The sequence below is a fragment of the Paroedura picta genome, chromosome 4 (assembly GCF_049243985.1).
Source record: "Paroedura picta isolate Pp20150507F chromosome 4, Ppicta_v3.0, whole genome shotgun sequence".
Classification (NCBI taxonomy): domain Eukaryota; kingdom Metazoa; phylum Chordata; class Lepidosauria; order Squamata; family Gekkonidae; genus Paroedura; species Paroedura picta.
In genome coordinates this window covers 139,659,499-139,802,051 of record NC_135372.1, presented here as the reverse complement: position 1 = coordinate 139,802,051, position 142,553 = coordinate 139,659,499, and the positions used below count along the sequence as shown (strand labels likewise).

At 49.2% G+C, this 142,553-nt stretch overlaps 2 protein-coding genes across 3 annotated transcripts in view; one reads left to right on the top strand and one right to left on the bottom strand.

The window, feature by feature from the left end:
* Window positions 1-43,202: 43,202 nt before the first annotated feature.
* On the top strand, window positions 43,203-113,559 carry CHRNA4 (cholinergic receptor nicotinic alpha 4 subunit). The gene is made up of 6 exons (XM_077335839.1): window positions 43,203-43,830; window positions 50,525-50,676; window positions 73,471-73,515; window positions 74,515-74,624; window positions 98,265-99,651; window positions 113,174-113,559. The coding sequence occupies exons 1-6, from the start codon at window positions 43,770-43,772 to the stop codon at window positions 113,297-113,299; spliced, it is 1,881 nt and encodes a 626-aa protein (XP_077191954.1). The 5' UTR covers window positions 43,203-43,769; the 3' UTR covers window positions 113,300-113,559.
* Window positions 113,560-131,339: 17,780 nt separating this feature from the next.
* COL20A1 (collagen type XX alpha 1 chain) overlaps window positions 131,340-142,553 on the bottom strand; it is a 142,657-nt gene continuing 131,443 nt past the window's right edge. For both annotated transcript variants that reach the window (XM_077335837.1, XM_077335838.1), the window contains 5 exons: window positions 139,926-139,992; window positions 137,586-137,774; window positions 134,133-134,210; window positions 132,920-133,075; window positions 131,340-131,821 (listed from right to left, as the gene is read on the bottom strand). In XM_077335837.1, coding sequence (XP_077191952.1) covers window positions 131,802-131,821; window positions 132,920-133,075; window positions 134,133-134,210; window positions 137,586-137,774; window positions 139,926-139,992 — 510 coding nt within the window. In that variant the 3' untranslated portion in view covers window positions 131,340-131,801. The remainder of the gene's footprint in view (window positions 131,822-132,919; window positions 133,076-134,132; window positions 134,211-137,585; window positions 137,775-139,925; window positions 139,993-142,553) is intronic.

The following is a 142,553-nucleotide window of genomic DNA, read 5'->3' as shown; positions in this document are numbered from 1 at the left end:
CCAACCACTTTCTGGATGCCCCTTGCCCCTCCAAACCCCTCCCAAACGAGAAGAACACATGAGATTAATACGATGTACTAACATCACCTAGAAGTGATTTCAGCACATGGGGGGGGGGCGAGCGGGGGTGAGATGCTCTGGTTTGGGGGCAAAACTCTATAGTTAGAAGTCAATTCTACCATAGAGTTTTGCTCAAAAGCCAGAGCATTGCCCCCCCCCCACGTCCCCAATTTACCAATGTGGCCTACTTGTTACTATCAGCCTGAAAATGAGAACAATTGAGCCAAAAGCACATCAGTGTGATGGTGGTGGGGATACCTTAGGCAATTTTAAGACATAATGATGCGGGGGAAAACCTGCTGTGTAACATGGAAAAACTATATCTATTTTGTACAAAAGTATATGATTCATATCCCACCACTGTGTTCCCCCTTCCTCCTCCCACACAAGGGAAAGTTACTTAAACGCTCCGCATTCTTTATCGAGGTTATGTTTAACTCCTTACTAAGAGACGAGGGAGAGAAGAGTCCTTGCTACCTGCGTTTTCCCAGGAATGTGAAATTGCAGCTCCCAACGGTATCGATCGGCAGGAGAGAAACCTTCCACGCACCTTCATAGCAAATTACTCTTGACGAAACAAAATAGACGGGAGAACCAAGCCCCGACTTCAAACAAACTCTGCAAAATCCTTTCTTGGTTTCACCTTCAAGAGATGTTTCCTGTGCCCCCTTTCCAACCGGAGATGATATGCCAGCAGAGCTAAAAGTCAGGGTTTTTTAAAATGAGGGACAGAGAGAAAGTCAATGCGGTGTCATCAGGTAATTGTACCAAAAGTTGACTTGGTGACCTTCGAGAGTCTAATTTTGCAGAAATGGAGCTGACCGAGTGGGGTTTAATGGGGTAGGCCTGTTGGGGGAATAGCTCCTGTTTTTAAAACCGCTGCTAATTTTCAGTGGCTGACCTTCTTCCCGAATCTCTCCTGTTTATTTTCCAAGTTCTCCTTTTCCGATTTAATTGTGAATAAATATAACAGTGGGCTTCAGCATCTCACGATATTTGAAAAACTGCCATCAATAAATGTGCAGCTCTCTGCCTTTCCCTGAAATAACTAGCTGCTGAGCTTCCAACACTGTAGAAAAGCCCTGATTGGCCAGGGTGTCAGTTCAAAGGCTCCCTTGTTCCCAAGCTGCAAGTTTTCTCTTAACGGGGAAGCCCTAACTTCTCTCAGCAGAGGCTCCAGAAGTCCTCTCTTGGCAGATATTTGCCTCTTGTTCCCCCCCTCCTTTGCTGTCTCCAATCCTTCCCCCGCCCCTTCAAGTAAAAAAAGAGGCTCCTGTTGTGCTTGCCTTCCTTCCCGATTCTGAGCTTCCCCAATCAAGTGCAGAACACTTTCTGTTTCATTGGGGGGGGGGGGGAATAGAGGAAGACCTGAGTTCAAATCAATCTGAATTCAGCAGGACCCACAACGGAATAAACAAAGTAAGTGCAGATTGAGCCCAGGTGTAGCTTATTAGTATTATTTTTTTGGCAGGGGAGGGAAGTCCTGGAATGTAGAGATAGAAGCCTTCAGCTGCAGTCAATGAGCAATCAAAAGCGAACACAACCAAGGGGAGATCCTGAAAGGCTTCCCCCGGCATTCCTTCTTGGTTCAATCGAGTGGTTTCTCGCCCATTTCTGAGCTCAGAGCACATCGCTGGATCCATTGAGATTTATGGGAGACGGAGCAGAGTGTTCCTCGGCCCATCAGGGTCCCCCAGCAAATCCTTGGAACGGCAATGAATCAAAAGAGAAAACTGGATATCCAGGTAGCAAGTAATCCACCCCTGAACAAACTCTTCCCCAGCTGCCGATAAATCACGCCTAATACAATGTGCTTCTTCAGCACCCCCTTCCCCCCTTTTCTCTTATTAAACAGCATGACTGGTAATTTCCTCTGAAGGTCAGCGGGTTTGAATTATGAGCGGTTGTTGCAGGAGTGCAGGGGAAGACGCTTTCTTTTGTCTGGAAGCAAGCTCGGAGACTGGAAGGGAGAGGAACTGGATAACTTAAAATCATAGAACCCTAGAATGGCAAGGGGCCATCAAGGCCATCTTAATCACTGCACCAAGCTGGGTCTCCTTTACTACCCAAAAGTGTTTCCACGTAGCTTATAAAATCAGAGTCCAGTAGCACCTTTCAGACCAACAAAGATTTATTCAGATTTATTCAGGGCATGAGCTTTCAAGTGAAAGCACTCTTCCTCTTACAATAACCTTCCCTTCCTGTCCCCATAACAGACATCCTGTGCGCTTGGTGGGGCTGAGCTTAGAGAGCTGTGCGAGAACTGCTGTGAAAGAACAGCCCTAACAGGACTGTGACAGGCCCCCCCCCCAGCTGGCTGCATGTGGAGGACAAGTGGGGAATCAAACCCAGCTCACTGTCAAGTGCAGCAAGAACTCACAACGAACTTCTATGAAAAGAAAGCTTTATTGATGAGTTACTTCAGTCACCTAACCTGGCGAAGTCAAGTCTGCCCATTGATACATTTGCAGAACCTTTTCAAGAGAATTCTCCCGCCCAAAACTTGAAGGTTCCCAAGGGAAGGAGGGGGGGGGGGGAAGGAGCACCAGGTGCAATAAACCAGGGAGTGTTACTACTCACACGTCCTTGGGCTGCCCGGTGCCCACTGACAAGATAACTGTTTTTGTTACACAGAGCAGGCCTTGCTGGCCGGTTCGAAAGACAAATAGTTCACAGCAAATCACGATAGCAGAGTACAGCAGACAGGTTTCGATTTCAGGCAGTCAGCTAAATATAATGGGTCGAGGTTACACAGAGACCCCAGAAGCGAAAGGTAAAAGGAAGGCTAAGCAAACATGGAGAGACTCAGGCTAATATAAAGATTCATGGCAGAGAAGGCACTGATCCTGACACTCACCAGATTAGAGGCCTCCACGCTTAACCACAACACCACGCTGGCTCTGAAAGGTCACAAGAACCGAGCTAGCTGCTCCCGGCCGATGGCCTTTGAGCGATGAGCATTTCCCAGATTCACTCTGGGGGTGGACTGCCCTTTCACCGTGTCTTATCTGCCCACTTCATGTAAGACTGGGGTTTTTTGTTTGTTAAGGCACAGAAAGAAAAGATGGGGGCAAGATCCTACTTATCTCTGCTCTGCACCTGTATTTCAGATGGTAATTGGCTTCTAGCAAAAGAAGGAGAACTTCCCGATAACTGGCCAACACCTTCATGTAAACAACACCCATCCCTAGCAGGGCAAACCTGTCAACTTTTGCATCAAAGACACTACTAGGCCAGGGTCCCAGAATAACAGAACAGATCCCCTTCCCAATAGGCATGCAGGTCGCTTTGAGATCTCTCGCTCCACGTGGATCCTGTTTTTGACTTTTTCCTGTGCAGGAGGAAAGAAAAGGAGGAGGGTTGATACACGGTGAGTTATTGGGAGGGTATAAAGAGTTCCTTTTTGGGCTTGTAAGTCACCTTTGACAAGGTATCTGATGCATTCATTGAAAGCTTTTCACTGCTCCGGCAGGGGTGTTTTGGTGTGATAGGTTTCAAAAGCGGCTGAACTTTTCCAAACCCCAAAAGAGGGATGCAAAATGGAAATAAAAGCCTTTTGGACTAGGGAAACAGCACCAGGGAAAAGGTGCATCAAAAGACGAAAGAGAGGCCTGACAGAGCTTTTGCTGATGGCTCTTGGAGAGGCCTTCCGATGAACTTACCTGAAGAGAGACCGAATTCATAGCCAATCCCTTGATTGATTGATTGAATTTATAGAACAGCTGTCTCAAGGAGATGTACAGCAGTTGAAAACCAACAGGCGATAAACTATCAAATTCACTGAAATTACTTAAAAGCGATTGCAAGACAGCAATCTACATCCATTCCGAACTCCGACCCATCTGGATGTTCTGAGGGCTTCTGGCGGGCTTTAAAGCCTTGCCTTGCCAAATGCCCAGCGGAAGATCTTCATTTTTGCAAGCCCTGCGGAACTCAGCTCCGACAAGGGCTGTGTCTCCTCTGGGAGCTACTTCCACCAGGTGGGGGCCAAGATTGAAAAGGCCCTGGTTGAGGCCAGGTGAGCTTCTTTTGAGCCAGGGATCACTAACCTCTTAGAAATGTAGCTTGTAATGATGTTCAGGAAGTGTATTTTAAAGGAAATGTTGCTAGATATCTCTAGCACCTTCTTCCCAACATCTGTCTACCACCTGAGTAGAATAAAAGGACTCCAAGATCTCCTGTCCTGCTCGTGTCTAACAAAGGGAGTGTTGAGGCTGTTGGACTAGACTTGACCCAAAGGCCCTCCAGAAAAACAGAGTTGCAGAGCATTTCCAGTTATTGGTTACCTTTGTGGCTTGGGCAGAGATCCAAATTCACAGTGCTTGAGGGTCAAAAGGAATAATCTTTACTAGAAAGATTATACATAAATAAATATCATCTTCATCTGCTTCATTCTCCTTACTGAAGCAGTGGACAAAAGCTTAGAAAGGGTGCTGAAAAAGCATATTGCAAATTCCTTTTGTTGACCTGCCTGCTGTAATATTATGCCAATATACCAGCCAATGGAGTGAAGGGTGTGGCAAACAAAAAAAGGAGTTAATTACTTTTTAATAAACATTTATTGGGTTAAATGACCATATATGGTCATGCCGATCCACCCTCCCCTTCCCCAAATGACCAATGATGGGCCAGGAAGGAGTAAGAAGGAGAGGGACCCCAGGTGGGCATGTCCACAGCTATGCTTCCTAACCATAGTCTGCATGGCTGTGCCTCTTCCGGGGTTTCTCCAAGGTAAAAATGTTGAGAAAAACTGTCCTAGAGTCTTATTAGAATCAGAGTTGGAAGGGACCTCCTGGGTCATCTAGTCCAACCTCCTGCACTATGCAGGACACTCCCAACCCTCTCGCTCATCCACTGTCACCTGCCACCCCCTTGAACCTTCACAGAATCAGCCTCTCCGTCAGATGGCTCTCCAGCCTCTGTTTAAAAATCTCCAAAGATGGAGAACCCACCACCTCCCGAGGAAGCCTGTTCCACTGAGAAACCGCTCTGTCAGGATTGATTAGACCTGTTCCACGGTCCAGCTTGTGTGCTTGATCCTAAAGAAAATTTGCTTGTCTCATCTGGCCTTGACTGGTTTGCAGCTTTGAAAAAGATCCTGAGACTTTTTTTAAGTGGATCTGTTTAAATAGCACTTCCTCCCTCTGCTTCAATAGCCGCCAAATGACGGCTAATGAATATGCATGTGACCGCCTGCAACATTTATTTAATTGGAATGCTTTTAACCGACGAACATGTTTTGATTCCAGATGGGCCTCGTCGCTGTCGGCTGGCTCGGATTGCTTGACGGAAACCCCCGTTTTGCCACAAAGAGAGAAGAACGTGCTGGGGAAGACAGCGGTGGGATCGCCCCCGTGGATGGACTCGGAGCAGAAGTTCAAAGAGGTGGACGGAAGTTGGGGGAGAAGGATAAGAGTAGACCCACTGGGTCTCCACAGAGGGGAAGGAAACAGGGGATAACGTTGGTGTGCCCTGATTGGGTGGTCCAAATGAGCCTGATCACATTAGATCTCAGAAGCCATGCCTAGAAAAGCGGCATATAAGAACCAACTCTTCTTCTTCTTCTTCTTCTTCTTCTTCTTCTTCTTCTTCTTCTTCTTCTTCTTCTTCTTCTTCTTCTTCTTCTTCTTCTTCTTCTTCTTCTTCTTCTTCTTCTTCTTCTTCAGTAATCTCAGGGCTCTCTCAGCCTCCCCTCCCTCACAGGGTGTCTGTTGTGGGGAGAGGAAAGGGCAGGCAAATGTAAGCTGCTTTGAGCCTCCTTCGGGTAGAGAAAAGTGGCATCTAAGAACCAACTCTTCTTCTTCTTCAGTAATCTCAGGGCTCTCTCAGCCTCATCCACCTCACAGGGTGTCTGTTGTGGGGAGAAGAAAGGGAAGGCGAATGTCAGCTGCTTTGAGACTCCTTCGGGTAGAGAAAAGCGGCATCTAAGAACCAACTCTTCTCAATTTGTGAATGAACACGGGTTCAGCACTTTCACACTGGACTTTCCCCTTGAAGCTTCTCTACTTGGGGACTGCTATTCCTAGCTCAGCAATGGTGTTTTGAGTGTTGTGGTTTCAAATATTAGATTTATGCCTATTCTTTTGTGAATGGAGGGACATAATTTATACCCTGAAAAACCTGTCAGTCTCTGAGGTGTCGCTGGACTCAGATCTACATGGCCAGGAGTAGCCAAACCCTTGCTAGATTTTCTCCTGGGCTTGCTAGCCGGCCCCTGCATCACATTGACAGACAGCACAGACAGTTGAGTGACGGCTGGCTTCTAATTTCTTTCAGGAATTTTCAGCCACTCCCTGGCTCTCCGAAAAAGCTTCATATTTTAGTCACACTAGTTTAGTCATGTCGGTTGCATTGAATATTTTAATTGTCTTGCTTGTTCAATTTATTTCCTGGGGTAATTTCGGCAATTACCTTGCCTATTCAGCTCGGACTTGTCACTGTCTGCGATTGGTGTGACATTAAATCAGCTGTCGTTCATTATAATCAGCGTGTGATGGATTGATGTGTTTGAATTGCCTGCCAACGTCCCTCGGTCTTATGGAAATCTGAGTGCTGAAGACAAGACTCCAGGCTCTTAGAAGGAGAAACCGAGGATTTTGGCCAAACCTCTTGGCCAACAGAGAGGAGAACGGTGGAGAATGTGAAGTTGAGTGTCATGGGTGTCAACTTCTCTTTGAAACACTACAATCTTCAGAATCAGAATCACACAGAACTGGAAGAGACCACCAAAGGTCATCCAGTCCAGCCCCCTCCTTCTCAGGGACTTAAAAAGCACCCACTCCTGACAGGGGCTCATCCAATCTCCTCCTAAAAAGTCTCAATGAAGGAGACTCCACCCCCTCTGAGGCAGGATATATGAGTAGTCCTCACAGTCAGAAAATGCTGGAACCTCCCTTTCCCGTCATTTGAACCCATTGCTCCTAGGCCTTGTCTCTAAGGCTGAAGTAAACAAGTTGGCCACCTTTTCAACATGACTACCTTTCAGTTAGTCCAATACAGCTTTCCTATTGCCCCTTGCCTTCCTCTTCTCCAAGTGACACAGACCCAAATCTTCAAATCTTCAAATGACTCACTCTGATTCCACTAGTAACCACAATATCTAACCTTCTCTAGCCTGAGCCAGACATGAATTGGCACTTTCATACATGACAGATGTTGTCATTTCAATCTACTGCAATGGCCGTTTGGAAGGGAATGAGCCAACATTTGCTATAAAATGAGAGCACAGACAAACCATCTCTGTTCTTGTGTTTGGTTCCCCCTTAAATGAAACCCACCTTGCAGGTGAGGTCTTCAGCACTCTTTCTTCTCGTTGGACAGTAACTATAAGCTTCCTTTGACCAAAATTTTAATTCTGTCGCACCCAATCACCTCTTTACTTTTCATCTGTATGGTTGTATTTAGTTTAAATTGAATGTATGTTGTTATCTGTTCTAATAAAAATCCTTTAAATTAATTTTTAAGACCTACTCCTGCCCATGATTTTTGACCAGATGCTCTCTTCGTATACATTGGATGAGTATCTTTCTTATTGCCCATCTTACATAGCTTATTGTCTCATGGACTGTTTACGCACTGGAGGTTTCATGCCGGGCTGCAGGCTGGAGTTTTAGCCGTGGCAGGTTTCCCCACCTCTTCCTGCACCCACATGGGGGAGCAATTGGCCTGGTGCACCTCATCCGCTCCCTATTTGTGCCCCTGCACGGGAGCTGGGGCAGTGAAGTTCCCAGTGTGCAAATGGTCTTAGAATTTCTAATTCTTCCATCATAAATTCAGGAGGCAGGTGTATTTCAAGTAACACCATAGCAGGCGCCCTGTGGGGTAAGTGGGGCTGAGAGAACTCTGAGAGAATTGCTCTGCAAAAACAACTCTGAGAGAACTGTGCCTGGCCCAAGGTCACCCAGCTGGCTGCAGGTGGAACGGGAGTGAGGAATTGAACCCGGTTCTCCAAGTTATAGTCTGCTGCTCTTAACCGCTACACTATCTTGGCCTGGGAATATGGGCTTAAATGAAGAGCAGAGGACAGTGGAGACCCTTTTCTTCCGTTTTTTTTTGGGGGGGGGGTTCAGTTGTTGATTTTCATTTGTGATATCTCTTTGGTAAGGTAAAGGTAAAGGTATCCCCTGTGCAAGCACCGAGTCATGTCTGACCCTTGGGGTGACGCCCTCTAGCGTTTTCATGGCAGACTCAATACGGGGTGGTTTGCCAGTGCCTTCCCCAGTCATTACCGTTTACCCCCCAGCAAGCAAGCTGGGTACTCATTTTACCGACCTCGGAAGGAGGGAAGGCTGAGTCAACCTTGAGCCGGCTGCTGGGATCGAACTCCCAACCTTATGGGCAGAAAGCTTCAGACAGCATATCGCTGCCTTACCACTCTGCGCCACAAGAGGCTCTGCTGGAACAATCCACCTTACGCTAGCAAGTAAGAGTCAACATCTCTTTGGTACGTTGACTCTTACTTGCTAGCGTAAGGTGGATTGTTCGAATGACAGGATGGGCCTTGAGGAATGGGGGCGGGGGGGGAGTAGATAAATAAAGACGATAAGCAGAAAGTCGAAATCAGCTAGGTACAAGCACAAGGGAAGCTTTCTAAGCCTAATTAGAGATAATTAGAAATACTCAGAAGCAATCAATCAAAACCCCGCAGAAAGGCAGAGTCCATTCACCAGCATCGGCTTTTGTGAGAGTCATTTGTGCAAAGAATGGATTAAACAATTATTCCTTTTTTTAAATTAAAAAAACGGCATTCTCTCTTGCCTATATCCACCTGCTCTGCTATTTCTGGCATTTCAAGTGTATGTTGAAAAAATCGATGCAGGTGACAATTAAACTGCTGGAGAAACAAAGTCCACAATTGACAAAGAAGGTAAATATTGAACGAATTAAGCCTCTCGTTTTTAATTATTGACAGAGCCGCTTCCTCCCTCCCTCTGGATTTTTCACCTCATTGTTCTTGGGAAATTACATCAGTCGGATTTTTTTTTTTTTTTTGTTCTCCCGCTCATGCCCGGAGAAAAACTGCTCGCTCTGAACAAAGCTACGACCAAGTAGGAATTAATTTACAAAAAGACAGAGAAGTGCCTGGAATCCTTCTCAGTGAATCGTTTCTGAAAAGAGATGTGGGAGATTTCGTTTGCCTGGAGGTTAGAAAGTCCGATTTATAAGCTGTTCCCCTAACTCTAGATTGGAGCGGGTAAATTTGTGGTTATAGAACAGTTTATTTCTGTGGCCGTTCCTGGCAGCAAATTCCACGTTTTAATCATCCTCAAAGTGAGCTCTACCAGAGTGGTAAAATGCAGGTTGCCTGGTTCCTGACAGTCCACTAGCGCAAGGCCACCCAGTTTGCTGTACATGGAGGAGGAATCATAGAATCATAGAAGCACAGAATCATAGAGTTGGAAGGGGACCTCTTGGGTCATTTAGTCCAACCCCCTGCTCAATGCAGGAGGAGGGAGGAATCAAACCCAGCTCTCTAGAAGACCAGCTGCCGCTCTTAACTACTCCGCCAAACTGGATGGAAAGCTGGCATCTGGTTTGCATCTCTCATGCCAGCGGTGAAGGTTGACTGGGTGACACTCAGCGGCTGGATGACATTTAGCACTTGCATGCAAGGGAAGAAGATCAGATGTGAGAGGTGCATAAACTCAAGGTTACTAGGTCCCTGTTACGGTGGGAAATCACCTGTGGACAACCTGCTGAGAGTGGGAGAAAAATAGAGAAAAATGTTTTCTTTGTGGGGCTGACAGCATGATATTACTTCTAGAGGAAACCTGGAACTGACAGCAATCCTCTCTAGGAATCACTGGGGATTCTGTGATTAACCAACAAGTTTCTGGTGATTTCTAGAGAGGTGTGGCATCAGTTGCCAGGCTGTCCTCTCTCCTTCACATGCAACCAGCTGGGTGACCTTGGGCTCTCTACAGTTCTCTTAGGGCTGTTCTTGCAGAGCAGTTCTGTTAGAGCTTTCTCAGCCCTGCCTCCCTCACAAGGTGTCTGTTGTGGGAGAGCAAGGGAAAGGTGTTTATAAGGACAGCCACCTTGATAAAGAAGATTGGTGGCCTCTAATCTGGTGAGCCGCATTTGAATCCCCGCTCCTCCACAGGCAGCCAGCTGGGTGAACTTGGGCTAGTCACAGTCCTGTTACAGCTGTTCTCACATAGCAGTTCTTTTAGAGCTCTCTCAGCATTACCTCCTTCACAGGGTGACTGTTGTGAGGAGAGGAAGGGCATTGTAAGCTATTTTGAGACTCCAGGTAGCGAAAAACAGAATATAAAAACCAACACTACTAACTCAATATGGGTCTCCTTCGGGTAGTGAAAAGCTGGATATAAAAAACACTGCTCTTTTCCTCTTACTCTAATTATGGTGAATGTGTTTAAATGCATTTTCTTCCTATCTTTGTTAACTGGGCCACATTTTCCCTGGGCCATATTTTTGGCCTCATTATAATTGGCTACATATTTCTTTATTTTTTAAAAAACATACATGTTGCGAACTGCAGCCTGTTCCTTCCAGCAAGGACAGTTCCAGGGCAAATTCTCCGGGCTCCGGGTTTTTTTCCGGATGAGAGAGCATTAGAGACCTGCCTTTGTGATGCTTGAGCTATTTACAAACCTACAAGTGGAGCAAAGTGTCAGCAAATGGACTTGGCCTGCAACAGGTTTCCCAGGGGAGGCCTGGCATCTCGGCTAACCTACAGCTCCCCCCCACCCCCACCCCGTATCTCTCTTTCTCTCTGCTCTGGAAATACCAATGTTCTAGTTGGTACGTTATTGTTGTTATTGTTATATTGTTACATTGTTATATTGTTATATTGATACTGATACTGTTCCATGTAAATGTTCTGAAATGTTTTCTGTAAACCGCCCAGAGCCATAGGGAAGGGCGGTATAAAAATCTAAATAAATACATAAATAAATAAAATGTGCCCCAAACAGCTTCTAATGGGGTGTCCCCTTCGTCACGCCACTGTGGCTATTACACTCTTAAAACTAGAGAGCCTTCCAATGATCCGGAGAAGATCTCCTCTCGCTAGCACCCCTTGATAAAATGTCAACCTTTCACCCTGAACTATTGGTAAGGTTCACACCTAACAGAAGGGACGGTTAGCAGCCATTACGGGTAAATGTCTTTCCCTGCAGCTCCCAGAAAAACTATAATTTTTCTTGCAATTGGGTTAGAGCTCAGCTCTCCTGCATTCTGATGGCCTACTCTGTCCATCAGAAAGCCAGCAGTTAAAGAGCAGCGGACTCTAATCTGGAGAACTGGGTTTGATTCCTTGCTTCTCCTACGCACGCAGCCAGCTGGGGGACCTCGGGCCGGTCCCAGTTCTCTTAGATCTGTTCTCGCAGAGTGGTTCTCTGACAGCTCTCGCAAGCGTCCCCACCCTCACAGCGTTTCTGTGGTGGGGAGAGGAAGGGAAAGGAATTTGTAAGTCGCTTGGGGACACCTTCAGGTAGTGAAAAGCGGGGTATAAGAAACCCGGCTCTTCTCTTCTCCTTCTTCCATGACCTGAAGCGTCAGAAGACAGTGAGCTGCAATTTACCGGCTTCATAGATTGTCCTTTAAATGCAGCATCAAGGAACCCCAGTACAAACTTATGGTGTTACTCAAGACAAAACTATTGTATGAACGTTGGCAGAGGAATCAGTGCTACACGGGAATTCTTTCCTACTCAACGGGCCTTGTGACATGGAAGTGTCTACCATGAAGCCCACACAGAGGGGGATCAATACAACTAATCCTCATCCCATAATACAGGGGTAGTCAAACTGCGGCCCTCCAGATGTCCATGGACTACAATTCCCATGAGACCCTGCCAGCATTTGCTGGCAGGGGCTCCTGGGAATTGTAGTCCATGGACATCTGGAGGGCCACAGTTTGACTACCCCTGCCCTAATATAATCTCCCCGGGTAGGGGGGGAAGGGGGTTAATGACACCCCCTCCCAGGACTCAGTGGCTGAACAAAGTAAGGAGACCAGCTTGGCTCTGCACAATGACCCAAGTCCACCTCTTTTCTTGCCGGCCAGTGCAGCATTCCTTTCTCCTGAACCAAGAGGTTGCCCTGGGCTTGAGCAGAATCAAATAATGAGGACGGGAGCACAAGGAAATGAGAGGAAAGTCAAACCGGGCACGGGCTTGAAAGATAAAGTGTCTAAAGGAAGGTGCAAATCGGAGGCCGGAGCTTGACGGGAAGACTTCAAAAGAGGGGGCCGCGATCAAAGGAGCAAGAGGGAGACATTTAATTTGGAGGACACTTTCTGACTTGATTGAAAAGAAGACAGGCAGACGTCAGATTACAGGGACTGAGATATGAAATAGGCAGGGACACCCGCTTTCCATTCTTTAGGAGAGAGCTAAGATATATGGTTAATGATGTTGGCACCCAAAGCGTGTTCTCTGGGAGCTTTTCCCCTCCTGGGCTTTTCCGCTCCTGGGCTGAATCTGCACGGAGCTTTTATTCCAATCCCAGGTCGATTCAGTCCCTGCCGTCTACACTGAATGTGATTTCCATTTTGATTTTGGCCGATTTAAATTTTCCCTCTGCAACAAGCAGGATTGATTCGTGGTGACCCTACCTTTCCCCCCCATGATATCCTGGAGTGGAAATAACCCTCAATATTTGATAAATTGGCATAAGAAAGCATGCAGCTCTCTACTTTTCCAAGAAACAACTTGCTGCTGAGCCTCCAACGCTGTAGAAAAGCCCTGATTGGCCAGGGCATCAGTTCAGGGCAACTTAACTTCTTTCTGCAGATGCTCCAGAAGCCCTAACTTCTCTTGGCAGAGATTTGCCTCTTGGTTCTCCACCCCCTTCCTCGGCTGTCTCCAATCCTCTCCCCCCTATTCAAGAAAAGAAAGAGGCTCCTGCTGCGTTTGCCTTCCCTCCCCATCCTGAGCTTCCCCAATCAAGTGTGGAACACTTTCTGTTTGAATGGGGAAGGGGGGATAGTTCAAATCAATCTGAATTCAGCAGGATCCACAATGGAATAAACAAAGTAAGCGAAGAATCAGCCCTGCTCCCATTCCAAGGGGGGGGGGGTGGAGAATTACAGGGACTCTCTGCTCAGTGAAAAAACCAAAGATATCGAGTGACCCCCCCCCCTCCCCTCCAGCTTTCCAAAGCTGCCTCTTTCCCCCAGACTGATGAAGCAGTTCAGGAGTAGGCGGCAGCTGAGAGACTCAAATCTTTCGCAAGAAGGCATCTGCAGCATGATTATAGAGGACAATAATTTGTAACAGCGTAATAATATAGACTGCACTGACATTCTCGGGGAAATTGCTGCGATCATCGCTGGCGGAGGGGGGGGAATTCTCATTCGGGATAAGTGCTTGACGCCTTGGTTACCCTCGGCTTATCAGATGGCTTCCTCATTGATTTATGCGGATGCTGTTATCGGCGTCCGAGGAGACCTAAGTGCTGACGATGCAGAACGCAGCAAGAGTTTACCTTGCCCGTCATTGCCATGGAATGCCGAATCCGTCCCAACATTCCAAGCCTATAGCCACTCCCACTTCTTGCGGCAGTGTACTGAGCATGTTAACTCCCCTTTGCGTGACGAGGTACTTCCTTCTGTCCGTTCTAAGCCGACTGCTCCTCAGTTACCTCGAGGACCCAGGAGTTCTTGTATTGTGAGAAAAGGAGTAAAGCATTTCTTGAGAGCCAGTTTGGTGTAGTGGTTAGGAGTGCGGACTTCTAATCTGGCATGCCGGGTTCGATTCTGCACTCCCCCACATGCAGCCAGCTGGGTGACCTTGGGCTCGCCACGGCGCTGATAAAATTGTTCTGACTAAGCAGGAATATCAGGGCTCTCTCAGCCTCACCCACCTCACAGGGTGTCTGTTGTGGGGAGAGGAAAGGGAGGGCGACTGTAAGCCGCTTTGAGACTCCTTTGGGTAGAGAAAAGCGGCATATAAGAACCAACTCTCTTCCTTTTCCTTTTCCTTTTCCTTTTCCTTTTCCTTTTCCTTTTCCTTTTCCTTTTCCTTTTCCTTTTCCTTTTCCTTCTTCTCCTCCTCCTTCTTCTCCTCCTCCTTCTTCTCCTCCTTCTCCTCCTCCTCCTTCTTCTTCTTCTTCTTCTCCTCCTTCTTCTTCTCCTCCTCCTTCTCCTCCTTCTCCTCCTCCTCCTCCTCCTCCTCCTCCTCCTCCTCCTCCTCCTCCTCCTCCTCCTCCTCCTCCTCCTCCTCCTCCTCCTCCTCCTCCTCCTCTTCCTCTTCCTCTTCCTCTTCCTCTTCCTCTTCCTCTTCCTCTTCCTCTTCCTCTTCCTCTTTCTCTTTCTCTTTCTCTTTCTCTTTCTCTTTCTCTTTCTCTTTCTCTTTCTCTTCCTCTTCCTCTTCCTCTTCCTCTTCCTCTTCCTCTTCCTCTTCCTCTTCCTCTTCCTCTTCCTCTTCCTCTTCCTCTTCCTCTAAATTCTGTATCCCATGCACAATTTCGTAAGCTGACTCCTCAATCATCGTGTCTTCAAGCTTGGAGCCCAAACCTCTTTAGCCTTGCTTCATCAGGAACGTGTTCCAACCGCTTCATCACCTGAGTCGCCCTTTTCCTGCACCAACGTCTGGACCGTTTCAGATCCGCCCCTCGTTGCTATGGTTCTGGGGCAGGCTCTTTTGTTCGTGTTTCCTAGCAATGGCTGCGTTTGACTCCGACTCCGGTGGAAAGACTCCTCTCGCCTCACGGAGCTGTTCGCCGAACGAACTCCCCCATCCGACCCCGGTGGCCGACGTCTTGCCTCAGGGGACATCATTTCATGGTGCCCAGCAGTTTATACTCTGCCGAAACGATCGGGATATTAAAATGGTATTGTTTGGGGGGGGGGGCTGGGCGTGATTGGATTTTTAATCAGCCGCTGGCCTAGCGCTGCAATACAGAAATGAAAGTTCCTGCCGGTAGAAAAATTGAATTCCCCGAGGCGCTAAATCCCCCCTTCGATGGATTGCTTTTCTGTGCATAACCCAAGGAACGCACGTGTGGAGAGAGAGGTTGAGAAACGACCGTTCCTTTAAAGAAGGTATTCATTCTGATCCATAAGCCATGCCCTGTTTTTATTTAGATTGGGAAAATTGTAGCTTGGCCTTTCTCAGCTTTTTTTTACCATTGAGAAACCCTTGGAACATTTGTCAGGCTTCGAGAAACCCCAGAAGAGGCTCCATCATGCAGAATACGGCTGCAGACCTGAATCCCGGGAGACGCTCTCTGAGGCTTCCCAGGGCCTCCTCATTTCACCTGCTGAGGAAGCTGCCAGGAAAGAGACTTTGGGCTCATAAATCCTCTGTTGCGAGCAGTTTCCAAACAGACAATGAAGGATTATCGATTCGCCCCTCTTGCACTTAAACGGCGCATCTCGTAATTCAGCGGGCTCTCCCTGACGGTTACACTCAGCTGCTTCCTCTGGGCTTCCAGACGAAACAATTAAGGTTCGCCTAAGCCTCACCACTAACAACGGTCTTTCCTCCGCTTGTGCGATGCTGTTATCGGCATGTAATTCTCTGGAAGGTGACTCGGGAGTCGTGTTTCCCTTCTTTTGCAACACAAGGAGCCTGTTCTGTACAAGGCCCCACCGGGTCCTCTATGTGGATGACACAGAGTGCAGCAGAAAGAGAAATTAAGACATTTGTGTTACTCTTCCAGCATGGAAGAGTCAAGGAATTGTCATATTTTCAGGCCCTGGCCTGAATGGCCCAGGCCACCCCGGTCTTGCCAGATCTTAGAAGCCAAGAGAGAAACAGAATCCATCCAGTGGCTTAATAAAGCTTGAAAAGATAAAGAGTCTCTTATGTTATTTATTCAGGCTTCGACTCTGCCAGAACGGTCTCTAGATTTGTTTTCCGTTTTCAATCTTTCGTCAGTGGCAGAGAGTCCGTCCTTGTTAATATTTGAGTATAATTAGGCAAACGCTCCTGGATCACGAAGAGTCAAGGCTGTGAGCTCTTTTTTTTCGTGCAGATATTAGAAGCCAAGCAGGGTTGGTCCCAGTTATTACTAGGACGGGAGACTACCAATGAAGCCCTAGGTCAGGGGTAGTCAAACTGTGGCCCTCCAGATGTCCATGGACTACAATTCCCATGAGCATTTGGTGGCAGGGCCTCTTTGTACAGCTGCTTTACAAAGCATTTCCTGCATTTGGTGGCAGGGGCTCATGGGAATGGTAGTCCATGGACATCTGGAGGGCCGCAGTTTGACTACCCCTGCCCTAGGCAGTTACACAGAAATGCGTAATGTTTCTCTCTGGCCTGAAAACTCTTATGAGGTTACTAGAAGCCAGTTGATTCCGGCCGTGAAAGCTCTCCACAATGCATTTTTTCAAATGGTTTCCTCCTGTGTCCTGATTGGTTGAGTGGGAGACTTCCTGCTCCTTTGAGCACATTTCCTGCTTGTTTTCCTGCAGAACGTTAGTCAGTTAGGCTGTTAGGACTATCTCTCTCCTCCCGTCATCACAAAGTTTGTTTCTCTTCATAATAAAATTATTTTATTTCAAAAAGTTTAGTTTCTTTTAAAATGATATATTTTAAAACGACAGCATCCTGTCGCACACGGTGGCCAACCAGTTCCTCTGGATCGCCATCCACAGGGCACAGAGACTGAGGCCTTCCCTTGAAGTTGCCTCCTAGATCCGGGATTCAGAGGTTTAGTGCCTCTGAATGTGGAGGTTCCCCTCAGTCACCATGAGCAGTAGCCACTGATAAGCACAAATTAATTTAATCCCCTTTTGAAGCTTTTTATTCCTCTGGCCATCCCTGCATCCTCTGGCTGCAAAGCCCACATTTTAATCACTTCCCGCATAAAGTACATCTACCCTGCAGGGTTGTTAGAAGAAAATGGGGGACAGGAGAATGCAGAAAGCCTCACTGTGTCTCCATGGTATAAATCAGTGGTTCTCAAACTTCCTAATGCCAAGACCCTTTAATGCACTTCCTCGTGTTGTGGTGACCCCCAACCATAAAATTATGCAAGGGTTCTTTCACAGAAATTAAGCCAAAACTGACCAATAGCACGAAGATCCATTGTTCAGGCTTGTATACAAATTGTTTTTTTTCCCGGGGTTTCTCAGTTCAGTTCTGCCTCTTGTCCCACCATGCTGATCTCCCTCTTTTCTACTGCTCCAGACAGACACACACTCTCTCTCGATCTACCTTGCAAGGCTGTTGTGTATATGGCACCCACCACGGGCCAAGCTGCTTGCCCTGCCGCGACCCCCATGAAAGGGTCGTCCGGCCCCTAAAGGGGTCCCAACCCCCAGGTTGAGAACCACTGGTATAAATGAAGGCAGCAAATAAATATCCCCAGGGATGCTTCCTCGTCTGGATTTCCCGAATTCTTTGTTCTCCTTTCTGAAGTAGAATGGATGCGTTAGGTCCACGCCACTGCGCTCTTTCATCCTGACATGCAGGAGACACAAAAGGCTACACCTTCCCTTTCATTTGTCTGTTCCCCTTCCTGCAGTATTAGTGATGCTCATGCGCACATGGACAAAACACGGCAACAAAAGCCGTCTGGATGGGATCAGAAACATGGTCCTTTTTGTGTCTGTGTTTTGTTCCGGGGCGCTGACCCTTGGGCCTTTGAAGAAAACGCTTCCATGAGCCATCTTAATGTTACAAACACCACTATATTGAATAGGCTGCCTAAGGAGGTGGTGAGCTCCCCCTCACTGGCAGTCTTCAAGCAAAGGTTGGATACACACTTTTCTTGGATGCTTTAGGATGCTTTGGGCTGATCCTGCGTTGAGCAGGGGGTGGGACTAGATGGCCTGTATGGCCCCTTCCAACTCTAGGATTCTATGATTCTATTATTCTATGAGATGTTGTGCAGGGGGAATCCCCGGGCAAGACTTCAGAGTAAGAAAAGCTGTTCTGGGAGAAGCTGGGTGGCCTAGAAATCATAACAGGATAGGGTTGCCAACTCTGGGCTGGGGAATTCCTGGAGATTTGGGGATGGACTCTGGGGAAAGGGAAGGAGTGGAAGATGGAGCCATAGAGCCATAGAATCCTACAGTGGGAAGGGGCCACAGAGGCCATCTACTCCCACCCCCTGCTCATTGCAGGATCAGCCTCCAGCATCCAGGAGAAGGATCTGTCCAGCCGCTGCTTGAAGACGGCCAGTGAGGGGGAGCTCCCCACCTCCTCAGGCAGCCCATCCCACTGCTAAACTAGGCTCCTAGAATCCCAGAGTGGGAAGGGGCCATGCAGGCCATCTAGTCCCACCAACTGCTCAGTGCAGGATCAGCCTCCAGCATCCAGGAGAAAGATCTGTCCAGCCGCTGCTTGAAGACCACCAGTGAGGGGGAGCTCCCCACTTCTTTAGGCAGCCCCTTCCACTACTGAACTAGACTCCTAGAATCCTAGAGTGGGAAGGGGCCATGCAGGCCATCTAGTCCCACCCCCTGCTCAGCGCAGGATCAGCCTCAAGCATCCAGGAGAAGGATCTGTCCAGCCGCTGCTTGAAGACCACCAGTGAGGGGGAGCTCCCCACCTCCTCAGGCAGCCCATCCCACTGCTGAACTAGGCTCCTAGAATCCCAGAAGGGGCCATGCAGGCCCTCTAGTCCCTGCTCTCCTCCGGAATGGCAAGTTGGCTGTCCCAATGATGAAGGGAAAAGCAGCCTCGCTGGGTCGCCTGCCAGCCGCCTCCCCAAATGGCAAATGAGGAATTGGCACCGATTTCCCCCCAATTGGCCCTCGCCCAGCGGATGGGCAGGCCCCACCACAGAACGCCCTCATTAGAGCGACGTGGGCTGGGCAGATGGCAAACAGTCTCCTCACACTGCTTGTTCAGGAGCTGCCGGGACGTGAACCACTGGGAAGATGATTTCAGCCCCGAGGTTTCGACAACACAGGACAGCAAAAACATCCAAAACGGGAAACAGCAGATGCTCCCTTGCTTTGGCTCTGTCTCTCTGATTTCTTTTCCGCCCGGAAATTTGGGTAGGCAGCATGACGTGAGGAGGCACCGAGGAAGGAGGGTGCCACTTGGCAAGCACTGGGAAGCCAAGGGGATGCGTTCCCCAGCTAAAGAGTCCGTGTGCCCTTCAGTGGTCCATGTTTACCTGGAGCAAATGACACCTGGAGACGCATAAATACATGAAGCTGCTTTGTACTCTCAGCTTCATTGTACTTTGTTGTACACTCAGACTGCTGGTCCATCCTGGGCTGATTCTGCACTTACTTTGCTTTTTCTGTTGTGGATCCTGTCGAATTCAGATTGGTTTGAACTCGGGTCTTCCTCTTTATCCCCCCCCCCCCAATTGAAACAGAAAGTGTTCTGCACGTGATTAGGGAAACTCAGAGCGGGGAGGGGAGCCAAGCGCAGCAGGAATCTCTATTTTTTTTTCTTGAAGCGGGGGAAGAGGTTTGGAGACAGCAGAGGAGGGGGAATGAATCCAAGAGGCAAATCTCTGCTGAGAGAAGTTAGTGCTTCTGGAGCGCAGTCACTTGAAGGGAAGCCTTGCAACCGGGAACCAGGAAGTCTTTGAACTGACACCCTGGCCAGTCAGGGAAGACTGCTTTGCTACAGCATTGGAGGCACAAGGCAGCAAGTTAATTTGCCAAAAGGAGAGATCTGCACATTTACTCATGTGGTTTTTCAAATATCGAGGCTTATATCTACTCCAGGATATTGCGAGGAAAAGGTAGGGTTGCTATGAATCAATCATGCGTGTTGCAGAGGGAAAATTTGAAGTGCCCAGAATCAAAATGGAAATCGAATTCAGGGTAGACAGGAGGGATTTAGTCAGTCTGGGAGGGGGTATTAAGCCTGTGCAGACTTCACCCTACTCAGACCGGCAGTGCATCTCCAGGGTCTCAGTCTGAGGTCTTTCCCATCAGCTTTCACTGGAGATGTCAGGGATTGAACCTGGGACCTCCTGCGTGCCAAGCAGAGGTGCTAGCACTGAGCCATGGCTCCTCTTTACAGGGTCTCAGGTAGAGGTCTTTCCTACCACCTGCTTCCTGGTCCTACTGCTGGACCCTTTTAACTGGAGATGCTGGGGATTGAACCTGGGACCTCCCGTGTGCCAAGCAGAGGCTGTGTCATTGAGCCATAGCCCCTCTTTACAGGTTTCCAGGGTCTCAGGCAGAGGTCTTTCCCATCAGCTACTGCCTAATCCTTTTAATTGGAGATGTTGGGGATGGAACCCGGGACCTTCTGCATGTCAAGCAGAGGCCCTCCCACACTCTGGTGGATCATTGCTCACAAGATTAGAGTTGCCAGCCTCCAGGTGGGGCCTGGAGATACTCCCAGATTTACAACTGAACTCCAGATGATAGACACCAGTTCCCCTGGAGAAAATGGGTCCTTTGGAGGGTGACCTCTATGGCATCACATCCCAGCAGAGCTCTCACCCCTGCCCAAACCCCACCTTCCCCGTCCGGTGGGTGTCTGGATCTTCATCTGGGTTTAAAGAACAAATAACTTTATTGAGAACAGAAACAACTCTGTAAGGAGAGGGAGAGAGAGAGAGAGAAAGTCCTAGCAGTCTAACTGACTAACTGTGTTTCATCAGGAGGTAATCAAGGAAGAAGGGCATTCAAGAAGAGATGATTTGAAAAACACTCAGAAGAAGTTCCCGAGCTAAAGATGCTAAACTATGCATCTCCTCTGAGGCCCCCTGCAGGAGACTCTTCGTCTGTGCCCTTCAACCATGCACACGGCAGATTCGCAGTGCTGGCCCAGGCCGTTTCTCCGAAGCTCTATATTTCTTGCCCATTGTTCCTTCCCACTGCAGATTCAGCCGTTCCCTTGCTAAGTGTCAAGGAAGGTTGTCCTCCTGCCCGTGTGTGGTTCCCATATCCCTGTTCGAGGTCTGCAGCGAAGGGAAAGATGTCAAAAGGCAAACGAGAACTTCATTAAATCCTCCCCCCCCCGACCGTTCCTCTTGGTAATTAAGAGACTTACGATTACAAATGATCTCAATGTCTATTTGGTAAGTGCAGGCTCTTACAAAGGGACGGGGAGGGAATTAGGAGAGGCAGATACAACCTCCACTCCCCGGAGACTCCAGCAGATGGATTTTAAATTAGAGAACAGAAACATGTCTCTTTAGACAAGTTTGTTCTCCGAGGAGATCTTGGGTTTCATTTGCACAGCGGTGGAGAGCTAAATTCAGCTTGCGTCCTTGCTTGAGCCAAGGGCAAACGCTTCCCAGTTTTTTTATGGAAAAAACCCCGGATGGGTGGATTGACAAGGGTTTGTTATCTTCCCTGGGTGTTTTGGATGGGGGCTACCCAAGCTTTGACTGTTGTCAGAGGTTGAATATGCAAAGGCGGTATAAAGAATAAAGAGCTTTATTCGGAAAAGAAACAACTTTGTCGAGAAAGAGAGGAGAAAGAGAGAGAGTTCTAACAGTCTAACTGACTGTAAGCCAGTTTGAGACTCCTTCGGGTAGAGAAAAGTGGCATACAAGAACCAACTCTTCTTCTTCTTCTGTAATATCAGGGCTCTCTCAGCCTCCCCTCCCTCACCGGGTGTCTGTTGTGGGGAGAGGAAAGGGAAGAGAATGTAAGCCGCTTTGAGCCTCTTTAGGGTAGAGAAAAGCGGCAGATAAGAACGAACTCTTCTTCTTCTTCTTCTTCTTCTTCTTCTTCTTCTTCTTCTTCTTCTTCTTCTTCTTCTTCTTCTTCTTCTTCTTCTTCTTCTTCTTCTTCTTCTTCTTCTTCTTCTTCTTCTTCTTCTTCTTCTTCTTCTTCTTCTTCTTCTTCTTCTTCTTCTTCTTCTTCTTCTTCTTCTTCTTCTTCTTCTTCTTCTTCTTCTTCTTCTTCTTCTTCTTCTTCTTCTTCTTCTTCTTCTTCTTCTTCTTCTTCTGTAATATCAGGGCTCTCTCAGCCTCCCCTCCCTCACTGGTTGTTTGCTGTGGGGAGAGGAAAGGGAAGGGAATGTAAGCCGCTTTGAGCCTCCTTCGGGTAGAGAAAAGTGGTAGAGTGGTAGAGAAGTGGTAAAGAAAAGTGGTAGAGAAAAGAGCCAACTCTTCTTCTTCTTCTTCCTGAGGCTGAGCGAAAGAGATCTTTGCGCTCTTTGCCCTTCGGTCCGTGCCCGTAACCGCTGGGCCGGCAAACGTGACCGCGGCCAAGTTCTCATCCTCCCTAATGGGATTTATGATTTACTGTAATAACTGGGTGAGCGCAAGAGGAACGGAGATCTCTGCACTGCGGGGGGAAACGGGGGGGGGGACACGCGTGAAAGTTCGCCATCAGCAATTTTAGCCCGAATTGACCCCCCCCTCCCCGGCCTCCAAATAAGCAGGGTGCTTTGCTGAGCAATTGTGCCTTACGCCGGAACAAATATTTATCCAGCTTGCAGATCTGTCCGATATTTCACTCTTTGTGTTGCTCCCTCGAGGAGCTCTGCTTCCTCCAGCAGATCCTGCGGGCAGAGTGGCCCAAGAGGATGCCTCACCCAGCATGGGCATCACCAAGAGTCCTGCCCGCCGCTTCGGCTGGAGGTTCGCAGCTTTGCCGACACCCGGGGCCATTAAACTCGCACCTGCATGGCAACAGGGACTGTGGAGTGAAAACAGCATCGTGAAATGAAAGGCAAGGGCAGTGAAGAGCTGTCTGGAAGACAGACTGGCCAGACTCTGGGTATTTCAAGAGTGGAGTTCCCTCTCCGAAGCTGGCATTTTCTCCGTGGAAATGACCTCTGCAGGCTGGAGTTTGGTTAAAAACATCAGAATCATAGAATAACAGAGTTGGAAGGGACCTCCTGGGTCATCTAGTCCAACCCCCTGCACTATGCAGGACACTCACATCCCAGTCGCTCATCTACTGTCACCTGCCACCCCCTTGAACTTTTACGGAATCAGCCTCTCCGTCAGATGGCTCTCCAGCCTCTGTTTAAAAATCTCCAAAGATGGAGAACCCACCACCTCCCGAGGAAGCCTGTTCCATTGAGGAACCACTCTGACTGTCAGGAACTTCTTCCGGAGGTTTAGACGGAATTTCTTTTGCATTAATTTCATCCCATTGGATCTGGTCCATCCCTCCGGGGCAAGAGAGAACAACTCTGCTCTATGGCACCCTTTTAAATACTTGAAGATGGTTATCAGATCCCCTCTCAGATGTCTCCTCTCCAGGCTAAACAGACCAAGCTCCTCCAACCTTTCTTCATATGTCTTGGTCTCCAAACCCCTCACCAGAGCTCTCCTGGATTGCACCAATAGTCCACCTAGTCCAACATGCTCTCTCACACAACGGCCAATTCTTCTGAAGGACAAACAACAGGGCACAGAGGCCGAGCCCTTCGTAAGAGGAACTCTGCTGGATGAGACTAATTGTCCATCAAGTCCAGCATCCCACAGTGGCCAACCAGTTCCTCTGGAGGGCCAACAACAGGGCAGAGAGGCTGAGGCCTTCATGAGAACATCAGAAGAGCCCTGCTGGATCAGACCAGGGGTCCATCTAGTCCAGCATCCTGTCTCAAACAAGGGACAACCAGTTCCTCTGGAGGGACAACCACAGGGCAGAGAGGCCGAGGCCTTCCTGTGATGCTGCCTCCTTTCTCTGGGATTGTTGTAAATCCAGGAAATCTCCAGACTCCAACTGGAGGTTGGCCACCCTGTTTTTCAGGATGCTGCCTGGGAAAGATGGGGGGGGCAGGAGAGCAAAGAGGCCTTGGGAGGGGATAACACCTCACCCGCCACCCACCAAAGCAACTATGTGCTCCATGGAAATTGATCTCTAAAGTCTTGAGATCAGTTGTAATTCCAGGAGAACTCCAGGTTCCACCTGGAGGTTGGCAACCCTAAACATTTCATCTCCCCCCTTGCTTTGGACCTGTGTCTCTCCTCCTCCAAAGGCTGTTTAATTGCTTATCAGAGTGCAGTGTGGAGATCAGCTGGCGGCCTGAACGCAGTCCAGCCGCCAGATGCTCAACTGACCCACTCCTGGGCAGGCATGCAAATCTAGATTTCTCACTCCACCTCCAGCTGTCGTTTCCGGCAGTATCCATTTCAGCAGAAATCTCCTTGCCAGCGTCTCCTCCTGACACAAGCAGCTTTTAGAAGGCCATGTTGTTCCCTGCTAGCCGACCGCAGGCCCGCCTAGCTGTTTGGGTGTGTTGGCAGACTCTGAATATGCAGAGAGGGCAAAGCACCAGGCTGCTTAAAGAATAAAATAGTTTTTTATTGTGAAAGGAGAGAGAGAGAGAGAGAGAGAGAGAGAGAGATCTAGCTGTTGTCTGCAGTCATTCTTCTGATCAACTGCTGTTCTGGAGGCAAGCAGGGAGGAAACGCATTCAAAAAGCAAGATACAGGAGGAGATAATTTGAAAATCACCAGGAAGTTCCTCCTATCCTATGCTAAATATACATCACTTTCGATGCCCCCTACAGGACACCCAGTATATTCTGCTCAATTATGCACACTGCAGATCTCACATATTCCAACAGGGTGGCCTCCAAATACGTATCCTGTCCCTTTAACAGAGAAATCAGTGGCTGAAGATTTTAATATCATGGAAGTAAATTGCAAAGAGGTAAGCCCAGGTGAGTGTGCTGTACCATAAGCCCATGCAGCCTACCCAGGGTATGAGAGCCAGTGTGGTATAGTAGCTAGATACTGGCCAATGTCTAGCAGACCTGGGTTCAAATCCCTATTTTTCTATGAAAGGAGAGGGGACCGCTGAACATTGCTTTGGGTCCCTGTTGGGGAGAAAGTGGAGGTATCCATGAACATAAATAAATACACCCCACAGGAGTGTTTACTTCACCCTCGCTGACATTTTTCCTAGTGCAGACCTAAATGTTTTAGAAAGCAAGGAGGGCCTTTTGCTCAGAAAGGTTTCTGACTGTGCAGATTTCTGAAGGCATTATTTCAGGAGCAGCTGTCACCCCAGCACAACAATTCTCACTGCACGGCTGACGTAAGCGGTGTGTCCACAAGAAAAATAGCGCAACCGTTTTAAAAGGCGTCCTGTCAAACTGAGCTTCTGCCAGAAATGTTGAAGAGGTACTCCTTGCGGTTATATAGACCCCCACTCCCTGACATGCTTGCGGTTGGCTCCCCTTCTTGCTGCAGTCCTCTTCTGATTGGCTCCACCTCCTGCGGCAGCCATATTATGATTAGCTCCACCTCCTGGGGCAGCCATTTTGTGGTTGCATCTCCTCCCCCTGTGCAAGAACTCCAAAATTGTCAGTGGGCTCAAAAAAAGAAGGATTCTCAGTTTGATTTTCATTCGTATCTGAAGAAGTGAGTGGTGACTTATAGGCTCGTATTGAAATAAATGTAAACCTTTAAGGAGCCTCTGGACTTTTGATTTAGGGAAGTAAATCACATCCCATTAAGCCTAACCCTGTTTCCTTATAGTTTGTTGGAGTGGAGATCTTGGAACTGAAGGTGTATTAACAAATCATGCAGTATTGCTAGGGTTGCCAACCTCCAGGTGGGGCCTGGAGAACCAGGTTTGATTGCTCCTTCTCTTCCAGTTGAAGCTGGCTGGGTGACCTTGGGCTAGTCATAGTTCTCTCAGAACTCTCTCAGATGCACAACAGGAAGAAGAAGAAGAGATTTGTACCCTGCTTTTTTACAACCCAAAGAAGTCTCAAAATGGCTTACAATTGCCTACCCTACCTGAGCCTGCAACAGAAACACTTGTGAGGTAGAGTCAGGATGAGAGAGCTCTGAGAGAACTGTGAATGGTCCAAGGTCCCCCAGCTGGCTTCATGTGGAAGAATGGGGAATCAAATTCTGTTTCCCAGATTAGAGGCCACCACTCTTAACAGCTACACCATGCTGGAGGTTGGCTACCTTACTTACATCAGCAGAGTGCTAGCTTGGTATAGTTGTTAGGAATGCAGACTTCTAATCTGGCGAGCCGGGTTTGATTTCCCGCTCCTCCACGTGCAGCCAGCTGGGTGACTTTGGGCCAGTCACAGTTCTCTTAGAACTGTTCTCACAGAGCAGTTCTATCAGAGCTCTCTCAGCCCCACCTCCCTCACAGGGTGCCTGTTGTGGGGAGAGGAAAGAGAAGGCGAATGTAAGCTGCTTAGAGGCTCCTTCTGGTAGAGAAAAGCAGCATATAAGATCCTTCTTCTTCTTCTGAGTTAAATATGCAAGAGTGGTGCAACACCAGCTGCTTAAACACTTTACTGAGAAACAACTTTGTAAACAAGAGAGGAGGGAGCTAGTTCTAACAGTCTAACTGACTAACTGATGTTCTGGAGGCAAACAGGGAAGAAGTGTGCCCAAAGGAACAGGAAGACCCCAGCTGCGCCAATCAGGCGACAGGAGTAGATTATTTGGGAAAATATCAGGAAGTTCCTAACCGAACTATGCTAGCTTCACATCTCCTCCGATGCCCCCTGTAGGAGATTCTTCATATGTGCCGTACAGATCTTGCCGATTCAACAACTTGAAAGGTATCAGGTAGATTACAGTCCCTTCCCCCTCTTCTCTCCCTTGGTCTCTGTTTCTCTGGAAAGCGAGGAGAGAGAAATACAGTCTTGGCAATTCTAAAAGGGTAACCATAAGGGGATGATCTACAGGCGGGAATGGGACCGAATATTGCCAAGGGGAGGTCTATGACTTTGCAATAAATTATATCGGAGGGGGTGGGTGTGCAATGTCGGGATGCTAGCTATCTAGTCATTACTCACGGAGCGAAAAATTAATTCTTCGCGACAGATGCCTCCCTTGAATGTTTTACATCCCTGGTGGAGATTCTCAGCCCCTTTGCTTCTTCCCGTCTGGTTGTCGTCATACGACTCTTTCCGTGAGGCTGGAAACAAAGAACACGGCATTGATTTGTATGCCAGTCTCCTAACCCTGTGTGTTTGGAGAAGGGAAGGAGGAATAATAAAAATGACCCATCTTAGCTAGAAAAAAGGACCATCTGAGCTGAATTGCAAAACCCTTTTGGGAGAAATTCTTGGGTTTATGTCTACAGACTCCCATTTGCCAAAGTAGAATCAAGAGTGATTGTAAGGCACTTTGAGACTACTTCGGGTAGAGAAGAAAAAGCAGCATATAAGAACCACCTATTCTTCTTCTTCTTCTTCTTCGTCTTCTTCGTCTTCTTCAGTAATCTCAGGGCTCTTTCATCCTCACCTCCCTCACAGGGTGTCTGCTGTGGGGAGAGGAAAGGGAAGGCAAATGTAAGCTGCTTTGAGACTCCTTCAGGCAGAGAAAAATGGCATATAAGAACTAACTCTTCTTCTTCAGTAATCTCAGGGCTCTCTCAGCCTCACCCACCTCATAGGGTGTCTGTTGTGGAGAGAGGAAAGGGAAGTTGAATGTAAGCCACTTTGAGACTCCTTCAGGCAGAGAAAAGTGGCATATAAGAACTAACTCTTCTTCGTCAGTAATCTCAGGGCTGTCTCAGCCTTCCCTCCCTCACAGGATGTCTGTTGTGGGGAGAGGAAAGGGAAGTTGAATGTAAGCCACTTTGAGACTCTTTCGGGTAGAGAAAAGCAGCACAGAGGAACCAAGTGTTTTTCTTCTGCATGAAAGGCTTTTTGCAAAATAAACCAAGGCAAAGGGGTGGCAGGTTACAGTAGATGAGCGATTAGATGTGAATGTCCTACATAGTGCAGGGGGTTGGACTAGATGACCCATGAAGTCCCTTCCAACTCTATTATTCTAAGATTCTATGATTCTTCAGTAATATCAGGGCTCTGTCGGCCTCACCTCCCTACTGCTGCTGCTACTACTACTACTACTACTACTACTACTACTACTACTACTACTACTACTACTACTACTACTACTACTACTACTAACCAGGGCCAACCCTGCTTAGCTTCCAAGATCTGATAAAACTGGGCTCAGGGCCTAACATATCTAGAGCATCCCTAAAATGTATTCCCTGGATCCTCCCATGGGAAGACCTAAATTCTACGAAAATGAAACAGCGACAATGAAAAAAAGACAGCAGGATAGTAAAGGAAGTGGAGGAGGGAGCGGGGAATAGAAGGGGGTGGGAGCCGCTTTCTTGTTCTGCAGAATGTTTGTTGAGCGTCTCTCGGGAGACTTCCCCCGCGATTGTCTCAGAGGGGAGGTCAACAGAAATTTGCAACAAAGCCCAGAGTCAATAATACGGGAATGCAGTTATGATTGATTGGGTATAATGTGCAATGTGCGTGAAAGGCTTTTTGCAAAATAAACCAAGAAAGAGCCCTGACCTTGCAACTTCCACCATGGGAGTGCTGATTCACAAGAGCAAGAGCTGCCAGAGGATGCAGTGATGGCCACAGGAATTAACAGCTTTCAAAGGGAGTTAGGTAGATTCATGGAGGAGTGCTCGATCGGTGGCTAAGAGGTAGGGTGACTAAAGGGAACCTCCATGTTGAGAAGCAGTCAACCTATGAATCCTAGAGCCAGGAGGCAACATCAGCCAAAGGTCCTCTCTTCCTCCATATCCTGCTGTTGGTCCTCCAGAGGACCAGGTTGGCCTCTAGGTGAGACAGGAGGCTGGACTAGATGTGACATCTGATAGACTAACGGATTGGTTCACAGAATCACAGAATCACAAAATCCTAGAGTGGGAAGGGGCCATACAGGCCATCGAGTCCAGCCTCCTGCTCAACGCAGGATCAGCCCAAAGCATCCTAAAGCATCCAAGAAAAGGGTGTATCCAACCTTTGCTTGAAGACTGCCAGTGAGGGGGAGCTCACCACCTCCTTAGGCAGCCTATTCCACTGCTGAACTACTCTGACTGTGAAATTTTTTTCCTGATATCTAGCCTATACCGTTGTAGAATCATAGAATCACAGAGTTGGAAGGGGCCATACAGGCCATATAGTCCAACCCCCTGCTCAACGCAGGATCAGCCCAGAGCATCCTAAAGTAAGGTTGAGGCTCGTGGGGGGCTCCTTTTGGCAAACATCTTTCCATGTGTTACCTTGAGGGTTACCAGTTTTATGTTCTCTTCTGTAATTATTAGGAAAAGGTTTGTTTCCCGAATTATCGGCGATATTCAATACCTGTCTGTACCTCATTTTAACCTAATTTCACCCCTGTTTTAAATGTTTTGATTTTATTTTTAATTCTTGCATCTGATGCATGCTGCTGGATGATCATGGTTTTTTTAAAAATCTGCTTGGGTTTTGAAATTGTTTTTGTGGTTATTATGGCTGCAACATGAAACCTGTCCATACCTGCAGGTCGGGCGAATCTGCTCAGCTTTTTCTCCTGTTTCCCAGCTCTTCGATCCTCAGCAAAAGGGAGCAGCGTAAAATGATCTCCTTGCAAGAAGAAGAGCTATAGATGACTGATTAAGGAGGTTAAATAGGTCTCATTCAAAGCTGAGGGTAGGTAGAGCGATAATGGGGGGCACTCAGTTAATCATCCCTCTTCTATCCCGGTCTAATTAATTGAGCCTGTCAGGTCAAAGGCTGAAGGGCTTCGGTCACCATGTGAAAAGTAGGCGCATGGAAATCACAGGGACACATACTCATACGCACATCATGCATCCATACCAATCAATCAATTCATTGTCCGACCCATCGTGACCCCATGGACAATGATCCTCCAGGCCTTCCTGTCTCTACCATTCCCCGGAGACCATTTAAGTTTGCACCGACTGCTTCAGTGACTCCATCCAGCCACCTCATTCTCTGTCGTCCCCTTCTTCTTTTGCCCTCGACCGCTCCCAGCATTAGGCTCTTCTCCAGGGAGTCCTTCCTTCTCATGAGGTGGCCAAAGTATTTGAGTTTCATCTTCAGGATCTGGCCTTCTAAGGAGCAGGCAGGGCTGATCTCCTCTAGGACTGGCCGGTTTGTTCGCCTTGCAGTCCAAGGGACTCGCAAGAGTCTTCTCCAGCATCAGAGTTCAAAAGCCTCAATTCTTTGACGCTCGGCCTTCCTTATGGTCCAACTTTTATTTTACATTTGTTCTTATAATTATGACATAGTTCGTATATATGTTGCCATGTGTGGAGTTTAGAAGAATAAGAGCTGGTTCTTACATACTGCTTTTCTCTACCTGAAGGAGTCTCAGAGCAGTTTACAATCGCCTTCCCTTTCCTCTCCCCACAACAGACACCCTGTGAGGGAGGGGAGGCTGAGAGAGCCCTGATGTTACTGAAGAAGAAGGTTCTTATATGCTGCTTTTCTCTACCCGAAGCGGCTTTCAGTCACCTTCCCTTTCCTCTCCCCACAACAGACACCCTGTGGGGTGGGTGAGGCTGAGAGTACCCTCATATTCCTGTTCCGTCAGAACAACTTTATCAGGGCTGTGACAAGCCCAAGGTCACCCAGCCGACTGCATGTGGAGGAGCGGGGAATCAAACCCGGCTCACCTGGTTAGAAGCCGCCACCCTCCGCCACTACCCCATGCTGGCTCCCCAAATGTTTTCAAACCATACGATGCTTCTTGGGTTTATTATTTCTTCTTCCTTCCCGGTGTGCATTTCCTATGCGTAATGCTCACATCTGTTAACCAGGCGGAAGGAGAAAAGGTACGAGACTAATTATCTCTGATCGATGCTCTGGTACACATGAAAAATCCCATATCCTGGCAAACACAGCGTCCCCCCACGAGGCAACGGAGACGATTTGGGTGACAAATGGCTCCTTTCCTAATGATCAAAACATGTCCTTAAAAATCGATACAGAGCCTAGTAAATCAACCCGGTTCGCTCCCGTTTAACGATTGCGCTGATCTTTAATCCTTCGCGCAGCTGAGCATGATGGTCAAGGGTCAGCTAAGCCAGAATCCTGCATTCTTATTCACCATCCTAAGGGGAAAATATTTCACACCTTCTCGGCTTCTTTATTGGGACAAGGCTCCGAGGCGTTTGTCAAGGCGAGACATCCGTTTGGAGCTCTGAGGTCTTCTCAGGTGGATCAAAACATGTTTTACCAGAAATCCCAGCTCACTGTCCATGCGCATGAAATACGAATGCCCACGGATTTCTGTGAGGAGCTGAGTAAACCAGTGAGACCAATCTTGAGAATGGGAGAGAAAGCTATTTCACACCTCCCCTGATGCTGCATAAGTTTGAGGAGCAATCCACATGAGTTTGCCTCACAGTTAATCGGACATAAGAGAAGCCATGCAGAATCGGGCCAAGAGCCCATCCAGTCCAACACTCTGTGTCCCACAGTGGCCAAAACCCACAGGCCGGCAGGAGTTTCACCAACGAAAACCCAGAACACCAGAAGCCCTCCTGCTGTTGCCCCACAAGCTCCAAGAAGAAAGCATCACTGCCATGTTGAATCAGTTCAATGGCCCATCCACAGAATCATAGAGTTGGGAATGCAGGAAATTCACAACTACCTGCCCACCCACAGTGAACTCAATTCCATGCCCAGATGATGCCTCCCAAAATCAGAATTACTGGCCAGTCTGGCCTAGAAGAACTTCACCTTCTGATCCCAATGTGACAATTGACATTTCCCTGGAGCAAACTCCTTGATTTGAAGTTTCTTTATTAGAAATGCAAGCATTTACATTGAAGGCATAGTCAAAACTGACCCACAACGGATATGGTAGGAAATAAAGGGGTTCGAGGGGGCTCTCCTCCCCTGAGAACTCGAACCATGTACAGTTCAAAAGATGTCATAATATGGAGATAATAACACAGGCATCAAGGGACAAGAAGACGAGGGAAATAAGGATATAAAACTGGGAGGGAAATAGAGGGCAATAAGGGAGAGGAGGTGAGGAATATTTGGGGAGGTTAATATGCATAAAATACAACAGCAGGAAATCAACCTTGGGTGTCAAAATGAAAACATCTGGGATATCTTAGGGCACGCTAAATCACAGCAGAGATATAATCATGGCAGAAAGACATGGCGTTTTCTGACAGTAAGCAAAAAACAGCCACAAGAACTAGGCACCAACATAATCACTTTCAGCCCACCCACTCACAATCCTGTGCCTAAGTTCACAGGAACAGAATCATAGAATCATAGAGTTGGAAGGGACCTCCTGGGTCATCTAGTCCAACCCCCTGCACTACACAGGACATTCCTAACCCTCTCGCTCATCCACTGTCACCTGCCACCCCCTTGAACCTTCACAGAATCAGCCTCTCTGTCAGATGGCTCTCCAGCCTCTGTTTAAAAATCTCCAACGATGGAGAACCCACCACCTCCCGAGGAAGCCCGTTCTGCTGAGGAACTGCTCTCACTTTCAGGAACTTCTTCCAGATGTTTAACCAAAATTTATTTTGAATTGAAGTCATCCCATTGATTCTGGTCCGTCCCTCTGGGGTAACAGAAGAAAGCTCTGCTCCATGCTCTATGTGACAGCCCTTCAAGTATTTGAAGATGGTTCTCATATCACCTCTTAGTCGTCTTCTCTCCAGGCTAAACAGACCAAGCTCCCTCAACCTTTCCAAACGCTCTCCAGCCTCCCCTCCCTCTGTGTCACACAGCGACAAAAACCAGGTGCCATCAGGAGGTCCACCAGCTTTAAAGAGTTGGCGTTGTCCCTTGACCAAAACTGATGTCCCAGTGATCCAGGGGGCTGATGGGAAATTCTGTCAGGGACCAACAATGAAAGCAAGAATTGGCAGCAAGCTACGGCAAGGTCATTTCAAGGTAGTAGAGGGAATTGTAAAGCATGTTCTTCTTCCAATCCTGCTGCTATCGTCTTACAGCGGGGAAGGGGAAGGAAAGGAGATTAAACCCTGCCCTGCCCCAGAATGACAGCCCATGATGGATGTCCAGCCAGGGGGGAATTCCATTTTTAAAATCAAAATTATTTATTGGATTAACCCAAAACCAACTCTTGCATGTCAGATTTATCAAAGAAGCAGTGGTCATCTGGGTGTGCGTTGGAAGTTGAGAAAACGTTAGGGGACTATTGTCAGCAGTGTTTAAATATGCCAAGAGGTGGGCAGCACCAGCTGCTTAAAGAAGAAATAGCTTTATTAAGAAGTGCAACAACATTATAAAGGAAAAAGGAGAGAGCGAGAGCTTGCCCTAGAGGTCTAACGGTTGCTCTTCATCTGGAGGCAATCAGGGAGGAAGGGTGCTCAAAGGAGAGCGGAGCATTGGCTGCTTAAAAGAATAACATAGTTTTATTGAGAAGAAAAACTTTGAACGAGAGGAGAGCGATAGTCCTAACAGTCTAACTGACTAATGTTCTTCGGGAAGGAAAGAGAGCTCAAAGGAGCAGGAAGCCTCCAATTGAGCCTAGCAAGACACAGGAGGAGATTATTTTTAAAATACCAGGAAGTTCTTCATTGAAATATGCTCCCCACACATCTCTCCCAAAGGATTCATAAATCCTGTTGAGACACTGCAGAGCTTGCATATCCCAACAAAAATATCTAGGGAGAGAAGGGAGAACGGTAGGGCTTTTTTGTTAGACTGTGAGCTTTGTGCTCGAAATCCTCTGCTGAGTTCTTTGTTCAAGTTTGTGGATTCCGCAATTCCCTTTAGCTCACCTCGGCTTGGCCTCCATCTCTATCATGTTCTCTCTGCATGTTCCCTTACGACTCTGCACGATACGAAGTCCTCATGGCTGCAATTGTGTCCAGGGGAACTGATCTCGGTTGCGTGGAGATGAGCTGTGATTCCAGGGGATGCCCAGGCTGCACATGGAGGAGCGGGGAATCCAACCCGCTTCTCCAGATTAGAGTCTGCCGTTCCTTAATTACTACACCACGCTGGCAGAGAAAATAAATAATTATGACGGATCACCCGGGCGCTCTTTGGCCCCGCCAATAAAAATTTCCTGGCCAAGGGCCTCAGCCCAGGATAGATCAGGGCTGCAGAGCTGGGAAGCCTCCCTAGATTCATCTCTCTCGTGCTGTTTCTGTGGCTGAAACCGTGCCACTTTCCCCCCCTCCAGGCTACTTTTAGCCTGATTAAGGAGGGGTAGAGGGAGAGATATTATTGGGATGCCTCCAATGAACTGTGAGAAGAACAAGGATCATGGACTGGGCCTCTCCTCTCCCACTGCAGTGCACCAGGCTCTCTGAAATCACATCCCCGGGTCAGAGAAGCCACATACGGCTTTGGGAAGCACCTCCTGCATCTCAAAGTGGCTGACAACTGTATTCCTTTTCCTCTCCCCACAACAGACACCCTTTGAGGTCAATGAGGCTGAGAGAGCTCTGGGAGAGCTCTGGCCCAAAGTCACCCAGTATGCTTCATGAATCTCAAAGTGGCTGACAATTGCCCTCCTTTCCTCTCCCCATGACAATCTGCGAGGTAGGTGGGGCTGAGAGAGCTCTGGAAGAACTGAGACTGGCCCAAAGTATGCCCAGTATGCCTCATGCATCTCAAATCGGCTGAGAATTGCCTTCCATTCCTCTCCTCATGACAGACACCCTGTGAGGTAGCTGGGGCTGAGAGAGCTCTGGGAGTACTGAGACAGGCCCAAAGTCACCCGGTATGCCTTATCCCTCTCAAAGCAGCTGACAATTGCCTTCCGTTCCTCTCTCTACAACAGATATCCCGGGAGGCAGCTGGGGCTGAGAGAGCTCTGGAAGAACTGAGAAAGGCCCACAGTCACCGGGTATACCTCATGCATCTCAAATCGGCTGAGAATTGCCTTCCATTCCTCTCCCCACGACAGACACTCTGTGAGGTGGGTGGTGCTGAGAGAGCTCTGTGAGAACTGTGACAGCTCCAAGGTCACCTAGCTTGCTCTAGAGGAGGAGGAGGGAATCAAATCCAGTTCTCCAGCTTAGAGGCTGCTGCTCTTAACCACTGCCGCAAGCTGGAAAAGGGTCCCTGGTCTCTCTCGGGGGATTTCTCTCTCTCCCGCAATCCACTTTTTGATAACCTCTTTGTGGTCTGGCCATGTTGCCTCCAGCCTAACCTACTCCACCATGCACTGAATTGCTTCTTTCCAAGAAGCAACCCCCCCCCCCCAATCCCTCCCTGCAGCCTGGATTTCTGCTTGTTTTCACCGGAGGATGCCGCACGCCAACATCCGCAGCTCTCAGCCCTTCAGACAACCCCAGAGGCACCTCCGGTTACATCCGCGACCTGTTCCCTAGGTAACCACCTCCGAGGCTCAGAAGCCAACTCCAGCGAAGCGGAGGGAGCTAAAAGGGGAGCCTGCGGAGGGCTCCCTCCTCTCCTCCATCTCCATCCCATTAGAGGGGCTCAAGATATCCACGGCGCACTATGCGGGATTGCACATACTAGTGGGAAACAACAGGGTGCGAATAACAGGTGGGACCTGGATCTGCCACTTCTGCAGGCCTCCTAAGCAAATGGGGAAGAAAACCTTTATTGCTTTGGAGCTCGATCGGTGTTCCCTCCGCCTTCCTTTTCCAAATAGGTCTCAGCTTCTTTGGAGACAGTGTGAAATTTCTCGGTGAGGTCAGCCTTCACCTGGGCCGTTTGAGGGCTCAGAAAACACTCCTGTCCCAGGGGAGGCCATTAAGTGCTGCACGGAAGCCAGAGAAATCAAGGCAGAGACTCACGCTGTGGAAGGAGCTTCAAGGCCAGATGTGAACCAGGGGCAGTTGTGATCTCTTCCCCCCTCCTTTGTTGAGTTGCCAGCCTCCAGGTGGGACCAGGAGAGATCCTGGAATTATAACTGCTCTCCAGAGGTCAGTTCCCCTGGAGAAAAAAGGTTGATTTTAGAGGAGAGGTGGCCAAACTGTCGCTCTCCAGATGTCCATGGACTATAGTTCCCATAAGCTTAAAAGATAGTTACAAGGAAAACACATTTAAAGCCCCTATGGCTGGCTCAGGCAGACTACATGCTTATACATCAGCAGATGGAGCGAGCAGAGCCTTAATGGCTGCTCCTTGTTTCTGAGAAGCACACTGCTCCACTCTTCCCGAAGAAGCAGGAAGTGGGCGGGAGCCCAGTTTAAACAAAGGGAATTCTCAGACAGTGTGGGATTTCCCTGCTGCTCATGGCTGCAATCCCAGCACTGACCACCTGGCACCACTAGTGAGCACACAGGTGCAGCTTAGCAGCTTGAACAGTTTAACAACAGCCCTTCAAGGCTGATTTCATCAGACTACTTGCTGATTGCAATTCCTACACGATTCATAAATTTGTTAAGGCTTGGAGAGTATTTTACTATTCAGAGTGGCCTACTCTCTTTCCCTCCCCCCACCCACCTTGGTATAGTGGTTAAAAGTGGCGGCTTCTAATCTGGCGAGCCACCTTTGATTCCCTGGCTCATCCATATGCAGCCAGCTGGGTGACCTTGGGCTAGTCACAGCCCTTGTTAGAACTGTTCTAACCAAGCAATAATGTCAGGGCTATCTCAGCCTCACCTACCACAGAGGTAGATTCAAGTGGATAGGATTGTTGGTCTGTAGTTGTACAAGAAAATTTGAGTCCTATGGCACCCTTAAGACCAGGGGTAGTCAAACTGCGGCCCTCCAGATGTCCATGGACTACAATTCCCAGAAGCCCCTGCCAGCGTTCGCTGGCAGGGGCTCCTGGGAATTGTAGTCCATGGACATCTGGAGGGCCGCAGTTTGATTACCCCTGCTTAAGACCAACACGAAAGCTCATGCCTTGAATAAATTTTTGTTGGTCTTAAAGGTGCCACTGGACTTGATGCCCCACTTAAATGCGTCCCCCCAGGAAACACAGTGGGGGTAGAATGGTCCCAATATGGGGGGTAAGGGGGCAGTTTTTAAGAATTTTACAGGTAGGTGGGATTGCATTTCAACTGCCTGCAAAATTTTTAAAAATACCCTGATCCGCCCAGTAGCACAGTGAAGTGCCACAAGGATGACTGGGGCATTTTTTGTACCCTCTGGGCCACTGAAGGACAGGGAGGAGCAGGCCTGGAGCTTTCCTGTCTACATGGGCCTTCCGATTATCCCCACTTCCATATATGTGCCCTCTTGGCCTTTTCCGCCTGTGCAGAATTGACTCAGGTGTTTTAATTTTTTCATTTCTATTGCTTTCGCAAACTTAGACTGAGCCAGTTTGCTGGGAGGGCCGTATAGGAATCCAATTAATTCATTAAAAATACTGTGCTCATTAGAACCATTTTTGTTATCATTCTCTCTTCATAATTTTCCTAAATGTGTACAATATTGTATCCACCGCAGGATTGTTCCGTCTGCATAAGGAAACATAGATAAGCATTCATTGCTTGGGCTATGAATGAATGACTGTTTATTTACGGCCATCTAGACCCAAGCATTACAAAAATTGACCTATTTTTATTGGAAATCAGCAGACGCCTCATAAAAGCATTCAGCAGCGCAAATGTGGCTTGCAGCCAGCCTGCTTCGGCATGGGACGTCCTTTGTCCTGGCGCTTCATCACCGACATTATTTCTATATATTTTTGACGTGATTTATGAAAAAGAGACTAGTGGTTATGTGTTAGAATTAACAGTAAAGACGGCAATTAAACTGCAGAATCGTTTCTTTTTCCTGGTACACGGGGATTCGTTCCCTCTTTGTTCCTGTAAACACCCCCCCCCCGAAAAAAATTATTGCTAATTCATATAAGCCAGGCTTTCTCAACCAGGGTTTTGTGAAACCCAGGTTTTTCTTCTTCTTTTGATGGCCCTGGAAGGGTTTCCTGGACAGGTGGGAGGTAATCAATTTTCTATATTTATTTTAAACTTCTTAAACTTTTATCAGGCGATATGACCATGTATGGTCATGCTGACCCATTCCTTTCCCCTCCCAAAATGGCCAACGACAGGCCTGGAGGGGGCGGGAAGGGGAGGGGCCCTGGGTGGGCGTGTCCACAGCTCTGCTTCTCAACCGTATTCTGCACAATAGCTCCACTTCCGAGGTTTCTCAAAGCCTGAAGAGGGATTCGAGGGTTTCTCAAGGGTAAAAAAGTGGAGAAAGGCTGATATAGGCGATTCACCTGGACAGCAAGCTGGCTTTGAGTCGAGACGAAAAAGGCAGACACAACCAGGTAGCAATTAATGTCCTAGCAGGAAGAATTCCATAATAGCAGGCAGCAACCTGGTGGAATGAATTGCCTGTTGACATCTGGGCCCAGATGGAGCTGTCAAAATATTCCAGGGCCTGCAAAATTGCACTCCAGCCAGTCCTGTTGTTAAGGTCAGGACTCTCTGCTAATGATTCGGACCTTCCTTCTTCAACTTGGACCCCCCCCCCCCTGTTTTACATCCTCCTACTCTGAAGCGGAGGATATCTTGGTGGTGGGTGGGGGACAGATTTGGTTTTATCTGTATTTAGAGAGAGACAGCTTGGTGCAGTGGCTAAGAGCAGCAGACTCTAATCTGGAGAGCTGGTTTTGATTCCTCACTTCTCCCCCACATGCAGTCGGGTGGGTGACCAGTTCTCTCAGAGCTCTCTCAGCCCCATCGACCTCAGCCCCATCGAACTGTGCCTGTTGTGGGGAGAGGAAGGAAAGGCGATTGGAAGCTGCTTTGAGACTCATGAGGCCTGCTGGGTGACCTTGGGCCAATCACAGTTCTCTCAGGGTTCTCTCAGCTCCACCTGCCTCACATGGTGCCAGACGTGGTGATAAGGGGGAGGGTGATAATAAGCAACTTTGAGACTCCTCCAGGTAGTGAGAACCAGGATATACAAATCAACTCTTCTTTTCCCCCTCCTGATTTGTCCTCTTCTTCATTATTCATTGTAAACCACTCCCCACCTGGGAGAGCCAGCTAGGTGTAGTGCTTAAGAGCAGAGGTAGTCAACCTGTGGTCCTCCAGAGGTCCATGGGCTACAGTTCCCATGAGCCCCTGCCAGCAAACGCTGGCAGGGGCTCATGGGAATTGTAGTCCACGGACCTCTGGAGGACCACAGGTTGACTACCCCTGTTTAAGAGCAGTAGCTTCTAATCTGGTGAGCCCGGCTTGATTCCCCGCTCCTCCACACGCAGCCAGCTGGCTGACCTTGGGCTCGTCACAGCCCTGAAAGAAGCTGTTCTCACAGAGCAGTTCTCTCAGAACTCTCGCAGCCCCACCGACCTCACAGGGTGTCTGTTTTGGGGAGAGGAAGGGAAGGCGACCTGTAAGTCGCTTTGAGACTCCTTCGGGCAGAGAAAAGCAGGGTATAAAAACCAACTCTTCTTCTTCTTCTTCATAAATAAATAATCTTATGAAGCCATGGGAAGGGGTGAAAGCTGCTTTGCCCGATGACGCTGGAGCCAAGGAATAGAAAATCATGAACCGTTTCAGTTTCTTCATTGTCAGCCTTCAACTTGTGCCAATCCCCAGTAGACACACCTTTTTGTTTCTTCTTCTGCCAGAACTCTGTTATGAACACTGTTATGGATGCGTGCGCCTCTATGGTGGGGCAGACCCCATTCCTATTTGCTCCGCCGCCTTCCTTGAGAGAATCCCCACAGCCCCAGGATGTCTTTCGGTTTACAAAGCCAGGACGCGGGCGGAAATCCTGGCACACAGGCTTAATGACTCACCTTGTACGTTCGTTCCTTTCGGTTACCTGCACGATGCTGTTGCAGCTCGGCACGCAGACCGGGGAAGCGTCCTCTCTGCACAGGATGACACTCAGTTAATCCTAAGATTCTAAAACATGAAAAAGGTGAGGACCATCTGCAGCGATAAAAAATGCAATCGGTAAGCACTGTGGAAATTTGATTTTAAAAGGCTTTTTGAAAAGTTTGTTGTTGTTGTTGTTTTAAAGAAGGTTTTGGACAGTTTGCAGAAGGCCTAGAATCATAGAATCATAGCATCATAGAGTTGGAAGGGACCTCTTGGGTCATCTAGTCTAACCCCCTGCACTATGCAGGACACTCACAACCCTCTTGCTCATCCCCTGTCACCTGCCACCCGCTTGAGCCTTCACAGAATCAGCCTCTCTGTCAGATGGCTCTCCAGCCTCTGCTTAAAAATCTCCAAAGATGGAGAACCCACCACCTCCCGAGGAAGCCTGTTCCACTGAAAAACCGCTCTGACTGTCAGGAACTTCTTCCTGATGTTTAGATGGAATTTCTTTTGCCTTAATTTCATCCCATTGGTTCTGGTCTGTCCCTCTGAGGCAAGAGAGAACAACTCTGCTCCATCCTCTACACGGCAGCCTTTTAAATACTTGAAGATGGTTATCAGATCCCCTCTCAGTCCTCTCCTCTCCAGGTTAAACGTTCGTTCCTTTTGGAACCAGAGGGTTGGGTCAGAAGAATCCCCTACCAAGTATTTATCAAGTAATATAGAGGTTTGTCTCCCTTCCCAGGGGAATTCGAAACAAGCATAGTTCAAAGTAGTCAAAACAGAGATAACCACATGGCAGTCATAACTACAGGTCTGGGAACTAGGGGATCCTAAGCAAAGGGAGGGGAAGGAATGTGCGGGGAGGATAGGGAGTTGTAAAACCTAGTGACAGGAAACGACCTTGGGGTGTCAGACCGAAGCATCTGCGTTACATCAGTGTAAGACAGGTCAAGCAGGCAACAGAATCAATTCTTTGAAACAGAATTAAAATCAGGGCAGAAGACATGGGGATTCTAACAGGTTGCAGATGAGGCCTATGGAACAACTGCATTTGGGTGTAGGCCTGGAGGACGGGTGGCCAAACTGTGGCTCTCCAGATGTCCATGGACTACAATTCCCATGAGCCCCTGCTGGCATTGGACAGGATGGGCCATTGGCCTAATCCAACAGGGCTTCTTTTCTGTTATTATATGGAGCTGAAGTCCACGAGTGCCTATTAGCCACGTGGTTTAGATGGAATACCCTATCTGAGGCAGGGATGCTCTGTATTCTTGGTGCTTGGGGAGCCCCAGTAGGAGGGCTTCTGGAATTCAGGCCCAGCTGATGGCATCTGGGTTTTGGCCACTGTGTTACAAAGAGTGTCGGACTGGGTGGGCCATTGGGCTGATCCAGCGTGACTTCTCTTATGTTCTCATGAGATGACCCAGAATTATCATGCTTGGATTGTAGAGCCTCTGCTCAGCACGCGGAAGGTCCCAAGTGCAATCCCAGGCATCGCTGGATAAAAAAATTCCTAACAGCCGGTGATATGAAAGACCCCTGAGAGTTGCTGCCAATCTGAGTGGACAGGCTAAGGGAGCTTCGTGTTCAGAGATGAAATAGCCATTTCAGGAGAGGATGCTTCTGTGTAATCATAGGCACCCCCCACCCCTATTCCTCACATACACACAGCTGGAATGTGCAAGATCTCTCATGTGCATGATTCAACAGCATATGAAGAAGATCCTCCAGGGGGCATCGGAGGAGATATGTATTTAGCATAGTTAGATTTGAAACTTCTTGGTGTTTTCCAAGCACTCTCCTTGATTGGCTGAATGGGAGACTTCCTGTCCCGTTGAGCGCACTTCCTCCCTGCTTACCTCCAGAACGGAAAATGAAGGCTGTTAGTCGATCTGTTTGGACTATCCCTCCCCTCTCTTTCTTTACCAAGCTGTTCCTATGGCTAATAAATGTATGTATTATTTAAAAGCAGCTTGGTGCTGCACCCCTTGCCTATGTACACTCTGCCAACCAACACATGATTCTCCATTTTGGGAAAGATGAGCTTTGCCTGTGGGGGTTTATGTCCCCCACCTCTAAGCATTCATTTTGTACCCAATTTGGCTTCCCTTGACTGTTTACCCAGCAAACCGTCTCGCATCAATCTCTAGTTATGCTGATGGGATGCCTACCAAGATTTTCATCTCAGTCTCTAGAGGGATGCTTGCGTCCTTTCTTTACCCTCCCTGCTGCTTTTCTAACATCCTGCCAGCCTCATGAAGAGAGATTTGTATCAGCTTTTTAAAGTCTCTGTTCAAAGGCTGCCTTTGAACATATGAAGTTGCCTTATGCAGAATCAGGCCGTTGCTTTATCCCGGTCCGTATTGTCAGCTCCGATGGGTAGAGAGCCAGTTTGGTGTAGTGGTTAGGAGTGCAGACTTCTAATCTGGCGTGCCGGGTTCAATTCTGCACTCCCCCACATACATCCTGCTGGGTGACCTTGGGCTCGCCACGGCACTGATAAAGCTGTGCTGACTGAGCAGTTCTGTCAGAGCTCTCTCAGCCTCCCCTCCCTCACAGGGTGTCTGTTGTGGGGAGAAGAATGGGAAGGGGACTGTAAGCCGCTTTGTGCCTCCTTCGGGTAGGGAAAAGCAGCATATAAGAACCAATTCTTCTTCTTCCTCTTCTTCTAGGAACTCTCCAAGGGCTCAGACTGAGGTCTTTCATGGCCCCCAAGGGATGAAAAAGACAAGGGGTCTTCCAAGTCCAAAAATTGTTCATCGAAGTCCACAGAGAGCACTATTGGTGTTCTCCAAATAGACAGGTATTGCTAAGAACAATTTACCCAGAGAAACCTTGGGTTCATATGGACCAGGGGTGGCTGAACTGTGGCTCTCTGGATGTCCATAGACTACAGTTCCCATAAGCCCCTGCCAGCAGTACTCCATGAACAGCAGAGAACCCCGGTTTGGCCACCCCTGATATAAACAATCCTCCTTCAGCCCCTCCCATGATCACAAATTTTGCATGCCAAAACACTTTCCCACATAACACAGTCCCTTATCTTCAAAGTAAATCCGGATCAGAGAATTGACTCCCCAATGCCAATAAGCTGGTACAGCCATCCGGCTTTCAGGCAAAACAGAGGAATGCAGATAATACGGCAGAGAAGCAAAACTTTCTGGGAGCAACAGACTGGGGGCGGGGAGAACAGAGTAGCTAACAGCGAGTGGAAAACCAGTAAGAGTCCAGAAGATCCTTGTTTTGTTAGAGCTGTTCTCACCGAGCAGTTCTCTCAGAGCTCTCTCAGCCTCATGTCCCTCACAGGGTGTCTGTTGTGGGGAGAGGGAAGGGAAGGCGACTGTAAGCGCCTTTGAGACTCCTTCAGGTAGTGAAACTGGGTATAAAATACAACTCTACTTCAGTTCGAAGAGAACTGTGTCTAGGCCAAGATCAACCCAGCTGGTTGCATGTGGAGGGAGGGGGGGGGAGATTATCAAACCTGGTTCTCCAGATTAGAGCCTGCGGTTTTTAACCTCTTCACCACTCTGGCTTTTTATTTAATCTGGGACCTAAATATAAATGTGAATTATAATATAAACATAAATCCACTCACAGTGGCTAATGCCCTTCCAATGCACTTTAGCAGCTGGATTTTCCCTGTGCAAAATGGAAAAAGTCTATTTCTAAAGTGCACTATGCAAGGTGTGCAGAAAGTGCATTGGACCATGCACTTTCAATGCACTTTAGAAGTAGACTTCCCTGTTTTTGCGCAGGAAAATCCAGTGTGTGTGCATCCTTGGCACCCCCCTGGGTGTGGGTGGGTGTGATTGTGGGTGGCGTCTTCTCCTCCTCCTCCTCCTCCTCTTCCTCCTCCTCCCTTTCTGTCTCCTGCACGAGAAGGAAGGCAGAGATCCCGCGGGAGGAAATCCACAAGCGCCAGGTTCTCCACCGCTCCCAGCGGCCCGGGCCGAGCTTTCCAGCGCCTTCTATTGAGTCCTCGCCGTCCAATCCGTACAGAGACTTCCAAAAAAAAAAAAAAAAAAAAAAAGGGGGGGGGGGGAGCCGGCCCGACCTCGGTGTGTGGCGAGAGCGAGAGATCCCGCCGGCTGCCCCCGAGCAGAGCCCACGCAAGCCGAACCAGGCAGTGGAGAGGAGAGGCGCGGGCGCCCTCCCGTCCTAGGCGCTGCAAAACGCGCACGCCCCTCTCCGCACAGAGCCCCGGGGCCGGGAGGGGAAAGGAAAGCCGCCTGCCGCCTCGCTGCCTTCGGAGTGCCGGCGCGGGAGCGGCCATCGGGCGGACCGGCAAGGGCTGCGAGGCGAGCCGAGGCGGCCGGCTTCGAGGCAGGAGGACCCCGGAGGGAGACAATGAGGCCGGACCAGGCGCGGGCGGCGCGGGGGGCCAAGGCGGAGGCGGCGTCGCTCCGCTGAGCGGAGGAAGAGGGCTGCGTCGCGGGAGCACCACCATGGGCTTCCTCGCGAGCCGGGAACAGCTCCTCTTCCTGCTGTGCGCCAACTTCATCTCGGGTAAGTTTTCCCGGGCAGGGCGCGCGATTCGTCCGTGTCAATTTCACTGGCCGGAGCCGGGTCACTTTCACCCGCCCGTGTCAGTTTCACTGGCCGGCGATGGGTCAATTTCACTCGCCCGCCCGGCGCTTCCCTTCCCTTCTCACAACCAGCGCTTTCCCTTTCTCTATCATCCCTCGCATAGCCTCCAGAAAGGAGCCTTCCTAGCACATTTGTAGCCCTCCGTTACTCCTGGGATCTTAACGGAGCCTCCCCATCCCGATTTGCCCCCACAACGACCCCGTAAGTTCGGCTAGGCTGGAGAGAAAAGACTGGACAGCGGTCGGCACGCGGGGACTCGAACCGAGGCCGACGGATGTTCAGCTGCTTCTCCCTTCCTCTCATTCAGCCAGGACTGTTGGTCGTTACTCAGCGGCTTTACTCAGTGGACTTCTGCTCAGGCTAAGCGGTTCTCTTGGGGGCGATGAAGCTCCATCCCAGAGAAGGTGGATAACAGCCTGCTAAGGGGGGGGGGGAGTTCCCCGTCCCTTTTAACTGAGGCTTAATGTGTCAAAAAGAACAGTCCAAGGCAGCGAGGTGGAATAACATCGCCTGGTAAAACGATATCCCATTAAGCCTTTGTTAAAGGGGCAGGACATTTCTCCCCCAGCTCCAAATTACATGCAAGGAGCCCTAGGCAGCTGCAGATACTTGGAGTTCTCTTTAACTTTCTCCTGGTAATTCTAAGAGGCGATTTATAAACAGCTCAATCTGGCTCCTGAAACACCTTAGATTTAACAAGATTTTGGAGGTATCAATTTAGAGGAGTCTGAACTCTGACAAAAGGAGCGTCAGACCTCTAATGCAGGGGTAGTCAACCTGTGGACCTCCAGATGTCCATGGACTACAATTCCCATGAGCCCCTGCCAGCGTTCGCTGGCAGGGGCTCATGGGAATTGTAGTCCATGGACATCTGGAGGACCGCAGGTTGTCTGCCCCTGCTCTAATGCTTCTTCCTCCCCAATCTCGGTACCCTTGACGGTACTCTTATAATTATTACTGTTTATTAAATTTCTCTGCCGCCCTTCCCCTAATGGCTCAGGGCGGCTGATGTGCAATTAAATTGAGCAATAATTAAAACCAACAGAACAATCACAACATTCCGAATATAAAAACATAGTTAAAAAAAAAATAGTAGCAGCATTTAGGTTGGAGCAGCCTGTAAATCTCCCGACGAGACTTCTGTCTGTAAAGGAGGGCCGTGGATGGTATTGAATCATTGGTTCCAACCAAAAACCTGCTGGAAGAGCTGCGTCTTGCAGGCCTTGCGGAACTGTACTAGTTCCGACAGAGCCCAGATTTCCTCAGATCTAGCTGTTTCCTTTACATATCTCTGAAACTTTAGGCGTTGAACAGGGGGTTGGACTAGATGGCCTGTATGGCCCCTTCCTACTCTATGATTCTATGAAACTACCTTTACTGTAAACAGGGGAGTCTATTGGCACTTTGAAAGGCTAACAAGGTTTCATTTCGGCACATCTGCCCTCGACTAGCATCTCCTCATGTTAGTCTTCATCGCGAGCCAACTTGAACCACAGGGAAAAGCGGGGTATAAATGTTTTAATAAATGGCCGCAGACCTCCGCCAATGGAATTTAGGGAAAGGCTCGCTGATTTTGTTCCAAAAATCGACGAAAGAGCTTCAGGGCCAGAGAGAGATCTGAACCCACGTCTTCCCCGTCTACCAACACCACGGTGGCTCTCCGAATGTCTTTATTACTGTGAGCATGTGCACGACGCCCCTGTGAGGTAGGCTAGACGGAGGGAGAAAGACTCGCATGAAGGCAATCAAAGATGCACGGTGATGCTGGAGTTTCCTGACATGTTGTTAGGCCATGGAATTCGCTGTTGTGGGAGGTGGTGGAGCCTGCAAGCACAGGCAGCATCAAGAGGGGACTGGAGAAATACAATCAGCAACCTAACTCCCCTATGGACTTCTGGTTCTGCTGCTTTCAGTCATCGTTGCTCCAGTCCAGGGGTAGTCAAACTGCGGCCCTCCAGATGTCCATGAACTACAACTCCCATGAGCCCCTGCCAGCAAATGCTGGCAGGGGCTCATGGGAGTTGTAGTTCATGGACATCTGGAGGGCCACAGTTTGACTACCCCTGCTCCAGTCGATAACCCCAGGCGATGTTAGCCTGGAGGGGGCCCTGATGTCAAAAATGGAGGGATGGACCCAAGGATTTTATAATCCCGGTGTCCGCCCTGGCCTCAATCAAACACCTGGTGGAAGAGCTCCTACAGGCCCTGCACGACCCCGAGAGCTCTGACAGGGCCTTCAGCTCTTCTGGGAGCTCATTCCACCAGGTTGGGGCAAGGATTGAAAAGGCTGGGTTATGGCCAGGCAAACTTCCAGGGGCTTGGGACAACCAGCAGATTCATACCTGCAGATCGTAGAGCCCCGTGGGGGGCATAAGGAGATAAGCAATCCCTCTTCAGCTTTAGACCAACAGAAATGCAAAGTCAGGCATGGAGTGTGTGTGGCAGGACTTATTCTTCCTTCTGTAGGAAATCTTCTTGCTGCTTTGCTGGCCTGTTCTCATTCTGCACTCATATTCTGAGAGGTAGAAAGGGATGTATCAGCAGAGGCGTCACATTGAAACCGCAAGCTGTCCTAGTGCTGCTGTAGACCACGTTGGTCACACCGTGCCTGGAGTCCCGTGGGCCGTTCTGGAGGCCTCCCTTCCAAAAGGACGTGGACGAAATGGAGAGGGGGCAGAGGAGAGTGACGAGGATGATCCAGGGCCTGGGGACCGAGCCCTGTGAGGAAAGGCTGAGGGACTTGGGAAGGTTCAGCCTGGAGATGAGGAGGTGGAGAGGAGACAGGATGGCACTGTTGAGATATTTGATTGTCCCTTTGAGGAGGGCAGGGAGTGGTTCCTGTGGGCAACCGAGCAACTGACCCACAGGAATGAGTCTAAACAACATGTAGAACGATACCAGCTAGATATCAGGAAGAAAATTTTTTTACAGTCAGAGTAAGGCAGAGAGGCCGAGACCTTCATAAGAACCTCAGAAGAGCCCTGCTGAATCAGACCAGGGAGGGTCCATCTAGTCCAACCTCCTGCCTCACACAGTGGCTAACTGGTTCCTCTGGAGGGCCAACAACAGGGCAGAGAGGCTGAGGCCTTCCCCGATGTCATCTCCTGGCTCTGGGATTCAGACTCTTAATGTTGAATCAGTCAAACAATGAAAGATGAGAAGCAAACTCAATGAATTTTTTTGCCAGTTTTGCCAAGAGAGTCAAGCTGCAACAAATAAAACAAAGCAACAAATTAAATATTTGTTATGTAGTGTGCCCATGTAAAATTAAACACATGGGGGGGCTGAATATCAGACCGTACAATTGACAAGCATTCCTAGGGGATGAGTGTGTCCTCTGCATCACGTGAAACCAGATGTGTTTCAGGCTCCGCAGCCTTCTTCAGTGGTCAAAAATACAGTAGATATACAGAAAATTCAGAGGGTATTAGGTATTTTTCACAACCAGGTGTTGTTCTTACTGTGCTGTGTGGTTAGACAAAAAAACCTCTTATATATAAGAAGAAAAGTTGGTTTTATATCCCACTTTTCACTGCCCGAAAGAACCTCCAAGAGGCTTATGGTCACCTTCCCTTCCTCTCCCCACAACAGAAACCCTATGAGTTAGGTGGGGCTGAGAGAGCCCTGATATTACTGAAGAAGAAGAATTGGTTCTTATATGCTGCTTTTCTCTACCTGAAGGAGTCTCAAAGTGGCTTCTAATTGCCTTCACTTTCCTCTCCCCACAACAGACAACCTTAGAGGGAGGGGAGGCTGAGAGAGCCATGATATTACTGAAGAAGAAGAAGAGTTGGTTCTTATATGCCACTTTTCTGTACCCGAAGGAGTCTCAAAGTGGCTTCCAATCGCCTTCCCTTCCTCTCCCCACAACAGATACCCTGAGAGGGAGGGGAGGCTGAAAGAGCCCTGATATTACTGTAGAAAGAACAAGAGTTGGTTCTTATATGCTGTTTTTCTCTACCCCAAGGAGTCTCAAAACGGCTTCTAATTGCCTTCCCTTTCCTCTCCCCACAACAGACACCCTGTGAGGTGGGTGAGGCTGAGAGAGCCCTGATATTCCTGCTAGGTCAGAACAGCTTTATCAGGGCTGTGGTGAGCCCAAGGTCACCCAGCTTGCAGCATGCGGAGGAGCGGGGAATCAAACCCAGCTCTCCAGGTTAGAAGCCACCACTCTTAACCACTCCACCATGTTGACTCTCATGCCACGCTGGCCATGTGTTCCTCCTCTTGATGGCTGTACTCACAACAAACATCTTTGCTCTGGCATGGAATCTCCAATCACGCCGGATGTGTGTAACATGAACAGGTAAATAGAGTCGAATATATAAAACCCTCATTAGCTGCCAAGATCTGATGAGATCTAGGTCAGGGTGAACTCAAAGACAGGAATAAAAATCTCTAGGGGGTCATGAACCTATGGCTGGTTTACCCATACACAGACATAAGAATGCTTGAGAAGCCATGTTGGCTCAAGCCAATGACCCATCCAGTCCAACATTCTGTGCTACACAGTGGTCCAAACCCAGGGGCCCTCAGGAGATCCACCAGCAAGGCCAGAACTCCAGAAGCCCTCCCAATGAGACCCTCCAAGCACCAAGAAGACAGAGCATCTCTGCCCCAGACAGAACGTTACATCTGTACCTCTGATGGACCTCTGCTCCATACATTGATTCAGTCCCCTTGAAACTGAGGCAGAATCGCACAGGGCTGGAAGAGATCACAAAGGTCCATCCAGGACTGCCCCGCCCCTCCCATGGATTTAAAAATCGCACCCTCCTGACAGGTGCTCCTCCAATCACCTCCTAAAATCGTCCAGCAAAGGAGGAACCACCACCTTCTCAGGCAGCCTATTCCATCTAGGGATGTTCTCTAGGCTTGGAGCCACCACGGCTTCCTGCAGCAGTGAATTCCACCCGTTAATTATTCATTGGGTAAAGCATGGCTTTCTTCCTAGGGGGCAAGAAAAATGCAAAGAGATGTTCAGAGGTGGTCTGCCAACACCTGCCTCTGCATAGCACCCCTTGGCGGTCTCCCATCCAGTTGTTAGCCAGAAACAACTCAAGATCCTGCATTGAGCAGGGGGTTGGACTAGATGGCCTGTATGGCCCCTTCCCACTCTATGATTCTATGATTCTATGATCTGAGGAGGTCAGGATTGCCTGGGTGTCTCCATGAAAGTATTAGCTGGCCTCGATTGTCTATTCTGCTTCACTGTGGCAGTAGGAAATCCTATTTTCCAAAAAATTAACCACTGGAATGTTGACAACTGGCCCTGTTTGAAATCCATTCCCTCTCTTTCAATTGTCCTAGCTTCTCTCCTCTCCCTTTCCGTTCTTTCAGCCTCCCTTCTCTCTCTCCCTCCTTCCCTCCCTCCCTCTCTCAGTTAGGATATGTTAAAATATCCCTGGACACAGCCAAATCTCTGGCTGTTGACATCTCCTCTGCTAATGCTGTGTGTGTGCCCGCGTTAAATATAATCCAGGACTAAGTAAACGGCCAAAGCCGACGTGCTGGATTCAGCAGCAGAGCCCTGCCGAAAATTGTGACGAAGATCTCATGCCTGCTTCTGTGGAGCAGCTGTACTGCCGTTCGTCCGATTGCTTCTCTCCTATGAAATCAGTGGCTTGGGGAAATGCACAAATCCACATTTGCTTCCTTGCCTCCTTTACATGCCTGCTGCCGAGAACTGGAGCCTTTTTTCCCTCGGTGATTCCTGGCTTTATTGAATAGTGGTTCCTCCTTGTTCCCCCAAGTAACCAAGATGCAGTCTGGAGAATCTCCTTTATGGGTTGGCCTCCTGCCGTGAAACTTTTCGAGCCGTCCCTGTGAACATGAGGTTTTGCATTGTTCTCATTGGGGTAGGGTTACCAACTCTGGGCTTGGGAAATTCCTGGAGATTTGGAAGGTGGAGCCTGGAGAAGGCAGCGTTTGGAGAGGGGAGGGACTTCAGTGGGGAATATAACGCCATACAGACCACCTTTCAAAGCAGCCATTTTATCCAGGGGAATTGATCTCTGTTCTCTGGGGAGCGGTTGTAATTTCAGAAGATCTCCAGGCCTCATCTGGAGGATGGCAACCCTCGAATGGAGGGCAGCCTGATCCAAGGAATCTGTCTCTACAACCCCCCAACTTTAACACTGTAGAGTGGTCTGTTGTTCTTCTACACAGTATTTATCACCTGTGTAATGTAGTGCAGGGGTAGTCAACCTGTGGTCCTCCAGATGTCCATGGACTACAATTCCCATGAGCCCCTGCCAGCGTATGCTGGCAGGGTCTCATGGGAATTGTAGTCCATAGACATCTGGAGGACCACAGGTTGACTACCCCAGGTGTAGTGGTTAAGAGCCAGTGTAGTACAGACAGGGGTGGCCAAATTGTAGTCCATGGACTACAACGATCATGTACCTCTTCCCACACAAGAGCTCATGGGAAATGTAGTCCATGGACATCTGGAGAACCACAGTCTGGCCTCCCCCCGGCTCACCAGCTTTGGGTTTAAGGAAAACTGAACTGCACAACTGATAGCAGAACAACACCAAAATTATTATTTCTGTCCAATAACAGCGTGCTTCATTTCCCCCCTCTTCATCCATGCCTTCTGCCCTCTCTGCAGCACTCAGCCACGTCGAAACCCGAGCCCACGCTGAGGAACGGCTGCTGAGGAAACTCTTCTCTGGATACAACAAGTGGTCCCGGCCGGTCGCCAATATTTCAGATGTGGTCATTGTGCGTTTCGGGTTGTCCATTGCTCAGCTGATCGACGTGGTAAGTAGAGCTGGAGGCAGTTAGCCATGCATGGCGCAGGGAACAAACTGCAGAGAAATTATATTTATTCTGCAAGAAGGAGGTGGTAGGCAATTGGACCTGGTCTGATCCAGCAGGGATCTTCTGATGTCCTTATGAAGGCCTCAGCCTCTCTGCCCTGTTGCTGGCCCTCCAGAGGACCTGGCTGGCCACTGTGTGAGACGGGAGGCTGGACTAGAGGGACCATTGATCTGATCCAGCAGAGCTCTTCTGATGTTCTTATCAGGGGAAGTCCTTGGCCTCTCTGCCCTGTGGCTGTCCCTCCAGAGGAACTGGTTGTCCCTTGTTTGAGACAGGAGGCTGGGCTAGATGGACCCCTGGTCTGACCCAGCAGGGCTCTCCTGATGTCCTTAGGAAGGCCTCGGCCTCCCTGCCCTGTTGCTGGCCCTCCAGAGGAATTGGCTGGCCCCTGTGTGAGACAGGAGGCTGGACTGGATGGACCCCTGGTCTGACCCAACTGGGCCCTTCTGATGTCCTTATGAAGGCCTCAGCCTCTCTGCCCTGTTGCTGGCCCTCCAGAGGACCTGGCTGGCCACTGTGTGAGACGGGAGGCTGGACTAGAGGGACCATTGATCTGATCCAGCAGAGCTCTTCTGATGTTCTTATCAGGGGAAGTCCTTGGCCTCTCTGCCCTGTGGCTGTCCCTCCAGAGGAACTGGTTGTCCCTTGTTTGAGACAGGAGGCTGGGCTAGATGGACCCCTGGTCTGACCCAGCAGGGCTCTCCTGATGTCCTTAGGAAGGCCTCGGCCTCCCTGCCCTGTTGCTGGCCCTCCAGAGGAATTGGCTGGCCCCTGTGTGAGACAGGAGGCTGGACTGGATGGACCCCTGGTCTGACCCAACTGGGCCCTTCTGATGTCCTTATGAAGGCCTCAGCCTCTCTGCCCTGTTGTTGGCCCTCTCATTTGATCTGGTCTTATCCAGCAAGGCTCTTTTGATGTTCTTATGAATGAATCAGAGTTATTCACAACTACCTGCCTACCCACAGTGACCCCAATTTCATGCCCAAATGATCTCCCCCCCCCCAAAAAAAAAGAAAAGAAAACCCTCTCCAGAATCCAGCTTGGCATGGAGGAAATTCACCTACCATCCCACAGTATGAAAGGAGGGGCCACAAAAGACAAACACTGGCATATCCCTTCCTGCCCAACCAAGCCTTGGTCTCTATGCCCTGTTGTTGGCCCTCAGAAGGAACTGGTTGTCCACTGTGTGAGAGAGGATGCTGGACTGGATGGACCACTGGTCTGACCCAGCAGGGCTCTTCTTCTGTTCTTAAGATGTCCTCAGCCTCCATGTCCTGTTGTTGACCTTCCAGTGGAACTGTTTGGCCACTCTGTTAGACAGGAGGCTGGACTAGAAAGACCCCTGGTCTGACCCAACTGGGCCCTTCTAATGTCCTTATGAAGGCCTCAGCCTCTCTGCCCTGTTGTTGGCCCTCCAGAGGAACATCCTGGTGTGAGACAGGATGCTGGACGAGATGGACCCCTGGTCTGACCCAGCTGGGCTCTCCTGATGTCCTTAGGAAGGCCTCGGCCTCTCTGCCGTGTTGTTGGCCCTCCAGAGGAACTGGCTGGCCCCTGGGTGAGACAGGAGGCTGGACTAGATGGACCCCTGGTCTGATCTAGCAGGGCTCTTCTGATGTTCTTAGGAAGGCCTCGGCCTCTCTGCCCTGTTGTTGGCCCTCCAGAGGAACTGGGTGGCCCCTGTGTGAGACAGGAGGCTGGACTAGATGGACCCTGGTCTGACCCAGCAGGGCTCTTCTGATGTCCTTAGGAAGGCCTCGGCCTCTCTGCCCTGTTGCTGGCCCTCCAGAGGAACTGGGTGGCCCCTGTGTGAGACAGGAGGCTGGACTAGATGGACCCCTGGTCTGACCCAGCAGGGCTCTTCTGATGTCCTTAGGAAGGCCTCGGCCTCTCTGCCCTGTTGTTGGCCCTCCAGAGGAACTGCTTGGCCCCTGTGTGAGACAGGAGGCTGGACTGGATGGACCCCTGGTCTGACCCAACTGGGCCCTTCTGATGTCCTTATGAAGGCCTCGGCCTCTCTGCCCTGTTGCTGGCCCTCCAGAGGAACTGCTTGGCCCCTGTGTGAGACAGGAGGCTAGACTGGATGGACCCCTGGTCTGATCCAGCAGGGCTCTTCTGATGTCCTTATGAAGGCCTCGGCCTCTCTGCCCTGTTGCTGGCCCTCCAGAGGAGCTGGCTGGCCCCTGTGTGAGACAGGAGGCTGGACTGGATGGACCACTGGCATGATCCAGCAGGGCTCTTCTGATGTTCTTAGGAAGGCCTCGGCCTCTCTGCCCTGTTGTTGGCCCTCCAGAGGAACTGCTTGGCCCCTGTGTGAGACAGGAGGCTAGACTGGATGGACCCCTGGTCTGACCCAGCAGGGCTCCTCTGATGTCCTTAGGAAGGCCTCGGCCTCTCTGCCCTGTTGCTGGCCCTCCAGAGGAGCTGGCTGGCCCCTGTGTGAGACAGGAGGCTGGACTGGATGGACTCCTGGTCCGACCCAGCAGGGCTCTTCTTAAGCTGGGTAATTGAAAGACGACGCCAGATCCTCTGGAAGGGTATGCCCTTCGCTGTGTGGACATTGCTTCAGTTGCTGCCTCCCAAGCAGAGGGAGTCTTGCAAGAGTTAAAGAGCTCCTTCCAGATGAATGCTCATTTGATCTTTGCACCAGACTGCTCCGTCATGTATTATGTATAGGACCTTGAGTAACCGGAAAGCTAACTGAGAGTAGACTCAAGAGTTGAAGGGAAGAGAAAAAAAAAACATGTTGTTACAATCTCTGCTTGGGGGTGGGTGGGTGGGGGGTGGGAACCCAAATAGAATTTGTTTCAGTATACACAGAGGCCACAATTGGACGCACAGTTAATCAGTCTCAGAGTTATTGATTTTGGTGGGCTTCGGAGCACGCTGGATGGCTCCCAGTCTTTTAAATCTCAGAAGAGAACGTTATAATGAACGTTGGAATATTGACATTTGGCAATACTCATTAAGATTTTAGGAGGCCGACGGGAAATGTCAGGAAACGCGAAGGATATTCCGATGCTTACTGGGAAATCTCGACGTCTAACGCATGCCTTCTGGTAACAGCGCATTCTGTCCTTTTCGAGGAAAATGTTAGATTTGTCATCTTATGGCTGAGAAGTTCTAAAACCAGCGTTCTAGAATAAATATAGTTTCTTGGGTTTTTTAAAATAGAGCCACACTCTCTTTTGGAAAAGGAGGTGGCCTTGGTGGTCACAGAATCATTTCCCCAGCTTTGGGGATGGACAAGGAACTTATTATGGTGATGCACACCCAGGTGACATTTCGGTTAGACTACTGCAATGTGCTCCACATAGGGCTGCCCTTGGAGAGTGGCCAGTTGAGGCAGAAAGCTCTGGCCAGAATTCTGACTGCAGTGAGCCACAGGGACTATATCACTCCAGTCTTGCTGTACCTATATTGGCTTCCAGTTTGCTTTTAGGACCTGTACAAGTTGTCAGCATTGGCCTTAGAATCCTATACAACTTGAGGCCGGCATCCTGTACAAACTTGTCCAGTCATACTGGTCGTCTTCAGAGGGCCTGGCTTGGATGTCCCCACCATCTGATACGAGATAGAACCATAGACCGGAATTGTAATATTATACAGTTGGAAGGGGCCATCCAGGCCACCTCGTTCAACCCTCTGATCAATGCAGGATCAGCCTCAGGCATCCAGGAGAAGGATCTGTCCAGCCGCTGCTTGAAGACGGCCAGTGAGGGGGAGGTCCCCACCTCCTTAGGCAGCCCCTTCCACTGCTGAACTAGACTCCTAGAATCCTAGAGTGGGAAGGGGCCATGCAGGCCATCCAGTCCCACCCCCTGCTCAATGCAGAATCAGCCTCAGGCATCCAGGAGAAGGATCTGTCCAGCCACTGAGGGTTTATCCTCTGCTGCCTACAGGAACTCTAGGGGTGTAACCAAGCAGTGAAATCTCGATGTTGCATTTCAAATGCACCCTTGCTCATTGAAGCTCAAAGAGACGTAGAACAGGGCTTGAGTCCAGCAGGGCTTTTAAAAACATCATGCTGTGTATAGGTGCCTGCTTCTTCACATACGTTTTTCTCCTTTCCATTTTCACAACGACCCTGTAAGGTAGGAGCACTCTGAGAAAGAGAAAGGCCAAAGTGCGCTACGTGAATTTCATGCCAGAGCTGGCCTTAGAACCTGTTTGATACTCTATATATTTTCATTTCCCCCCCCCCCATGTTTATAGCCTGCCACTCCCAGACAAGCTGGCTCGTAGAATCATAAAATCATAGAATAAGGGACCTCCTGGGCCATCTAGTCCAACCCTCTGCACTATGCAGGACTCTCACAACCCTCTTGCTCATCCACTGTAACCTGCCACCCCCTTGAGCCTTCACAGAATCAGCTTCTCTGTCAGATGGCTCTCCAGCCTCTGCTTAAAAATCTCCAAAGAGGGAGAACCCACCACCTCCCGAGGAAGCCTGTTCCACTGAGGAACCACTCTGACTGTCAGGAACTTCTTCCGGATGTTGAGACGGAATTTCTTTTGCCTTAATTTCATCCCCTTGGTTCTGGTCAGTCCCTCTGGGGCAAGAGAGAACAACTCTGCTCCATCTTGAGAGCCCTTCAAGTATTTGAAGATGGTGATCAGATCCCCTCTCAGTCGTCTCCTCTTCAGGCTAAACAGACCAAGCCCCCCCCCCCCAACCTTTCCTCACATGTCTTGGTCTCCAAAACCCTTGTGCCGAGTAACATGATAAAAATCCTCGCAATAAAACCCCATAAAACAATATATAAAAATTATCCCTCCCTGGCGGCGAAAAGCTGACCTATCCCTCGTTGCTCAATGATTACCCATGAGGGGTAGACTGAATGTTATTGCCAGTTCATGGGGGCCCTAGCTTGCTTTATTTTTTTGATGGCCCTAGAAGGGTTTCCCAAATGGGTAAAAATCAATAATTTAAAAATATTTTTTTAAAAATTGTTCAACATTTATCAGGTTTATGATCATGTCGACATCCCCGCATCCCAAAATGGCCCGTGATGGTCCTGGAGGGGGTGGGAAGGGAAGGAGGATATTCTGCACCATCGCACCTCCTGGGGGTTCTTAAAGCATATTTCGGGGGTTTCTCAGTGGTATAAAAGCTGAGAAAGGTCACACTAGCTGCTGAGCTTTACTGACACTTGTTTGTGACTAATTTTCACTTTTCAAAAACCCAATAGGCAACTACGCCATGACTGATTTGTGGGATGGACTCCATAGTGTTTTACTCCACTGAGGTCCCTCCCCCCTGCCCCAAATCGTGCCCACTCCTGGCTCCACCCCCAAAGTCTCCAGGTATATCCCAACCTAGAGCTAGCAACTTTACGCAGAATCGTCCCTCCAAAGCATCCATCCCCTGTCCAACCCAAGGAGAACAGATCTCTGTAATCTGGAGATGAGCTGTAATTCCAGGGGTGCCGGGTCCTACTGGGACGCTGGCTTCCCTATTCACAAAGGATCTCTTCCCAAGTCGTTCTGGAGGACAGAACTCTGGACTAAGAGGCTTTAGAGAGCCAGTTTGGTGTAGTGGTTAGGAGTGCGGACTTCTAATCTGGCATGCCGGGTTCGATTCTGCGCTCCCCCACATGCAGCCAGCTGGGTGACCTTGGGCTCCCCACAGCACTGATAAAACTGTTCTGACTGAGCAGTGATATCAGGGCTCTCTCAGCCTCACCCGCCCCACAGGGTGTCTGTGGTGGGGAGAGGAATGGGAAGGCGACTGTAAGCCGCTTTGAGACTCCTTTGGGTAGAGAAAAACGGCATATAAGAACCAACTCTTCTTCTTCTTCAGTAATCTCAGGGCTCTCTGAGCCTCACCCACCTCCCAGGCTGTTTGTTGTGGGGAGAGGTGATTGTAAACAACTTTGAGACTCCTTCTGGTAGAGAAAAGTGGCATATAAGAATCAACTCTTCTTCTTCCTCGGTAATATCAGGGCTCTCTCAGCCTCATCTCCCTCAAGGGTGTCTGTTGTGGGGAGAGGTGATTGTAAACAACTTTGAGACTCCTTCGGGTAGAGAAAAGCGGCATATAAGAACCAACTCTTCTTCGTCTTCTTCTAACATATATCTAATGACCGTCATTTAAATCCTGGACTGATTACACCCAATCGATCCCAGATATTCCCAGGGTGGTCGTCCCGAGGGTCAGCACCCAGCCGACGCAGGCAGAACTGCGGGTGAGAAATGCAACACCCCATTCCGGTTCTTCAATTCGTCTTGCAATTTATAATGACCTTTCAACGCTGCTTATGTGTCTCTAAGCGGGGAGTGATTCACAGCTTGACAGACAGAGTCGACTTTTCAAATGAGAGCTTCGTAGCAGCCCTTGAAAGCCGGTCCCCTCCTGCCGAAGCCGCGGCGGCAGCTCGATAATAGCTTTCCCTGCTCTCTCCCTGTCGCTCGGCTGTAAACCGGATAATTGTAGGCTGCACCTTGTTATTTGGGCTGGTTCCGTAGGCTGATGGCAGAGAGGGAGGTCTCATGTCTGGAGGGCCTGTCTGGAGCTCTTAATTGAGAGTTTGTGTATCTATGCGCCTGCAGTGGGTTTAAAGTCACCGGCCTCTAGGGGGAATCCAGAATGGCACCTTATTTGCAGAGGACGAAGATCAGTTTCCCTGAGAGAACAAGAGGGCCAGTTTGGTGTAGTGGTTAGGAGTGCGGACTTCTAATCTGGTATGCCGGGTTCGATTCTGCTCTCCCCCACATGCAACCAGCTGGGTGACCTTGGGCTCCCCACGGCACTGATAAAGCTGTTCTGACCGGGCAGTGATATCAGGGCTCTCTCGGCCTCACCCACCCCACAGGGTGTCTGTTGTGGGGAGAGGAAAGGGAAGGCAACTGGAAGCTGCTTTGAGACTCCTTCGGGTAGGGGAAAGCGGCATATAAGAACCAACTCTTCTTCTTCTTCTTCTGGGCGGACAGGCCATTTTGGAGGGCAGACTCCGCGGTCGATTATAGATTCTATGAGATGTTGGCTGGAATATGCAAGATCTGTCATGTGCATAATTCGAGAGCATATGAAGAACATCCTACAGGGGGCATGTCGGTGGAGAGATGTTTATTTAGCATAGTTAGATTAGTTAGATTGTTGACTGGAGACTTTGTGCTCTTTTGAGTATTCTTCCTCCCTGCTTTTTTTCAGAACAGTTAGTCAGTTAGACAGTTAGGACTCTCTCTCTCTCTCTCTCCTTTCTCTTTATAAAGTTGTGTCTCTTCTCAATGAAGCTATTTATTCTTTAAGGGTCTGTAAGACAGAGCTGTTCCCCTAGCCTAGGCCCATGGTTGAGGCCAGGAAATACAACTGGATAGATGCAGGCCCTGTCTGAATTTGTATCCAGCCAAAGGAAAAAGGGGGGAAAAAACTCCATCCAACACTGTCTAGCCCCCTCAGAAAATGCTTTTAATTGTAGAGGAAGTGGCTTTGAAGACATTTTTAAAACCTAAATTTAAAATTACATCAGATGAATGTTTTAGAATAGATGACAGGCTTTAGGTAAATTTGTGTTGACCGTTTTTAAAACCTTTGGGTTACCCACACGACCCATCTTTAACCGCTCCTCGTGGAGCGGAATAAATAATGCAGTAAGGGCCCCGAGGGCGGGCCCTGTCCGGGATGAGGAAGGGTGCCGATAGGCCCCTTCCCCTGGACTGACAAGCGGAGGGCCCAATCGGACTTTCTATGTTATAAAAATAAAACCAAATTGAATTGAAATGAAATTTATCCAGCCGGCCCTGCATCCCTCCTTTTCGTGTTTAAACTGCCAACAAAATTAAAGTTCTCGAGAAGGGGGTGGGCCAAACAGTGGCTCTCCAGATGCCAATGGACTACAATTCCCATGAGCCTCAGCCAGGTCATGTCAGGGGCTCATGGGAATTGTAGTCCAAAGACATCTGGAGAGACACTGTTTGGCCACCCCTGCTCTATGGCGTTATACTGCGCTGAGGCCACTACGCTTTTCAAATCTCGCCCACCCCCGGCTCCTCTCCCAGATTCTCCAGGAGTTCCCCAACCTGAATTTGGCGGTCCAGCTGACAAAGCTGCCCAGAAGCGTTAGCCACCCTACGTGTTTTCCCTTTTGCCTCGAATATTTGGCCTAAAGCGGTGCATGTTTTGGGGACACTGAGGTGCTCCGATTTCAGGTTTGGGCATCTATTATTTAAAATGGGTTGAAATCTGGAGCTATTTCTGATGTAAGCGAAACTCCTCTGAACTGTTGCCAGCTCAAGGGAGGGCTGAAGTGCCTGCAGATGAAGTCATTCCAGCGCGGATGTACAATGCCTGGATTGAGAACTGTTCCACGGGCAGTATCAGGAATAGTGCTACGAGCAGGAGAAGACGGAGAGTTGGTTTTTATACCTCCCTTTTCATTGCCTGTCTCAAAACGGCTTGAAATTATCTTCCCTTCCTCTCCCTGCAACAGACACCCTGTGAGGGAGGGGAGGCTGAGAGAGCCCTGAGATTACTGAAGACGAAGAAGAAGAGTTGGTGCTTATATGCCGCCTTTCTCTACCCAAAGGAGTCTCAGTGGCTTCCAGTTGCCTTCCCTTTCCTCTCCCTTCAACAGACACCTTGTGAGGGAGGTGAGGCTGAAAGAGCCCTGATATTCCTGCTCGGTCAGAACAGCACCATTAGGACTGTGACTGGCCTAAAGTCACCCAGCTGGCTGCATCTGGAGGAACAGGGAGTAAACACTGGGCCTCACAAGTATAAGCCAAGGACTCTTCTGTCCAGATGATTTTGGTCAAAGTGCTTGATTACAGGAATACTGTCCTTCTTTAAGGATTGCTCCACTGCCTTTTTCGTAAGGAACTTTCAATTTTAGATAAAACTGAGCCCAGTTGGGACCTCTCTTGAGCCAGGAGAGTAAATCCCAGTGCAAGGAGGCCACAACAGGAGAGGGTCTTGGTCTCTGTGCCCTGTTCAACGGCCCTCTAGGGCAAGGGGTTGGCTGGTATACGAAACAGGGTGCTGGAATAGAAGGGCCACTGCTCTGATCCAGAAAGGCGGCTTTGCCAAGTCCAGGTTAGGAAATTCTTGGACATTTTGGAGTGGGTCCTGGGGAGGGAGGATTTGGGGAGAAGAAGGACCTCAGTTGGGGTATAATACCATAAACTCCAACCTCTGCAGTGGCAGTTTTCTCATGGACAGCTGATATTTCCCCTGGAACTAACCAGGGCACAAGAGCAGAGAATCTGAAAAAAATATCCGGAAGTTCCCGATCTAACTATGCTAAATACACATTGCCTCTGATGCCCCCTACAGGACACTTTATATTCCTCCCCATCATGCACGCTGCAGATCTTGCTGGTTCTAATTCCGCCAAGAAAGGCACGCTAAATTTGCTTGCGTTTTCGGAATTAGCTGCAAGAGCAGCACACAAGTCCTTTGGGGTAATCTCTGTCTCTCGCTTTGAAGCGCTGCATCCTTAATGAAGCCCTGAGATGCTCTCTCTGGCCGAACGACAAAGGAGGCCAGACGGCAGGGATTCCTCCCCAATTAGGCCACTTCCCAACAACCCGCGTCCAAATGAGTTCTGGTTTCTCCAGGACGGAGCGAGCGCCGTTCAGGACCTCCCTCCGTTCCTCGCCAGTCCTCGTTGTGCCTGTCAGCCGCTGAGTAGCCTTAAGCGTCTGGTGCACAGCCAGGGGTGCCTTAATGGGTCAACGAGCGAAGGTAGAAAGAAAAGTCACTTGGCACACTTCCATGGGGGGGGATGGTTTTAAAGAAAGGGTTAGATGTGCTGAGAGCCAGTTTGGTGCAGTGGTTAGGAGTGCGGACTTCTAATCTGGCAAGCCAGGTTCGATTCTGGACTCCCCCACATGCAGCCAGCTGGGTGACCTTGGGCTCACCACGGCACTGACCGAGCAGTGATATCAGGGCTCTCTCAGCCTCACCCACCCCACAGGGTGTCTGTTGTGGGGAGAGGAAAGGGAAGGCAACTGTAAGCCGCTTTGAGACTCCAGGGAGAGAAAAGCGGCATATAAGAACCAACTCTTCTTCTTCTTCTTCTTCTTCTTCTTCTTCTTCTTCTTCTTCTTCTTCTTCTTCTTCTTCTTCTTCTTCTTCTTCTTCTTCTTCTTCTTCTTCTTCTTCTTCTTCTTCTTCTTTTTCTTCTTCTTCTTCTCCCATTCAAAATATTTGCTTTGAAAACAGGCGTTAGGGAAGTGCTGACCTCCTAGAATGGTTACCAACTCTGACCTGGAAAATTCCCTCCATGGAGGACTTCAGCGCCCACCCCACCAGTCTCCAGGTAGCGGCTGGAGATCTCTTGGAATTGCAGCTGGTCTCCGGGTAATATAGATTAGTTCCCCCGGAGGAAAAGGCTGCTTTGGGGGAGGGGGGCTGTATGGCGTCACATGTCCACTGATGTCTCTTCCCTCCCCAAACCCCACCTTCCCCAGGCTCCGTCCACAAAATCTCCAGGGATTTCCCAAATTTCCTAAATCTGGCCACCTTAGCCCACCTGGATGTTGGTAAGTCTTTATCCCAGGATCTACCTATGAAGACAGCGGTGTGCCAGCAGACAAAAATGGGAAGGAGATGGTAAGAACACCAGAAGATCCCTCCTGGGTCAGACCAGGGGCCCATCTAGTCCACCATCCTGTTTCACACAGGGGCCATCCAGTTCCTCCAGAGAGCCAACAGCAGGGCAGAGAGGCCGAGGCCTTCATGAGAAGATCAGAAGAGCCCTGCTGGATCAGACCAGTGGTCGATCCAGTCCAGCATCCTTTCTCACCCAGTAGCCAACAAGTTTCTCTGGAGGGTCGACAACAGGGCAGAGAGGCTGAGGCCTTCCAAAGAACATCAGAAAAGCCCTGCTGGATCAGAGCAGAGGTCCACCCGGTCCTGCATCCCTTCTCACACTGTGGCCAACCAGTTCCTTGGTAGGGCCAAAAGCAAGGCACAGAGGCTGAGGCCTTCTCCCGGCTCTGGGATTCCTGACTCTAATCATTGTACTTGTTCAAACATGCAGCATGTGGAACAGAGCAGGTTTCTTTTCCTTTTTGCATGGGAGTAAGAAGACGAAAATAAGCCTGCTTTTGAAATGTCAGCGTGAAACCTATTCTTGATGTACATACTGAAAAACGCTACTGCTATGGATGAAAATACCTGCATGTCATCTGCTCCAAAAAAGATGCCGTATCTTTGTCAGGCACCAGTCGGTTGGTTTCTGTTTGAAATGTTCACTCTCCAAAGTGATACAATTAGGGCTAGTAAACCTAGTGACTGGAGGTTGGCGACTTCACATCTTAAGTCAGGGGTAGTCATACTGCGGACCTCCAGATATCCATGGACTACAATTCCCATGAGCCCCTGCCAGCGAATGCTGGCAGGGGCTCATGGGAATTGTAGTCCATGGACATCTGGAGGGCCACAGTTTGACTACCCCTGTCTTAAGCCAACGTTTTCCCAGTTCCCCTGGAGAAAATAGATGCTCTTGAGTAATCTTTTTCAACTTATTGACTGTCAAATAACCCCTGAAAAAATTCTTTATGCTTCAAGTCACCCCAGAAGTGATGCCAGCTGGTCACATCCCCCTGCCACGCACCCCAGAAGTCACATGTTTACAGTCTGCATGCCATCACTCGTAAAATAAAATGCTTGTTAAATAAGAAGTTAGTTTCATTTTTTGGCGGTGCAGCACTTTGCCTGAGCAAAACAAGGAAGTGTTCATCTCAGCTGCAAAGCAGCAGTTCTTCCCAGGGGAAATGGATCCGTGTGATTTGGAGATCACTTGTAACTTTGTGAGATCTCCAGGCAACACCAGGAGGTTGTCCATCCTAGCAAGCCCTGAGAATATATCTCCCCAGCATCAGAAATGGCTGCCAGGGCAAGGGGGAACCTGGGGAGAAAGGAATCCTTATGCAGGCTGTGTGCAGTCCCTGCTCTGGATCCAGGTAGTAGTAGCTCTCAGTTAGGGATGCCAGCCTCCTGGTGGGGCCTGGGGATCCCCTAGAATTACAGCTCATCTCCAGACTACAGAGATCAGTTCCCCTGGAGCTGAGAAGAAATTCCGAGAGGGGAGAAATGGGAGGAGCCAATAGGGGGGAGGAGAGTGCAGCAGATTCAACAAGGCCACCGCAGACCAGTGAGATGAGCAAAAAGCCACTCTGTCCTTCTGACTCCTCCCCGGGTTAATTAAACCTTCCACCAGAACTGGAGTAATCCCTCCAAGGCTCTGTAGTAAGTAACTCTGGGGTTACTAGTAACCCTGGTTGAGAATGACTGCTCCAGAGCAGTGGTCCTCAACCTTTTTATCACCGGGGTCTGGTCAACGCTTGACAATTTTACTGAGGCCCGGGGGGGAGGGTAGTCTTTTGCAGAGGAATGTCACCGCTGCTGCCGCCTGAGCCCCTGCTCCGCTTGCTTTTCCGCCGGTGCCCCTGACTTCCTGCAGCCCACTGGGGGGCGCTGCCAGCAGCAGCTGCGCAGTGCCAGGCCGAGGGGGAGCCCCAGCCATGGCGGCCGCTGGAGAATAGAATCCTAGAATCATAGAGTTGGAAGGGGCCATACAGGCCATAGAATCATAGAATCGTAGAATCATAGAGTTGGAAGGGGCCATACAGGCCATAGAATCAAAGAATCGTAGAATCATAGAGTTGGAAGGGGCCATACAGGCCATAGAATCATAGAATCCTAGAATCATAGAGTTGGAAGGGGCCATACAGGCCATAGAATCATAGAATCCTAGAATCATAGAGTTGGAAGGGGCCATACAGGCTATAGAATCACAGAATCCTAGAATCATAGAGTTGGAAGGGGCCATACAGGCCATAGAATCACAGAATCCTAGAATCATAGAGTTGGAAGGGGCCATACAGGCCATAGAATCATAGAATCCTAGAATCATAGAGTTGGAAGGGGCCATACAGGCCATAGAATCATAGAATCCTAGAATCATAGAGTTGGAAGGGGCCATACAGGCCATAGAATCACAGAATCCTAGAATCATAGAGTTGGAAGGGGCCATACAGGCCATAGAATCACAGAATCCTAGAATCATAGAGTTGGAAGGGGCCATACAGGCCATAGAATCATAGAATCCTAGAATCATAGAGTTGGAAGGGGCCATACAGGCCATAGAATCATAGAATCCTAGAATCATAGAGTTGGAAGGGGGCATACAGGCCATAGAATCATAGAATCATAGAGTTGGAAGGGGCCACACAGGTCATCTAGTCCAACCCCCTGCTCAACACAGGATCAGCCCTAAGCTTCTTAAAGCATCCAAGAAAAGTGTGTATCCAACCTTTGCTTGAAGACTGCCAGTGATAGCACCAAAGGTGAGCCTGTGGCAGAGTGGCAGGGCAGCCCCCGAGGCAGCAGCTGGGGAGGAGGACGAGGAGGAGCTGCGGCCCAGTACCGACTGATCTACGGACCGGTACTGGTCCCTGAACTGGGGGTTGGGGACAGCTGCTCTAGAGGGTGTATTCTCCGGCATCATACTCCACTTAGGTCCCTGTTCTCCCCGGGTTTCATCCCCAAATCTCTAGGGGTTTCCCCACCTGGATCTGGCAACCCCATGCCCCCCTTCCCCTGCCAGTGTCCTGCAAAGACTTGGCTACCCCATGTCTGGTGCTGGCTTCATGCACATCCCTTTGAGCCTCAAGGACAGCAGAATGCCCCCCTGCTGTTTCCTCCAAAGGAAGACCTTGTGTTCCCTCAGAGCGTCTCGCTGCGGGATATGTGATTAGGTTTGTGTTTAATGCTTTATAGATCTCTGCAGGACGACGCTGGAGATACTGTGGGAATTGTCACCCCTGCTGCTCCAACTAAACAAAACAAAACAAAAAAGCCCCGCCAGAAAACCCGTTCTGATTTTTCATCTCCCTTGAACAAATTGAACTGACTAGTTTTTATTCTTGTGCAGTTGCCTGGTTTCTTCGTGGCAAAACTTCCCCCGTAAAGAATCTGGGACTTTTCAGTTTAGGAAAGAGAAGACTAAGGAGGGACAGGAGGGGTGGCCAAACTGTGGCTCTCCAGATGTCAATGGACTACAATTCCCATGAGCCTCTGGCATGACCTGGCTGGGGCTCATGGGAATTGTAGTCTATGGACATCTGGAGCACCGTCCCCCCCCTTCCCGAGAACTTTAATTTTGTGAGCAGTTTAAATATGAAAAGGAGGGATGCAGCACCAGCTGGATAAATTTAATTTATTTTTATAACATAGCTCAGGGTGCAGCTGGCAGGGGCTCATGGGAATTGTAGTCCATGGACATCTGGAGAGCCACAGTTTGGCCACCCCTGACTGGTTGACAGCATTATGCATGGGATGGGGAGTGATGACAATGAAACATTTTTCTCCCCAAGGACTAGGACTCAAGGGGATCCCATGAAACCGATGGGCAGTAGGTTCAGAACGAGCAAAAGGAAAGACTGCTTTACACAGAGAACGGTGATTGGAATTCACTACCAAGAGGCCCACCAGAGATGGCCACAGGAACAAGCAGTGTTTTAAATGGGGTTAGATGGACTCATAAAAGATACATCTGTCAATGAATAGTGGCCATGGTGACTGGGGGGGGGGGGCTTCATATTCAGAGGCAATAAACCTCTGTATCCCAGAAGCATCAGGGGAAGGTCTCGGCCTCTCTGCCCTGTGGTTGGCCCTCCAGAGAAACTGGTTGGCCACTGTCAGAGACAGGAGGCTGGACTAGTTGGACCTCTGGTCTGATCCAGCAGGGCTCTCCTGATGTTCTTATGAAGGCCTCAGCCTTTCTGCCCTGTTGGTGGCTCTCCAGAGAAACTGGTTGGCCTCTGTGTGAGAGAGGATGCTGGACTAGATGGACCACTGGTCTGATCCAGCAGGGCTGTCCTTATATTTTTGTATTCCACTATTGTTCCGCCCCCTCTCCTGGACCTGCAGGGCTTGTGTGCAGTTTCCTTGATTCATATGCCTGCTTTTATGATTTCCAGTTTGCTGCTCAGTGCTGCGGACAGCAAATAAGTCCAGGAGGGTGGTCAGCAAAAAGGGCTGCAGAGGCAGTCACGGCCGATACCCGACGATGTGTTTGCAAAGCCAGCTTTCGGCATCTGCCACCAATACAGATGGCAAGGCTCTTTTGGAGAACGTGAAGCCCCAGCAGAAGGTCCAAAAGGTGGCACCATTCATATTCCGCACACAGGGAGAGTTGTTTCCTCTCCATAAGAAACAGATCGCCCGCCTATTTCTGCATTTTGAGATCTCGGTTCATCGAAACGGACGCAGACTTAACCAAGCGTAGCTTTGCTTTGAGGCTCCATAACGAACGGCTAGCAAAGAGCAAGATGGGTCGGGCTGGCTGGAAATTGAATGGGTGTCACCAAGACGGGAGAGAAATTTCCCAGCAACATTCTTATTCCTTGATTCTGAGTAACAGATCTGCAGGGAGAAATCGGTCGGTCCTCTCCACTTTTCAACAGCTCTATTCAAAGCTCCTTCAGTATTTAAGAAGTCCGATGGGCAGTAGGTTCAGGGCGGACCAAAGGAAGGACTACTTTACGCAGAGAGTTATTCAGATGTGGAATTTGCAGCCAGGGGATGTGGTGATGGCTGCAGGCACAGACAGCTTGAAAAAGGGATTAGGTGGGTTATGAAGGATAAATCTTATCAATGCCTACTGGCCCTGGTGATGGAGGGGAACCTCCACAGTCAGAGGCACTAAACCTAATCCCAGAATGAGGAGGCAACAGCAGGGAATGGCCTCTGGGTGCTAGATGGATGGTTGGTCTGATCCAGCAGGGCTCTTCTGATGTTCTTATGAAGGCCTTGGCCTCTCTGCCCTGTTGCTAGCCCTCCAGAGGAACTGGTTGGCCCCTGTTAGAGATAGGATGCTGGACTAGATGGACCCCTGGTCTGATCCAGCAGGGTTCTTCTGATGTTCTTAGGAAGGCCTCAGCCTCTCTGCCCTGTTGTTGGCCCTCCAGAGGAACTGGCTGGCCCCTGGGTGAGACAGGAGGCTGGACTAGATGGACCCCTGGTCTGATCCAGCAGGGCTCTTCTGATGTCCTTAGGAAGGCCTTGGCCTCTCTGCCCTGTTGCTGGCCCTCCAGAGGAACTGGTTGGCCCCTGTTAGAGATAGGATGCTGGACTAGATGGACCCCTGGTCTGATCCAGCAGGGTTCTTCTGATGTCCTTAGGAAGGCCTCAGCCTCTCTGCCCTGTTGTTGGCCCTCCAGAGGAACTGGCTGGCCCCTGTTAGAGACAGGAGGCTGGACTAGATGGTCCCCTGGTCTGATCCAGCAGGGATCTTTTGACGTTCTTATCAAGGCCTTGGCCTCTATGCCTTGTTGTTCACCCTCCCACTGCGTGAGACAGGTTGCTAGACTAAATGGACTACTTGCCTGATCTAGTAGGGCTCTTCTTATGTCCTTATCCACTGCTTGCTTCAGTTAGGAGTCCTGAATTAATTTCTGCATGTACGTTTGGCTTGTAGTCGCACTGCACAATGGGTTTTGTAGTCTGGTGGGTCGCTTTTCTTCGGCAGAGGGCTTACACCCTTGGATTAAGATGGTTTAATGGGATCGATACTGCAGCAAAAAAAAAAAAAATCCAGATACAAGAATGCAGCTTTTATTGATTGATTTACCTTTTTAATAGTCTGCTTTTCTCAGTGGGACCCAAGGTGGATTATTATACAGAATAAATCAATACAGTCAACCAAGTGGTATGTTTGGTAGGATTTGATGTGTAGGACTCTGGAGACCAACCCTAGGTGAAGCACAGTCAGAGTACGGAACATGACACTTTAGATAAAAGCAAGAATTACACAGCAGTAACCTACTTATAGCAGCAACAGCTAGTACAGGCTGTATAGAATGGCACAGATTGTAGTCCGTGATCCTTTACCCAAAGCTTCTTTCAGAACCATTTTGTTACATTACAACCCTATTTACTGTGCCAAAACCCCCTCTTGAATAATTCAGTCTTGTTGGAACTTTTAGGCTTGACTTGGTCCTAGATCCCTCCAGAAAAATAGAGCTGCAGAGTAACAGAGCGTTTGCAATTATTGGTTACCTTGATGGATGAGGCAGAGATCCAGACTCACAGTGCCTTGAGGTATACAAAATATGTATCATATTTATCTGCTTCGTCTCCTTACTGAGGCAGTGCACAAAAGCTTAAAAGACAGTTACAAAGAAATACATTGGAAGCCCCTTTGGCTAGGCTGCAAGCAGGACTACATGCCCACACATCAGCAAACTGAGGATGAAAGCAGGAAGTGCTTCTCTTCCAAAATAAAGAGGAAGTGAGCGGTGACCGTGCTTAAAGGAAGAGATTCCCTTGCCATGTGGAGTGGAAAATCACAAGCACATGACCAGGAATTTTGTCTGCTATCCCAGCCGTGACCACCCAGTGGCTCTAGTGAGTGCACAGGTACAGTTTAGCTGCTTAACCCTTCAAAGTTGACTTCGCCCAATTTCTTGCTGATTGCAATTTCAACAAGTCTGGCATAGTTTGCAGAAAGCTGGGAGGGTAGGAGCCTTCCATCCTGACCTCCTCAGACAGACCATCCCATAAGGTGTGTGGACAAGACAGAGAACACACATTTACCTGCGGTTGTTGGCTTTTCTTCATTTTTGCAGGAGCTTATTATGCATTAGAAGAAGAAGAAGACGCGTTGGTTCTTATATGCCACTTTTCCCTACCCGAAGGAGGCTCAAAGCGGCTTCCAGTTGCCTTCCCTTCCTCTCCCCACAACAGACACCCTATGGGGTGGGTGAGGCTGAGAGAGCCCTGATATCACTGCCCGGTCAGAACAGTTTTATCAGTGCTGTGACTAGCCCAAGGTCACCCAGCTAGTTGCATGTGGGGGAGCGCAGAATCGAACCTGGCATGCCAGATTAGAATTCCACAAACCTAACCACTACACCAAGCTGGCTACACCAACCACTGCGCCAAGAGAGGAAAAGATATAGTAAGCAAAGGAAAGTCATAGGAAGTGCATACATTTCTTTCTTGGTGTACATGAGGGTGTGATTAAAAAAACAAACAAACTGGGTGGTTTTGGTTTTTTCCCCAAAGCTTTCTGCGAACGAGACTTCTGCCTCCTCCCCTCCCCTCAGCCACTGTCTGGCAGCCTAGAAGTGACAGCCTTCCTGCATGGGAACATTTCATGCCACCGTCCTCCCCTGGGAAAAGCCCAAAGTGAGATCTAGCTCAAGAAAATAGCCCATTTTTTCATTGTCTGCCTGAGACCGGTCCATTTGTCGTTGTGGCCTTGGTCCTGCCGCAGGAATGTCCTCGCACCCTCTTGGTGCAAAGTCCCCTTTGCCGTTGTGCGTTTCTCTTAAGAAGAGGGTGTCAGCTGTCACGAAGCAGCAGCAGGGGGTTCCATGCATCCCTTTCATTTCAGAGGGGCTTGGATTTGGGGGGAGGGAGCAGTGTTGCAAGGGAATCAGAAGAGAGCCAGTCTAGGACAGCTGAAGAAGAAGAGCTGTTTTTTATACCCCGCTTTTTACTACCCGATGGAGTCTCAAAGCAGCTTACGATGGCCTTCCCTTCCAACTCTCCACAGCAGGCACCCTGGGAGGGAGGTGGGCCTGAGAGAGCTCTGAGAGAACTGGGACTGGCCCAAGGTCACCCAGCTGGCTGCATGGAGAGGAGCAGGGAATCAAATTTGGTTCTCCAGATTAGAGACTGTGACTCTTACCCATGACACCAAGCTAGCAAAGGAAGGAAGGAAGGAAGGAAGGAAGGAAGGAAGGAAGGAAGGAAGGAAGGAAGGAAGGAAGGAAGGAAGGAAGGAAGGAAGGAGCTGGGTTTGTACCTGCTTTATACTATCAGAAGTATCCCGCTTTATACTATATGAGTGTCCTGCATAGTGCAGGGGGTTGGACTAGATGACCCATGAAGTCCCTTCTAACTCTATTATTCTATGATTCTAGAAGGGGCCTCAAAGCAGCTTACAAACATGGTTCCCTACCTGTCTTCACAGCAGGCACCCTGTGAGATAGGTGGACCTGATACAGCTCTAAACATAACTGTGCTGCAATAGCAGCTCTAGGAGAACTGTATTTTAGGAAAGTGCACCAACCACCATTTCACCTTTATTTCCTTTCCTTTCTATGTACTTCATCTTTCTCCTCTGTTTTATCCTCACAACAACAACCCTTAGAGGTAGGTTAGGCTGAGACGGTGGGACTGACCCTAGGTCACCCAGGGAGTTTCTCTGGCCGAGTGAGGGATTCGAACCCGGGTCTCCCAGATGCTAGCGTAGTGAAGAGTGTAGTGGTTAAGAACGGCGGCCTCTAATTTGCAGAACCGGGTTTGATTCCCCATTCCTGCTCCACATGCAGCCAACTGGATGGCCTTGGACCAGTCACAGTACTGGTAGAGCACTTATCACAGAGCAGTTCTCTCAGAGCTCTCTTGGCTCCACCTCCCTCACAGGATGTCTGTGTTGGGGAGAGGAGAGGGGAAAGCAATTGTAAGCCGCTTTGAGACACATGAGGCCTGCTGGGCGATTTTGGACCACAACCAGTTCTTTCAGAGCTCTCTCAGCTCCACAAACCTCACAGGGTGTCTGTGGTGGAGAGGGGAAGGGAAGGCGCTTTAAGACTCCTTTAGTGAAAAGCAGGGTATAAAAACCAACTCCTCCTCCTCCTCCTTCTATGCCACACTGGCTTGGGAGACAGTTTCTGCGGAACTGTCATGGGATATTCGGTCTCATTCTCCGCAGATTCTCTTCGCTTCCCGACAGAAGGCAAGCAAGAAAGAAATAGGGACACTAAGGCTGTCTCAGCCGTTCCTGTTGAAACGAAAGTGAAGTGCCAGAATCTGTCTGGTTTCGTAACCTCCCACCCCGACATCTTGAATCGAAATCTGTGATCCTCGTTTCCGAAGAGGCTTTCAACAGGCACAGTACGAGACGGTTCACCTCCCAGCTCCTGGCACTCACTTCCTTGGGCTTTATCAGCCTGCCTTTGGGTTTCACCAGTCCTAGACTTGAGCAGGGAGAAAGAACGGCGTGTTTCAGCAGGCCTCGAGGGGGACGTTCGGGAACGGTTGGAACGTGTTGGGTCGTCTAGGTTTTGAAGCCGTAGTGACAATGGATTTGCTCTCCGTAACTCCCCTTCGTGCAAATGTTGGCGGAGATTTCCTGTTCCACGCAGCCTTCTAATCTGACATTTTGATTCTTGTGGCCATGGGCCACCTGCACGTGAAGAGAAGCTCAAATAGAGGTTCAAGTGGGTGGCCGTGTTGGTCTGAAGTAGCACCATAAAATCAGAGTCCAGTGGCACCTTTAAGACCCACAAAGATTTATTCAAGGCGTGAGCTTTCGAGTGCAAGCAGGGCTTGCACTCGAAAGCTCACGCCTTGAATAAATCTTTGCGGGTCTTAAAGGTGCCACTGGACTCTGATTTTATTGAATAGCTCAAGTAATTCAGGGGGAAAAGTAGAAGGAGAAAGACCCCTCTTGGCATATCTCTGATCTGTTGGGGGGTCTTGTGGCAGTTTAACATAGAAGGATAAGCTGATTTAAAGCAGAAGGATGAGAGAAGTTTACATAGTTAATACGAGGGACAAGGAAGGGGTAGTAAGAAGTTCCTTTTCTCCCATTCTCACAAGGCAAGACCTGGCGGGCGCTCCGTGAAATGAAGGAGCAGTGGGTTTGGAACAGATCAGAGGAAGCCCTTTGCATAGAATCATAGAGTTGGAAGGGACCTCCTGGGTCATCTAGTCCAACCCCCAGCACCATGCAGGGCACTCACCACCCTATCGCTAATCCACTGTAACCTGGCACCCCCTTGAGCCTTCACAGAATCAGTCTCTCCATCAGATGGCTTTCCAGCCTCTGCTTAAAAACCTCCAAAGATGGAGAACCCACCACCTCCCGAGGAAGCCTGTTCCACTGAGAAACCGCTCTGACTGTCAGGAACTTCTTCCGGATGTTTAGACAGAATTTCCTTTGGATTAATTTCATCCCATTGGATCTGGTCCGTCCCTCTGGGGCAAGAGAGAACGAATCTGCTCCATCCTCTACATGGCAGCCTTTTAAATACTTGAAGATGGTTATCAGATCCCCTCTCAGTCGCCTCCTCTCCAGGCTAAACAGACCAAGCTCCCCCAACCTTTCCTCCTACATCTTGGTCTCTAAATTCCCGACCATCTTTATTCTTTCCCCAAAGAGTCATTAACAGGTGGAATTCACTGCTGCAGAAAGGGGTGGTGGCTACAGGCATAGATAACTGCTAAGAGATTTTAATGTTAATATCATTGTTGTTGTTACAAAATGAAAACTTAGTTCTGGAAAACTAAGTTCCATGAACCGTTCTCCATGTTTTATGTAAACCGCCCTGAGCCTCAGGGGAGGCTGGTATATAAATACAATACAATACAATACAATTGTTGTTAGTAGCAAAGTCGTGTCCGACCCATGGACAATGATCCTCCAGGCCTTCCTGTCCTCTCCCATTCCCCGGAGTCCATTTAAGTTTGCACCGACTGCTTCAGTGACTCCATCCAGCCACCTCATTCTCTGTCGCCCCCTTCTTCTTTTGCCCTCAATCGCTCCCAGCATTAGGCTCTTCTCCAGGGAGTCCTTCCTTCTCATGAGGTGGCCAGAGTATTTCAGTTTCATCTTCAGGATCTGGCCTTCTAAGGAGCAGTCAGGGCTGATCTCCTCTAGGACTGACCGGTTTGTTCGCCTTGCAGTCCAAGGGACTCGCAAGTGTCTTCTCCAGCACCAGAGTTCAAAAGCCTCAATTCTTTGACGCTCGGCCTTCCTTATGGTCTAACTTACAATACAATACAATAAATAATTTAAAAAATTAAGCTCGAAATCCATGGGAGCACAAACCGGACATGATCACAGAGAAGCACGTCTGTTCTGAAGCAGGGTCGGGATGTTTTCTCTCCTGGCCCCCACTTGGTGGAAGGAGTTCCAGGAGGACATCTGGGCCCTGTCAGAGCTGACACAGTTCTGCAGGGGCTGTAAGACAGAACTCTTCCGCCCAGCTTTTGATTAGTTCCAGCGATCTGATTACATCTATTGGGCCCTCCAGAACATGCCCCCCCCCTCAAAGTTGCCCACTGGGAACACCTGCAAGGAACCCATATCAAGGAACCCGACGGCTGTTAATTATGGTTTTAAATGTCATCGTATTTTCCACGAGACTAATTTTTAGTATAAATTATCCTTTTGCAGTGGCCTTGATACATTTTCTAAGCATTGAAGTCCCTTGATCGAGCCACACAGCGAAACGTTTTGGGATCTGTTTAATATGCTGGACATTAAAGAACCGACTGGAGTTTGAAGAGTCCTTGGAAGTCTGTTTATTATACTGTGACATTTGATACCCCGTATGGGTATCCCTGTGCCCCTCTTACTTCATTTTTGTTGTGCTTAAAGGTACTCGGGGGGGGGGGGCAAGCAGGGAAGGAGGATTTTCTGACCAGGTGGTGAGGTTAAAGGTGGAAAGCCATGGGAGGGGGGGGAAGTGCTCTCAAAGCGAATGCTGGCAGGGGCTCATGGGAATTGTAGTCCATGGACATCTGGAGGGCTGCAGTTTGACCGCCCCTGGTCTAAAGTCTGGCTGTTGAGCAGCGCCCAGCAGATGTGTTCTGTTTGACGCTCAACTTCAGTAACATCTGCTTTTTCAGCCGATGCTTAAATGTGTTTATTGCTGCTCTTAGTGGGGGGGGGTGCAATAACTGGACAGCAACAATTCGACACAGCTGTTCAAGAGCATTTGGGGACAGCTCTTCTGACAAATCGTCCGTTCCCTCCTTTCCAGGATGAAAAGAACCAAATGATGACCACAAACGTCTGGGTGAAACAAGTAAGTCAACCTGATTTGTTTCCCATCTTTTGTCCTGTTTTCCTCTGTAGTGCTAATTTGTCTTTCCCCTTCCCCTGCTCGTGAGCTGATGCAGTCCATGTTGCACTCAATCAAGCTTAAGTGGGATCATTACATAGAATCATAGCATTGGAAGGGGTCATAGAGGAAGAAGTTGGTTCTTATATGCCGCTTTTCTCTACCCAAAGGAGTCTCAAAGTGGCTTCCAATTGCCTTCCCTTCCTCTCCCCACAACAGACACCCTGTGAGGTGGGTGAGGCTGAGAGAGCCCTGAGATTACTGAAGAAGAAGAAGAAGAAGAGTTGGTTCTTATATGCCGCTTTTCTCTACCCAGAGGAGCCTCAAAGCGGCTTCCAATCGCCTTCCCTTTCCTCTCCCCACAACAGATACCTTGTAAGGTGGGTGAGGCTGATAGTGTCCTGATATTATTTTCCATAGATCAGGCTTTCTCAACTAAGGTTTCATGAAATCCTGGGGTTTCTTGACAGCCCTGGAAAGGTTTCCTGAATGGAAGTTAATTAATTTTTAAATATTTTTAAACATTTGTTAAACATTTATTGGGTGACCATATATCGTCCAGTTAACCCCCCCCCCACCCTTCCCCAAATGGCCAATGAGGGGCCTGGAGGGGTGGGAAGGGGAGGGGCCTCAGTTGGGCGTGTCCACAGCTCTGCTTCCCAACTATGTTCTGCACAATTGCTCCACTTCTGGGGTTTCTTGAATCCTGGAGAATATTTTGGGGAGTTTCTCAGTGCTTGAGGCTGATCCTGCATTGAGCAGGGGGTTGGACTAGATGGCCTGTATGGCCCCTTCCAACTCTATGATTCTATGATAAAAACGTTGAGAAAGGCTGTTCTATATAGTCTAATACTGGCCTCCATTTTCTGCACATTGCCACATTTTAATCCATTTGGGAAAGGTCAGGGGAAGGCTCCCTTTTCAGCTCTGGATCAAACCAATGTGCATTTTTTTTTCTTTAAGGAGTGGCACGACTACAAGCTACGCTGGGATCCCGAGGAATACGAAAACGTGACGTCAATACGGATTCCTTCGGAGCTCATATGGCGGCCGGACATTGTGCTCTACAACAAGTAAGTGGGCCCTTGGAGAACGCTGGCTTTGCGGGGCCTGGTTCCCCCTTCGTTTGAGGCTCTTTTTCTGCCCTTCCCTCCCTCCCTCTGCAGACATGGGGGCAAACGTGGTTCCCCCCTCCTCAGCCATACCCTCACAACACCCCCCGTTACCCCGCTGGTCATAAGAATAATACCGTTTTCTTTTTAACCCCCCCCCTTTCTGAACGGCTTAGCCCGGGTAACAAGATATAGAATCCTAGAATCATAGAGTTGGAAAGGGCCATACAGGCCATAGAATCCTAGAATCATAGAGTTGGAAGGGGCCATACAGGCCATAGAATCCTAGAATCCTAGAATCATAGAGTTGGAAGGGGCCAAAAAGGCCGTAGAATCATAGAATCATGGAATCATGGAGTTGGAAGGGGCCATACAGGCCATAGAATCCTAGAATCCTAGAATCATAGAGTTGGAAGGGGCCATACAGGCCGTAGAATCATGGAATCATGGAGTTGGAAGGGGCCATACAGGCCATAGAATCCTAGAATCATGGAGTTGGAAGGGGCCATACAGGCCATAGAATCCTAGAATCATGGAGTTGGAAGGGGCCATACAGGCCATAGAATCCTAGAATCATGGAGTTGGAAGGGGCCATACAGGCCATAGAATCCTAGAATCATAGAGTTGGAAGGGGCCATACAGGCCGTAGAATCATGGAATCATGGAGTTGCAAGGGGCCATACAGGCCATAGAATCCTAGAATCATAGAGTTGGAAGGGGCCATACAGGCCATAGAATCCTAGAATCACAGAGTTGGAAGGGGCCATACAGGCCATAGAATCATAGAATCATAGAGTTGGAAGGGGCCGCACAGGCCATCTAGTCCAGCCCCTTGCTCAACGCAGGATCAGCCCTAAGCATCCTAAAGCATCCAAGAAAAGTTTGTATCCAACCTCTGCTTGAAGACTGCCAGTGAGGGGGAGCTCACCACCTCCTTAGGCAGCCTATTCCACTGCTGAACTACTCTGACGGTGAAACTAATAGCAATAATTGTCATGTTAAGCTTCATAGCCAACGGGGAATTGGAACCGCAGTCTCTGAAATGTTAGCCTGAAGAGCAAACTTCCGTCCAGAGTCCAGGAACACGTTAAAAATTGACAAGATTTCCATTGTATAAGCTTTCAAAAGTCTGTGCCTTGGAAATCTTGTGGGCGGGGTGGTTTATCCATGTAGTTTTTATAACATGCGCTACGGGCCCCGTGCTTCCAGGGTCCCCTTGTGGTGCCTCCCCCCCCATGTATCAGGGCCTTAGCCTTTCTCCTTCCCCCTTTACCCTCAACCTTTTATGGTACTAGGATATTAGGTCTGCAGTAGCAAAATGCCAGGGCAGGAAGGAAGGTGGGTGCTGCCATGAACCCAAGGTGCGCTTCCAAGAGACTCCGAACAAGCTGAGGCATTTCTTATGAGAAGTCCAGAAGTTGTTAGAGTCTAGAAGGAGCACTATAGGTGCCTCCTTGAGAGTTAGGCATTGCTAAGAATGAAACACTAAGGGGAAACAAGGGTTCCCAAGGACAACCCTTTCTCAACTTTTTTCACCATTGAGAAACCCCTGAAACATTCTTCAGGCTTTGAGAAACCCCAGAAGTGGCGCAATCGGGCAGAATACGGTTGGGAAGCAGAACTATGGACACGCCCACCCAGGGCCCCTCCCCTTCCCGCTCCCTCCAGGCCCATCATTGGCCATTTTGGGAGGGGGAGGGGCAGGTTGACATGACCATATACAGTCATATCAGCTGATCGATGTTTAACAAATTTTACAAATATATGGCAAATGACTTAACTCTCAGGGATGCAGGAAACACTTCCAGGGTGTGTGTAAGAAGCCCAAAGGATTCCCGAAATCCTGGTTGAGGAAGCCTGACATCGACAGTTCCCCTGACCCCCTTCACATGCAAATAGTGTGCCGAAATCCTTTCCCAAAGAATCCACAAGATCCTTTTTGAGAAAAAGGGGGGGGGGGAAGATGGCTAGCTGTGCAGCAACGAAGACGCCCTGCAACTGCATCAGGAACCGTTTGAGCCAGAAGCTGCCTATAACCTCTGGCTATCGTGTGCCCTTCCCTCAGCAATGTGCAAATCTGTGGGGGGGGGGGGGGAGTGAGGCACGGCGGTGACTACAGATGTGGCGGAGGCTGCGGAAGATCAGAGCCACACTGCCGCATGATTGCATTTGCCGCCGGAGATGAGCCGTGAAAAGTACTTTGCAAACCGAAAGTACCGTATGTGGGATTAAAAAAAAAAAGTTTATTTTTAATATTCATGCGTCGTCGCTGTCCAGCATGGCCATGCATAAACATGAGGCGCTGAATGTCAGCTTTCAAATGTTAATGTTACAAAGCCTGCGTGCCGGCGCTTGGGGAGAACTGGGTTCGAATCCTCTCTTTGAAACCAGTTGGTTGCCAACTCTGAGGGGGGGGTACTTGGGGATTTGAGGGGGAGAGCCGGAAGGTGGGGTTCAGGGAAGGGAGGACCCTAAAAGGCTATAATGCCCTGATCTTTATGCTCAAGGGATGAGCTGTAATATTGAGAGCTCTCCACGTGCCAACTGGAAACCAGTAACCCTAGAAATGACGCCTACCATTGAATTTGTCATTGTTCTCTTTCGTCAGGTCCAAATTCATTCATTCATTCATTCATTCATTCATTCATTCATTCATTCATTCATCCATCGACCCATCGATCCCTCCCTCCCTCCCTCCACCCACCCACCCACCCACCCACCCACCCACCCATCCATCCATCCATCCATCCATCCATCCATACATACATCCATCCATCCATCCATCTACCTTTTAGCTCGCCATCCCTATAAAGGCTCATGGTGGGTCACAACAATATAACCCCCCAGTGAAAACCCCAATGAAAATACAACAGAGAATTAAAACAAATCCCTAAGATGTCCAGAATGGCGGGCTAATATACCAACTCACCGACCCTCTGCCAAGGGTGCAGGGGACGGTGACCGATAACTCGCCACAGATCGATCCAGGGGGGTCCAGTTCTCCCTGGTGCCCCAGCCTCAACCATAAACATTTCCAACAACAATTCCATTGAGCACCCCCACCTTCTAGGCCAGGGGTAGTCAAACTGCGGCCCTCCAGATGTCAATGGCCAACCTTCCAATGGCTAGCCTTCCATTGAGATTCCAACCTTTTCCTGTTATCAACAATTCCAACCTTCTAGGCCAAGGGTAGTCAAACTGCGGCCCTCCAGATGTCCATGGACTACAATTCCCATGAGCCCCTGCCAGCTGGCAGGGGCTCATGGGAATTGTAGTCCATGGACATCTGGAGGGCCGCAGTTTGACTACCCCTGTTCTAGCCTTACGGAAGAGGGAGAGGAAACTCCCTTTGTCTCTGTTCTCCCGCTCATGTATAATATTAAAAACCTCTATCATGTCTCCCTTGAGCCCCCGAATCAAGCTCACCGGCATATCATGAAGATAAGTTGGAGTGGGAGAAGCAGGTGTGTGTCCGTGAGATTACTGGAGGGAGAAGAGGGAGTTCATATACGGGCTGGATAGCTAGAATTGGGCTTTTGGCAAAAACAGACTGTGATTGGGGTGGGGGTGGGGGGTGGGGAGAACAGAGTTTATTTAAAGCAACCTCGATGGAGAACAAATCATGCAGGTTTCATTCTGGGAAGTTGGCCGTCTGGAGGAAAGATTTCTTCAGTACGTGGTGAGGCTGTGCAATGAATAATCGATGGACGCCCGAGTCTTCCTTAATGCTAAATGCCACACCAGGGCTTTAATATTCCATGATTTGTCCCCGGGATCGCAGCCAATGGGAAGGGAATCTTTTGTTTTCGGTGAACTTCACGTGGACCAGACGATTTCGTTCAATGTCAGATTTCGTTCAATGTCATGGATTTTTCGTCTGAAGAGGAGTCTGGCTTAATGGATTTATTTCACGGCGCTCAGTTTGTAAACTCTGCGCTTCTCAAATGCCTGATTTGATGTTGTTAATCATGGGGAAGGTTGCTGGGGAAAGAAGAAGAAGAAGAAGAAGAAGAAGAAGAAGAAGAAGAAGAAGAAGAAGAAGAAGAAGAAGAAGAAGAAGAAGAAGAAGAAGAAGAAGAAGAAGAAGAAGAAGAAGAAGAAGAACTGTTCAGTGGAACAGGCTTCCTCGGGAGGGGGTGGGTTCTCCATCTTAGGAGAGGCTGATTCTGTGACGGCTCAAGGGGGTGGCAGGTGACAGTGGATGAGCGAGAGGGTTGTGAGTGTCCTGCACAGTGCAGGGTGTTGGACTAGATGACCCATGAGGTCCCTTCCAACTCTATGATTCAAATAGAAGAAGAAGAAGAAGAAGAAGAAGAAGAAGAAGAAGAAGAAGAAGAATTCTTATATCCCACATTTCACTGCCCGGAGGAGTCTCTAAATGGCTATTATTATTATTATTATTATTATTATTATTATTATTATTATTATTATTATCATCATCATCATCATCATCATCATCATCATCATCATCATCATCATCATCATCATCATCATCATCATCATTAAATTTATATCCCACTTCCCCCCGGAGGCTTGAGGCGGGTCACATAAAATCAATCCCCTAAAAACAGTAATAAGAACAATAAAATATAGTACATTAATCACAACAAGGCAAGACAAGAATGGCAGCCAGGTTCATGCAACTAACCCACCTTCCCTTGTTCTCCTCATAACAGACACCTTCTGGGGTAGGTGGGGCTGAGAGAGCTCTGACAGGACTGGCCTGTGAGAACAGCACTATCAGGCCTGTGATGAGCCCAAGGTCACCCAGCTGGCTGCATGTGGGGGAGGAGCACTGCTCCAGAAAAACTTACAAAACTTGACACATACACGAACACACATGAAGCTGCCTTATACCGAATCATAGTCAGCATTGCCTACTCAGATCGGCAGCTGCTTTCCAGAATCTCGGTCATGACATCCTGCCTGGTCTTTTAACTGGAGATGCTGAGGATTGAACCCGAGTCCATTTGCATACAAGCAGATACACTCGCCCTGAGTCACGCCCCTTTCCCAAACTGATCCATGGTTCAAGGTCAGAATTGCCTACTCAGGTGGGAAGCAGCTCTCCAGGGTCTCGGGCTGAGGTCTTTCCCACCACCGATTCCCTGCTCCTTTTAACTGGAGATGCCAGGGATTGAACCGGGGACCTTCCGTATGTCAAATCAAGCAGAGGCTCTTCATCCCCAGATCTCCCCCCCTCCCCCTGAACTGCTGTTGAGGCTGTCGGAGGTACCTTGGTCATTTCTAGGCTGGGGGGAAACAACAGGCTTCCTGGTTGGAAATCTCTATCTATGCTTGTTTTCCTCCTGGAGGGCGGGGGAAACAATCAGGGCAAGTGAAAGTGAAGCGGAGATTTTCATCTTCCAGGGACGCGTCCCCGTGGCTGGGAAGTTATCTTCTCATCTGAACTCATTATTGTCAACTGCTCCTCCCGGAGCTCTCCGGAGGACCAAAATTAAATCAGGAGCTCATTCCGGAGAGTGTATATCCTTGTCAACATTCATAAGGAACCGAAAGCCAAATTAATATCCTAAGGGGGAGCTAATAGGCCGTTGGGTTTCTTCAGCAGGCTTTGTTCGGGGACTTAGACGCCTCCGCAAATAGTTTTGTGTAGTCCTGAAGACGTTGCAGCCGTAGCACAAGGGCACTTCGAAACTCTTCACTTCAGTTGTGGTGAGTTTTCCAGGCTGTGTGTCCCTGGTGCTGTAGTTTTCGTCCCTGATGTTTCACCTGGAACGTGGCTGGCATGGTCTGAAGTAGGACATGACAAGATGGGAAACTCTGTGGAGTGTGTGAACTGTTGCGGGGTGCTTTATTTACTTCTTGGTGTTTGTGTGTAATGCATTGCATTCCTGTCTTATATGGCTCAAAGGGGATCGATTGGAACAAGGAAGTGCTTTCCTAGTGTCTGGGTGGAGTTCATTAGCAAGTCCTTTTGGGAGCGTTTCCCTGCGTCTGGACGGAGTTCATTAGAAAGTCCATTGGTTGCAGTCTTGCCTGTCCTCTGATTAACCACTGCAAAATGTTTAGAGCCACAGGGTGATGTCAGACACAGCTAGATGTCAGACACAGCTACTGGTGAAGATGCCGGGGATTGAACGTGGGACCTCCTGCAGGCCAAGCAGAGGCTCTTCCATTGAGGCAAAGACCCAAATATGACCCAGAATCACAGAATCACAGAGTTGGAAGGGGCAATACAGGCCATCTAGCCCAACCCCCTGCTCAATGCAGGATCAGCCATAAGCATCTTAAAGCATCCAAGAAAAGTGTGTATCCAACCTTTGCTTGAAGACTGCCAGTGAGGGGAGCTCACCACCTCCTTAGGCAGCCTATTCCACTGCTGAACTACTCTGACTGTGAAAATTTTTTTCCTGATATCTAGCCTATATCGTTGTAATTTAAACCCGTTACTGCATGTCCTTTCCTCGGCCGCCAACGGAAACGGCATCCTGCCCTCCTCCAAGTGACAACCTTTCAAATAATTAAAGAGGGCTATCATGTCCCCTCCCAACCTCCTTTTCTCCAGGCTGAACATTCCCAAGTCCCTCAACCTATCTTCATAGGGCTTGGTCCCTTGGCCCCAGATCATCTTCGTCGCTCTCCTCTGTACCCTTTCAATTTTATTTACGTCCTTCTTGAAGTGAGGCCTCCAGAACTGCACACAGTACTCCAGGTGTGGTCTAACAATGGGACTATGACATCTTGTGATTTTGATGTGATGCCCTGTTGATACAGCCCAAAATGGCATTTGCCTTTTTACCACTGCATCACACTGCCTGCTCATGTTTAGTTTACAATCCACAAGTACCCCAAGGTCTCGTTCACACATAGAGTTACCTAGAAGCGTAGAATGTAGAATGGTAGTGTCTTGATAGTAGGAAAAAAATTATCAGAGTCGTTCAGCTGTGGAATGGGCTGCCTAAGGAGATGGGGAGCTCCCCCTCCCTGGCAGTCTCCAAGCAGCAGATGAGCAGATCCTTCTCCTGGATGCTTGAGGCTAATTCTGCATTGAGCAGGGGGTGGACTAGATGGCCTGGTAGGGTCCCTCAGGTGTTTGCCTTGTTGATGGAGGGAGAGGTCAAGAAATAGCCTTTAGGGAAGGGAAATGAAGCTTCTTTGGAGCCAGCTTGGGGGGGGGGGTGGTTAAGAGCGGCAGCTTCTAATCTGGGTTTGATCCTCCACTCGTCTTCCGCACGCAGCCAGCTGGGTGACCTTGGGCTAGTCACAGTCCTGATAGAGCCATTCTCTCAGAGCTCTCTCAGCCCCACCTTCCTCGCAGGGTGTGTGTTTTGAGGAGAGGGAGGGAAGGCGATGATAAGCCACTTTGAGACTCCTTCAGGTAGAGAAAAGCGGGATTTTAAAAATACCTCTTCTCCGTCACTGGCAAAACCTCGCTTTTGGGGGGAAGCAGATGCTTGGTCCTGCGGTTGTTTCCACAGCCTTCCAGCTTCCTCACCCCCCCCAGAGAACAGACTCCAAATCTGCTCCTCGGCATTAAATCGGGAGCGTTTTCCCTGCTCTACTCATTAATTTGTAGCTCTAATTTCCTCCGTAGACAATATCTGCTGAACAAAGAGTTTCTTTAATGGGAGGATATTGCCATTGGAACGCGAGTGGTTGTGTCTCTTTAATGTTTAGCCGGGGGGCCAGGAGGTGGAGGGGGGGCATTTGAATAACCCAGTTTTGTTTAGATTGGCATATGGCAAGCAGGAAACTTTTGCCGGAGACGGCCGTGCCCCTGCGTGGGTCTTCAGTCCTCATGCACAGGCAAAGTGTCCTGCGGTTTTCGCAGCCCCGGGTTAGATGTCAGCCATAAAAATCAAATGCAAAACCGCTTAATGTTGAGTGGTGTTGTCTTCGGCGAGCCTGGTTGCCAGCCTTCAGGTGGGACCTGGAAAGCTCCGATAATCACATCAGAGTTCCAGACGAAAAGGGCTGCTCTGGAGGGTGGATACTTTTCAGGGGTCTCTCCCCTTCCCAAAGCCAGCTACAAGCCTAGAGAGCATCAGGAGGGGATTCCAGAGGAGCTGATCTGTGTGGTCTGGAGAGGAGCTGTGTGTCAGGAATCCCAGGAAGGCAGCCTGCAGATAAATCCCTGTGTTGACTAGATATAGACTCCATTCTGTCAATAGTCTTTATTAGGAGAATAACAGCAGAGCAAACATCTTCAGGAGTTGCACAGAGCAGAGAAATTGGCAAAGACAGGGAACAAAGAGGGAACAGGGCTTATATCAGCTGGGGGGAGGCCCCAGAGACAAAGCATAGGAAAGGGAAGTTCCCGTATATTTTCCTGGGAACTGAAGACTAGAGTCTAGAAGCCTGCCCTCCCCACCATCAATCCAGCGAGAGCTGGGAAGCGTCACACTCCCAAGGATGAAAGATAAACTGGGAGAGCTTCAAAGGCGTTCTTGAAAGCAGCCACAAGCCACAAGGGCTGGATGGCCAAGCAGGGAGAGAAGAATAAATCAAACCTTCAGATCAGAGCTCCCGGTTAAAAGAGAAGATGGCGTGACAGTGTAATCCTAGGGGATCCCCAAATCCCACCTGGAGGCTGGCATTCCTGCCCCTTAGTTTGTGGTAGCAGCAAGATTTGAACCCAGAGCTGCCTCATTCATCTGCCAACCTCCAGGGGAGGCCTGGAGATCACCTGGAATTACAGCTGACCTCCAGACAGCATAGATCTGTTCCCTTGGTGGCAAAAGGGCTGTACTGCACACCGGTCCTCCCCAAATCCCACCTCCTCCACTCTCCACCTCCCAAATCTCCAGTTTCCTGCAGTCGTTGTGTGTTTCCTGCATTCTGCAGGGGGGCTGGACTAGATGACCCTGGAGATCCCTTCCAGCTCTATGATTCTAACCCAGAACTGACTATTCGCATGGCAGCCTCTCAGCCATTGCATCACATGCCCTGCACATGACTCACGGCCAGGGGCTCACATCAGCCGAGAACTGCTGCGAAGATGGGACTCGATTGTGGAGCGCCAGCCGCTTCTCTTCCCGCTTCACTGGGATTTCTTGGCAGAGCGCTGTTAATCTGCAGTAAATACCTCGGGTAGCGACACCGGCCAAGTTTCTCCAGCCTCGCAAATGGGACTGTCGAAATAAACAAAACTTAGTGACTTTGGCCTGCTGAGTCTGCAGTTGCCTTTGAACAAATCACGCGGACGGGCCTCGCACAACGCAAAAAAAAAAGGCCTCTTCTCCTCTGGCGACAGAATCGGAGGAGAAAGAAGGGAATCCACAAAAGGAGGAGAAGAGGCAGGAGACAGCTTGACCTGTGGGTGGTGACAGAACCCAGGAGAAGAGTCTGCATGACTAATGCCTCAGAAGAGGCAGGGTTGCCAGGTTCCAGGCTGGAGATCCCCCGGGATCACAACTGAACGCCTGGTGATTGAGATCAGTTCTCCGTAAACAAATTGTTTCATGGCTGGAAAATGGGCGGCATCTCTTATTTGGACTGGAAAGAAAGGCGTGCAAGGATAGGGAGTGGGGGCCTGCTGCTCAGCACCTTTTTTCGTAGCCAGCTTGGTGTCGTGGTTAAGAATGGCGGCTTCTAATTTGGTGAGCTGGGTTTGATTCCCTGCTCCTCCTCCCCATGCAGCCAGCTGGGTGACCTTGGGCTAGTTGCAGCCCTGATAGAGCTGTTCCCAGAGAGCACCAACATCAGGGCTTTCACAGCCTCACCTCCTCCACAGGGTGTCTGTTTTGGGGAGAGGAATGGGAAGGTGATTGGAAGCCACTTTGAGACTGCTTCGGGTAGAGAAAAGCGGCATATAAGAACCAGCTCTTCTTTTTCTTCTTCAGTAATCTCAGGGCTCTCTCAGCCTCCCCTGCCTCACAGGGTGTCTGTTGTGGGGAGAGGAAAGGGAAGGCAATTGGAAGCCGCTTTCAGACTCAATCTTGTAGAGCAAAGCAAGGTATAAAAGCCAACTCTTCTTTCTCTAGCTGTAAACCCCCCCCCCAATTTTGTGTGCATGCACATTCCTAATTGGCGTTCTCCCTCCAATTAAAATGCCAATGTATCTTTTTTTTCCTGCTGACCTCACCTGAGTTTAGAAGGGCAGTTCATTTAGCACAGCTTCATGCATCGCTGTCTGCGGTTTAAATGGGAAGATAATCAAGGCACACCATGCTCTGACCGATTATGGACCCGCGATTCAGACCGGATAGATTCTGTTGACCAGGGGTAGTCAACCTGTGGTCCTCCAGATGTCCATGGACTACAATTCCCAGGAGCCCCTGCCAGCATTTGCAAATGCTGGCAGGGGCTCATGGGAATTGTAGTCCATGGACATCTAGAGGACCACAGGTTGACTACCCCATGCTGTTGACTGTATAGCTTTAGATTATCCTGTGATTTTCAGATCGCAGATCAAAGCAAGTTTCCCTCTCACCTGAAGCTGGTTCTGCTTCCCGGAGGAGAAAATGTCTCGGTCATTTAAAAATGCAGAAAGTGGAGTTACCATACAGGTGGCCGAATGTTTGAAGGTGATTACAGCTCAGCATTTTTAAAGAGCCACCTGCCTGGATTGTTTTAACTTCGTGAGGCGCTCCTGTTCATGATAATGGTTGAAGGGATAACAGATTGGATCGCATTAGACAATGGTAGTATGGAGAAAGTTGAGGGCCCAAATTACCCCTTTTGCACCTGGGAATTAGATTCAGACTGCAGTGCATCCATGTGACCTCAGCTGGTGGGTTCTGTGGGGCAGGAATTGGGATGGATCCTGCAATAACTCAAAGGGAATAAAACATTTTTACTTTTCACTTAACCTCATATCGTGTAAGCCAGGGTTTCTCGACAGCCTTGGAAGGATTCTTGGAGAGCCAGTTTGGTGTAGTGGTTAGGAGTGTGGACTTCTAATCTGGCAAGCCAGGTTCGATTCTGCACTCCCCCACATGCAGCCAGCTGGGTGACCTTGGGCTTGCCACAGCACTGATAAAACTGTTCTGACCGAGCAGTAATATCAGGGCTCTCTCAGCCTCACCCACCTCACAGGGTGTCTGTTGTGGGGAGAGGAAAGGGAAGGCAAATGTAAGCCGCTTTGAGACTCCTTCAGGTAGAGCAAAGCGGCATATAAGAACCAACTCTTCTTCTTCTTCTTCTTCTTCTTCTTCTTCTTCTTCTTCTTCTTCTCCTTCTCCTTCTCCTTCTCCTTCTCCTTCTCCTTCTCCTTCTCCTTCTCCTTCTCCTTCTCCTTCTCCGAATCGGTGAGAGTGCCCTGAACCTCTGTCCACTCATATATTTTTAAAATGTGTTAAACTTTTATTGGGTGCTATGACCATGTGATCATTTTCACCCACCCACCCCTCCCCAAATGGCCAGTGATGGGCCTGGAGGGGGTGGGAAGGGGAGGGGCCCCAGGTGGGCGTGTCCACAGCAAGGCTTCCCAACCGTATTCTGCACCATCACGCCACTTCTGGGGTTTGTCGAAGGCTGAAGAATGTTTCAGGAGGTTCTCAATGGTAAAAAAAAAGTTGAATGACACTTCTTTCCCTTATGGGGAGCCTCTCCGCCCCCAGTCTGGCTGCTCCTGCCTCAATTGTAGTCTGCTAGGCCTCCGCAAATCCTTAAACCGGCTCTGTTGTTACGGGACCTGGAAATCCTTAAAACACTCCTGCATTGGGGGTTATACATGGTTTATTGGTAGGACCTGAAATAGACATGAAGGAGGTTGGGGGGACATAGTAGTATGTGAACTGGTTTTTTGGTGTGGATTTGAGCCCTGCTCTCCCTGTTCCTAACAGCCTCTTGTGGCGCAGAGTGCTAAGGCAGCCATCTGAAAGCTCTGCCCATGAGGCTGGGAGTTCAATCCCAGCAGCCGGCTCAAGGTTGACTCAGCCTTCCATCCTTCCGAGGTCGGTAAAATGAGTACCCAGCTTGCTGGTGGGTAAACGGTAATGACTGGGGAAGGCACTGGCAAACCACCCCGTATTGAGTCTGCCATGAAAACGCTAGAGGGCGTCACCCCAAGGGTCAGGCATGACTCGGTGCTTGCACAGGGGATACCTTTACCTTTACCTTTTACCTCCCTGTTCCTAAGCCAGTACTTGAAGCACCGAACCCCACTGATGGCTCTCTTCCTTGCCCTTGCAGTCGGCTTGGTTGTTTGCCACTTGCCGTAGTTCCTTCCTCTCCTTTTGCTTCTTTTTTTTGAGTCTGTCCCCCTGCAACTCACCAACACAGAGAATAACTTATTTTTCACTGCAGGTGGAAATTCACAAGTGCATCTGAGATCTTTTTGACAATATGGTGCCTTAATGCTTGCTTCTGTGTACCCATCTGATATATTAATAGCAAAAGAAGACAGCTGTGGAACCTACCAGGGAGGCAATGACCTGCTTTGGGAATTTCTGTATCTTTCTGTGGCTAGACACCAAGAAGCAATTATGCAAAGTTCTCAGCAACCGTCATTCTCTCTCTCCCTCTCTCTGTCTCTCTCCCTCTCTCTGTCTCTCTCCCTCTCTCTGTCTCTCTGTCTCTCTGTCTCTCTCTGTCTCTCTCCCTCTCTCTCTCTGTCTCTCTCTCTCTATGTCTCTCTCCCTCTCTCTCTCTCTCATAAAAAAAAATGAAACCACTCACTTGTCCCCCTAGTTTTCCTTCCCACATCCCCCCCCCAACTGTCGCTTGCGGTTTTTATCACAACCTCATTCTTTCCTGTTTGTTTTTGCTTCTTCTTCTTCTTTTTTATACATACACCAGTTTTAGCAAGATTCCCCAATCTGGTCAAGCAGATCAGTTGATACTAAGTGAACTTTATTGCCTGTCTTAACTAGACCAGGGAATGAGATACGTTTTATTTATTTAATTAATTTATATACAGCCCTCCTCTGGGGCTCGGGGCGGTTTTCATAAAATGCAGGAAACAGTAAATGGAAGTCAGCTTTTCACAAAAACATTAAACTATAACAGAGAGAAGAGAGTATAACAATGCGAACAGGTCCAGAGCAGAACGCATAGGTGGGTCCCTGGGTGGGAGGGAGCAGGGGCCCTGCAGATGTTGGTTGGTTGGCTTGGCCTCAACCAAATGCCTGGTGGAAGAGATCCCTTTTGCAGGCCCTGCGGAGCTGTTTTAGAGATGATCAACTGAAGCTCAATCCAGATAAGATGGAGATATTCTCCCCACTGTCCTTCGACTGGTGGCTAAAATGGCCAAGGTGTTAAAGATGCCCAAAAGTCCCATTGGCCTGTCAGTGGAGAGAAAATGGTTCATGCTTTAACCTGGGCCTAGTCTGCACACAATAGATAATGCACTTCAGAAGTAGATTTTCCTGTTCTGCACAGGAAAATCCAGGTTCCAAGGAACATTGAAAGTGCATTATCCTATGTGTGCAGAATGGGCCCTAGTCTGAAAACCTTGAATGACAGGGGATTCAGATGGAATTCCACAGCTGAAAATATTTGTTGAAAGTTGTGTTTATGCATGATGGTTGAGGGTGGAGGGGGACAGTCAAAGGGAGGGAAAAAATCAAGAAGGATCCTGAATTAGGAAGGTTGGACAAATACCCCTTCCCTGAGGGAAATGGGAATGATCTCTATCCAGCAGTTAATAAGGTAAACAGGAACTTGTGTGAATGTTCTTGTCTTCACCAACTTAAGTATTTTTGAGAGGAAGAAGTTTGTGCTTCGTTATTTAAGCAGTGACAGCCCAAAGACATCTCTCAAAAGTTTTAAAAATCTTCCTGTATAACAAAACAGCTACTTGACTATGGCAAATTATTTATTTTTATACAAAGCTACCTCATTCCTAGGGCCCGTTTACCTTCTAAGTCCTCAACCTGATACCTACTTGCCCATTTCCCCAGAAAAGTGAAATAAAGCAGTTTGTTTGTTTTGAATTACCATCAGGTCTCATGAGCCAATATCAGACAAAGACAAAAGAAGGATTTTAATCAGTTTAGTATGCGAGGTCAGCATAGCTCTAAACACAGACAGAGAAACAAAGAGCAAGCAAAGAGACAGCTCAGCCAAAATTATAGAGAAAGTGGGAATCTTATGTGGGGACTCTTGGCTGATTTTCTTCCTTAGATCTGGAGAAGTTTTCATCTCCCTCTGTTCCTGCCCTCCAAACCATCACATTCCCTTGGTAGAACATTTGAGGATATCAGTACCGAACTCAAACTTCTGTTCATTAACTCTTGTAGTTGCAGGTTGATTGCCTCAGTCTTATCTCAGCTGTAATTGCTCAGTTAATAATACATTTGAACTCCAGCAAAACCTCGCAATTAACCCCACCAGCGCTTCCTCTACCTATATGATTGGTGGAAGAAATTCTGTTCAGTTAGAGCTGAAGAAGTGTGCATGCACACAAAAGCTTATTATACCTTAAATCAAACTTGGTTGTTATTAAGGTTGCCGCCGGACTCAAGCTTTATTCTTCTGTAGACAGTTTTAGAGGGAGGGGGAGCTGTGTTGGTCTTCCGTAGAAAAGCTAGATTCTGTTCCTAGGACCACCTTAGAGAGCAACAAGGTTGTGGAGGCATGAGCGCCCAACCGTCAACCCTTCCTTCATCAGATATAAGCTAGAACGGGGATCTGTGGGTTCTTGCGTCATAATTTCCATTTGGAATTTTTAAGCTCAAACACTGCCACCCCTGGGCCATGGAACCACCCAGAAGATTGAAATCATAGAATCATAGAGTTGGAAGGGACCTCATGGGTCATCTAGTCCAACCCACTAAGGGTCATCTAGTCCAACCCACTATTCACTATGCAGGACACTCACAACCCTCCCGCTCATCCACTGTCACCTGCCACCCCCTTGAGCCTTCACAGAATCAGCCTCTCCGTCAGATGGCTCTCCAGCCTCTGCTTAAAAATCTCCAAAGATGGAGAACCCACCACGTCCCGAGGAAGCCTGTTCCACTGAGAAACCACTCTAACTGTCAGGAACTTCTTCCGGATGCTTAGACAGAATATCTTTTGAATTAATTTCATCCCATTTGTTCTGGTCCATCCCTCCGGGGATTTTCAGTGATGGATTTATTCTTTTGCATATTTGTGGACCCGTTTCTCCAATGTAGAAGGTGGAAGGGCAGGATTGACCTTTGATGGCATAGAATCATAGAATCATAGAATCATAGAGTTGGAAGGGGCCATACAGGCCATAGAATAATAGAATCATAGAGTTGGAAGGGGCCATACAGGCCATAGAATCACAAAATCTTAGAATCATAGAGTTGGAAGGGGCCATACAGGCCATAGAATCATAGAATCATAGAATCATAGAATCATAGAGTTGGAAGGGGCCACACAAGCCATCGAGTCCAACCCCCTGCTCAACAGAGGATCAGCCCTAAGCATCCTAAAACAATATATATCATGCTGGAAGAGAAACAGATGAACGAGCCTGATATGGTATGGCTGGTGTTGTTAGATCGGATGAAGGTGGCTGGGTGAGTTCAGGCCAGTTGTGGGCTAGCCTGCCTTACAGGGTTGTTGTGAGGAGAAATCAGAGGAGAGATTTTGGGTCTCCATTGCGGAGGAAATTGGGATGAAAGTAAGGTAAATAAGTCAGTAAATAATACCAGAGAATCATCATTGGGTGGATGCAGTGAATAAAATCAGAGAATCCTCCTAGTTGATGGAGTCAATAAAACCAGAGAATCCTCACTGGGGTGGATGCAGTAAATAAAACCGGAGAGTCCTCACCAAATTGATGCAGCCTTTGTGGCTTGGAGCAAAAATACCCAGAAGTCTCATGGCAGAAAACCTTATCTCCCCCCTCCCCCCCGAAACTTTTGGAATAGGATCCATTTTATTGAATGCATGCACTAGTTCTTGCTAGAAAAAAAGTTCATGAATATAGTTATGCGGGGAGGGGGGTATAAACAGCAGAATGCAAGAAGTACCGGGTGAGAAGTCAAATTCAAATAGGAATGAATGGATGGGGGGCATTCACAATAGGAACAGCTTCCTACTTTATAAGGAAGTTAAGGAAGGAATGGGGAGGGGAGAAAAGGGAAGAAAACAGTTCACAGGAAAAAGCTTGGACAAAGCTACTCAGTTTTCTGGATAACCATTAGGCACACAATCCAGTCAAAAGTTAAACATTTGAAAGCCCTGTTGGTTTAGATGGGAGAGTTAATCAGATGTTCAAAGTGCCTCTGTCAAAAACAGAGGGGTGTAAAACCAATCTCATAGACCGCATTGGATTCCATTGTTTCTCATGTCATTCTGGTATTGGGTAAGATCCTCCTGGTTTGTTGCATTCAAAAAGGATTTGTGACAGGAGAGTGGCTGTGGCTTAGTGACAGAGTGTTTGCTTGGTTTCTTGTCCTGGATGCTTGAGGCTGATCCTGCACTGAGCAGGGGGTGGGACTAGATGGCCTGCATGGCCCCTTCCCACTCTAGGATTCTAGGAGTCTAGTTCAGCAGTGGAAGGGGCTGCCTCAGGAGGTGGGGAGCTCCCCCTCACTGGCCGTCTTCAAGCAGGGGCTGGACAGATCCTTCTCCTGGATGCTTGAGGCTGATCCTGCACTGAGCAGGGGGTGGGACTAGATGGCCTGCATGGCCCCTTCCCACTCTAGGATTCTAGGAGTCTAGTTCAGCAGTGGAAGGGGCTGCCTAAGGAGGTGGGGAGCTCCCCCTCACTGGCCGTCTTCAAGCAGCGGCTGGACAGATCCTTCTCCTGGATGCTGGAGGCTGATCCTGCCCTGAGCAGGGGGTGGGACTAGATGGCCTCTGTGGCCCCTTCCCATTCTGGGATTCTAGGAGTCTAGTTCAGCAGTGGAAGGGGCTGCCTAAGGAGGTGGGGAGCTCCCCCCCACTGGCCATCTTCAAGCAGCAGCTGGACAGATCCTTCTCCTGGATGCTTGAGGCTGATCCTGCCCTGAGCAGGGGGTGGGACTAGATGGCCTCTGTGGCCCCTTCCCATTCTGGGATTCTAGGAGTCTAGTTCAGCAGTGGAAGGGGCTGCCTAAGGAGGTGGGGAGTTCCCCCTCACTGGCAGTCTTCAAGCAGCAGCTGGACAGAGACTTATCCTGGATGCATCAGGCTGATCCTGCATGGAGCAGGGGGTGGGACTAGATGGCCTCTATGGACAATCCCACTCTAGGATTCTAGGAGTCTAGTTCAGCAGTGGAAGGGGCTGCCTAAGGAGGTGGGGAGCTCCCCCTCAATGGCCGTCTTCAAGCAGCGGCTGGACAGATCCTTCTCCTGGATGCTTGAGGCTGATCCTGCACAGAGCAGGGGGTTGGACTGGATGGCCTCTATGGCCCCTTCCCACTGTAGGATTCTAGGAGTCTAGTTCAGCAGTGGAATGGGCTGCCTAAGGAGGTGGGGAGCTCCCCCTCACTGGCAGTCTTCAAGCAGGGGCTGGATAGATCCTTCTCCTGGATGCTTGAGGCTGATCCTGCACTGAGCAGGGGGTGGGACTAGATGGCCTGCATGGCCCCTTCCTACTCTAAGATTCTAGGAGTCTAGTTCAGCAGTGGAAGGGGCTGCCTAAAGAGGGTGGGGAGCTCCCCCTCACTGGCCTTCTTCAAGCAGCGGCTGGACAGATCCTTCTCCTGGATGCTTGAGGCTGATCCTGCCCTGAGCACGGGGTGGGACTAGATGGCCTGCATGGCCCCTTCCCACTCTAGGATTCCAGGAGTCTAGTCCAGCCGTGGAATGGGCTGCCTAAGGAGGTGGGGAGCTCTCCCTCAATGGCAGTCTTCAAGCAGTGGCTGGACAGATCCTTATCCTGGATGCTTGAGGCTGATCCTGAATTGAGCAGGGGGCCAGTAGGGCCTCTTCCCAACTCTATGATTCTATGATTCCCTCCCTTTGGCATTTTCAGAATTGAGACTTTGACACCCTCAGGTCAACAATAATGGCTATAGTTTTGTGGACCTGTGCTCTCAATAGCTGGCCCCAACCAGTAGCCACAACATTCTGCACTACCGGCAGCTTCTGAACAGTTGTCAAGGGCAGCCCCAGGTATAACACCCTGCAGTAGCCCAGTCTAGAGTTAACCAAGGCCTGGGCCACTAGGACTAAATCCGACTGACCCAAGAATGGGTGCAGCTGAGGCCTTCACCAAAGCCGGCCCAAAACACTCAAGACGAACACAGCTCCCTGGTTTTCAAAGCTGACTGCAGTGTCAAGTAGAGCTCCCGGTCTGCAAACCTGTCTTTTAAAAAAGAACTTGAAAATTTCTTGCTGCTGTTCCTGTAGAAGTCCCTTCCCCTCCTTTCATCTTCTCTACACTGAGGCCTCCCCTACCGAAGGCGAAAGAAACCCAAGTTCCTTGTCGCTGTCAACTTGCATCAGGGTACCGGGGCAGCGATGCGAGACGAGAGGGGACCGGTAATGTTTTACACACATGGCCTGTCCCTCCGGTTGAATTGCACCGAAGCAGACGACAGCCGGAAAGAGGGGACTTCTACGTAGATCGGCTTAATAATTCATTTCGAAGTGAAGGTCCTGCGTCCCTCCCTTCTCCGCTGGGTCTTTCGGCTCCGATCGTGGCAGACTTGAAGCCTTCCTTTCTATTGTCTTTTGTTTGTCCCTGCAGAAAGTCTACTCCCCACCAAGCAAATACATTGACGTCCCTTGACGTCAGTTCTTCCCTGTTCAAGCACAGTCCTTTAAGCCAGGGGTAGTCAACCTGTGGTCCTCCAGATGTCCATGGACTACAATTCCCATGAGCCCCTGCCAGCATTCGCTGGCAGGGGCTCATGGGAATTGTAGTCCATGGACATCTGGAGGACCACAGGTTGACTACCCCTGCTTTAAGCCACCTTGGTGTCTTGCAGCTGACACGTTGGAGGTGCCTTGGAATTGACACATGGGAGAACCAGCCTCTCCATTTTGTCCATGACCTTTTGGAAGTGAGTTCTCCGGAACTGCTCACAGGACTCCAGGTGGGGTCTGGCCAGTGCGGAATACAGCAGGGCCATGGCCAATGGGGTGAAATGAATGCAAAAGAAATTCTGTCTAAACCTCCGGAAGAAGTTCTTGACAGGGAGAGCGGTTTGCTTCCTGGGAGCCATTGACTGGGCTCTCCCATTATGGAGACCCCCCCTCCCATGCAGCCCTTTTCTCCAGGGGAATCTGATCTCTTTAGCCTGGAGAGGAGTGATAATTCCAGGAGATTCCCCAGTCTCCACCTGGAGGCTGGCATCCCTACCTCCAGTTGACCCAATCAAGACACAGAAGGAGCATGTGTAGGGTTTCCAGCTCTAGTGACTCTGGGGGTGGAGCCAAGAGTGGGTGGGATTTGGGGCAGGGTGCGGCCTCAGTGGGGTATAATGCTCGGGAGGAGTCCACCCTCTCAAGCACCTTCTCAAGCAGCCCATGGGAACTGATCTCTTTGGTCTGGAGATATGATTCCAAGGGATTCCCCAGGTCCTACCTGAGGATGGGCATTCCTACGGCAGGTAAGCTTAGAATCATAGAACATAGAATCATAGAGTTGGAAGGGACCTCCTGGGCCATCTAGTCCAACCCCCTGCACTATGCAGGACACTCACATCCCAATCGCTCATCCACTGTCACCTGCCACCCCCTTGAGCCTTCACAGAATCAGCCTCTCCGTCAGATGGCTCTCCAGCCTCTGTCTAAAAATCTCCAAAGATGGAGAACCCATCACCTCCCGAGGAAGCCTGTTCCACTGAGAAACCACTCTCTCTGCAACTGTACCTTGCCAGCCTCCACCTGCAGCCTGGATAGATCTCCCAGAATTCCAACCTATCTCCAGACAAGAGATCAGTTCCCCTGGGCGGAGGGTGGCAGCTTTGGAGGGTGGGCTCATGCTATTGTCTCCCACTGAGTCCCCTCCCCACTTCAACCCCCTCTTCATAGGGCTCTACCCTCTTACATTCTAAATCTCGGAGTATTTTCCAGCTCTGAGTTGGGAACCCTATTTGCAGGGCATGCCACATAATGCAGCTGCTGTTTCTTCCGCAGAAATTGATCTGGAAACCAGTTGGCATTCTGGGAGAGCCCCAGGCCCCTCCTGGAGGTTGGCCTCCCTAAGGGCCGTTCAGAGGGGCCACGACAGAACAAAGAGACCCATGGTCCGATTTGGCCGAGGACAGCTTCGGGGGCTGTGCGGGTACTTAAGAGAAAAATGAAAGATTAATATGGAAGCGCTTGATTCCCCGCTCCCGGAAAAAAAAAACAGAATAAAAATAGCTTCCCCTGATTTTGGCTAAATATTAATCACTGAAAAAATCAGCAAGCGCATTCCGTGCGTTTTGATGCAATTATTCTAATCGAATAGCCGAGGGCCGGCCGCGGTGCAGAGACAAATCTATGTAACAGCTGCCGTTTAGGGTTCGGCACACTCGGGGGGAGCCTCTGGGTTTGTAGAAAAAATACTTGCGACGGAGCAAAGAAACGTGTGTGTGTGTGTTTGGGTATTGCTCAGGTTAACAGCAACATCTGTGCCTACATTTAGAGACATAGTGGGGGCGGCGGGGGGGAGGGAGACTTGCAAAAGGTAGTTCAGATGGTGTTTTGAACACAGGAGCAAAACAGGACACAAAAGGGGAAAGAAGACGGAAGGAGGAAGGGGACGGGGATTCCAGAAATGATGATAAATATTGCCCTTGGCAGAATCTCTAGTGTGCATGGTTCAATAGCATATGGAGAATATCCTACAGGGGGCGTTAGAGGAGATGTGCACTTAGCATAGTTAGATTAGGAACTTCCTGGTATTTTTTTTTCAAGCCTTCTCCTGATTGGCTCAAAGGGAGACGTCCTGCTCCTTTGAACACACTTCCTCTTTGATCGCCTGCAGAATGAAGAACACAGTCGGTTAGACTGTTAGGACTGTCTCTCTCCACTCTTCCTTTAAAGCAGCCTTTTTGCCGTTGAGAAATGCCTGAAACATGTTTCTGGCTTCGGGCCACCCTGAAAGCGGTGTCAGCAGGCCACGCCTTCCTGCCACGCCCTCGGAGGTCACATGTCAACAGAAGTGATATCACTCAGACCCTCCCACTTGGATGCGACATCCCCAGGCTACTTCCACAGAGCAGGAAATGGCTGCACAGAAATGGTTTCAGGTGATTTGTGAACTGAACCGTCTCGCACTCTGGGCTGGCTACCAGTTTGCTGTTCTCCACCAAAGGGAGGCTGCAGACGGAGGCCGCAGAAGCAGGGCCAGGGCAGGCCTATGCTGCTCTGCCCTTAAGTTAGAATGAGAGTACTCACCCCTCTGGTCTCCAGTCACCACCATGTGTGACAAGCCCTGGGCAGCAAGGCTTTGTATGGCCAAGTCCCACCCCCTTCCCGCCCCCTCCAGCCCCATCAGAGGCCATTTTGGGACAGGGAGTGGTGATGGGTTTAAATGATCATATATGGGCATATCACCTGATGACTTTGATTTTTTAAAAAATATTTTAAACATTAGTTAATTCATACCCAACCAGGGAAACCCTTACAGGGTGATCAGACAGTGGCCAACCAGCTCCTCTGGAGGGCCAACAAGAGGGCAGAGAGACCTGGGCCCTCATAAGGACATCAGAAGAGCCCTTCTGGGTCAGACCAGGGGTCCATCCAGTCCAGCCTCCTGTCTCACACAGGGGCCAGCCAGTTCCTCTGGAGGGCCAGCAACAGGGCAGAGAGGCCGAGGCCTTCCTAAGGACATCAGAAGAGCCCTGCTGGGTCAGACCAGGGGTCCATCCAGTCCAGCCTCCTGTCTCACACAGGGGCCAACCAGTTCCTCTGGAGGGCCAGCAACAGGGCAGAGAGGCCGAGGCCTTCCTAAGGACATCAGAAGAGCCTTGCTGGGTCAGACCAGGGGTCCCTCCAGTCCAGCCTCCTGTCTCACACAGGGGCCAGCCAGTTCCTCTGGAGGGCCAGCAACAGGGCAGAGAGGCCGAGGCCTTCCTAAGGACATCAGGAGAGCCCTGCTGGGTCAGACCAGGGGTCCATCTAGTCCAGCCTCCTGTCACACACAGGGGCCAGCCAGTTCCTCTGGAGGGCCAGCAACAGGGCAGAGAGGCCGAGGCCTTCCTAAGGACATCAGGAGAGCCCTGCTGGGTCAGACCAGGGGTCCATCTAGTCCAGCCTCCTGTCTCACACAGGGGCCAGCCAGTTCCTCTGGAGGGCCAGCAACAGGGCAGAGAGGCCGAGGCCTTCCTAAGAACATCAGGAGAGCCCTGCTGGGTCAGACCAGGGGTCCATCTAGTCCAGCCTCCTGTCACACACAGGGGCCAGCCAGTTCCTCTGGAGGGCCAGCAACAGGGCAGAGAGGCTGAGGCCTTCCTAAGAACATCAGGAGAGCCCTGCTGGGTCAGACCAGGGGTCCACCCAGTCATGAATCCTGTCCCACACAGTGGCCAGCCAGTTGTCCACCAGTTTCTTTGGTTGCCCCTACATTCTAATATTATGGGAGAGATTTTCTGGAGAACCACCAAAAAAGCTCCCTCTCTCCATTTTCATCTGATATATTTTATGGGATTTTTTATTTTGCTAATGTCAACAAATGCTGTTTTAATGTATTAATATGTTCCAAGTGTTTACCAACATTGAGCAGATGTTGTTCTTACTAATTTTATTCATGTTTCTCCTGCTTGTATTTTTTGAACACTAAACGGGGGAAGTGGAGATCTTGTCCCTGAACACTTCTGCCATAATCCCTCTTTTCGGGTTTGATCTAGTGGACCCGTTTGACTTGTGAGGACATTTTGGCCCATCCACATTTATTTCATTTCATTGTCAACTCACCTTCATCCTCGGTGGGGACCCAAAACATCTGTCAATCTCCTCTCCTCCATCTTCTCACAACAACCCTGTGAGGTTGGCTAGGCCAAGTGTATCTAGCTGGCGGAAAGCCATGTAGTAAATTTCCGAGTAGGGATTCAGATGTGGGTCTCTCAGTCCTAGTCAGGGGTGACCAAACTGTGGTTCTGCAGAGGTCTATGGACTACAATTACCATGAGCCCTAGGAGCAGCATTCGTTCAGCATCTAACTAAGAAGGGAGGTGATGGTACCGCTTTACTCTGCTCTGGTTTGGCCTCACTTGGAGTCCTGTGTTCAGTTTTGGGCACCCCAGTTGAAGAGGGATGTAGACAAACTGGAGTGTGTCCAGAAGAGGGCAACAAAGATGGTGAGGGGTTTGGAGACCAAGACATATGAAGCAAGGTTGGGGGAGCTCGGTCTGTTTAGCCTGGAGAGGAGACGACTGAGAGGGGATTTAATAACCATCTTCCAGTATTTAAAAGGGTGCAATATGGAGGATGGAGCAGAGTTGTTCTCTCTTTCCCCGCAGGGACGGCCCAGAACGAATGGGATGAAATTAATGCAAAAGAAATTCTGTCTAAACCTCCGGAAGAAGTTCCTCACAGTTAGAGTGGTTCCTCAGTGGAACAGGCTTCCTCGGGAGGTGGCAGGTTCTCCATCTTTGGAGATTTTTAAGCAGAGGCTGGAGAGCCATCTGACAGAGAGGCTGATTCTGTGAAGGCTCAAGGGGGTGGCAGGTTACAGTGGATGAGCGATTGGGATGTGAGTGTCCTGCATAGTGTAGGGGGTTGGACTAGATGACCCATGAGATCCCTTCCAACACTATTATTTTATGATTCTATGATTCTATGATTCTATGAAATAGACTTTTCCGAAGGTCTCGCTCTGATCCCCTGTTTTGTGCTTGATTCCCCATCCCGCAGCGCAGATGGGGATTTTGCCGTCACCCACCTCACCAAAGCCCACCTCTTCTACGACGGCCGGATCAAGTGGATGCCCCCCGCCATCTACAAGAGTTCCTGCAGCATCGACGTCACCTTCTTCCCTTTCGACCAGCAAAACTGCACCATGAAGTTCGGCTCGTGGACCTACGACAAGGCCAAGATCGACTTGGAGAGCATGCACCGCCACGTGGACCAGCTGGACTACTGGGAGAGCGGGGAGTGGGTGATCATCAACGCGGTGGGCAACTACAACATCAAGAAGTACGAGTGTTGCTCGGAGATCTACCCCGACATCACCTACTCCTTTATCATCAGGCGCCTCCCGCTGTTCTACACCATCAACCTGATCATTCCTTGCCTTCTGATCTCCTGCCTGACCGTCTTGGTCTTCTACCTGCCTTCCGAGTGCGGGGAGAAGATCACTCTTTGCATCTCGGTATTGCTGTCGTTGACTGTGTTCCTCCTCCTGATCACGGAGATCATCCCTTCCACCTCCCTGGTGATCCCCTTGATCGGGGAGTACCTGCTCTTCACCATGATCTTCGTCACCTTGTCCATCATCATCACCGTCTTCGTCCTCAACGTCCACCACCGCTCCCCTCGGACCCACACGATGCCCGACTGGGTCCGGAAGGTCTTCCTCGACATCGTCCCGCGCCTCCTCTTCATGAAGCGCCCGTCGACGGTGAAGGAGAGCTGCAAGAAGCTCATCGAGTCCATGCACAAGATGACGGCCAACTCGCCGCGGTTCTGGTCCGAGACGGAAGCGGAACCCAACTTCACTACCTCGTCTTCAAACAGCCCCCAGAGCAACGAGCCGTCCCCCGCGTCCTCTTTCTGCGCCCACCTCGACGAGCAAGCGAAGACGCAGCCGGTGTGCCAGTCGCCGTCCGGACAATACTCCATCTTGCGCGCCGAGCCCATCCGGGCGAGCTGCACGTCGCTGCAGCCTCCCTGCCACCCTCTGGAAGACTCCGAGTCCAGCTCAGTCTCCAAAGGCAGATCTCTCAGCGTCCAGCAGATGTACAGTAGCCCCGGGAAAGCCGAGGAGGGGTCCATCCGCTGCCGATCCAGGAGCATCCAGTACTGCTACCTGCAAGAGGAGTTGTCCCAGACCAACGGGCAATCCAGCGGGTCCCCGGCGTCTCAGCGGGGCCACCTCGACGAGGACCAGGCCAAAACCAAGCCCACTCACTGCAAATGCAAGTGCAAAAAGACCGAGTCGGCCAGCACCTCGGGACACGGGAGCAAGAGTCTTGCCCCCAAGGATCAGCAGCTTTTGCTGATGTCCCCGGCCTTGAAGTTAGCCGTGGAGGGCGTCCACTACATCGCGGATCACTTGAGAGCGGAGGATGCCGATTTTTCGGTAAGTACAAACCAACTCTTAGAATCCTAGAGTTGGAAGGGTTCTCCTGGGTCATCTAGTCCAACCCCCGGCACTATGCAGGACGCTCACAACCCTATTGGCTCATCACCTGCCACCCTCTTGAACCTTCACAGAATCCTAGAATCATAGAGTTGGAAGGGACCTCCTGGGTCATCTAGTCCAACCCCCTGCACTATGCAGGACGCTCACAACCCTATCAGCTCATCCACTGAACTGTTTTTTTTGACGCATTTGGGGTGAGTCAAAAGCTGAAAGGTTCAAGTCAGGATCCCAGCGACGGCTGGGGCTGAGATACAGGGTGGACTTCAGCATATGGTGAGGTGGGGCAGGTGCTAGGGCCTAGGGCTTATGGTGGGGACCACTGCCTTTGACAGCACACCTCTCTTGCTGCCTGCCAGCTTGCTTGTGCCAGCATACACACTGCCTGGTGTCATCAGGGCATGGGTCTGTGGGTGGTGCTCTCATCTGGGAGCAGGAGGTGAGAGAGCTGCACCTGTAGGTCACCTACAGCATACACCCAGTATACAGGGGCTTATGGTTATTGTAGTCTGTGGACATCTGGAAAGCTACAATTTGGCCACCCCTGCCATAGAATCTACCCTTCATAGGACCTGTTTTCTCCAGGAAAACCAATCTTTGTAGTGTAGAGATCAAGTGGAATCAGTTGGGAGATCTATGGGACCCTCATAGAGGTTGGCAACCAGTGGGCATTTGTACATGTTCAGGGCTTTTTGTTTCTGTAAAAGCCACAAATCTGTTAATGAGCCCCCAAAGGAAATGCATCTCTCTTTTTTTGTGGCTTCGGACAGAAAATGGAAACCTTGCAGAGATAAATGGTGTTTGAACATTCCACAGATCTGTGGGGTCAACAGACCCAAAACCAGCAGTTCAGTACAGACCATGCAATTCACACCAACACCTGAACAAAGAGAAAGTGACAATCCTCCGTGAAAGACAAATGAAATGGAAGCTGGTTTGGGTGATCATGGGCCAGTCACCTTCTCTCAGCCTAACCGACCTCACAGGGGAACAGAGTTTGAGTCCAGGGGAACCTTGAAGACCTGCAAAGTTTAGTTCTGGGAGTAAGCTTATGCATGCACGAGGACTTCCTCAGATATTGTGCGCATGCACACAAAAGCTTATCTCCAGAATAAAACTTTGCAGGTCTTCAAGATGTCCCTGGCCTCAAGACTTGTTTTGCTGATTGCCACCTGAATCTATCTGAAGACCTTCATGCACACGAAAGCTGACATCCAGAATTAAACATTGTAGGTCTTAAAGGTGCCCCTAGACTCAAACTCTGTTCTCAGGTGAGGTAGGCTAGGCTGAGAGAATGCGACTGACCCAAGATCACCTGAATGAGCTTCAACTACAGAATAAAGATTTAAACCCAGATTTCCTGATACTAGTTTGATAATTGTAGCCACTACGCCCCACCGGCTCTCTCTTGTCATATCCAAGTTGAGTGCACCATAGCTTGTTTTTATTATTATTATTATTATTTATTATTATTATTATCATTATTAATTATATTTATAATCTGCCCTCCCCTGAGGCTCAGGGCGGTTTACATAGAACTGGAGAGAAATAACAGTACAGATGTCATAAATGGAGCAATAGTGAACCAGTCATAACAGGAGAACAGTAACATAATGGAACAAACATGGTGAGAACATCCAAGTTTAACTGTAACATACTGACGGCTCTGTAGGATGGACACATCGATGGTGGTTCTCATGGGAGGGGGGTCTCAGGGGCCAATGGAAGGTGAATGAATTCAGGTCGACCTCAACCAAATGCCTGGCCAGAAGAGCTCCCTTTTGCAGGCCCTTCGGAACTGTTTAAGTTCTGCTAGGGCTCTGATCTTCTCTGGGAGCTTGTTCCACCAGTTGGGGGCCAGGATGGAGAAAGCTCTGGCCCTGGTTGAGGTCAAGTGAGCTTCCCTGGGGCCAGGGATCACCAGAAAGTTGGTAGCAGCAGAGCGTAAGGCTCCCTGAGGGGTGTAGGCAGAGAGGCGATCCCTTCACCGTATGGCATGTTGCTTCATGACCCCAACATTCCTCAGAGGTGGACGTTTTCAACCGTACAACTGTGGAGGAGCCCCTGAAATATTTTTCAGGCTTCAGGGAGTCCCGGAACTGGGCCAGAAGTGTTGTCAGCTGGCCATGCCTAGCTGCCACACCCAAGGAGGACCACGGAAGGGGAGGAGAAAGGTGATGGTTTGAGGCTGGAGTAGACATCCAGGCTCCACCTCCATTCCAAAGCATGGCAACCATGTGAGGATGCCACCCCCGTGTCAATAGAAGCGGACGGTTCTCTGCTTTCCCAGCAATGCCAGGAATAGCTTGTGGCCAACCCATTAAGGAGGGCTATAGGAGAAAGGCTGGGGACCCCTGGAGCCCCAGAATTCTAGGGAGCCCTGGTTTGTAATCTTTGCTTGGTGAGCTCTCATCCAAACATCAGCCAGGATCAACTCTACTTAGCTTCCGAGATCATAGAATCACAGAGTCATAGAGTCATGGTGTTGGAAGGGGCCACACAGGCCATCTAGTCCAACCCCCTGCTCTACGCAGGATCAGCTCATAGAATCATAGAATCATAGAATCATAGAGTTGGAAGGGGCCACACAGGCCATCTAGTCCAACCCCCTGCTCTACGCAGGATCAGCTCATAGAATCATAGAATTAGAAGGGGCCATACAGGCCATAGAATCATAGAATCATAGAATCATAGAGTTGGAAGGGGCCACACAGGCCATCTAGTCCAACCCCCTGCTCTACGCAGGATCAGCTCATAGAATCATAGAATCATAGAGTCATGGAGTTGGAAGGGGCCACACAGGCCATCTAGTCCAACCCCCTGCTCTACGCAGGATCAGCTCATAGAATCATAGAATCATAGAATCATAGAATCATAGAGTTGGAAGGCGCCACACAGGCCATCTAGTCCAACCCCCTGCTCTACGCAGGATCAGCTCATAGAATCATAGAATCATAGAATCATAGAATCATAGAATCATAGAATCATAGAATCATAGAATCATAGAATCATAGAATCATAGAATCATAGAGTTGGAAGGCGCCACACAGGCCATCTAGTCCAACCCCCTGCTCTACGCAGGATCAGCTCATAGAATCATAGAATCATAGAGTCATGGAGTTGGAAGGGGCCACACAGGCCATCTAGTCCAACCCCCTGCTCTACGCAGGATCAGCTCATAGAATCATAGAATCATAGAGTCATGGAGTTGGAAGGGGCCACACAGGCCATCTAGTCCAACCCCCTGCTCTACGCAGGATCAGCTCATAGAATCATAGAATCATAGAGTCATGGAGTTGGAAGGGGCCACACAGGCCATCTAGTCCAACCCCCTGCTCAACGCAGGATCAGCCCTAAGTATCCTAAAGATCTGAGATCCGGCTTTTGTAGCTGTCTAAGGTTCTGGATTCTGTGGCTGTCCATGGTGCTGATCCTTTTTAAAATGCACCAGGGGAAGAGGCCCAGAAACGACAGAAGGAAGAAAGGGAACATCCGTTGGGAACAAATTTCACGGGGCACGATGCACCTGAAGTTGTCCTGGAATCTCCCTGGACCCTGGGCCTGTGGGGAGGGGGGGAGAGCTGCAGATGGCCTTTTGCACAGACGGGAGTGGACAGCATGCGGTTGGGTTCCCAGGGCAGGAGAACCCGTCCCTGAAGCTATTAGCTGGGAACAGAACATCTGCACCTTGCAAGAGGACGATAAAAAAAGAAAAAAAAGGCAGAGAGGAGACTTTTAAAAGGCAGTCTTCGCCGTTTGCTCGCTGGAAATTTGACTGCGTTTCCCTTAGAGATAAGCCGCCGACAAAACAGGAAATGATCACCTCTGACTACGGGGGGGGGGAAAGAACCTGATGAGGTCTTCTGTGCTCGGAAAGGATGACACAGCAAGAGAATATGCCATTGGGGGAAGCTGTAGCACAGACGGAGCCTGTGAGTTCTGGGTTCAAATCCACACACTGCTGTGCAGTTCTCTGGGTGGTCTTGGGCCGGTCACATTCTGTGTGATAGGATTTATAGCGTGGAATAGAAGGGAATATTTAATTTCTACCTTGCCCCTCCCCATATGGACTCGGGGCCATTCAAGATAATAAAAACACATTCAGTAAAACCTTTCAATAAAATAAAGAAGGGAGATCTCTATCCAAGCGGCAGTAGCTAATTCTATCTGCGCCCTCTTCCTCTCCCCCTCCCACTCCCACTTGATGACATTAAAGTATCGTTAGAGTTGGGACGAGTTTATTGCCGGCTCTTATGGTTTTTATGTAAGAAATCTGGTTTTATTTGTTTTAAGGGGATTTTACTGGATTTTTAACAGAGGATTGTAACCCGCCGTGAGCCCCACCGGGGAGTGGCGGTTAATAAAATTAATTAATTAATTAATTAATGATCGAACAAACTTGAAGGCTTTTTTTGCGGGGGAGGCAATACCTGAGAAGGACAGAGTTTGGGGAGGGGAGTAACCAACACATCTCTCTGAGCCCGGCTTTGTCAATCAGGGATTTCGTGAAACTCTGGGGTTTCTTGATGGCCCTGAATGGGTTTCTGGAATTTCTAATATATTTTTAAAAATTGTTGAACATTTATTGGGTGATATGACCATATATGGTCATGTTGACCCCCCCCCCACAAAAAAATGGTCAATGATGGGCCTGGAAGGGGTGGGAGGAAGAAGAAGAAGAAGAAGAAGAAGAAGAAGAAGAAGAAGAAGAAGAAGAAGAAGAAGAAGAAGAAGAAGGAAGAAGAAGAAGAAGAAGAAGAAGAAGAAGAAGAAGAAGAAGAAGAAGAAGAAGAAGAAGAAGAAGAAGAAGAAGAAGAAGAAGAAGAAGAAGAAGAAGAAGAAGAAGAAGAAGAAGAATTGGTTCTTATATGCCGCTTTTCCCTACCCGAAGGAGGCTTTGCTTATCTCCTAGATACTGCAGAGCCGGCCTTTTCCTTCAGGGCAACTTGATCTCTCCAGAGAGAAATCCAGGCCTCACCTGGAGTTCGGACATCCTAATGAAAGGTAGATTAAAGGGTATTAGATAATCTTTACCATAGAGTTTCCAGTGATTCCTAGAGCCACCACCGTCACTTCTGAGTTTTCCCTGGAAACGACATCATCACCCTCAGAACTCCGGGGAGTTCTTTTTATTTGCCCCCTGCCCCAGTGGGGGACCTAGCAGCCCAAACCTGACCCCATCACCTATAGGGTCTGTCGAGGTGGCCATTGATGTGGGGCTCAGAACCGACAGCCAGTTCAATTCAAGGCTACTCGGGGCTGCCTTCCCGACACCCACCTTGTCAGATTTGATCCGAATTCCTCAGAAACTTCCCATCCTACAGACCCGAAAACACGCCAGCCCACGGCCTCACCAGGAAAGAAGAAATGCATGTAATTCATTAGAAGCTGAACTATATAACTTGTTCCTTGTTGGATCCCCTGCGACTGCATATAATAGAAGCAATCATTTTCCCCCCCTTGCTCGTCGGAGAAATCCCACCTCCCTTGTCTCGCAAATGTCTCTCCTTATGACATTATAATGAAAAAAAAAATCATTATGCTGTGATTTCTTCCCCCCTCCCCCCTCGTCTCCAATTCTGTTCTTTTCCCCTCTGTTTTTCATTTGCAAGATGGACCGTGCAGTGAAATACAGTCTTCGGGTGCCTCTTCCTTTATTGCATTGATGCATCTCTTTTTTTGTCAAGTGCACCTTGGCTCTTGATGGGGACATGCCCTCTATTGTAATAGTCACCCCAATTTCACCAGCCAGAAAGGAGAGTCCCAGGACGCTGTTAATTCGACGGGAGGAAGAAAAATAATAATATCGGACAGCCGAGTGTGAGAACAGAGAATCCAATTGAAGGGAAACAAATTAACCATCGCTGACCTTGGCTTTTCTTCGATTTTATTGGGGGAAAGGCTTCGGATCTATCATTGTTCTTGGTTGGCGGCTGGAAAAGGAAAAAATTGTTTCTCTGCTTTCCAGCGCCGCAGGGACTAAAGTAATTCCCCCAGAAAACTGCGTAGGAGCTCACCAAAATAACTCTGTACCAACCTGTGTGTGTTTTATATTGAGGGGAGGGGGGGGGGAAACAAAGCTGAAAGTTTGAGACTCTTGTGCTGGAGTAGCCTAAATTCTGCACCTTATACAAAATAATGCAAATGAGCAATGCAAATCAACGGGGACTGTGGCTCAGAGGTAGAAGATTCTAGGTTCAAGTCCTGGCATCTCCAGTTAAATATATCAGGTAGTAGGCAAAGTGAAAGACCAGCACTGGCAGGGGCTCATGGGAATTGTAGTTAATGGACATCTGGAGAACCACAGTTTGACCACCCCTGGTTTATACACAGTGTCATGAGGGAGTAAAAGGAGAGGTAAGCATCCAAATGCTCCCTTCTCCTCCTCCTCCTCAAATTCTTAACATAATTCTCCCCGTCACCTTCTCCTCTAAATATTAACAGTACTGGATATCTAACAAAGGGTTTTTAAACAAAATTTAGTTTTACTGGTTTGATTTTTAGGCCTTCCCTCCCTGCGTAGCAGGTTCACTGCAATATTTCGGCCATCTCAGCCCTTCCGTTATTTGAATTTGTTCCATTCTACGTCTTCTCTACAAGTCGGCCTTCACTTTGAGGCAGAAACATGACCATCCCATCATGTATCTAAAAGCCTCTTGTGGCGCAGAGTGGTAAGGCAGCTGCCTAAAAGCTCTGCCCATGAGGCTGGGAGTTCGATCCCAGCAGCCGGCTCAAGGTTAACTCAGCCTTCCATCCTTCCGAGGTCGGTAAAATGTACCCACCTTGCTGGGGGGTAAACGGTAATGACTGGGGAAGGCACTGGCAAACCACCCCGTATTGAGTCTGCCATGAAAACGCTAGAGGGCGTCACCCCGAGGGTCAGACATGACTCGGTGCTTACACAGGGGATACCTTTACCTTTACCTTTATGTCATGTATCAAAGAGCAGGCAATACAGAATATAATTTATTATATTCCATCTCATTGTATATAAAATTATTATATATAGACATCTCAGTTCAATATATTTGTCAGTCATTCCCCTTTTTAAAAAAGGGGGTTCCAAATCTTATGGAATTCGGTGGCGTTTACATCCAAAAAGCGGTGCATAGGATTCGGTGATCAGATTTGTCTCTGTTCTCTAACCATCACGCAGCCAGAAGGGTCCAATTTACAGCCCCTGATCAGTATGCGCTTCGAGTTTCACTGCCACAGGGGGAATGTGATTATATTGAAAGCAAATAGCTCCTTTAATTAAGTGATTGAGACTTTTCTTTCTGAAAAAGGAGGGGTGTGTGTGTGTGGAAAGAGCAAAGCCAGAATTAATAGTGTTTCAAAAATGGTCCAATGCAGATTTTTGCCCGTCCAAAGGGTCCCTAGTGCAAATCCAGCACAAGCTTGGAGAGAGATTCTTCTACAGCAAAAGCTTTCCAGAAAGCTGGGTGCCATGAATGCAGTAGGACTTACTTTTGAACAAATGTGTTGGAAGCAGATTGTATGACTGTTCCTAAGCATGCTTACTCTGGAGTAAGTCTTGCTGAGTCTGGTGGAGTTTACTTCTATTGGTGCATTTAGGTTATCAGATTTTGGGGGGGGGAGTAAATGGGAGTAAATTTAAAGGGACAAACTGGATAGAACTAAAAATAGTAATAAAGAACACTAGTCTGCTTAATGAGGCCAATGGAGCATCTAGTCCAGCAACCTGGAGCCAGGCCATGACATTTACCAAGCGCTTTATAGAGAGTGGGCAGGATCAGGCGGGGCTTTTCCCAGCAAGACTCCTGATTGGTCATTGGAGATTTGATTGGCTTTTATCAATCTTGCTTTGGCAGCAGCTGCCCCTACAGAGGCTGTCCTTCCCCTGCAGAGTCTTCCTTCCCCTGCAGAGTCTTCCTTGGTGGTCTCCCTTCCAGATATGAACCCCAGGAAGGAGCTTTCAAGGCGAGAAGCAGAGGTGGTTGGCCGTGTCCTTCCCCTGCAGAGTCTTCTTTGGTGGTCTCCCTTCCAGATATGAACCCCAGGAAGGAGCTTTCAAGGCGAGAAGCAGAGGTGGTTGGCCGTGTCCTTCCCCTGCAGAGTCTTCCTTGGTGGTCTCCCTTCCAGATATGAACCCCAGGAAGGAGCTTTCAAGGCGAGAAGCAGAGGTGGTTGGCCGTGTCCTTCCCCTGCAGAGTCTTCTTTGGTGGTCTCCCTTCCAGATATGAACCCCAGGAAGGAGCTTTCAAGGCGAGAAGCAGAGGTGGTTGGCCGTGTCCTTCCCCTGCAGAGTCTTCCTTGGTGGTCTCCCTTCCAGATATGAACCCCAGGAAGGAGCTTTCTAGATGAGAAGCAGAGGTGGTTGGCCGTGTCCTTCCCCTGCAGAGTCTTCCTTGGTGGTCTCCCTTCCAGATGTGAACCCCAGGAAGGAGCTTTCAAGGCGAGAAGCTGAGGTGGTTGGCCGTGTCCTTCCCCTGCAGAGTCTTCCTTGGTGGTCTCCCTTCCAGATACAAACCCCAGGAAAGAGCTTTTGAGGCAAGTGAGAAGGAGAGGTGGTTGGCCATGTCCTTCCCCTGCAGACTCTTCCTTCTGAAACAACCCCCCTCCCTCCAAACTCTTACTATGTTGTTGTTGTTATGTGCGAAGTCGTGTCCGACCCATCGCGACCCCATGGACAATGATCCTCCAGGCCTTCCTGTCCTCCACCATTCCTCGGAGTCCATTTAAGTTTGTACCTACTGCTTCAGTGACTCCATCCAGCCACCTCATTCTCTGTCATCCCCTTCTTCTTTTGCCCTCGATCGCTCCCAGCATTAGGCTCTTCTCCAGGGAGTCCTTCCTTCTCATGAGGTGGCCAAAGTATTTGAGTTTCATCTTCAGGATCTGGCCTTCTAAAGAGCAGTCAGGGTTGATCTCCTCTAGGACTGACCGGTTTGTTCGCCTTGCAGTCCAAGGGACTCGCAAGAATCTTCTCCAGCACCAGAGTTCAAAAGCCTCAATTCTTTGACGCTCGGCCTTCCTTATGGTCCAACTTTCGCAGCCATACATTGCAACTGGGAAGACCATAGCCTTGACTAAACACACTTTTGTTGGCAGGGTGATGTCTCTGCTTTTTAGGATGCTGTCTAGATTTGCCATAGCTTTCCTCCCCAAGAGCAAGCGTCTTTTAATTTCTTTGCTGCAGTCCCCATCTGCAGTGATCTTGGAGCCCAGGAAAATAAAATCTGTCACTATCTCCATTTCTTCCCCATCTATTTGCCAGGAATTGAGAGGGCCGGATGCCATGATCTTTGTTTTCTTGATGTTGAGTTTCAAGCCAACCTTTGCACTCTCCTCCTTCACCCGCATCAACAGGCTCTTTAGTTCCTCTTCACTTTCTGCCATTAGAGTGGTATCATCTGCATATCTGAGGTTGTTGATATTTCTCCCTGCAATCTTGATCCCAATTTGTGACTCCTCTAATCCCGCATTTCTCATGATGTGCTCTGCATACAAGTTAAATAGGCAAGGCGACAGTATACAGCCTTGCCGAACTCCTTTCTCAATTTTGAACCAATCAGTGATTCCATGTTCAGTTCTCACTGTTGCTTCTTGACCTGCATATAAATTTCTCAAAAGACAAATAAGATGCTCTGGTATTCCCATCTCTTTAAGAACTTGCCACAGTTTGTTGTGCTCCACACAATCAAAGGCTTTAGCATAGTCAATGAAGCAGAAGTAGACGTTCTTCTGGTACTCCCTAGCTTTCTCCATGATCCAGCGTATGTTGGCAATTTGATCTCTAGTTCCTCTGCTTCTTCGAAATCCTGCCTGTACTTCTGGAAGTTCTTGGTCCACATATTGCTGGAGCCTAGCTTGTAGGATTTTGAGCATAACTTTGCTAGCATGAGAAATGAGTGCAATGGTGCGGTAGTTTGAACATTCTTTGGCATTGCCCTTCTTTGGGATTGGAATGTAAACTGACCTTTTCCAATCCTGTGGCCATTGTTGAGTTTTCCAAATTTGCTGGCATATTGAGTGTAGCACTTTTACTGCATCGTCCTTTAAGATTTTGAATAGTTCAACTGGAATGCTGTCACCACCACTAGCTTTATTGTTGCTCAGACTTTCTAAGGCCCATTTGACTTCACATTCCAGGATGTCTGGCTCCAGGTCAGTAACTACCCCACTGTGGTCATCAGGGATGTTAAGCTCGCTCTTGTATAGTTGTTCTGTATAATTTTGCCACCTTTGTTTAATCTCTTCTGCTTCTGTGAGGTCCCTACCATTTTGGTCCCTTATCATACCCAACTTTGCATGAAACGTTCTCTTCATATCTCCAATTTTCTTGAAAAGATCTCTGGTCCTCCCCATTCTATTGTTTTCTTCTATTTGTTTGCACTGTTCATTTAAGAAGGCATTCTTATCTCTTCTAGCTTTTCTCTGGAATTCTGCATTCAATTGGGTGTATCTTTCTCTTTCTCCCTTGCCTTTCACTTCCCTTCTCTCCTTAGCTATTTGTAAAGCTTCCTCAGACAGCCATTTTGATTTCTTGCATTTCTTTTTCTTTGGGATGGTTTTAGTTGCTACCTCTTGTACAATGTTGCGAACCTCCGTCCATAGTTCTTCAGGCACTCTGTCTATCAGATCTAATTCCTTAAATCTATTTGTCACCTCTACTGTGTATTCGTCGGGGATATGATTTAGTTCATACCTGAGTGGCCTAGTGCTTTTCCCTACTTTCTTCAATTTAAGCCTAAATTTTGCAACAAGAAGCTCATGATCTGAACCACAATCAGCTCCTGGTCTTGTTTTTATTGACTGGATAGAACTTTTCCATCTTTGGCTGCAGAGCACATAGTCAATCTGATTTCTGTGTTGACCGTCTGGTGATGTCCATGTGTAGAGTCGTCTCTTGGGTTGTTGGAAAAGAGTGTTTGCTATGACCATTGTATTCTCTTGACAAAATTCTACCAGCCTGTGCCCTGCTTCATTTTGTACTCCAAGGCCAAACTTGCCTGTTATCCCAGTTATCTTTTGGCTTCCTACTTTAGCATTCCAATCCCCCATGATGATAAGCACATCATTTTTTGGCGTTGCTTCTAGAAGGTGTTGTAGGGCTTCATAGAACTGATCAACTTCATCCTCTTCAGCAGCAGTGGTTGGGGCATAGACCTGGATCACTGTGATGTTGAATGGTTTGCCTTGGATTCGAACTGAGATCATTCTGTCATTTTGGGGATTGTATCCCAAGACTGCTTTTCCTACTCTCTTATTGATTATGAAGGCTACTCCATTTCTTCTGCGAGATTCTTGTCCACAGTAGTATACCTGATGGTCATCTGAATTAAATTCACCCATTCCTGTCCATTTTAGTTCACTGATTCCTAAAATGTCGATGTTCAGTCTTGTCATTTCTTGTTTGACCACGTCCAGCTTGCCTTGATTCATGGATCTGACGTTCCAGGTTCCTATGGAATAAAAATCTTTACAGCATCGGACTGTCTTTTCGCCACCAGTTACTTCCACAACTGAGCGTCCTTTCGGCTTTGGCCCAGTCGCTTCATTCATTCTGGCGCTACTCGTACTAGCCGTCTGCTCATCCCCAGTAGCATATTGGACACCTTCCGACCTGAGGGGCTCATCTTCCAGCGTCATATCGTTATGCCTATTGGAACTGTCCATAGAGTTTTCATGGCAAAAATACTGGAGTGGTTTGCCATTTCCTTCTCCAGTGGATCACCTTTTGTCAGAGCTCTCAGCTATGACCTGTCCGTCTTGGGTGACCCTGCATGGCATAGCTCATAGCTTCACTGAACTACGCAAGCCCCCTTGCCACAACAAGGCAGCGATCCTTGAAGGGGGAACTCTTACTATAAGACAAGCGAAATGTTCCCCTGGAGTGATGCTGCTGCTGCACATCCTTTTTCTGTTGCCCGAAGCAAAAAATATGAGATTTCTCCTGCAAGGAAATATCTGGCAGACTCCACAAAGGGATTGCGGGAGACCAGCGATGCTTAGAGGATGTCAAGGGCCACCCCACCCTTGTTAAACCCGCCGATTGACAGGCAGAATGGTCTGTCAATCCATGATTTCGTCTGCACGGCTGGCAGAAACATGCATTCCCTGCAGAGCACCGAAGGACAGTTGGGGGAACATTTAACTGACAGGCCATCCCTAGGCAGAGCTCTACCTCTGAGCATTTCTCTTCAGAACTCTTTGACATTTGGATGACTGGGAACTTTGAAAAATGTTTAGGAGTTGCGCTTGACTTTCCCCTGGCATGGTCAGCCAGAGGTTCGCCAGGGCTGGTGTGGGAGGGGAGAATGAGAGTTCCTGGAGCATTATAAATCAGTACGGACTGACGCCACCCCTTCAGTTTTTGAAGCAGAAGATGAGTTGGTTTTTGCACCCCACTTTTCACTACCAGAAGGAGTTCCAAAGCAGCTTATAATCATATTCCCTTCCTCTCCCCACAACAGAACCCTGTGAGGGAGGTGGGGCTGAGAGAGCTCTGACAGAACTGGGCTATGAGAACAGCTCTAAGAGAACTGTGGACAGTCCAGGGTCACCCAGCTGGCTGCACATGAAAGAGGAGTTGCGAATCAAACCGGTTTTCCAGATTAGAGGCCACCTCTCTTAACTAGAGGTGTGCTATTTGAATCGGATCAGCTGAAAAGCACCCATATCAGTTTTGATTTGGGCACGAATCGGCCCAATCCAGTCTGAATTGCCATTCCCTAAATATTTAAATGGCTAAAACAACCTTAGTTGAATTGTTGGATCATGATTCGGCATGATTCATCGATTTGGACAAGTGGCCATTTAAACTTTAAAGGGAAAGAGAAAGCGGGGAATATATTCCATCTTGACCAGGATCTGGGGGAGGGTTGAAGTAAAAGGAAAGAAACTCAAGCAAGGGAAGTTATAATGCCACTCTGTACAGCTCTGGTTGGACCTCATTTGGAATAGTGTGTCCAGTTCAGGGCCTCGCAGTTCAAGAAGGATGTTGACTATTTGGAACAAGTTCAGGGAAGGGCAACTGAGATGGTTGAGGGGCTGGAATCCTGGCCTTACGAGGAGAGGCTGAGAGAGTTGGGTATGTGCAGCTTGGAGAAGAGGAGGGCAAGGAGTGATAGGATATTTGTGTCAAACTATATGCCTGTTGAAGAGGGGGCCAAGCTGCTTTAGAGGCAAGGACAAGGAGAGACGCCTTCCAATTACAGGAAAGGAGGTTCTGCTTAAATATCAGACAGCGTTTTCTGACGGGGAGGGATGTGGGTAGATGGAGAAGGCTGTTTGAAAGGCAGGTTGATGAGCACCTATCGGGAATGTGTGTTTTTGAAGTCCCCGAGAAGTTGGGGGTGGACCGGATGGCCCTTGGGGGTCTCTTCCAACTCCATGTGATTCTGACCATGATTCCAAGCTGCTCCTGAGCCATCTCCTGCACCCTATGACGGCATGGTCAGCGAGCGCTCTTTCCTTTCCTCTCTTTCTCTCCTCGCAGGTGAAGGAAGACTGGAAGTACGTCGCCATGGTCATCGACCGGATCTTCCTCTGGATGTTCATCATCGTCTGCCTGCTGGGCACCGTAGGACTCTTCCTCCCTCCTTGGCTGGCGGGCATGATTTAAGGACAGGAAATGACTCTGCTGCGGAATCGGTCACCTCCCCCTCCCCCTACGATCGATTTCAGGCCACCCGGAAGGGGCGTCGCAGAGAGCCAGAGGCGGTCTCCGCGAAGGATTTCCCGTCATGTCCACGCATGACCCATTCCCGGAAGCGCCAGGCGTGCCTTCCAAGGTCATATCACCCGCCTAGCCCATCTCATCTTCGATATCTCTTGGGGGGGAGGGAGGGAAAGGGGCCGGTTCATTAAAGTTGATCCATAGCATGGTGGCATTGGTTGTCGTGTCTGCTCCCGAGATACCCCCCTTCCCATCGGGTCCCCCTTCAGGCCAGGGCCAACAGAGGCCTGTTAGAGCAGATCCGGATTCTGGAAAGTCAGCTGTGAAATTCAACCAGGGTTGGGTGTTCCGCCGATGTCTACGAAGGGTGGGGACATGCAGCTGAGCAAAGAAGATGCCCCAAAGGGCACCTTCTAGCAATTTATATAATTAGGGCCGTTTTTCACCTGCCTTTGTATTCCATTTTTGTACCTGGTCACTACTGGATTTCCCCCCAGTCATTTCAGACAGACCTGTTTGAGGAGCCAGCTGCTAACAGAATTCACTTGCCTCTTCGCTCAAACCCTCAGGTTAGTCAAGTGCGATTGAGCCACTTTTGAAGGAAACCCCTTTGTTGTGCTTCTGGATCGCTGGGGTGTGCTGTTTAAAATGTCCGCAGCACTTCCTACAATGCCACCCCCCCCCTTTGCCCTTTTTTCCCATGCAATCTTCCATGGATTGTTTGGGAATGTTCTAAGCTGAGCGCTATAGCGCTCACCCAATATAACACCAAAGGGCTATAGCAGCAGTATTCAGAAGTCGTGGCTCCATTGACTCAGTACAGCACTTGATTTAGAATGTTCCAATTTTTTTTTGAGAAAACTCAAGCTGGGAAAAGAGATTGAGGGAAGGGGGAAAGTGGCATGATTTGAAATGATCATATGATACCCCCATCCCAGTATTGCTTTACTCGAATTTGGGCCAACAGCTAAAAAAATCCAGTTTAGACCAGTAAGGCTCAAATGTCCTGGGCCTGGGGAGGAGAAAATGGACAGAAAACTCTCTCTCTCAACCATTGTGAAGTGAGAACCAAAGAGGTTTAAGGACACCATTTCAGACTCCAGGTGAAGAAGAAGAGTTGCTTTTTATACCCTGCTTTTCACTACCCAAAGGATTCCTATAGTGGTTGACAAACACCTTTCCTTTCCTCTCCCCACAACAGATACCCTTGGAGTTAGGTGGGACTGAGAGAACTGGCCCAAGGTCACCCAGCTGTCTGCATGTGGAGGGGCGGGGAAGTTCTCCAGATCCAAGTCTGTAACTCTTAACCATCACATCACGGAGGCTCTCGACCGATCCTACTTGGAAAGGGGAACAATCTTTCACGTGCTATCCAAAGTGGTTCATCCAAAAGGCAACTGTGTCATGCAGTTTCTGGTTGTGTAATTCAGCTGTGTAGCTTGGAGACCAAGGGAGATCTCCTGCAGGAGAAAGAAAGATTCAAAGGTGGTGGTGGTGGTGGGGAGGTTGCCATACTGGTCCGAAGCAGCAGAACCAAGTTTGAGTGGGCTGATGGGTGCATGAGCGCTTCGGAAGTGACATAATCTATTCTCGTTGGAGATTCACATCTCCCAGGTGTAGGATATGGGTCTCTTTGGTGGGAGGTGCCCTCAAGTCATGGCTGATTTACAGGAAACGGCAGGGTTTTCAAGGTGAGAGATGAACAGAGGTGGTGGTTCTGCCTAGTGATTCTGGATTTCCTTGTGGGTCACCCACCGAACGACTAACAAGGGCCAACCCTACTTAGCTTCTGAGAGATGGCCAGTTCAAGGTAGCCTAGGCCATCCAGGTCAAGGCAGATGAACCGAGCTGTTTTGCCATTGCCTGCCTCCATGCTGCAACCCTGGACTTCCCTTGGTGGTCTCCCATCCAAATATTAATCATGGCCAACCCTGCTTAGCTTCCAAAATCTGACGAGGGAGGGCTAGGATGGGCCGTTCTGCTATGCCCAGTTCTTTGCCTTGGGTTGCAAAGCTGACTGGCATAATTTTGCATACTCTGGTCATTGTACGACTCACATTTCCTAGGGGCAAAAAACAGGTCCATGTACTGCTCCCGAGAGAGAGAGAGTCCGGTACCTAAGGAGGAGTTCCCTATTGAGGCCCACTGAGCTAGGAGGAGGATGCCTCGAACCCTGGGTCAAGCCACACTGGACGGATGAATTTGGCAGCAAGGATCAACACAGCACGTTGGTACATGGGAATGGTTTCGTTGATGGCAAAGGAATTCAAGACAGAGGAAGTGCTGTTGACCAAGATTTAGTTTTCATGGGGTAGAGCGACTTCTGGAACTCACCTTTCGAACCCAAGCCTAGCTTAGTTCATCCTAGAATCATAGAGTCTCACCACAGCATGAGAATCTATACTGTATTATTGAAGTTAATAATCTTATTGACAAAGCTCCCCATGGTAACACACCGGCCTTTAAAGCACGGGGATTTTGAAGGAAAGGGGGAATTGGGAAGAAAAGGTGCCTTTAAGAGCTCTGGCTGTACGTTGCACTGCATCAGCCCGACGTCTTGCGCTCTGTCTAAATCTGTTGCCCTCCGTCCAAAACCACTTTCAGGAGAACGAATTACCGGCATTCGCCATCACCGCCTTCCAATTTAGCACCCTTCCTAGAAGACTTGGTTCCAGGAAGGGTTCTAAAGAGAGGATCCATTTCCAGCAAGTGTTTTATTTCGGTTCTACCCAATTACTCATGCCGTCTCAGCCCTTTCCCCAAATAAGGTTGTCCTCCCAGCTCACTGGCAGGGGAGGGGTGGGGGTAGGGGTGCTAGCTCCAGGTTGCAAAACTGAAAATTTGGAGGTGGAGCCTGGGGGAGGACTGAGACCTCAATGGGGCGCAATGTGATCGATCCAGCCCATCCTCCGTAGCCTTCTTTTCCTTCCTAGTGGTGAGTTGCTGTTTTGGGGGATCCCCAGGCCCCGCCTGGAGGCTGGCATCCTTATGCCAATAGGGATATTTCTTCCACAGGCTGGACTGTTGGAGGGAGTCACTCAGCATGCCTGGGCCTAACAGAGGAGTGCAGAGGAGTTATCTCATGAGATGGGATGTCCTAGCCTGGTTGTTACCCTCTGTCCACTCCTCTCCCTTTCTCCACATGCCTTTCCCTGGAGACACATTTATTTATTTTTATTAACTGGATTTATAGGCCGCTGCTCCTGGGCCAGCCAACTGGAGGCTGGCTTCCCTAAACCATCTGGATAAATGCAGGTGGGCGAATTGCTTAGATCTCAGGAGGCATCAAGGGGGGCGTGGACGCTCTCCTGAAATGAGGTCTCTTGAGAGTTCTCTGGATAAAGTCATCAACCGTTTGGGGACCTTCTGTTTTACGCTGCTTTAACTTCAACGCTCCCCTCCTTCTAGCCTGGCATCTGCAGCCTTCGCCCGATTATTTTCCCTCCATTAGTCAATAAGATCAGAGTCATTAGCTCCTAATTAAGAGAGACCCTTGAACCTAGTTGTCGCTTCCAATGGAAAAGCAGATGTTGAATATTGAGACCTCTCTCTTTGTTGGGGAGAAGGTCATTAAGCTGAAAGCTTTAAATCTAATGGAGGAGAGGGAGAAAGAGAGGAGTCTAGGCTCTCAAAAGCATAGAGCCCTTTGCCTAAGAGCTAGGAAAGAAATCACGAATAATCACTGAAGCCAAAGTAGATCACACCAAGAACTCTGTTTCCTTCTGTACTTGCAAGATGCGGTGTGCCGTTCCATGATTCATTTTCACAACACTTTTGAAAATCGAAAGCAGCCGTGAGCTGCAGAGTGGGAATGGAACTGCCCAAGGATTTATTGCACCATAGACCAGCCAGCTCAGGCATCCCCCCCCACTCCCCCAGCACAGGCTGGCTATCCTCCAGGTGGTGGACACAAAAACAATGAATGGGGTACACAGTAAAAAGAAAAATCCAGAGAGACAGGGGGCTAGGTAATACCAGCAATAAATGTCAAAGAATCATGCCTCCAAAAGTGCAAAGCAAAATTAGTTGTAAAATGTAATTTTGCCATCATAAACAATAAACGCACACATTGGTAAGTTTACATGCAAGCATAACATTTATACATTTTTATGCAAAAGTTCAACAGGTATAGTACAAAAAAATTCATCTAGACAGAAGCCCAACAGGTGTAGGACAACAGTTAGGTCAAACTGACCTGTATGAGGCTCTGATATCTAGACAGAAGTCCAACAGGCTTAGTTAGGTTAAACTGAAGCTCAGATGTGGATCTGGCATCTAGACAGAAGTCCAACAGGCTTAGTTAGGTTAAGCTCAGATGAGGATCTGGCATCTAGACAGAAGTCCAACAGGCTTAGTTAGGTCAAACTGAAGCTCAGATGAGGATCTGGCATCTAGACAGAGGTCCAACAGGCTTAGTTAGGTCAAACTGAAGCTCAGATGAGGATCTGGCATCTAGACAGAAGTCCAACAGGCTTAGTTAGGTTAAGCTCAGATGAGGATCTGGCATCTAGACAGAAGTCCAACAGGCTTAGTTAGGTCAAACTGAAGCTCAGATGAGGATCTGGCATCTAGACAGAAGTCCAACAGGTTTAGTTAGGTCAAACTGAAGCTCGGATGAGAATCCGACATCTAGACAAAAGTTCAACAGGTTTAGTTAGGTTAAACTGAAGCTCAGATGAGGATCTGGCATCTAGACAGAAGTCCAACAGGTTTAGCTAGGTTAAACTGGAGCCCAGGGGAGGATCCAGCATCTAGACAGAAGTCCAACAGGTGTAGTTAGGTCAAACAGAAGTCCAGACAAAACTCTGATAGCACCCCATTTTGCAAGATGACTTCTGCACTGGACCCAGCTGGAATAAAAGAAAACTATCCAGTGCCTCAACGGATGCCTAACCCTAACCGTTGCCTCTCGTCCAGAGTACAGGCGGTGTCTCCCAGCAATCAGATGTCTCAGCTCACCCATTTGGTGGCAGAGACAAAGGATGATCCGGCAGCTTTTCACTTGTTTCAGGAAAGGTGTTGCCAAAGCAGGGCCCCACCACTAAAAAGTTCCCCCTGCCTATAACTACCCAGCTAATCTTCGGAGGCAGGATCACTCGAAGGAGAAGCGCCAATGAGATCTCAGTGCCGGAAAGGTTTCATAGAAACATGCAGAAAGGTCTAAACAGAGCTCTGGGTGGGGAAATACCTGGAGATTTTGTGGGGTGGGGCCTGGGGAGGGTGGGCTTGGGCAGAGGAAAGGGATATAATGCCATAAGGTCCCCTTTCCTCCAGGGGAACTGATCTCGGTGTCATAGTGGGAGACCTCTAGCCGCCACCTGGAAGTTGGCAACCCTAGCTGAACAAGGTTCCAAGGGTCATCTAGTCCAACCCCGTGCCCAGTGCAAGGCCCTGATATGTCAGAGGAATTGTCTACCTGGTGCTGTCACACACAATGGCCGGCCAGTTCCTCCGGACTCTCCTTCTCATTCGTCTTCAGGGACTCACTCATATGCAGCTCCGGGGAGGAAACATCTTGCCTTCCAAAGCAAATGGCTCACATAACAATAACAACAACAGCAGCGATTTGCAGGAAGAAGATGCATTCTCAATGGATCGTCTCCATCACCCACCGCAGGGCTGTCGTATGAGCCTGCTGGGATTTTTAAAATTCTGTGCGATGATTTTTGTTAACAATTCCGCACGATTTTTCTTTTTAAAAAATTAGCGAGTGGTTTTTAAGCTGCCGGCGGAAACGGCAAATGTTAGCTTGGCGTCGCAAAGGAGGCAAATTTAACAAAGTGTTCAGCTGAGCTAGCAGGCCTGTCCGGCAAGGGAGACGGAGGCACGGCAAAGGGAACGGATTGAATATGCACAAGCCCAGCAGACGGCCTCAATCCGAAGACGCTTTTGCAGGAGCAAAGAGAAAAACGGCCTTTCCTAAGGGGATGATGCGTGAATGTCCTTGCAGTGGTGTATCTATGGGCTCTTTCTCAAAGCAGGGGGGTAAAGCTGTATCTGAGTCATTTGCGACTGAGACGGAGGCCTCCCCTCTGTAAAAGAAAAAAAAAGATCCCTAACACAAAGAAATCTAGCATAAAAGACTAGGCTCAAACCACACTCAATGTTGAGAGTTGCAAGGTCCCCTGGTGGAGATGGAGTGCACCCCCCCCCCAGGCCATGCTCTCTGCCCGTGTCATAAATCATCTGGCCAGTGGGGGGCACTTACGAGGAGAAAGAGGAAGGTCTGTGTCAGGTCTCTGGCAGTGTGCAATGCCATGCCCAGCATGCACAGGAAGTGATGGGAGACCCTCTGGTGTTTGGGCAAAAACTCTATGGTAGAAGCCATTTTCACCATAGAGTTTTCATGCACATGCCAGTGCATTGTGTCAATGGTGCAGAGCGATGATGTCAGTTCCTGTGCACGCCTGAAGTGATGTAGAAATGTCACCAGTGGTTTCCTTTCTGTTCCCAGTTCGTGTCTACCTTCTCCCCCCCCCCCTCCTAGTGGCCAGCAGAGACCCGGCAATCCCATACATCAGTGGTCCCCAATCATTTTATCACCGGGGACCACTCAACGCTTGACAATTTTACTGAGGCCCGGTGGAGGGGGGGGGGGAAGTTTACTCCTCTACTCTCAACCAATGCCCTAACGCTCTCTGATCGCTATGGTAACGTTTAAACACCCCTTCAAAATAAGATACAGACACGCCACAACAATGAGCATAAGGAACATTTGATTTTCATGGAAATTTTAACTCATGACAATGACAAATCCATGGGAACCCTGAGCTTGTTTCTCTGCAACGAGATAGTCCCATCTGGGAGTGATGGGAGACAAGGACACCCGAAGTAAAGGGCTAGGGGGGGGGGGAGAAGGCGTCCTTTGGGGCCCACCTCCAATTAGTCGACGGACCACATGTGGTCCGCGGCCCACAGGTTGGGGATCGCTACTATACATGACATGTGAATTGTCTATGAGCAGGGGATTCATTAGTATGGGGAAGATGTAAGACCCCCATCAGCACATTGGACCGCCCCCCCCCCAATCACCCGGGGCTGAGTAGGGACACACAGCTTTCTCCCATCATGACAGATGCTGATTTCTTGCCTCCAGGCATTTCTCCCTTGCTCTAATCTACTGGAATCGATGGTTATCTAAGGATTACTCCCTTACTGTAATCTAAGGATCTGCACACGACTCTAATCGTGTGTAATCTACTGCAATCCAAGGATTTCTTCCCTACTCTAATCTACTAGTGCAAAATAAGGATTTCCTCCCTATTGTAATCTAATCAGCCTTTGGCATTGTCCCTCTCTCCCCTGACTCTCTTCTTTGCAACGCCCCTTCCAGCTCCAGACTGGGATAGAAGGACTCAGAGATCTTCATTCCTGCTAGTCTCTGACGAAGGGAGCTTTGACGTTCCAGAGTTTATAACCTGGAGAATCTTGTTGGTTGTGAAGGTGCTCATGGTCTAGAATCATCATAGAGTTGGAAGGGACCTCCTGGGTCATCTAGTCCAACCCCCTGCACTGTGCAGGACGCTCACAACCCTCTCGCTCATCCACTGTCACCTGCCACCCCCTTGAGCCTTCAGAGAATCAGCCTCTCCGTCAGATGGCTCTCCAGCCTCTGTTTAGAAATCTCCAAAGATGGAGAATCTTGCTCTTTGACAACAGGCCAGCATGGATGCTCACCCCAAACTAACTCCATTCAATTTGTGAAGTCATGAATGCAGGGTCAAGCTAAATGAGACTTAGGGTTCCATGTTTGTTCGATCGTGCTTATCCACTTCCAATACAGTTGGTGAGTGGTCCCCTTTGCACAATCAATTGCGTCCTGGATGCGATTGGGACAAGTTCGCCAGATTGTTCTCCATCTCTCACCGGAATGTGAGTGTCTGCAGGGCTGGAGGAGACCATGGAGGGTCACCCAGCTCAGCTCCCTCCTTCTCTGGGATTTTAAAAACCACCCTCCTGACAGGGGCTCATCCAGTCTCCTCCTAAAAACGCCGAACGAAGAAGGCTCCATCACCCTCCGAGGCAGCCTATTCCATCTACGAACAGCCCTCTCTATCAAAAAACGCTTCCTAATATTTCAGTGGAGGCTCCTTTCCTGTCATTTGAACCAAGTACTCCTAATCCTGCGATCTAAAGCTACAGGAAACTAGTTGGCCCCCTCTTCAACATGTCTGCCTTTTATGCAATTAAACACAGCTGCCTTATCACCCCTGGCCCTCCTCTTCTCCAAGCTGCATGGTACCCAGCTCTCTCTGTTAGCTATCTAGACCAGCACCTCAGGGTCTCAGGCTGAGGACTTTCCCCTTACTTCAGGAGGTGGTGGGTTCTCCATCTTTGGAATAGCCATCTGACGGAGAGGCTGATTCTGTGAAGGTTTAAGTTGGTGGCAGGTTACACTGGATAAGTGATAGGGTTGTGAGTGTCCTGCATAGTGCAGGGGGTTGGACTAGATGACCCATGAGGTCCCTTCCAACTCTAGGATTCTATGATTCTAGGGCAGGGAGAAGATTCAACAAAGCGGCACGCAGCCACATGCCTGGCCTTTCAGCAGCTAAAGAAGCATAGAAAACAGTCGGAGGGGCTCCCTGGATGTTCCCGACATCCAGCGTTAAGCGTTAAGCCCTCCATTAACCAAAGACGCCGTCTGCGTGCGGAGGGGGAGTCAACAGCTGCTGCGGAGGAGAAGGATCTAAAAATACAGAGCTCTCTGGGGGTGTGGGGAGGCGACAGGAGTCGCGGACAAGGGCAGCAGCAGGAGAGCCACAATGTTATGCTTCAGCCACACTGGTGCACCCTTGGACGGTTGTGTGCTGCTTGAACGGATGCATGAGGCTCTCAGAGCTTGAGCCACACACCTCTTTAGACTGCCTAAAGAGGAGGGATTTAACAGTGGAAGCGACTCTGCTTTGCCTGCAGAAGACCCTGGGCTCCCCCCCCCCTCCTGGCACCTCCTCTTCACATGAAAACATGAAGCTGCCTTGAATGACACCATCCCTAGAGTCACAATTGACTGCTCAGGCCGGCAGCAGTCCTCCCGGATCCCAGGCGGAGATCTTTCTCATCACCTGTCAGTGTGGCAAGAGTGGCAAAGAGAATGGGATTTGACTCCCCACTCCTCCTCCTCCACATGCCGCCTTCTAGGTGTCCTTGGGACAGTCCCAGTTCTCTCCGAGCTCTTTCGGCCTCACCTAACTCGCAGGGTGTCTGTTGTGGGGGAGAAGAAGGGAAGGCGATTCTAAGCCCTTCTGAGACACATGAGGTGCGCTGGGTGACCCTGGGTCAGTCCCAGTTCTGTCAGAGCTCTCTCAGCCCCACCTTCTTCATGGGATGTCTGTTGTAGGGAGAGGAATGGTAGGTGATTGTAAGCCGCTTTGAGAGTGCTTCAGACGGTAGAAAGTGGTGTATTAAAAAACCAGCTCCACTTCTTGGGTTGTCTGGGCCTAAGCTACTGGTAAACTCAAATGCACTGTAGACCAGCATGGCTGCCAGGTTTGATTCCTCACTCCTCCACACGCAGCCACTTGGGTGACCTTGGGCTAGTCACAGTCCTGTTAGAGTTGTTCTCACAGAGCTCTCTCTGCCCCTCTACCTTATAGGTTGTTTGTTGTGGAGAGAGAAAGGGAAGATGATTGTGAGTAGCACTGAGAGTTCTTTGGACAGCAAAAAGTGGTGATTTACAATAAAATGGAAATAAAATCATTAAAAATATATAATTTATAAACTCCCCTGGCAGCATAACTCCATTCTACTCCCTCGAACTCACCGGTCCAGCATGGGCCAAATAGCTCTACCCCAGCACACCGTCTTCTTTTGTGTCCTTAAAAAAAAAAAAGATGAAGATTCCTCTTTTGGGATTCTAAAGTTAGGCATATTGCTAGTTATTCGAGCAAACAAATAGTTTATTATATGTGGCCACCGGCCATCACAAAATTTAAAAACACACACCCACAACTAGATAGTAACATTTGTTAAAAACAGGGGTAGTCAAACTGCGGCCCTCCAGATGTCCATGGACTACAATTCCCATGAGCCCCTGCCAGCGAATGCTGGCAGGGGCTCATGGGGATTGTAGTCCATGGACATCTGGAGGGCCGCAGTTTGACTACCCCTGGTTAAAAAAGATATATGCCTAAACCATTGTGATTCAGTCCACCATTAAAATGGAACCACCTACATAAAAGGTTAGATCTAAATCGAGAGGTCACTTTTTGGCATCAAGTTTGACCTGATTTCCCTTGCAGCTAAAGCTAAGAGTTCCATTCTGAAGGCGACGGAAGGACCATTGCTTGAAATCAGATTCATTTGTCCAAATCGCAAAAGGAGGATGTGGTAGTGGAAATCGTACCCAAGACTGGAATTTATCGTTAGGATCTGAGAAGCAATTATGACAGCTTAAATTTGTAAGGGCATTTGAAATGAGATTCAACATAGCGATTGCTTGTTTGAAGTCGTCAGTTGGGTAATGTGTCCTCTTTCCCTGCTTTTCAAAATATGTTAACCCTAATGCGGCCATTCACTACGGGGGCCATATGAACCCCTGGGGGGGCCCTCTGGCCCATTTGAAGGGGGCCACAGGCTGAACAACATGAGAAGGGGATCCCAAAGGGTGGGGCGGGGTGGCTTGCAACTGAACTGATGAAATGCCCTTTTTGTCACATACACAGGGGTAGTCAACCTGTGGTCCTCCAGATGTTCATGGACCACAATTCCCATGAGCCCCTGCCAGCAAACGCTGGCAGGGGCTCATGGGAATTGTAGTCTGTGAACATCTGGAGGACCACAGGTTGACTGCCCCTGACATACGACATCATCCTTTGCTAGAAAGTTCGACCTTCGTCAATGGAAAGAAAAAGAAATTATGTCATCTATCTCTTTGCATGTGCTTGAATCAATGCATTCAAGAAAAAAAAAGTTAACGCACGTGCTTTTCTTGGTCGAATATGTTTGAAATCTCTCCCACATACATATAAGACAAGGTACATTATCATTAGTTCACTCTTAAAGGTAAAGGTAAAAGTATCCCCTGTGCAAGCACCGAGTCATGTCTGACCCTTGGGGTGACGCCCTCCAGCGTTTTCATGGCAGACACAATACGGGGTGGTTTGCCAGTGCCTTCCCCAGTCATGACCGTTTACCCCCCAGCAAGCAAGCTGGGTACTCATTTTACCGACCTCGGAGGGATGGAAGGCTGAGTCAACCTTGAGCCGGCTGCTGGGATCGAACTCCCAGCCTCATGGGCAGAGCTTTCAGACAGCATGTCTCCTGCCTTACCACTCTGCGCCACAAGAGGCTCTAGTTCACTCTTAGAATAGGCCTTTTTGAGCCTAGCTCATTGCCCAAGTGGCTAGAACCTGAGAAGATCTCCTAAAAGGGCCTTGGCCTCCCCAAAATTGAGAATGGCTACCCTGAGGCAGAACATTTTTAAGGGGATTAGTGTAGCAGTTAAGGGCAGTGGCTTCTAATCTGGCCAACTGGGTTTGATTCCCTCCTCCTCCACATGCAGCCAGCTGGTTGACCTTGGTCCAGTCACAGTCCTGATAATGCTGTTCTCACAGAGCAGTTCTGCCAGAGCTCTCTCATCCCCATTTACATCACCGGGTGTCTGTTGGGGGGAGAGGAAGGGAAGGCGATTAACCCGCTTTGAGACTCCTTCTGGTGTAGAAAAGCAGATCATAAAAATCAACTTTTATTCATGTATTTATTCAATTTCTTCTCCTCCTTCTTTTTACATTCAGGGTCATCTTCCTTTCTTGTAAATACGGTAGCCTTGCACTCGAAGGTGGAAGGAAAAAAAACCAAAATCCTTTTCTGCAGCAATTAACCAGCCAACGGTTTTCCCTTCCCAGTTAGTTACATCAAAGTGTCCGGGAACATCCAGTCCCAAATAAAAATATACATTCCACCTGCCTGCTATTTCAGGACTGCATAGCTTAGCTGAGATCTTAACACGTTGGGCTTTTTCTCAAAAACACTATAAACACAGGCTCTAGCCGTCTGACTCACGCTGTGCATTTGTTCATCACTCAGCCGTGGCGCAGGCTGGATTTCAATTTGATTAATTAAAAAATGTGGCACCTTTTCCCTGGGGAAAGCTTGTCGTGAGCCCTCCTCCTCTTTACGGCTTTCGTTCTGTGGTTCTTCCAGCGAGAAACAGCTTCAACAGCTTCTCGTGTCATGCCAGGAGAAAGACGACTGAGGCCAAAGATCAGCAGGTAACCCCTCACGTGCTGGGGTACCCCTGTGACCATCGCGCATAATGTTGACTAGTCCCACTGAGGTGTACTGGTGTAGGAAGGCCATGCCTTTTGACACGAACCGGATGGCTGGCTGAATGGACCTAGCTCGATCGTCCTGGGTTGCCTGTGAGGTGAGATCCTGACTGGAGAACCTTGGGGTTCCCTCATGAAGGTCGCCTGAAGGTCTCCTCAAGGACTGGATTGTGGTGAGCAGTTTGGTGACTGCATGCTATCCGCTTGGGCCATGGCTTTCGGTCACTGTGCATTCTGGAAGAGGTAATCGAACGAGCGTGGGTTTGACTTTGAGAGCCAGCTTGGTGGAGAATGGCAGCCTCTAATCTGGAGACCCAGGTTTGTTTCCCTGCTCCTCCACATGCAGCCAGTTGGGTGACCTAAGGCCAGACACAGTTACAGCTGTTCTCACAGGGCAGTCCTGACAGTTCTCTCAGCCTCACCTACCTCACAGGTTTTCTGTTGTGGAGAGAGGAAGGGAAAGGTCTTTGTAAGTCACTTTGAACCTCCTTTGGGTAGTGAAAAGTTGGCTATTAACCAGATCTCCTCCTCCTCCTCTTCCTCCTCATGCTCCTTCATTATCTGCTGTGGCTGGAACAATGTGCTATTGTGATTGATTTGTAGTTTGGCCCTCTCCTACAATGAACCTGGGTTACCTTAAGCTTCTCCAAATAGTGGATTGCAGGGAAGAACTTGGACTGCTAAAAGCACATTACAAGATGGATATAAAAGACTGCAGGTTGCCCCACAGAAATATATCAGCCATGCTGATCAGGCCAGGGGTCCATCCATTCCAACACTCTGTGTGTCACAGTGCCCCAAATCCAGGGGCCAGAAGGTGGTCCATCAGCTAGGCTAGAACTCCAGAAACCTTCCCGTTGTTGCCCCCCCAAGCACCAAGAAGACAGAGCATCCCTGCCCCAGACATAAGAACATAAGAGAAGCCATGTTGGATCAGGCCAACGGACCATCCAGTCCAACACCCTGAGTCGCACAATGGCCAAACCCAGGGGCCATCAGGAAGTCCACCAGCAGGGCCAGAAGCCCTCCCACTGTTGCCCCCCAAGCAACATAAATACAGAGCATCCCTGCCCCAGACATAAGAACATAAGAGAAGCCATGTTGGATCAGGCCAATGGACCATCCAGTCCAACACTCTGTGTTTCACAGTGGCCAAAACCCAGGGGCCATCAGGAGGTCCACCAGAGGGGCCTGAACTCCAGAAGCCCTCCCCCTGTTGCTCCCCACGGGAGGAGAACGTGTGGCTTCTGCTTCTTCTCAGGAAGTACAATGTCCCTACTGACCTTCATGGCTCAGCCGAACCCTTGATGGCGAACAGCAGGAGCAGAACCTATAAATCACTTTAGCCTAATAAAGGTGCCTATTGATCTGAGCGTGGACAATACATTAAAGCAGGGAGTCAGTTCTTGGGTTCCTGCAAGGTCTGCACAATATTTATTTGTGCTGTTCTTCTCTTAACAAAGCCGGGGGGGGGGGAAGCGAGTGCTTTGTTTACAAGTCCAGAGAGCACAGGGAAGTGTCATGAAGCTGCACCTGGCTTATGGCAACCCTGTATAGCAGGGATGACCAAACGGTGGCTCTCCAGAAGTTCATGGACTACGATTCCCAGGAGCCCCCACTTGATCCCCTTTTGCACTGAATTTTAGTGTTCAAAGAGAGAACTCAATCACATTGATGGCCCTGTTCACACTCGTCCCATAATGGTGCCCAACCTGAGAGGGCTAAGGTTGACAGACCTTCTGGTGGAGATGGGAGCCCCACCTCCCTGCTGCATACCAGCTGGCCAGCAGGGGGACGCTCATTTCATATTTGGCAACATTTCTACATCTCCCACAAATGACATCATCACGACAGGGCGACACTGTGGCATTTGGGCAAAAACTCTATGGTAGAAGTCAACTTTACCACAGACTTTTTGCCCAAATGCCAGAGTTTCACCTTTTGTCCCTGACGTGATGATGTCACTTCCAGGTCACGTGGGCAGGGATGCTGCAGCCACCTTGGTTGGGTCTCCCTCCTGCTTCTGATAAGTCACCCCCATCCCCCCCAGTTGCTGGGGGGGGATCTGCCAACCCAAGGGAGGACCAGGATGGGACATCACCAGCCCCCCACATGCATCTGACCCCTTACTTCCAGATCTGTAGGAAAGGACCCCAAAGCAAAAGACAACTGATGCACACATTGTATTTGTCTGCAGCAAGAAAATGTCAAATTCCAACCACCGTCCCTCACACAGCACATTAAAAAAAAAGAATCTTCTTCTCATATTATGCTAGGCTAAGGAAACCACGAGCGACACATTATGCATGGACTCTTATCTCCGCTAAGCCGATAACACAAAAAGCAATTACCGGCAAGTGGGAGAAGGGTATCCACGAACCGCGATCAACGCAACTCGGCCGAGCAGAAAATAACGACCGTGATTACAGTAAAAGGTGCTGAGCTATCTGGGCTAATAGCTTCAGCCGTCCGAGGTGGATACAGGCAGCGGATCGCAGCCAACACAATTGCGTTGTCATGGGCTAACGGCAGCTGACTTATCGGCAAGCTTGACGCGGAAGTTTAGTGCTGTTCCGAGCTCCTCGAGCCAGGAGGGGAAACTGTAGAACAAGAGCGAATGATCCTTTTTAGTAGTTTTTGGACGGGTTTAAGGTCCATGGTATTCGTGCACTGGGAGCTTCTAAATGGATATAGAATCATAGAATAGAATCATAGAACCATAGAGATGGAAGGGGCCATGCAGGCCATCTAGTCCCACCCCCTGCTCAGTGCAGGATCAGCCTCAAGCATCCAGGAGAAGGATCTGTCCAGCCGCTGCCTGAAGACGGCCAGTGAGGGGGAGCTCCCCACCTCCTTAGGCAGCCCCTTCCACTGCTGAACTAGACTCCTAGAATCCTAGAGTGGGAAGGGGCCATAGAGGCCATCTAGTCCCACTCTCTGCTCAGTGCAGGATCAGCCTCAAGCATCCAGGATAAGTCTTTCTCCAGCCGCTGCTTAAAGACCACCAGTAAGGGGAAGCTCACCCCCTCCTTAGGCTGCTCATTCCAATGCTGAACAACTCAGCCTGTGACTCCGCCCCCCCCCCCGATATCTAGCCGGTACCGTTCTACACCTACTTTAAAGCCATTGTTGTGTGTCCTCCCCTCTGCTGCCAATGGGAACCATTCCCTGCCCCCTCCAAGTGACAAACTTCCAAGTACTTCAAGAGAGCCATCCTGTCCCCTCTCAGCCTCCTCTCAGCCTCCTCCAGGCTGAACATTCCCAGATCCCTCAGCCTTCCCTCCTAGGGCTTGGTCCCTTGGCCCCAGATCATCCCCGTCACTCTCCTTTGCACCCTCTCCATTTGATCCACATCCTTTCGGAAGCGAGGCCTCCAGAACTGCACCCAGAACTCCAGCTGGGGTCTACCCATGTGGTATACAGTGGGACTACGACGTCTTACAATTTCAGTGGGATGCCTCTGTTGATACGGGCCCAGGCTGCATTCACCTTCTTTCCTGCCGCATCACATTGTCTGCTCCTGTTTAGCTTACGGTCCAGAAGTACCCCAGGTTCTCATTCACACGTTTCCAGGAGAAGCTACAGAAGTTGGCGAAGCATCGCAGGGGAGTTTGACATCTGATACAATGTTTACTTAGAACCAACTGGGAAAGTTTATTACATAAATCAAGCACACCAGCTGGGGTTGCCAACCTCCAGGTGCAGCCTGGAGACCACCCAGAATGACCATTGATCCCCTGACAACGGAGGTCAGTTCCCCTAGGTAAGTGGCTGATTTAGAGCATGGGCTTTATGGCATTATACCCCAGCTAAGGCCCTTACCATCTCCAAACCCACCCTCTCGCTGCTCCGCCCTCAAATCTCCAGGAATTTCCCAAACTTGAGTTGGCAACCTCAACCCCCAGCCTCTACTATGCTGTTAACCATGCCCACACGACACTTCATAATGCTGAGGTTTGAACACACCTGAACACATTTGAAGCTGCCTTATATAGAATCAGACTCTTGTCCCATTCGAGTCAGTATTGTCCACTTTGACAGGCAGCCGCTCTCCCATGTCTCAGGCAAGGAAGGCTTTCCCACCCCCTTGTGTCTGGTCCTTTCAACCGGAGATGCTGGTGGTTGAACCTGGGACTGTCTGCAAGCCAAACAGATGTTTTCCCACTCTGCCAGAGCTCCTCCCCAATTTCTCGCCAATTTTTTTAAAAAAAGCATAACAGAGTGTACAGAAGAAGCAAGATGTTTATTAGTACAAAAAAATTGTCCCTTCGGTGGACAATGGGTCACGCAACCCCTGCATTTGTAGAAACGGACTTCTCTGCCACTTGTTCAGAATTCCTTTAATTACTGAGGATCATCGTAGGAACCAGCAAAGCCACCATAACGGAAATCTCAAAGTAAACATGGGAAAGTCCTTAACAATTGCCAGGATGGTTTAAGGAGATAATAACGATTGTTGGAAACGTAATGTAAAAGTTGGTTCTTCTTCTCACATGTGGTGGATGTGTCAGAAAGAAAGAAAATTTTGGATAAAAAGTCCACGGTGTTTTAGAAGAAATGTTTAATGTTACGTTTTCTGGGAGACCTGAATATATGTTGCTACGTATATGTCCAAACAAACTGCCAGCTCAAGCTAAAAACTTTTTCTTTTATGCAACAACAGCAGCAAGATTGGTACTGGACAAAAATTGAAAATTACCTGAAATACCAGCTCTACAGTCTTGGTTGGATAAATTGACTGAAGATGGCTAAACTGACTTGTATAACCAACAGTAAACCAACAATAAACCTCTAGACTGGTGGTTCTCAACCTTCCTCATGTCGCAACCCTTTAGTACAGTTCCTCATATTGTGGTAACCCTCCTTTTAATCTATTTTACTGTTTATAAATTTGTATTTCATATTTTGTAAAGGCCTATGGCTATATACAAATAAATGTATCTATCTATCTAAAATTATGCACGTGTTCCTTTCATAGAAATTAAACCGAAACTGACCAATGACATGAAGATCCATTGTTGGTGATTGTATATAAATTGGTTTTTCCCCCCGGGATTTCTCAGTTCACTTCTGCCTCTTGTCCCACCATGCCGATCTCAATATTTTCCGCTGTTCCAGGCAGACAAACACTCTCTCGATCTACCCTGCAAGGCTGTTGTGTGGATGGCCCCCACCCAGCCAAGCTGTTTGCCCTGCTGCAATGCCTATGAAAGGGTCATTTCACCCCCCAAGGGGGACCCGACCCACAGGTTGAGAACCACTGCTCTGGAGTAATATCGGGAACAATGGCATTTTTATAGGAACTATCTCATTAAATGAAAACCAAAATGAAAAGAAGAAAGAAGATTAGGAGTAGTTTAGGGTTGAGGGAAGGGGGTACGAGGGTGACTATGTCATGTAACTCAGTGGTCCCCAACCTTTCTGAGGTTGGGGACCGGCAGTGCAGCGGGCCCCGCCCGCGCATCGCGCATCGCTCATGCACAGCCGAAATCGTGCATGCACGGCACTTTCATGCATGCGCAAAAGTGCCATGCATGCACGATTTCGGCCACGCATGCGCAATGCGCGGCGCGGCCCTGCTTCCCTCTCCCCGCCCCCCCGCAGTAAGAAGCTTCCCGGGCTGCAATCTTGCGGCCTGGGAAGTTTTTTACTGCAGGGGGGGCGGGGAGAGGGAACCGTGGCCCGGCGCCATGGCCTTTGCGGCCCGGCACCGGGCCACGGCCCACAGGTTGGGGACCACTGATGTAACTTGCGTATTCTTTATCTATTTTCTCTTTCTGCCTTTATATGCAAAAATTAAAAAATCTTATATAAAAAAAGGAAAGTTCTTAATGGGCACAAACTGCAGCAAAGTCGCCTCCCGTGGAACCGAAGACGTCCGAAACACAGCAGATGCCCCGTGGCATTATGACAGGCCTGCTCTCCTAACAGCATCGTTTAGGGCCACTTGTGCAGAAAGCGTGAGACGAAGAATTTGGGATGGGGGATACGCAAGGCAGAGATGCACATTGGGGATCGCTTGTATACAGAAGGGCGATTTTACTCCGCAAATTGAGCTGGCAGAAATGATGCTGCTGGGGGGACGGGACACTGATCTCCAAACGGCAGAGGTCCTTTTTGTAAACAGACGTTCCCAGCGGTGGGGTTGGGAATGGCAGCCACGTCCGATCTTCCGGCCGTCAGGGAATGAACTCTGCATCTGGCAACAAACACAAGAACTGCTTAAACTCCCCAACAAGCACCCCCAGAAGTAGAGAGATGAAAGGATTTCCGGAGGATAGGCTCAATGTGTGGGACCAGGACCATCCGACATGGTCTTCTCTCCCGTGGGGTGAGATGGGGAAGTGGGCCTCCTAGACACCGCTGATCTTTATTTGGGGACACTGTTCCTCTCCACAGCTGCACATTAAAAAGCGCATGTTTGGTTCAACACTTTGATAAGAACATAAGAGATGCTACATTGCATCAGGCCCATGGCCCATCCTGTCTAACACTCTACATCAGGGGTAGTCAACCTGTGGTCCTCCAGATGTCCATGGACTACAATTCCCATGAGCCCCTGCCAGCGTTGACTACCCCTGCTCTACATCACAGAGTGGCCCCAAACTAGGAGTGACCAAACACCTGCAGCCAAGCAGCCCTGATGCCATCCCATCACCTGTTTGTAGGGATGACAGTCCCAGGTGGTATCTGGGGATCTCCTGGAATGAGAGCTTCTCGCCAGGCTAAGGAGACCAGTTCTGGCAAAAATGGCTGCTTTGGAGGGTAGACTCCATAGCATTCTACTCCCTGCCCCATATCTTGCTCATTCCCAGCTCCACCCCTAAAGCCTCCAGGTCTTTCCCAACCCAGAACTAGCAATCCAAGGGAGGGAGGGAGGGAGGGAGGGACGGAGGGAGGGAGGGAGGGAGGAAGGAAGGAAGGAAGGAAGGAAGGAAGGAAGGAAGGAAGGAAGGAAGGAAGGAAGGAAGGAAGGAAGGAAGGAAGGAAGGAAGGAAGGAAGGAAGGAAAAAGGGTAAGAAAGGAAGGAAGGAAGGGAGGGAGAGAGGGAGGAAGGAAGGAAGGAAGGAAGGAAGGAAGGAAGGAAGGAAGGAAGGAAGGAAGGAAGGAAGGAAGGAAGGAAGGAAGGAAGGGGGATACCAGTCCCCAGGGGGGTTCTGGAGATCTCCTGGAATTATAGCTGCTCCCCAGGAGTATTTCCCACCTCAGAGCTGGCAACCCTACCCATATATATGAATTGATTGAATCAATCAAAATGGTTCCATCCCACCTTTCTCCCCTTGACTTCCAGCTTTACCTCTTAGGAGCTCTTCGTAGCAATCCGAATGGACACAACCACCTGTGGGGCCAGGCTCTCCAGGCTGGCCTCTCGCCCCAGGAAATCCAGGAGAGCCGGTGCTGCCGGGGGCACCTTCGGATCCCTGCTTACCAAGTGGCACTTCCCCTGCTGGGCCTGGAGAAGGAAGACAGAAATCTCTCAGGCAACCTTGCACTAAGGGCTTCTGCTTCGAGACCAAAGGCCGGAGGGGAAGGGAACAGAAGAACCAAAGGGAAGCCATGTTGGATGAGGCCAATGGTCCATCCTCTGTGTCACACAGTGGCCAAAACCCAGGGGCCATCAGGAGGTCCACCAGTGGGGCAGGACTCCAGAAGCCCTCCCCCTGTTGCCCCCAAAGCACCAAGAATGCAGAGCATGAATGTTCCTGACAAAGTGTTCCATCTATACCTTGAGGCTAAGAGTCGCAGATGGACCTCTGCTCTGTGGGTGTATCCAATCCCTTCTTGAAACTGTTGCTGGGAGATCCATCTTAATTTCAGGAAATATCCAGGACCTTCCTTTCAACCCCATCCTCCCTAAATTTAGCTCATCAGTTAAGGAGATCACCAATGCTTGTACTGGGGGCCTTCTTGGAATACCGTGGCCCTGAGTTCCAGAGGTGAGGGACAGACTAAGTTACAAAGGCGGACTTTTTTCTTTCAGCAAAACCCGCTGGCCATTAATGAATTAACTAATATTTTTAATATATTCGATTTATAGGCCACCCATTCCACAGTGGGCTCAGGGCGGCTAATGAAACAACCGAGAGTAATGTAAAACTGTTAAAATCGAATCACATCTTGATTTGAAAAGATGGAACCCGAATATCCGTGGGGAGATTGTTTGAGGGAGGCGAATGGGGTAGACCACAGCAGAAAGTACCTGCCCTCAGCCTTAACCCTGGTGGAACAACCCCATTCTACAGGCCCTGCAGAGCTGTGCTAAGTCCCATTGGGGCCGGATCTCGGCCGGCAGATTGCTCCACCTGGTTGGGGCCACTGCTGAAAAGGCCCTGGCCCCAATTGACGAAAGCTGCACTTGTTTCAAGCCAGGGACTGCTGGGAGGTTTACAAGCTTGAGGATGTAAAGCTCTAATTGCAGTGGGGAATCCCCAGGGATCTGTCCTAGGAGAAGGATTGGTATGAGTTCTTCTTATTCATCGTCCTTCACACTGATGGGGCATTTCCCGTACCTGCCCAACCTCTCTGGCCTTGTGAGCCATCTTCACGAAGTCCAGAAGAACCCTTTTCCCCCTTGGGGCCCGGAGAACCTGTTGGATGAGAGAGAAAAGAGTCATTGGCTTGTGTCTCACGGCTGGACCCATTGTCCTTCCATGAATCGGAAGTGCTTGCGAGTTCCAGGAGAGCTTCACCGGAACCTATGAAGATGCCTCCAACTGAATCAGACCCCTTGGTCTATCCAGGGCAGAGTCTGCGCTTACTTTTTTATTCCATTGTCAATCCTGTTGAATTCAGATCGCTTTGAACTTGGGTCTTCCTCTACTCCCTCCTCCCCATTGAAACAGGAAAGTCTTCTGCACGTGGTTAGGGAGGCTCAGAAGAGGGGGGGGGAGGCAAATGGAGACTCTTTCTTTGTTTTCTTGAAGGGGGAGGGGAGAGGATCCAAGAAGTCAGAGGAGGGAGGAAAAAAATCCTTTCTTCTCTTGAGGGGGGGGGGGAATGAAGAAGGCACACAAAAAAATCCAAGGCCGACAGAAGTTGAGAGAACTTAGGGGCTTCTCCTTTAAGGCAGGCTTGTCACATGACCACCTGTAGCCAATCACGGGTCCTCTACCACGGAGGAGAGCCCAGATTCAAAACAATGCGATTTTCTGAATATATTCAGGATTTTCAGCACTCCAAGATATCACACAATAAAGGTAGGGTCACTCCGGGTCAATCCTTCTTACTGCAGAAAGAAAATTAAAATTGCCCCAAATCCAAACGGAAATCGCATTCTGTGTAGAGGGCAGGGACTGAATCGATCTGGGGCTGGAATAAAAGCTCCGTGCAGTTTACACCCAGGTCAGCACTGTCTACGCAGACGGGCAGCTGCTCTCCATGGTGTCAGGCGGAGGGAGGTCTTTCACATCACAGACTGCCAAGTCCTTGAACTGAAGAAGCTGGGGATTGAACCGGGGACCTTCTGCATGTCATGCAGATGCTCTGCCACTGAGCCACAACCCCACCCCTTTGGTATAGGCTACTACAGGTAGGGATGCCAGCCTCCAGGTGGGACTTGCAGAGCCCCTGGAATTATAGCTCATCCCGGGGCAACAGAGATCAGTTTCTTCTGCAGAAAATGGCTGCTTTGGAGGGGGGATTTCCTAGCATGACACTCTCTGAGGTCCTTCCCCACTCCAAACCCCACCCACTCCTAGCTCCACCCACAAAGCCGCCCGATCTATCCCAGCCCAGAGCAGGCAGCCTCAAAACACAAAATGGAATACGATGCTGGGATTGGCTTTCCTACCAGACATTCACATTTGCTCAGGATCCCTTGGCCATCTGCTCAAATTCTTTCCCCCAATCTCTGTGTTTTAAAGATCCTGGAGGGGGCAAGGGAAGGTGATTGTAAGCTGCTTTGAGACTCCTTTGGGTAGTGAAAAGTGGAGTATAACAACCAACTCTTCTTCTGAAGAAGAAGTAAGCAGTGACTCATGAGAACACCTCCCCTGCCACAAATGTTGTGAGTCTTTAAGGTGCTTCTGGACTCCTGTTCTTTTCTGCTGCTACAGACAGACAAACACAGCTACCCTCTTGATCTATTTCTCATTTAGCCGTACAGAATGGAAAGCCATCAATTTTGTGATAAAAGGACAGGAACTCTCATTCTAGCCATATCTGAAGAAGTGAGCAATGACTCACAAAGTCTTCTCCCCTGCCACAAATTTGACACATCTTTTTGGTGCTCCTGGACTCCGGCTTTTTTCCTACTGCAACAGACAGATTAACACAGCTCCCCGTCCTGATCTATCCCCTGAAGAGAGCAGGGACTCCCGGAAGCTCCTCCCCTGCGTCTACATTTTGATCCTTTTCAAGTTGCTCCTGGAAGCTTTGCTCTTTCCTGCTGCTACAGACCGACCAGCGTGGCCACCCGTCTCAATGGATCACAAAAGGAGGACAAGAAAGCCCAGTTATTTGTCCATCCATGATGCCCGCTTGGAGATGCTTCCCACCAGAACATCAGCATAATCAGTTGTAACTCCAAGCAACTTCAGGAGCTACTAAATATCAGAACGCGGGGACCAACCCACCCAAATCGCTTCTCCAAAACCTGACAATTAAACCTCCAAATTTGCACTCTTGGCGATAACGGGACGGGGAATTGTTGAGCAAAGAAGGAAGCTGAAGCATCCATCCCTGGGCCAAACCGGCTCTCTTCCGCTCTAACGACAACGCAGCGGGTGCTCTGTTCTGGAGCGGTGTCGAAAGGAGAAGGGTGTGTGTGTGTGTGTGTGTGTGTGTGTGTGTCTCTGAACAGATGGAGGCTTAATCTTTGCATTAAAACCAGAGGCACTGCCAGGATGACTCTGCGTTTGCAAGAGGACAAAAGTGTCACAGCAACGTCGCCTCCCTGCAAATTGGGGTAGCTCTTTGCTCCGGGCTGAGAGGGCAGGGAGATAAGCCGGATGTCTTCTCCGAAGCCCGGTAAAGAACCAAGTCCCAAAATAAAGCTGGCTTGCATGTGTTTGCCGACAGAGTCTGGCAATAAGCTTCTTTTCAACACAGGGGAGGTCTCGGAATACTGTTATATTTTAACAGGCTTCGTGCAACCAAAATTGCTGAAGAAATCTGAGGGCTTGTGATGTCAGATGTCCTGATCCCTCAGGCCAGAAGGATCTGATTCGGTGAAGGTTCAAGGGGGTGGTAGGTGACAGTGGATGAGTGATGGGGCTGTGAGTGTCCTGCCTAGTGCGGGGGGTTGGGCTAGATGACCCAGGAGGACCCTTCCAACTCTGTGATTCTAGGATTTGAGCTGGGCTAAGGGGGGCGGGCAGGCTGTGGCTAAGTGGTAGAGCATCTACGAGGCATAAGAAGGAACATAATAGAAGCCATGTTGGATCAGGCCAATGGCCCATCTGGTCCGACACTCTGTGTCCCAAGACCCAGGGGCCATTAGGAGGTCCACCAAGAGGGCCAGAACTCCAGAAGCCCTCCCACTGTTCCTCCCTACCCAAGCACCAAGAATTCAGAACATGGCTGCCTCAGACAGAGTGTTCCACCTATACCTTGGGGCTAATAACCACTGGTGAGCGTTGGCTCCAGATGTTTCTCCAATCCCTTCTGGAAGCCATCCATGCTTGTAGCTGCCGCCACTTCCTGCAGTGGTGAACTCCATGCGTGGAAAGTCCCAAACTGAGTCCTTGGCACCTCCCTTTAAAGGGACCAGGCAGTGGGTGACAAGAAAGACCACTGCTGAAGACCCTGGAGAGTCACCTGCCAGTCTGATTAGACCACTGATCTTAAGGGGCCCAGAGTGTGATTCAAAATGCCTGATTGCCACCCTCCCAGCCTGTAAGAAAGGTACTCATTAGTTCGAGTTAATTAATTAATTATATTTATATACCACCCTCCCTGAAGGCTCAGGGTGGTTCACGTGAAACAGAAACAATACGGATAACTTAGTTTAACAATGACAATACCCCGTTCTCCTGGATATCCGTCTCTGCCCGGCTGTCCAGGCATCCCTACTTCTCCTCGTTCTCCTTTCATGCCGGGGGGTCCGGGAAGCCCTGGGGGGCCGGGTTCTCCTGCCTTCAGCTTGTCTTCCCAGATGGGAGCTGGCTTCCTGGCGTGATCATGGATGGAGGAGTCAAACTTCAAAACGTGAGCTGGAAAGGAACAGAGAGAGAGAGAGAGAGAGAGAGAGAGAGAGTTTACTCTTAGTGCACCTGTTGCATCTCTGAATCATAGAATTGGAAGGGGCCATACAGGCCATAGAATCCTAGAATCCTAGAATCATAGAGTGGGAAGGGGCCATAGTGGCCATCTAGTCCAACCCCCTGCTCAACGCAGGATTAGCCCTAAGCATCCTAAAGCATCCAAGAAAAGTGTGTCTCCAACCTTTGCTTGAAGACTGCCAGTGAGGGGGAGCTCACCACCTCCTTAGGCAGCCTATTCCCCTGCTGAACTACTCTGACTGTGAACATTTTTTTTCCTGATATCTAGCCTATATCGTTGTACTTGTAGTTTAAACCCATTACTGCGTGTCCTGCGTGAATGTGTCACTGGATTTCGGAACGGGGAAGGGGAGGGGCCCCGGGTGGGCGTGTCCACAGCTCTGCTTCCCAACCATATTCAGCACGATTTCACCACTTCTGGCGTTTCTGGCAGCCTGAAGAATGTTTCAGGGGCTTCTCAATGATAAAAAAGCCAAGAATGGCCACACTATCCAATGAGATCAGGACCCTGCAGCACCTCAGACAGTTCCGCAGGGCCCGTACTTCCTTACTATTTTGGAGGAAGCTGTTCTTTAAGACAGGAATGGGCACGGATAAGGCCTGACTGATAGGAAACTAATTTATTCAGAGGGAGAGAAAAGCTAGAGAGAGAAAAAAATTGAAATTAATCGTGTGGCAATCCTGATGCTAATCAGATTACTAGAAAACGGAAAGGGATAATTTACTAAAGTGCTGCCTCCTGGCAGAATGATTTACATATTAGCCCTTGCGTAGACAAAACCACACGATCCAATTATCAAGGAAGAGTCTGGCTCCTTCTGCTAGGGTTATGCAGTTCCTAGAGGTCTCCACGGTGGACCCAGAGGGCTTCAGCAGACACTATAGAGTCCCCCCTCCAAAGCAGCCCTTTTCTCCGGGGGAATTGATCTCTGTCACGTGGAGATGAGCTGTAAAACCAATGGATCCCCTTGTTTCACCCGGAGACTGGCATCACTAAGAGTTTTGTGGAGGGGAGGGACTCAGCAAGATCCCCTTCCTTCCTTCCTTCCTTCCTTCCTTCCTTCCTTCCTTCCTTCCTTCCTTCCTTCCTTGCTTCCTTCCTTCCTTCCTTCCTTCCTTCCTTCCTTCCTTCCTTCCTTCCTTGCTTCCTTCCTTCCTTCCTTCCTTCCTCCTTCCTTCCTTCCTTGCTTCCTTGCTTCCGCCCTCCTTCCTTCCTTCCTTCCTTCCTTCCTTCCTTCCTTCCTTCCTTCCTTCCTTCCTTCCTTCCTTCCTTCCTTCCTTCCTTCCTTCCTTCCTTGCGTCCTTCCTGGAGATCACTTGTTAACAGGGTTGTCACCTCCAGGTTGGGAAAAAAACTGGAGATTTTGGGGGTGGAGCCGGGAGGGGGCAGGATTTGGTATGGGGAAGGACCTCATTGGAGTAGAATGCTAGGGAGTTAAAAACTGAATGAATGAACGAACAAATGAATAAATGAATAATAGACGGCTGTTAACGTGTGTTATTTGTTAATACGTGCTCTGTGTTTTGAAGAAGAGTCTCCGCTTCTTGCACATTTCTGCTACTGTGTGTCTTGTTTGTTGTTCCCACCTGGAGGCTAAAATAAATGGACTGGGAGGGGTAGGTTCCGGTGAAAAACACAAACTGTGAAACAGTACAGATGCACTGGGACAACAATGGCAATAATAAATCAAGGAAAGGTCGTCTCTCTTCAATTTCAGTTGTTTTTTCAATCCTTCATATAAGTCCCAACTCGTTTCACCTGTTGGCTTTATTAAGGGACAAATATAAGCGTTTCAATGCAAAAAAGCTTGTCTCTTGGACAGTACGTAAGGTCGTATTAATTGCAGCTCTTAGCTAATGGCGTTCCAGACGTGAAGGGTTAAAAAAAGAACTGAAATTGAAGAGAGACGACTTTTCCTTGATTTATTACTGCCATTGTTGTCCCACCTGGAGGTTGGCAACCCTAACTCCCATGGATTTCAGGAACGTTCACATTGAAAAGATTTGTCAGCACCCCCAGAGTGGCCAGTTCCTCTGGGAGCCCAGTGGGCTGCCCAAGTTGACGGAGACAGTTGCTCTTACACTGTATCAGACGCTCGCAAGCCTGGTTCACCAAGTGATAGATGGTAGCTATGGACTGTGGTTCGCCCTAAGAGGGAAAAGGACACAAAAAAAGTCAGCGTGCACATCAAGCATGGCAGGCAGAGCACAACAGTGGCCCCAGAGAGAGAGAGAGAGAGAGAGAGAGAGAGAGAGAGAGAGAGAGAGAGAGAGAGAGAGAGAGAGAGAACACCTGGGGGCTTTTTGCACGCCTTCAAAATCGCACAATGGTTGCTAATTGAAAACGCTATTGATTTGCCATAACGCACGACGTCGTCGACAATCTGCCACACACCTGAAACCAATCTGCAAAAAGCGCTTCCTTGTAGCGCTTTCAGGGAAATCCCCAAAAGTGGATTCACCCTCCGGAAAGCGATACACTCCTGCAACCAATCTGCAACACTAGCGAAAAAGACCTGTGCGTTAACATTGTTGCGGTTTCTACAAAGTCCCTCCCCCTGGCTCTCTTCTCTGATCTTCCGGCGAAGCGATCGCCATTTTTTTTTCCTCCGAGCGAGCGGGGATAAACGCACCAGCGAGCCTCTTTCTGTTTAGAGGCTTCCCTGGCTTCAGTCCCTCCCCTTTAGTCACTAAGCACAAACCACAGAAAAGCACGTTTGCTGAAGTATTTTCCCTTTATTTTTTGTACACATTCATTCAGCCGAAAATCGGGCCCGTGAGAGGGGGGGGGGATTTTTTTTTTTCACTCGGAGGCAGCGTGGCAACGATCAAACGATCAAACGACAGCTCAAACACACCAGGCAGCTGGATGGGTCTCTCCGTTGCAACGAATCTACCCAGATTCGTTGCTATGGGTCTGTTTTTTTTTTTAAAACCTTTCTTAAAGGGAAAGGGGCTGTTTGGGAGCATGCTAACGGCTGCCCATTGGCTGCTTGACGGCCAGGGGCGGGACGAGCTTGGCAATAGCGCTTCCTTTCTAGCGATTTCTGCCGAGACTAGAAGCCTGTGGGAAACGCTACAAAACGCAACTGGATTCCACCACAAAGGCAGGTATGCATAATGACGAATTCCACTACTTTAAATGGCGATTTTTCATTCAGTGACCAATTTGCAACAAAGATCCCGGTGCGTAAAGCCCCCTGGTTTATTCAGGCCAAGGTAGCACATCAGGAGGAAATTCAAGCCAAAAACTTGCTTCTTGAAATGCTATCTTTCTAAATCAGTTTAGAAAGTTTGCTAACTCAGAGGAACAGGGATACTCGTGATGGCCTGGTGGTAAAGAAAATGATTGCAACCTTCTGATTGAGCATACAGCTATTAGGGATTGGCTGTAATTCTACATCCTGTCCTGGTTCAAGTCTTTGGTTCTGACCAGGCAGAGAAGACGGCCTGTTCCTCTCTAGAATGTAGTTTTTGATAAGCTCTCTCACAAAATTAAAATTTATTTTATAGCTAAGTTCTTCGGGAGGTAGAGTGGGGAGGCAGAGACCCCAGGCTATTGGCTCATCCTGCAAGGGGCATCATCTTTCCCAGCCTCCAAGGAAAGGGTATTTAACACTATGTGATCCTATTGTTCTCTGCACAGATTTGGGAACTCCCCTGTGTCTCTATTTCTTCTGTAGTAAAAATATGAAAAGGTTTTTCTCTCAGTGTGATTCACTGGGGCTGGGCACAAGAACCCTTATTTGGCCATTTGGCTATCACTTGTAGCTCATCTTTGTGTTCTGGGAGGGCACAGGCCACTGGATTGCCAGGGACAGCATCCAACGAGCATGCCCCCCTCTCCTGAAAGACTCACCCATGACTGAAAATGCATTTCTCTCGGATCTGTTTTGTAGCAGCATTGAGTGGATTTAGGACTTGGGACCATTTTAATGGGTCCGGGATCGAATGACACAGGTCTCCCCATGGGTGTGTTTGTAGATTCGTGGCCCATCCTGTACCTAAGGAATTGAAAGCATCCCAAAAATGGCTCCATAGTTGAGTTCCTGGGTAAAATCAGGCAAATGGTGACTGATGGGGACGCAGGGAATTCCATACCACTGGGGGGCAGTTTGCACTCTGGTGTAATGATGTCACTTCCGGTCCAACCCAGAAGTGACATCATCTCATGAGGCATCAAGTCTAGCATTCGCCCCAAATTCTATGACGTCGTATCTGAGGAATTGTGCGTGCACACAAAATCTTATACCTTGAATAAAATGGTGTTTACTGTGTATACTCGAGTATTAGCCTACTTTTCCAGCACATTTTTAATGGTGAAAAAGCCCCCCAAGGCTTATACTCAAGTGAAGGTCTCCCACTTACCTGTTATTGTTGATACTGTGGTAAAATTAGGTGCCTCGGCTAAAATTCGGGGTGGCTTATACTCGAGTATATACGAGGGTATTCTGTGGCTTCGGACCCACGCGGTGACCCACTTGAATCAAAATTCTACGGGTAACCATAGAGTTTTGGGGAAATGCTAGAGTGCCATCCAGGGTGATTACACCCTACCTCCAAAGGCACAGAACAAATATTCCATGAGGATCAAGTTTAGGTTTGCCAGGCCGAGCTCGGTGGGCATCAGGAGGGTTAGGGCCAGGAACATGTGGAGAGGGCTGGCTTTGTGAGCATGATGATGTCACTTCCAAGGGAAATCTGGCAGTG

What these genes read in the sequence shown, in the direction of transcription:
- CHRNA4 (XM_077335839.1), top strand. Translation starts at nt 43,770, where the DNA reads ATGGGCTTCCTCGCGAGCCGGGAACAGCTCCTCTTCCTGCTGTGCGCC. An exon ending in TTGCTCAGCTGATCGACGTG is followed by an intron (nt 50,677 to 73,470) that starts GTAAGTAGAGCT and finishes CCTCCTTTCCAG; the next exon opens with GATGAAAAGAACCAAATGAT. An exon ending in CAAACGTCTGGGTGAAACAA is followed by an intron (nt 73,516 to 74,514) that starts GTAAGTCAACCT and finishes TTTTTCTTTAAG; the next exon opens with GAGTGGCACGACTACAAGCT.